This window comes from Monodelphis domestica, chromosome 1 (assembly GCF_027887165.1).
Source record: "Monodelphis domestica isolate mMonDom1 chromosome 1, mMonDom1.pri, whole genome shotgun sequence".
In the NCBI taxonomy this organism is placed as follows: Eukaryota; Metazoa; Chordata; class Mammalia; order Didelphimorphia; family Didelphidae; genus Monodelphis; species Monodelphis domestica.
In genome coordinates, this window is record NC_077227.1 from 282,797,962 (window position 1) to 282,920,134 (window position 122,173).

The following is a 122,173-nucleotide window of genomic DNA, read 5'->3' on the forward strand; positions in this document are numbered from 1 at the left end:
ATCATAAGAAATGCTGAAAGAAAATTGGGAAAAGAAATGAGAGAGAGTCAACAGCATGGGGAAAAATACACTGAAGAAAGTAACTTCCAAAAAACTAGAATTGCCCAGATGAAAAAGAGGCACAAAGACCCATCAAAGAAAAGAAAGTTTTAAAAAGTAGAATTGGATAAGTGAAAAAAGAAGTACAAAAGCTCAATGAAGAAAACAACATCTTGAAAATTAGAATTGGGTAGGTGGAACATGAGACATATAAATATGAAAAAATAGAAGAAAAATTGAATTATCTCATTGGAAAAACAACTGACCTAGAAAGCTTTCATGCTTCCCAGGAAAACAAAGGCCTGTGTTTTTAATGCCAACATTTTAGTGGTGTGATTGTCTGTCAATGCATCGTGGAATACAATAGCTTCTGAAGGGTTAAAAATTAATATCACAAAGACAGTAATGGAGAGGTCTATGATGTCTATGACCAATGAAAAACTTCACAGAGCAGGATAAAAGATGTCATAAAAGCTATGTTGTACTAGGAAGAGGAGATGGGCAAATCGTATGCAAAGGGTGAGTTATAACAGGTGGGCAGCCAACATTTTCCACTGGTAACTTCTATGCATCCAGACTAAGTGAAGAAATTCTCCAGAATACTAGACAAACCCTCTGTGGCAAATGTTTGGTAAGTCATGGACAAGAGACACATAGAATATACAGACAAAGATGAATTGCTACCTGAATCATTGAAAGAAAAACTGATGAGACAAAGATCTATTTGAATATTTCCATAATTTCTTTAAAGTTCATACAATTTTTGATGTATTAATAATGACCCTAAATTCTTGAGTAGGAAAGAGAAGGATGAAAATCTGAGGTGTTAGTCTCTTTTCCTAATCCCACATGGCCACTTTGGAAGAAAAAGAATATGGGAAGGGGGCAGTGGGCTACAGCAATGGAATGCAGGAATATGAATTATTTGCAGGTGGTTTGGGAGCTATTGCCAAAAGTCAAGAATCTCATAAGGACTAGGAAGAATGGGTGTGTCATTTTTTAAAAATTCAATGATATTTTATTTTCTCAATTACATGAAATAACAATTTTCAACAAACATTTTCTGAAATTATAAGATCCAAATTGTTTCCCTTTTCCCCCTTCCCTCCCCCTCTCAGAGATGGGAAGCAATTTGATCTGGGTTATTCATATATTATCAGTCAAAGCACACTTCCATATTTATTGGTCATTGTTGAAAAGAATACTCATGTAAAACCAAAATCCCAAAATGAAACTGTAAATAAACTAATGTGAAAGATACTATGCCTTGAACTGCATTCTCATTCCAACAGTTCTTTTTCTGGAAGTGGATAGCATTCTTTGTCATAAGTCCTTCACAATTGTTCCAGATCTTTATATTGCTGAGGGTAGCTAAGTCTTTCACAGTTGATCATCATACAATATTGCTGTTATTGTGTACAATGATACTTTTTTTAGATCCTTATCTTCCATCTTAAATCATTTCTGTGTCTTAGTGGTAAAGGCAAGGCAATTGATATTAAATTACTTACCTAGGGTCACAGAGCTAGGAAGTGTCTGAGGCCACATTTGAACCCAGGAACTCCCATCATCCACTGAGCCAGCCAGCTGCTCCCTGACAGAATACTTCTGAGCCTAATGGAAAAGATTCTAAATGAGAGAGAAAGGGAGATATGAGATAGTTGTGATATAGCTAAATTTTCATATTCTGCCAGAGGTACCTAAACTTTTTCAGTCTCTGTAACCCTTAATCCTTATGAGATTCATCCTGTTTTTTGGCAATAGCCCTAAAACCATCACCCTGCAAACAACTCACATTCCCCAGTGCCATCTCTGCAGCCAGTTGTCCCTTTTCCACATCCTTTTCCCTTCCAAGTGGCCACCTGGAGTTGGGACAAGAGATGGTAATACCTCACAGCTTCTCTTTCCTACCCAAGTTATTATCAATACATCAGTTCTTCAGAAAGGAAACTTTATTCCATAAAAAATTATATTAGTACCACAAAATTGTTAGATAATAATACTAAATATTTACAGTGCTTTAAGATTTGCTTTACAAATGATATCCTATTTGATTCTCACAACAACCAGACAACTAAACTAGACTAAAACTAGGTAGATGGCACAGAAGGGCTGAAGTCAACAAGATTTCTAAGTTCAAATCTGGCCTCAGATATTCACTAGTTTGCATGACCTTGGGTATTTCACTTAACCCTGTTTACCTCAGTTTCCTCAACTGTAAAAGGAACTGGAGAATGAATGGCAAACCACTCTAGTATCTTTGTTAAGAAAACCCCAAAATGAATGGAGAATCAGACCCAACTGAAATGCCTGAATAACATAAACTCCGTGTGTGTGCATGCACACACGTGTGTTTAGGGGGCAGGTTTCTTATTCTCTCATATTAGAATTATAGGATGAGGTAACTAAGATCCCTGGGAGGGGGGTCCTCCTAATTTCTCATAGTGGAATTGTAAGTAAATAGTTTATTTAGTTTTTTAAAGCCCAATCTTTCTATGAGCACTTAAATGTCCTCAATGAGAATAAACTAATTTGTAAAAAGAGAATTAAGTTTACAAAATACCATGGGCAGTGATGGAGAGGAAGATAGGACATAGTTGATTGGAGGAAATAGAGAGAGAAAGAGTAAAAAAATAATACCCCTCAGCTACAGTGCTCCATAGCTAAGAGGGAGAATAAACTGTAAGCAGGCTTTTGCCTGCTGTAAAAGAGAAAGTCCAGTCCAGGGGAAGCTTGGTTGTTTTCCACTCCATCACACAATCACTACCCTGTTCTCAGGTCTCTGTGGCTATAGCCAGCCAGGCAGCCTCTTGGACCTGTTGTCTTTTTGGTCTTCTTGACCACAGATGTCCTACAGAGATCTGCCTTCTTCCCCCTGCCTTGGAGATAGTGAATTCCTTTCCAGAAGATGTAGATGTAGCTATACATTTATTTAGGCAGACTGGACTGCAGCAAACTAACTGAAGGAAAGACCTCTAGGGTAATGGACTCATTCCCTTCATCTAGGACACCAAAGGACTGATGAGCATCTTCTTTCTTTTCATGTCTCCCTCCTCCTGCATATTTAGACAAGGGATTCTTAATCTATTTAGGATCATGGACTCCTCTGACAGTCTAGTGAAGCCCCCTAAGAATAATGTTTTAAAATGAATAAAAGAGAAGGTGTTGGATTTCAAAGGAAACTGATATATTGAAATACAATTTTCAAAGTATGTAATAATTTTTTAAAGTTCACAGTCTTCTCCCCCACCCACCTTCAACACACATGCAGCTTAAGAATTTCTACTTTAGCTGAAGCTGAATGGGTTTTGTAAGCCTATGGTTTTAAGAGGATGTAAAACCACAGAAAATGTTGTATCCACTGGAGTGTCCTACTCTGGGAAAGCTGAGCCATGACCAAGTTGCAACAATATGGAGGATCATTTGGGATCTCTATCTTATAAGCCCTTATATTGCAACCATCCAATGGAGGAAGTAGAAATTCATTTTTTTGTTTTTTGTTTTCAAGCTATAATTAGTTTCTTTTTGTGTGATCCCTTAGAAATTAGGCTAGTTATTCAAGAAGAAGGCGGTCACCCTAGCTCTAGGATGTCTGGTCTCACAGACTATCTTTGGGTTGTCAGTATTGAGTTGGACCATTGTAGTACTATTCAAGTACAGTTCTGGGTTGTTAAAATCTAGGAAATCGATACTCTCTTTTAATAGGTCCATAGAACCTTTGGGTATCAATTTAATGGGATCAAAGACTCTGAACATCTTTCTTAGAGGCTAGAGAATCTAAGGCTAGACTTGCAATGAATATTCCAAGGAGAGTTAGATTGTTAATAATAATAGCTAATATTCGCACAGTGCTCACTATATGCCAAGCACTGTGCTAAGTGCTTCACAAATATCTTCTCATTTGATCCTCACCACAACTCTGGAAGGTAAGTACTATTATTATCCACATTTTGCAGATGAGGAAACAGGTAAACAAGGGTTACTTACTCAAAGTCACCCAGCTCTAAAGCTTCCAATGCTATCAGCAAAAGAGTGGAGTAAACAAACAGGTGGGAGAGGTGGTAGCAAGTTTGTAAGACGAATTCCAGGCAACAGCTTCTCTTTCCCTCTGCTTTCCCATAGCACTGAGGTGACTCTGGCTGTGAGCTCCATTATAGCTTTCTATAACTTGCTTACATTATTTTTATTGTTTGTTTTTTAAATTAAGTTATGTTTAACTCCTATCTGACTTTGTGGTTGGAGACAGAAAAAAGAAACTAGTTCATGGGAGAAGAGATTCCTCTGGTTTATGTCCAGGGAGAAGAGTTGAGTCAATTAGAAAGAATGTTGTTTGTTTATTTGTTTTTAAATCATTTTGGTAATTATATTCCATATCTATATATAGCAGGGGTCCCCAAACTTTTTACACAAAGGGTCAGTTCACTGTCCCTCAGACTGTTGGAGCACTGGACTATAAAAAAAACTATGAACAAATCTGTATAGCACTGTCTGGGATAGCAGGGGCTGCAGCGCTGGCTGTGCTGGGTCTGTCACACCTTGCACAGGCCCATCACTGGCACCACTATACTGGGCAGCAGTATACCCAGTGCGGAATCTCCTCCCCCAGATCTCTGCTCACCATGCTGACATCTTCCATTGTGCAGCCACATAATCCTTTGTGCGGCACCTTGTTCTCATTCAGTTACTCTAAGAACAAGGCGCCATGCAAAGGATTATGTGTCTGCACAATGGAAGTAGTACTATACGTGAACAATGCCATGCTTTGCAGCGCTGCCACATACAGTGCTCCTCTCACTGACTACCAATGAAAGAGGTGCCCTTTCCAGAAGTGTGGTGGGGGCCAGATAAATGGCCTCAGGGGGCCACATGTGACTCATGGGTCATAGTTTGGGGACCCTTCATATATAGACTATAGATACTAAACTACTTTTTAACCCAGTGAGAGAATATATAAGGAAATGAGCAAGAGGCAGACAAAGGAGGCATAGATTTAGTATGTTTGCCCATGGGAGTATTTAAAAGTCACTATGGCCTAGCATCAACAACCCACTGGCCCCTCTACACAAGGCACTAGCAAGTACCTACCTAATATTCAATACCTGAACACTTTAACCACTCATAACCATTTATGGGAAGAAGTTTACATAAAAATAGGAGCAAAGGGTGACAGAGAACATCCTATTGATTCTTTCAACTCAAGAGTAGATCTTGAAGAATTCAACTTTGGTGACTTTTCAGAACCTATTGAATAGTGTAAAGATTAAAATTTAGGGGAGACTGAGGCAGGTAGAAATTAGTTTCTCTCTGCAAGGAGTATCATATTTTAGAGGTTTATTAAAGATTAAAGATTAAAGAAAATACAGAATAAGAAAAAACACATGCCTAGGCCAGAGGCCTAGACAAGATAACCTCACATCATGGAAGAGACGAGTCTGCTCCAAAATCAGAAGTCCAAAAGAGAGCCCAAAAGCCTTCGCAATCAGGTTAAATCCCTTCTCGATCTCGGCCCAGGTGAGATTACAAGGCATTCTGGGGAAGTGGAGCAAAGGCTTGTGGGGATTGAAGTCCTGGATTCCAATCCATTTTTACAATAGAAAGGACTAATTGAGAGAGAAAATCAATATGATGGGCTCAGAATATTGAGTGGGTTATGGAATGTTCCCAACAGGTGACACTCAAAGTCAATCTCACTGATTTCTGAATTAAAAAACAACAACAACAAGACAAACACCTCTTACCTTCCATCTTAGAATCCAAGGCAGAATAGCCTGCCCAGGGTAACACAGCTAGTAAGTGTCTAAAGTCAGAATTGAACCCAGGACATTTCTTCTCTAGGCCTGACCTTCAAACCACCAAGCCAGCTAGGTGCCCCTGATTCCTGACCTTTTTAAGAAGGTAAAAATATGTGGTGGAAAACCTCATAAATCTATCTAAAAGAACAGATTATCAGTAGTATGAGAGGGCCTACAAGTGCATATGCATTACCTACACTAACCATGATAAAAGTTAGCATTTATATAGTACTTTAAAATATTACTTCATTTTATCATCACAACATTCTGTGAAGACTTATTTGATGACCATTTTATGGATAAAGAAACTGAGGCAGATAGAGGTTAAGTTACTTGTCCAGAATCATCCAACCAATGTCTGAGGCTGGATTTCAACTTAAATCTTCCAGATCCAGTGTTCTATAGTATAGTCTAGTTCTAGTATAGTCCACTATACTAGCTATCTACTAATGATGTTAAAGAAGACTAAGAAGATATAGATTTGTATAGTCAACTACCAGACTTCATAGTACATAATACTGTGAGTTCATAATGACTTGGATTATATGCTAGTCAGTCAATTATTTTCAGTGTTGGATTTATATGGTAGCTACTGCTAGATCTTCATGGTAAGAAAACAAAAATCAAATAGCTTTAATACACTATTTTAATATACTTTTAATACTTTTATTTTAATAAGCTTTTAATATGCTTATCTGGCTCTTACCAAGGCATCTAAGAGGCACCTATTTCTTTGCAATAGTTTAAGGAAGCGATAGTTGGAGAGACAAATTATGTGGGACTATTGGTGAATCTCCAGGACTTCATTGCCTTTAGAAAGATATTGGAATAGCATATGAAATGATAATGGAATGACTAGAGGAAGCTAGTCTGAAGACATCTGAAGCTGTCAGTTGATAATTTCCAGTTTTATAGAGCCTCTGTCAGGCATATAGGTCACATAAAATTTTAGCAGAAAAATGAACATTGACCCAGAGGATATCAAAGTGCTTGTGAACTGGCCATGCACGTCCAATAGATCTTCAAGAATCAAAGCATTTTCTATGACTCAACAGCTATTATTTCAAATTTGTAAATAATTATATCACTATTGCTCAGTTGTGGATATCAGATTAGAAAGACCCAAAAGCAGAAGAACAAGAAAAGTCAGTTCTGTATCTGCTCTCTGTGAAAACTATGAATAAGATTTTTAGGATTTGGTCAACTGCTTCACATATGCAAACATTTAAACAATATTGGCTTATGCAAACATTAGCAAAAATAATCATCAATTTTGTATTTGTACTAAATACAGTTGCCAGCCTGAAAAGTTTAAGAGAGGTCCTTAGACTAAAAGCATGGTGGTCAATATCAGTGGAGGACTTCCTGACAATGAGGTTGTTTCCCCATCCACAAATCAAAGCTCTTGACTTTGAAAAGGACTGACCTCCATCTGCTTAATGGATATGTGTATGGAGCTAATAAATTTCAATAATGAATGGACAACAGTCCACCGACATGCCAAATTCTGACCAGTACTGAAGAGGGTGTACATCAGAGGTGAGTAGAATCCTAAGACAAAAATAAAACTAACTACTTTTTATGAGTGCCCAGTGGAGCAGAGAATTAATGAAACCTATGAGTGACTTTACAAGTCTCATCTCCTGGCACCAAAGGCCATGAAATTAAATGATAAAATGATTCTAGAAGCATGATGTTCTCTCCAACTGAGTGAACATGCCAGCTGGAGGAGAAAAAGTAGATAGAGATGCTCTACTCCATGGGCCAGGTGACACTCAGGCTATTGGGATAGGAGAAAGCTATTGGGAAAGAGGGAAAATTATCTATGCTATTTGAGGAACTGGGCTATAGTCAAATGGAAATATATCTGACAGTCTGGGACTTACTGCTGGTGTATATGAATTTTGTGGAAGCAAACTAATTCCCTTTCCTTCAGTCATCCTTAAAGGACTAGCAGTGAGAGCAGAAGAATGGTGAACTATGGAAAATAAGACAAACCAAGAAGTAAAGGAATGCTCCTTGGGGACTCATGCTTCCTAGACATGTTATTATTTCAGTTGGTTCAGTCAAGTGATTCCATTTGGGGTTTCCTTGCCAAAAGATGCTGTCTAGAGTAGTTTACCATTTCCTTTTCCAGATCATATTACAGATGAGGAAACTAAGGCAAACAGGGTTAAGTGACTTATCTAGGGTTGCACAGCTAGTAAGTATCTGAAGCTGGGTTTTTAGGTCTTCCTGACTCTAGGCTGAGAGCTCTTTTCACAGTAGCACCTAGCTGCCCTAATATACATCTAGGTAATATCATAATTTGGGCCCAGATTCTCTGACACCACATTTAATGCTCATTCTATTCTACTATACCATCAAATCTTACATATGAAGTGGATATAGATTAACTGACTTCAAGTCTAATGTGTAGTTTTCAAGCTTTAAAATCCTTATGGGATGCCCTTTCATTGGGGAGTGGCTGAATAAGTCACTGTATGTGAATGCAATGGAATACTACTGTGTGAAGTGGAAGTCTAAGGGGAGCTTGAAAATAACAAGATAAACCCTCTTTAGTCACTATTCAAAGAGACCAAGGAAGCCCATTTTTAAAATGGAATATATATTTTATTAAAAGAGAGAGAGAAAATGTGGAACAATGTCTCACATCCTAGACCTGAGACAATGGTCCCCAGACTTACAGAGAGAGAGATGTGTAGCCATGGCTCAAGTTATTGACCCCTGATTTACAGAAAAACTCTTAATTTACAGGAAAATACATAGACTAATTTTACACATTCAAGCCTTCCTTCAAATTAACATTTTTAAGAAAATGGTCTAGGGTTGGAGAAAGAGGTTTTAATCCAGAAATAAAGAACAGAAATGTTAAATTGATTAGCTTTATAGTGGATACAAAGAAAGGGCTGGATTACCTGGGAGATGCTGATGTTTTACAATGAATACAAGAGGTTGATTCCAGCCATGGATTTGACCACCTGGGAGAGGCCTCTGATCCAATGGATCATTGAGTACTTCAGGCTTTACTATGCAGTTTGGGTAACTTCCTAAGGTAACTTCTCAGACAAACTCCAAAGACCCAACCCCAAACACTTTGAAACCATATGCCCTTTGTCCTACTAGGAGAAGCATGGGGTGGGGTCTTGCAGGGAGAGGGATGGGGTGGAGAGACCAGCTTTCTACTAGGATCTTAGGGGTATTGATCTTAGAAATATTAATAACTGTTGCCCTTATAAAATATTAAAATTACAAGTCAAAATGTTACTCTGAGAATTATACATTCATTACACCTCATACACTACTGTGCTCTGAGAAATGATGAAGGGATAGTTTCAGAAAAATATGGTATAAGGGACTCACGATGAAAAATGCTATTCACTGCCATAAGAGGAACTGATGGCATCTGAATGCAAATTGAAGTAGACCTTTTTTCACTTTATTTCCTTCATGAATTTTTTTCTTATATATATGTAATGTCTTCTTTCACAAAACAAATATAGAAATGTAGCACATTTATGATCTATGTCAGATTATTTGCTGTCTTGGGAGGGGGAAGAAGAGGGAGGGAGAGATTTTGATCACAAAATGTCACAAAACAAATGTTAAAAATTGTTTCTACATCTAATTTGGGAAAATACAATTTAAAAAACTAGACAGATTTAAATGAGCTGGCACAAGTGAGGTTAACAGAATTAAGAGAACATTGTACACAATAACTACAGCATTGTAATGATAATCAACTGTGAAATACTTAGCTACTCTGATTAATACAACGATCCATAACATTTCCAGAGAGCTCACAATAAAAAATGCTCTCCACCTCCAGAGAGTGAACTGATGAACTCTGAGTGCAGAAGCATATTTTTTCACTTTCTTTTTCTTGCTTTTTTTTCCTGCTCAACATGGCTAATGTAGAAATATATATTGCATGATTTAATATGTATAATGGATGCTGTATTACTTGCCTTCTCAATGGGTGGGGAAGAAAAAGGGAGGGAACTGAAAATTAAAATAACAAAAATGAATAAAAAATAAAAATAAAGAACCAATATGGATTTTTTAAAAAGGAAAGAAATGGCTTCTGCTCTTGAGGCTTATCTCTGATTGGCTGTTTTCTCCCATAACTTTCCATTTAAACAAGAGGCCCAGGCCAAAGATGTCTTCATTACTCTCTAGAAAGTACTGACAACTACTCCATAGGACTTTCTTGATTTAGGTGGACCTGGGCTGGGCACCTCCTTCCCCTACCTTTCAGTTCCAATTTTTTTTAACCCTTACCTTCTGTCTTAGTATTAATTCCAAGATAGACAAGTGGCAATGGAGGTTAAGTGATTTTCCCAGCTAGAAAAAATTAGATCAGATTTGAACCTAGGACCTCCCTACTCAAGACTGTAACCATGAAAATGTGGTTTGCTAAGACTGTGAATTGCCAAAACTGTAAAGGTTTCAGCCAAACTGTAAATATAATTTTTAGTGTCTTGATTTAAAATCAAAATTAAGTGGTCACCATGGGAAAATTCCCAAATATGAAAATACCCATGTCAGCTGGGTTTTATGGAGATTTTTAATTAATATAAATGAAGGAATTAAGGGAAGGGGAGAGAGACAGAGAAAGAGAAAATAGTAGAAAGGGCCTAGGCCATGCCTGAGCCTAAGGAAGAGCAAGGCAGTCTTTATCACTCACCACAAGATTATCTTCAAGCAAGCTCCAAACCTCCGAACTCCAACTCCAACTAACTTCCAATCCAAAAACTAACACCAACTGCCTCAAATTCAATAAGTCCCATCCTTTTAAAGAAATTTTCTCTTATGTCACCTCCCCTAAATTTTCACATCTACCAAACACAGTAGACACTTTTGCCCAGGACTGCCCATTCTTAGTTCTCATCTTCTTTTGTTCTCACCTTCTCTGGTTAAATTAAATCCTCTGAGTACTTCACACCTCTTTTGTTAAGCTTGCCTTTTGTAAGTTGCTTGACCTTTTAGTGATTAATTTAACCTTTATAGGTACTTAGCATCTTTTTGTATTAGATCTAAAAATAGACCTAAGCTTAAGGTTCTAGCTTTACTATAAGTATAAGTTAGGGACTTTTCATTGTTCAATCAGGAGTTTGCAACTTTATCTTCCCCTTAGGCACTGTCTGAGTAGGGTGGAGTAATTTTAAAAGTTCTCAATACATTCCTGATCAAGTACCTCCATTGTTAAAACTGGGGAATAGCTTAATCAAATCTTCTGAAGTAGAGTCTGAGCAGTTTTTAAGATTCACAAGGCCTGGTGCTCTATCCACTGTGCTACCTAGCTACACCATTTAATTCCCTTTTGGGGGTTGTCTTCTCCCATTAGAAAATGAGCTCCAAGGGGGCAGCTTGGTGGTTCAGTGTATTGAGAGCCAGATCAGGAAATAGGAAGACATCGGTTCAAATATGGCTTCAGACACTTCCTAATTGTGTGACCTTAACCTCCTTTGCCTAGCCCTTACTGCTCTTTTGCCTTGGAACCAATAGACATATTGATTCTAAGACCTAAAGTAAGGGTTTAAATATATATGTATGTGTGTTTGTATAAATATTGATTTCCACTTCTGCGTCACCTGACCAACAAGATGGTGGACTAGACTGATCATATGATCCTCACAACCTCACCAACCTCTCTAAATGCAGAAAATATGCACAAAAGACAAAGCTATCTCAACTTTCTCCATAGTTTAGGATGCTAGGATTAAAAAAAAATTTATAAGAGCTCATTTCTACCTTGAGGTCACTCAGCACCCCCTCCTCCACCACCTGACTACTGTCCACAAGCTTGCAAGAAAATGAAACCTGACCCTCAGGTTTAACGCTCTCTTTCCAGTCTCATGGAGACCAAGCTCCAAACTGCAGGACTAGGCAAAGGTTTTGATAATTTGCTGTGAGTCAGGATTCTATGCTGCAAAAAAATAAAATCTCTGCCAGAGAGTGCCAGAATAGAGAGAAAGGGGAAATACACTTGTCTGGCCTTGAAATATAGTTAGATAGCCTACCCCACCCCTTCTGAGAGCTTTGGAGGGCCCAACTGCAAATGACAGAAACCATTTCATGTTGCAATAACACCAGCTGACCAATATTCTGTGCTCAGGGAATTGAGGAACAAAGAGTGAATGGGAAAGGAAAAGTAAGAGTTGGGGGGAAGGGGAGAAGGTGATCTGTATGTTATTCCGGTGACACTGAGCATCCCCTTGGGGCTGGTTCTGTCCCCCCAAAAGCTACTTGGAGCAGATATTTGGGCAGGTGAAATATAATCTCCCAGTTTTAAAATGTAGCTGAGATACTTCGAGATTTATTCCTTAGGGAAACTACCATCAGAGAAGAGGAAATGGGAAAGTGAGCATTAGGGGAAAATAAGGAGAAAAAGACAGAAATTACCAAGATCTCAGGAGAAAGAAAACTCAAAGACCTTGAGCATAGAAAAAAAAATCAATAAGGAAACATTAATAGTAGAAAGAAATATGGGTCTCTAGAGAGAATAAACAAGTTCAAGACTCTATAAATAAATACTGGGAAGAAAAAAAGAAAAATGACTCAATACTTGATGAGACAGAGGACCCTGTGGAATTTGAGGAGAACATGGAACTGTAACATGCAGTTCCTGAGTAGTTTAAAAAAGAAATGAGAATTATGAGAGCAGATTTTATGGCCTACACAGCAGGAATAATTGGCAAAATAGAAAAAATAGAATCTGTGCCTGCAAGTCTTACCAGAGAAACAAGAGAAGACAACTGATTGGGAATACAAATCCACAGAAATGAAGGAAAATCTTGAAGAGAAGCAAAAAAAGCAGTAATTAAAAGAAAACATGCTCTCTATTCAAGCAAAATATATTGATCTCAAAAACAGGAAACACAGAGACAACCATAGGTCTCCCAGAAGAGCATGTAAAAAAAAAAATTAAACATTATAATGCAAAACAAATAATACAAGAAAACTGCCCAGAACTTCTGAATACAGAAAGGGAAATACCAATGGAAAAATCTATCAATTCAATACAGAAACAACAAATTCTGTGAGCAACCAGGAGAAAGACCTTCAAATACAAAGGAAAGAAAATTCAAATAACCCAAGACTATTCTGTATCCCTTAAAAAATGCCAAGAGGATGGAATAATGTGTTCAAAGATCAAAGAATTCAGGAAATCTGAGCTTAACTATACATGAAAAAAGATAAACATTCAATAATAAAGAAGTATACAAAACATTTTTTAGAAAGAAAACCAACTCTGAAAAAGATTATATGCTTTTGAATACCCCCTATAAAGGAAATGTAGGAGGAATAAACAAATAAAACAGCCGAGGACAACAGTAGCAAGAGTAACTGCAGAAAAAAAAATACATTTCTTTCTAAAGGTACACATACAAGAGTAAAGCTGAAAGTCAAGTGGAGGTAATAAGGAAAAGCTAGGCCTAGGGAATTATGGACAGAGCCTGGAGACAGCCTATCTACAAGTGAGTCAATTTTTTTTTTACTACATTACAAAATGAGATAGGGTAATATGCTGGGGTTAAATCAAAACTTAGCAATGAGAGAGGGAAAAAAGAACCTGAATGGGGAGTCAGAGAGAAGGAAAGAAGGATTGAAAAGAGGGGTGAAAGGAAGAAGGCTTCATTTTGACTGTGGAAGGGGATTCCATTAATACTTCAATGGATAAAGAGAAATGTGGGGGCCATGTGCTTAATGTTGTCTGCAGGAGTTACAAATGGGAGGGTAGGTTTGAGGGTGAAAGGAAGAGAGCCAGCATAAAAAAGATTAGACTGCTTTTAAAAAGATTGAATTAAAGTAACTAAAGAACATAGAACTGTGTTTAGAAAAGAGGGGAGAAAAATAATAGCTTAAAAATATTAATGACAATTGGAAGAAAAGATAAACCTATTTCTCTTAGCTTTAAATGTAACTGGGTTAAATAAACCAATAAAAAGAAAAGATTGACAGAGTAAATAAGAAAAGAAAATCCTTCAATCTGTTGCTTACCAAAAAAAAAAAAAGCATAAACATTGCCTAGCCTTACCACTCTTCTGCTTTGGAACACAATATTGTTTACAAGATGGAAGGTAAGGGTTTTTATAAAAACAAAAAACAAACCACATAAAAAAGGCATCACAAAATAAAACAGTAGATGGAAAAAAATTTTATACATCAAGTGAATTCCAAAAAAGTAGGAGCTGCAATCATGTGATTTGACTAAACAAAAAACATTAAAAATAAAATAAAATAAAATAAAGAGATAAACAAGAACCTATAATTTGCTGAAAGGAACCACAGAAAACAAACCAATATCAGAAAAAAATGTATATAATCTAAAAGCTTTAGTGCCCAGATCTATAAAGATAATCTTAATTTAACTACAAGAATACATAAATAGTAATACAGTAGTGACAGTGGATTTTAATATTATTTTCTCATCTAACAGAAAGATAAACAAAAATATAAAACTGAACTAATTATTGGAGAAACTAGAGCTAAAAGACTTATGGTGGCATCTAAGTGGCACTTCAAAAGAATATATGTATTTCTAAATACCACATAGAACTTTTATAAAAAATCCACTCTATTTATTGTAAACAGGTATAAAGAAGCAGAAATAGTAAATACATTCTTTACAGACCATAATTCAATAAAAATAAACATTGGTTCTGGGACCACAAACAAAAGATATAGTCCCAAATGGAGCCTTAACAATGAAATCCTGAACAATGAATAGGTAAAAGAAAAAATCATAAAAACAATTATGTGAAATAAAGTGAGAATGATGATACAATATACAAAAATTTAAGGAATATAGCAAAAGTAGTCCTTAAGGGAAAAATCATACCCCTGAAAATATACATTAACAAAAATGGAAAAAGACAGGATTAATTAACTGAATGTGAAGTTAAAAAAAATTAAAAAGTCAACAATTAAACCAACCTAAAACAAGAACAAAAGAAGAGCTTAAAAAAATATATAGACACTAATTCATTGCTGGTGGAGTTATGGATTGATACAACCATTCTGGGAGGTAATTTGGAATTATTCCCAAAGGGCTTTAAAAGAATGCATGCCCTTCAATCCAGCAATACCACTACTGGGGTTATACCCCAAAGAAATAATAAGGAAAAATGTTTGTACAAAAATATTCATAGTGGTGCTCTTTGTGATGTCAAAAAATTGGAAAATGAAGGGATGCTCATTAATAGGGAAATGGCTGAAAAAATTGTGCTATATGATGATGGTGGAATACTATTGTATGTATGAACTGGAAGATTTCTACAGGAACTGGAAGAGCCTCCCTGAACTGATACAAAGTGAAATGAGCAAACCAGGAGAATATTGTTCCCAGAAAGTGAAACATTATGGGATGATCAAATGAAATCGACTTTGCTACTAATAGCAATGCAATGATACAGGACAATCCTGAGGGTCTTATGAGAAAGAATGCTATCCACATCAAGAGAAAGAATAAAGAATTGTAGGAATAGAAACATAGAAGAAAAACATGATTTATCACTTGTTTATATGGATATAGGATTTGGAGTTTTGGTTTTTAAAAGATTACTCTATTACAAAAAATAAATAATATGGAAATAGGTATTGAGTGATAACACATGTATAACCCAGTGGAATTGCTTGTTGGCTCTTTGAGGGAAAAGAAGAAAGAGGAGGGAAAGAACATGAATCATGTAACCATAGAAAACTACTTATAAATAAATAAACAAACAGATAGATCGATAGATAGATAGATAGATAGATAAACTTCATAGAATTGGGCAATGAAACTAAAACTTGTTTCTTTGAAAAGACTAATAAAGGCACTCATTCATGCAAAAAAAATAAAATAAAATTCCTACAGAGTATAGGGATCAAAGGCCTTCTTTTGATAGTATAAAAAATGTATCTAAAATCAAAATCAAGCATCATGAACAATGAAGACACATGAGAACTTTGCCCAGTAAATACAGGGGTAAAGCAAAAATATCTAATTTCTCCAATATTTTATATAGTTCTAGAAATGTTAGGAACAACAATAAAACAAAAGAAAGAAAAAACTATCCCTGTGTGCTAATGATAAGATGATATACTTGTAAAACCCTAAGTAATCTGAATAGATACTAATTGAGACAATTAACAGCATCAGCAAAGTTATGAGCTACAAAATAAACCCTTAAAAATCAAGTGTATTTTTATGAAATAATAACAAAATTTGAGAAACAATGATAAAAAAGGAAATCCCATTCCAAATAACTACAAAATGCACAAATTATCTATATGGGAATTGACCTACCAAAGCACACGAAAAACTTACATAGATTCTCCTTAAAGAAATAAAGAATATGTTTAACTGGAAGAATATTAAGTGCTCCCGGCTAGTCCATCCCAATAAAATAAAGATGACAATACTAGCATATTTATATTTTTAATACTATAATAATCATATTATCAAGGGGACACTTTATAGAAACTGTTAAAGTAATAAAATTCATCTGAAAAAAAAACAAAAAACCTAGAAAATCAAGGGAAATTATGAAAAAAGGTGGGGACTAAGGGCAGATAGCACTTCTAGAATCCAGACTATATTATAAAGCAGCAGTCATCAAAGCTATCTGATATTGGTTTAAAAATAGAGGGGATAGATCTGCAAGAAATAAATTTAGGACTCTGGTCCTTATTTTTCATAAAGTTTATTAGAATTTACTTGGATAGGTAAAGACAGAGTTACAGAGAAAAGCCTATTCTAGCTAGCCACGTGGGTGGTCTCAGCATAGCTCCCTTAAACACCTTCCTCTTGGCAAGTCAACACAGAAAGAGACCCCATCTTTCCTTGACTCAAACCTTTTAATCCCACCCCCTACTCTCTTCCAGGTCAAATTCAATCCACTTTGAATCAAGAACATAGACCACAGTCCCATGACCTATGCTAGGTGATGCAAACTCATGCAGACTCATGTAGACTCAATTGAGCTGTGTTACCCAGAAAGGAAAAGAGGATAGAACTTTCCTCACACAATCCTCCTTTTGATTCTTTGGGAAACCAACATGTTAAAATCTCCTCACTTGGGTTTTATAGGAGATTAACATGTCAGGTCTCCCCAATGAATCATTTCACATATGTAGCTCATAGTGGAACATAATAGGCAAGAGAGAATCAGAAACAACAGAATTTTATAACCCAATGTTTGACAAAATGGAAAACATAAATTGCTTAGGAAAAAACTCCTTATTTGATAAAAATCTGCTGGAAAAACTGGAAAATAGAATGACAGAAATTAGACTTAGATCAGCATCTTATACCTTATTTCACAGTATATTTTAAATGGATACATAACCTCTAATATTAATGATCAGATCATAAAAATGTATAAGAAAAATAGATTATATATCTCTCATAGGCAGGAGTAAATGTGTTCTTTTTTTAACCCTTGCTTTCCATAATATATATATATATACTATGTATTAATTCTAAGGCAAAGGAGTTGTAAGAACTAGGCAATGGGGATTATGTGACTTGCCTGGGGTCACCCAGCTAGGAAGTGTCTGAGGCAAAATTTTAACCCTCAATTCTCTCATCTCTAACCCTGGATCTCTATCCACTGAGCCACCTAACTCTCCCTGAGTAGATGTATTCTTAACCAAAACAAAAAAGAAATAGAAACAAGTACAAAAGATAAGTTAAAGAATTTTGACTACATGAAACAAAAAACTTGCTGCATAGACAAAATGAATATATCAAAATTAATAAGGGAAGTGACTGAATGGGGAAAAGATTTTGTATTATATTTCTCTGATAAAGATTTGGTATCCAAGTTATGTAAATAATACATAAATATAAGACCAATAGTCATTTCCCAGTAGATAAGTGGCCAACAATTCTGAAAAGAATTGCAAAGTATTCACAACCACATGAAAGAATGCTCTAAATTATGAATAATAAGAGAAATGTCAAACCGAAACAATCCTGAGGTTTCATCCTTCTCCATTGAAAATTGGAAAAAGTAAATTTGTGAACTTTTTCCCTGACAAATTTTCCCTTCTCAGATCTTACACAAAAATGTTTTATTACCTTTTTGGTGTGCTTTTCACATATATTGTTCTGTAACAGACTAATTCATGCATGCTACATCCCCTCCTAAAAAGTCTGATCTATTCCAGACTATACCCCTAAATTCTCCACATTGTCTCTATCATTCCATAGAAACTTCCTCACCTCATTCTAACCCTTGATTTCTCCTTCTGAAAGTACTCTATGCCCCTGTGTGTCTGCCATGTTTTTATTTCTCTCCAGGAGCCACACCTCTCTATCACACTCCCAACTGGCTCTTCTATCTTTCTGTCTCTATCATCTCTGTCTTTTTGTCATCTCTCTCCCTCTCTGCCTCTGTTTTTCTTCTTCTCTGTCTCCCACTGTCTCTCTCTTTTACTTCTACTTCTTTTTCATCTCTATACACACACTTTTCAGGTCCCTTTTATTTATTGACTTTCCTCATTGGAATATAAATTCTATGAAGGCAAGGACTGTTTTTCTATTTGTACTTGTATGCCAAGGATCTTTCTTTTTGCTTATAGCTAACTAGCACATATATATATGAATAGGGCAGCTAGTTGGTTCAGTAGATAGAGCACTGGACCTGGCCAGAAAGGGAACACACACATACAGGGGAAATGGAGGGAGAGAGAGAAAGAGTTGAGAGAATGGAGAGGGGGAAGATTGACCTTCCCCTCTCTTCCCTTTGGGGAAGGTAGCCCAGTCTTGTCTCCCTGAGAGAGGGAGTATGTCTCCTCAGAGAATGGTTCTGGGAGATGGGCAATAATAGTTAGAGATCCCTCTAATGCTTTGGTAAGATGGTCCCAGATATTGTTGAGAGGCAGGATGGACTCTTCTGCCTCTGGATCCTTCAGGTACACCAACTACCTCTTCCTCCCACCCCAAATCTTGGGTTACTCCACAGCCCAGGAGAGATAGTTGCTCCTTGGGTCTTGTTGTTTGGACCCCTGGGATTCTGAGCTAACCCTTCTTTTGGGGGACAGGTATGGTTCTCCCCAAATCTTCAGCCCCCTTTTCTAGTCTCAGAAACTAGCCAGACCTGATTCTAAGTAGTAGACATTTTATTTGGGTTCACACAGAGGAGAGAGAGGTAAGGGTGTCAGGTAAGAGAAGTGGATGAGCAGGAAACCCTATTGACTGGAAGATTGAGTCCCTCTCCAAGATCTCAGGGTTCAGACTCTCGGCCTTGACCTCTCTTCTGGCCAGCTGCTGGCTTGGTCCCTACTCCTGAGCTAACTTGCTTGAGTACTGGAGTTCAGGAACAAGTTAGTGAGAGAGATGGAAAATGAGATCTCCGTGGATGGCTTTCATCAAGTCCCAGTTCACAATATTCATTGATGACTCTGAGCTGTTGTTGAGAGCTGATTGAGAGATATCCAGGAGTTCACAGGAAAACAATTGATCTCCAGAAAGACCCAAGTTTCTTTCTAGCCTGAAAGAGCTGCTTCTTCCCCCTGGCTCTTAGCTGGAAGAAGTGAGTTCCCCAAGCTTCAGATTCTCTGACTGGAATCTTGAGTTTTTTTCTTCTTGCACTTCCCCCACTCTCTCTCTCTCTGCATCTGATTTCTGTCAGAAATTGCTCCTTACACAAACTTGATTTGATTTCTCTCTAACAAAGTCACTTAACCCCAAAAGCCAACCCCTTACTGTTCTTCTGCCTTAGAACTGATACTTAATATTAATTCTAAGACAGAAGATAAAGATTTTTTTAAAAAATTGAACTGAATATGGTTTCTGGCCTGCATAATGTTCAATTCTGGGGACCTTCAGAATAATTTATCATCATTAAAAGCATATGTCACTTTGGCATGGTATTATGACATAATTATTGACATAAGTACATGCTTAAATGGACATCAGTAAAAAGGGAATCATTCAAAACCTTGAGTAACTTTCACCATATCCATTGAAGGGAAATTTAACTTTTTATGATCAGTATTTTCAAGGTATGGGTTTCGTATATTTATCTAATGTAACAATTTGAAATTTATAGTATACAGCTAGAGATGCTGAAATAAAAATATTTTCCCAGAAAGTTTTCTAGTCTTCCTAGCACATCTTGGCTAAGCACCTACCTGTCAGTGTTGTCAGCACAAAATTGGATACTATTGGTAAAATACTTAGCAAACTTTAAACATTAATGATTACTAATAGTTGCTTGAATGATTATTTATATAAAATTATTAACTATAACAACAAAGTCTTCCTCCCCTCATAGTTTATATTCTTGGAATTATAACAAATTAGAAAATAGTTCCTAGCTATTACTTAGTAGAGTTTGAGAAATGGTAATATCAGGCACTGCTCTCTTCCATTTATCTTATTAGGTCCTTTAGTAGTCTTAATTATCACTCCAAATAAATTTTTTTATATTATTTTGTCTAATTCTATAAATAATTCCTTTGGAAATTTGACAGTAGATAACTAGATTGAGCAATTTGGGTATTATCATAATTTTTACCACACTGGCACAACTTTTACCCACAAACATTGACTCTTTCTAATTACTTTTCTCATTTCTGTAAAAATTGTCTTGTGGTTATACTTATGTGTTACATGTGTGTCTTGATTAGCTAATTCTCAGATTTTTTTAATGTATTTAAAGATATTTTAAATGGAATTTATCTTCCTCTTGGTGTTTGTTTGTATAATGGGCATGATCAAAATAATCTCCCACTCCAATTTGCTGTATTTCTCATAGAGCTAAATCTACATCTAGTCCCTTCTGGTGGGTAATGTGCTTAGGTCACTTTTGGGCAAATGTATTCTAGCCTCTTGGGGAAGAACATGAACAACCAATAACTCCAGGTTCATCCCCACATGGAGGAGAAGGGAACCGTACCAAAAAAAGTTGACTAAGCCAGCCTTAAAAGAAGATAGTTTGGGGGGCAGCTGGGTAACTCAGTGGATTGAGAGCCAGGCCTAGAGACTGGAAGTCCTAAATTCAAATATGACCTCAGACACTTCCTGGGCAAGTCACTTAACCCCCATTTCCTAGCGCTTACCACTCTTCTGCCTTGGAACCAATACACAGTAATGATTCCAAGATGGAAGGTAAGGGTTTAAAAAAAAAAATAAAAGAAGATAGTTTTAGTCTTTCTTTCCCTCTTCTGAGCATACTGGGCCACTGAGAGCAATTAGATTTTTAAAACTGTTTTCTGTGTCCTTGTGGGAGTTAGCCTCTTCAGTTATGGGCTGTAACACTCAACTAGGTTCAGTTCAAGGGGAGCCTGACCCCCAAAAGAAGAAATTAGACTTTTCTTTATATTTTCTGGTTCATCATGCACACACCTTGAATGATTCCAGAAAAATGTACTCAAGTTTGGCACATATCTAAGGTCTCATCAAAAGATATTAATAGAGTTCCTTCTAGAAAAGTTGCTTAATGTACAAAATATTAAATATCAGGCCCAGAACAGCTATTAATTTTCTCCATCACAAAAGAAATGCTTAAAACATTAGACTCATAAAGACTCATTTTTTCCATTTATAAAACTTTTATTCCATTTACATCAATTTAATATATATGTTCCTAACAATTATGCTTGTTCATGAAAATTTCATAAGGCATTAAACAAAGCTAGCCATTATCTCAAGTTATTTCCCTATTAACTATTTTCATAGCAAATGGATTTTAGACAAGTATTTTTAAAAATCACAAAAGCAAAAAACCTAAAAACAGTTAAATACATGAGTTTTTTTTATTTTACTGCTGTGCTTGATACACAGTGACTTTATGAATATTAAGCAAGTCATTTTATTGCATATTTACTTGTATTTGTTGTTAGGTTGCCCAAACCTTTTGGATATGAATAAAATGAGAACAGCAAAAACAATGAAAGCTAACAGCAAGTAATTTTACAAATAATGGAATGTGAACTGTTTCTGCTCTTCTCCAGAGTAAATCAACTGGTCTAAAATTTGTCTTAAGGGACACTTTTGCAGCTGCAATCATAAGGGTGTACACATTAAGATTGTATACTATATAGATACACACACAATGACGTATAATAATCATGGAACATATGTTTCTACCACAGCCATTAGTGTTCCAACCCTGAGTACCCACAATAACTACACCTGTGATTTCATTTGATCATCCCTTTTCTTACCCCCAACCATGACAAGCCAATGCATTGGCAATTTTCTTTGCTTAGACATGGAAGCTGTTTTAACCCTGGCCTTGTGCAATCATAATGTATTAAAAGCACTATGCCAAATATTTGAATAAAAATCCTATATGCCTATACTGGGGGCCTCAGATAAAAATAGATAGCTCCCTAAATGTTAACTGGCTCTATTCCCCTAATATTAAACATAAAAACTGCATGGAAGATATAGAAATCAAAATAGAAGTAACATAGATCTGTCATAAATTGTAAACAAAAACTATTTGTGGGGCAGCATGGATGACAAATGATTTCCAGTGTAAATTTTAGAATGAGAAAGACGAAAGTTGGAAGGTTAGTTAAAAGTCGACCTTCTTCCTGCTTCAGCTTGACATATATTTAAAGCATGATCCATGATTCCTTATTATACTTTCCCAGGAGATACAGGCTCCTGGGACATGTGGAGAATTAGTGAATTGACATTTCACTTTTAGCTTAGGTGTATCTGAGCAAAAACTCATTTGAGAACCCAAACTTCTGATCAGTCAAGATCTGCTCCAAAAAGGGTACTATAGAAGGCACAATTATAGTGCCTTCTATACAAGTACAAGTACAAAGGGTACTATAGAAGGCACAATTCTGTTCGAGTTACTAAGGAAGCATTACATCATTGAAAGGCAATCAGGAATTATAGACATTATGATATGGTTGTTGTGAATTGTGGGCTACCAAAGAGCAAGGAGAACACAGGAGTGATTTGGCTATCACAAAATACAAAGGGTCTTTGGTCTTAGCATACATGTGTCTATGAAGACACAGCTTCAAGGTCTCTTGCCTAAAATAGAGCCAAGTCTTGTAGATATAGCTCAAGGTTTTGCATGTTGGAGGAGTTCAACAAGAAAGCTCAAGCCCACTTGAGGAATGTGTTAGCTAATATCTTGAAGTTAACCTTGGCTCCTATAGGATTTAAATTAATATCCAGTACTTCAAATATTATATTTTTAAAGCTTATTATCTGACAAAATAGAACTACGTGACTAAGTTTTCTACCTGCTCAAGATACCCACTCCACCAAAGCTGCTGACAGGAAGGAAAAGAGTGCTAGACATGGAACTCCACCCAATTTATATCTTGTCTACATCAGCATGTAAGACAGGAAGTGAGTGGGGTTTTGGGAATTGTAGTATTTGCTGGGGATTGTAGATTTGCAAGGAATCATAGTTTTTAGGATAACAGATTCAAATTTCACACTCCTAACAAAAGGCCAATAGTTACTGCTTAGAAATCCGGCCTTGCCAAATGATCTCAGAGCAGAATTGCAGACCTGCCTTTTTTGCTGCTTTTCTTCAATGGACCCAAAGTGTCTTATGGCTCCATCACAGCATTGTTCTGCATATTATGATGTAGAAACGTGGCCATTAGAGAAAAGGCCAGTGGGGCAAATTAGATATAGTAAATGCCTCCACCCAAATCAGGCAGTGAGGTCAAAACTAATGGGGAAAACATGAATTCCATGAGGCATATGTATTCAAATGTGAACTTTCCAAAGTTATTATATGATTACTGATTTGAAGCAAATGGAAATACACAGTGAAAATTCAAATAATCTACAATTCTTGTGTCCACTTTCTCTGCTCTCAGAATTTTTACTTTTGCCTTTCTTTGTATCACCAGTACTTTGCAAAAGTGTTTAATGAATGCTTTTCGACTGAAAGCCTGACATCTTTCATATCTGTCAGCTATTCTTCACTCATAGAGCCACAAGTTTAGTTCAAGGTCTGTATCTTTCTCAGGAACTATTGCAATAGACTTTTTTTTAATGGTGTTTGCATTAGGATGTTCATTTAGAATCTACATCCCCAACCATATCCCCTCGACGCATGTAATCAAGCAGTTGTTTTTCTTCTGTGTTTCTACTCCCACAGTTTGTCCTCTGCTTGTGGATAGTGCTCTTTCCTGTAGATCCGTTTGGGTTGTTCAGGATCACTGAATTTCCACTAATGGAGAAGTACATTACATTTGATTGTACCACAGTGTATCAGTCTCTGTGAACATTGTTCTCCTGGTTCTGCTCCTTTCACTCTGCATCACTTCTTGGAGGTTGTTCCAGGTCCCATGGAATTCCTCTACTTTATTATTCCTTTGAGCACAATACTATTCCATCACAAACATATACCACAATTTGTTCAGCCATTCCCCAACTGAAGGGCATCAACTCATTTTCCAATTTTTTGCCACCACAAAGAGCGCAGCTATTAATATACTTGTACGTGTCTTTTTCCTTATTATCTCTTTGGGGTACAAACAGCAGTGCTGTGACTAAACCAAAGAACAGACAGTCTTTTAGCACCCTTTGGGCATAGTTCCAAATTGCCCTCCAGAAAGGTTGGATCAATTCACAACTCAATCAGCAATGAATTAATGTCCCAACTTTGCCATATCCACTTCATGCTTCATTACTTTCCTTTGCTGTCATGCTAGCCAATCTGCTAGGTGTGAGATGATATCTCAGAGGTGTTTTGATGTGCATCTCTATGATTATAAGACATTTAGAACAATTTTTCATTTGGTTATTAATAGTTTTGATTTCTTTGACTGAAAATTGCCTATTCATGTCCCTAGCCCATTTATCAATTGGAGAATGACTTGATTTTTTGTACAATTGATTTACCTCTTTATAAATTTGAGTAATTAGACCTTGATCAGAGGTTTTTATTATGAACATTTTCCTCCAATTTGTTGTTTCCCTTCTAATTTTGGTTGCATTGGATTTGTTTGTATAAAAGCTTTTTAATTTGATGTAATCAAAATTATTTATTTTACATTTTATGACTCTTTCTAAGTTTTGCTTGGTTTTAAAATCTTTCCTTTCCCGACTTCCAGTCAAGATGGCGGCTTAGAGAAAGCTAAAGTTCAGATCTCCGGAAAACCCTTCCCGACCAATCTCAAACTATAAGCTCCTAAGGCGCCGAAATTCAAAACAATCAACAGCATAGACCCTGGGAATCCTCCTCCTGGAACGGGACCTGGATCAAAAGGTACGGCCCCCCTCAAAAGCCAGAACCCGAGATCACTAGGACCTAAGGGGTAGGAGCTCAGAGTCCAAGGCTCCGGGAAGCCACGGCCCCACCCCTCTCAGAGAGCAGGGTCGTCTGAAACAACAGTAATCCTCAGGGCCTTCTATCCGAATCCCAGTGAAAGTCACTGCCCTCGGAGCTCCTGGAAGCCACGGCCCCTTCCTCAGCAGAGAGCAGTGTCGTCTGAAACAACAGCAACCCTCAGGGCGGGCAAGACAGCCTCACCAGCTGGATCCTTCTATTGGAGTCTCAGTGAAAGTCACTGCCCTCGGAGCTCCAGGAAGCCGTGGCCCATACCCCCACAGAGAGCAGGGTCCTCTGAAACAACAGCAACCCTCAGGGCCGACAAAACAGCCTCACGGCCAGCTATTCTGAAGGCAACTTCCAGAAAGCAACCTGACCCAGTGGAGGGGGCACCTTAGCAGCAGGGAAACAGAGAGAATGGGGGAGAGTATGGCCCCCTGGTCTGACCCTTCCATTCCAGTTCCAGTGAAAGTCATTGCCTGAAGGCATACTCAATTTAATCCAGGGAAAACTCATAGAACAACAATCTGCCCAGGACTAAAGCCTCTGAACACCAGACAGAGATAAGAAAAGCTAATCCTCCACAATCAGAGATGGCAAACTCCACAGAAGCACAGAAGCCCCAAAATCCCAAGAAAAATAAGAAGAAAGGGGCGACTTTGGACACATTCTATGGAGCCAAAATACAAAATACAGAGGAGATAGAATACGATACACAAGAAAATGCTCCGAAACCTTCCAAAAGAAATAGAAACTCTCCACAAACCCATGAAGAATTTGAATCAGAAATGACCAAAAAGATGGAAGCCTTCTGGGAGGAAAAGTGGGAAATAATGCAAAAGAAATTCACGCATCTACAAAACCGGTGTGATGAAACTGAAAAGGAAAACCAGGCTTTAAAGGCCAGAATCAGGCAGCTGGAAGACAACGATCGTGTAAAAGAGCGAGAATTAATAAAGCAAAGCCAAAATACCAAGAAATTAGAAGAGAACATAAAATATCTCACCGACAAGGTGACAGAACTGGAAAATAGAGGGAGAAGAGATAATTTAAGAATAATTGGACTTCCAGAAAAGCCAGAAATAAACACCAAACTCGACATGGTGATACAAGATATAATCAAAGAAAATTGCCCAGAGATTCTAGAACAAGGAGGAAATACAGCCATTGACAGAGCTCACAAAACACCTTCTACACTAAACCCCCCAAAGACAACTCCCAGGAATGTAATTGCCAAATTCCAAAGCTCTCAAACGAAAGAAAAAATCCTACAGGAAGCTAGAAAAAGACAATTTAGATATAAAGGAATCCCAACCAGGATCACACAAGACCTTGCAAGTTCTACTCTGAATGATCGTAAGGCATGGAACATGATCTTCAGAAAGGCAAGAGAGCTGGGTCTTCAACCAAGAATCAGCTACCCAGCAAAACTGACTATATACTTCCAAGGGAAAGTATGGACATTCAACAAAATAGAAGACTTCCAACTTTTTGCAAAGAAAAGACCAGAGCTCTGTGGAAAGTTTGATACTGAAAAACAAAGAGCAAGGAATACCTGAAAATGTAAATATTAAGGAAAGGGGGAAAATGTTATCTTCTTCTTTTACTCAAACTCTCTTCTATAAGGACTACATTTATATCAATCTATGTATACTAACATGTGGGGAAAATGTAATGTATAAATAGGGGGTAAAGAAAGACCAAATAGAATAATCTTTCTCACACAAAGATTCACATGGGAAGGGGAGGGGAAGAAAACTCCTATAAGAAGGAGAAGAAGAGAGGGTTTTTTACTTAAACCTTAATCTCAGGGAAATCAACTCTGAGAGGGAAAAACATCCAGATCCATTGGGATCTTGAAGTCTATCTTACCCAACAAGGGTAGGGAGAAGGGAAAACCAAGGGGGGAGGGGGAGAGGGAAAACAAAAAGGGAGGGAAAAAGAGGGGGGAGGGGGAGGGGGAGGGACCAAAAAGGGAGGGACTAAAAAGGGAAACATCAAGGGAGGGGACAAGGGGGACTGATTCAAGGTAAATCACTGGACTAAAAGGTAGAGCTGAAGAAGAAAAGGTTAGAATTAGGGAAGGATATCAAAATGCCAGGGAGTCCACAAATGACAATCATAACTTTGAACGTGAATGGGATGAACTCACCCATAAAACGTAGATGAATAGCAGAATGGATTAGAATCCAAAACCCTACCATATGTTGTCTTCAAGAAACACACATGAGGCGGGTTGACACCCACAAGGTCAGAATTAAAGGATGGAGTAAGACCTTCTGGGACTCAACTGACAGAAAGAAGGCAGGAGTGGTAATCAAGATATCTGATAAAGCCAAAGCAAAAATAGACCTGATCAAAAGGGATAGGGAAGGTAATTATATTTTGTTAAAAGGGACTTTAGACAATGAGGAAATATCATTAATCAACATGTATGCACCAAATAATATAGCACCCAAATTTCTAATGCAGAAACTAGGAGAATTGAAGGAAGAAATAGACAGTAAAACCATATTAGTGGGAGACTTAAACCAACCATTATCAAATTTAGATAAATCAAATAAAAAAATAAATAAGAAAGAGGTAAAAAAAGTGAACGAAATCTTAGAAAAATTAGAATTAATAGACATATGGAGAAAAATAAATAGGGATAAAAAGGAATACACCTTCTTCTCAGTACCACATGGCACATTCACAAAAATTGACCATACATTAGGTCACAGAAACATAGCACACAAATGCAGAAAAGCAGAAATAATGAATGCAGCCTTCTCAGATCACAAGGCAATAAAAATAATGATCAGTAATGGTACATGGAAAACCAAATCTAAAACCAATTGGAAATTAAACAATATGATACTCCAAAACCATTTAGTTAAAGAAGAAATCATAGAAACAATTAATAATTTCATCGAGGAAAATGACAATGGCGAGACATCCTTTCAAACCTTTTGGGATGTAGCCAAAGCAGTAATCAGAGGTAAATTCATATCCCTGAATGCTTATATTAACAAACTAGGGAGAGCAGAGATCAATCAATTGGAAATGCAAATGAAAAAACTCGAAAGCGATCAAATTAAAACCCCCCAGCAGAAAACCAAACTAGAAATCCTAAAAATTAAGGGAGAAATTAATAAAATCGAAAGTGATAGAACTATCGATTTAATAAATAAGACAAGAAGCTGGTACTTTGAAAAAAAAACAAAATAGACAAAGTACTGGTCAATCTAATTTAAAAAAGGAAGGAAGAAAAGCAAATTCACAGCATTAAAGATGAAAAGGGGGACAGCACCTCCAATGAAGAGGAAATTAAGGCAATCATTAAAAACTACTTTGCCCAACTATATGGCAATAAATATACCAATTTAGGAGATATGGATGAATATATACAAAAATACAAACTGCCTAGACTAACAGAAGAGGAAATAGAATTCTTAAATAATCCCATATCAGAAAATGAAATCCAACAAGCCATCAAAGAACTTCCTAAGAAAAAATGCCCAGGGCCTGATGGATTCACCAGTGAATTCTATCAAACATTCAGAGAACAGTTAATCCCAATACTATACAAACTATTTGACATAATAAGCAAAGAGGGAGTTCTACCAAACTCCTTTTATGACACAAATATGGTACTGATTCCAAAACTAGGCAGGTCAAAAACAGAGAAAGAAAACTATAGACCAATCTCCCTAATGAATATAGATGCAAAAATCTTAAATAGGATACTAGCAAAAAGACTCCAGCAAGTGATCAGAAGGATCATTCACCATGATCAAGTAGGATTTATATACCAGGGATGCAGGGCTGGTTCAACATTAGGAAAACCATCCACATAATTGACCACATCAACAAGCAAACCAACAAGAACCACATGATTATCTCAATAGATGCAGAAAAAGCCTTTGATAAAATACAACACCCATTCCTATTAAAAACACTAGAAAACATAGGAATAGTAGGGTCATTCCTAAAAATAATAAACAGTATATATCTAAAACCATCAGCTAATATCATCTGCAATGGGGATAAACTAGATGCATTCCCAATAAGATCAGGAGTGAAACAAGGATGCCCATTATCACCTCTACTGTTTGACATTGTACTAGAAACACTAGCAGTAGCAATTAGAGAAGAAAAAGAAATTGAAGGCATCAAAATAGGCAAGGAGGAGACCAAGTTATCACTCTTTGCAGATGACATGATGGTCTACTTAAAGAATCCTAGAGATTCAACCAAAAAGCTAATTGAAATAATCAACAACTTTAGCAAAGTTGCAGGATACAAAATAAACCCACATAAATCATCAGCTTTTCTATATACCTCCAACACAGCTCAGCAGCAAGAACTAGAAAGAGAAATCCCATTCAAAATCACCTTAGACAAAATAAAATACCTAGGAATCTACCTCCCGAGACAAACACAGGAACTATATGAACACAACTACAAAACACTCTCCACACAACTAAAACTAGACTTGAGCAATTGGAAAAACATTAACTGCTCATGGATAGGACGAGCCAATATAATAAAAATGACCATCCTACCCAAACTTATTTATCTATTTAGTGCCATACCCATTGAACTACCAAAATACTTCTTCACTGATTTAGAAAAAAAAAAACATAACAAAATTCATTTGGAACAACAAAAGATCAAGGATATCCAGGGAAATAATGAAAAAAAAAAACACATATGATGGGGGCCTTGCAGTCCCTGACCTTAAACTATATTACAAAGCAGCAGTCATCAAAACAATTTGGTACTGGCTAAGAAACAGAAAGGAAGATCAGTGGAATAGACTGGGGGAAAGCGACCTCAGCAAGACAGTATACGATAAATCCAAAGATCCCAGCTTTTGGGACAAAAATCCACTATTCGATAAAAACTGCTGGGAAAATTGGAAGACAGTGTGGGAGAGACTAGGACTAGATCAACACCTCACACCCTACACCAAGATAAATTCAAAATGGGTGAGTGACTTAAACATAAAGAAGGAAACCATAAGTAAATTGGGTAAACACAGAATAGTATACATGTCAGACCTTTGGGAGGGGAAAGGCTTTAAAACCAAGCAAGACATAGAAAGAATCACAAAATGTAAAATAAATAATTTTGACTACATCAAACTAAAAAGCTTTTGTACAAACAAAACCAATGTAACTAAAATCAGAAGGGAAAAAACAAATTGGGAAAAAATCTTCATAGAAACCTCTGACAAAGGTTTAATTACTCATATTTATAAAGAGCTAAATCAATTGTACAAAAAATCAAGCCATTCTCCAAATGATAAATGGGCAAGGGATATGGATAGGCAGTTCTCAGATAAAGAAATCAAAACTATTAATAAGCACATGAAGAAGTGTTCTAAATCCCTTATAATCAGAGAGATGCAAATCAAAACAACTCTGAGGTATCACCTCACACCTAGCAGATTGGCTAACATAACAGCAAAGGAAAGTAATGAATGCTGGAGGGGATGTGGCAAAGTAGGGACATTAATTCATTGCTGGTGGAGTTGTGAACTGATCCAACCATTCTGGAGGGCAATTTGGAACTATGCCCAAAGGGCGACAAAAGAATATCTACCCTTTGATCCAGCCATAGCACTGCTGGGTCTGTACCCCAAAGAGATAATGGACAAAAAGACTTGTACAAAAATATTCATAGCTGCGCTCTTTGTGGTGGCCAAAAACTGGAAAACGAGGGGATACCCATCAATTGGGGAATGGCTGAGCAAATTGTGGTATATGTTGGTGATGGAATATTATTGTGCTAAAAGGAATAATAAAGTGGAGGAATTCCATGGAGACTGGAACAACCTCCAGGAAGTGATGCAGAGCGAGAGGAGCAGAACCAGGAGAACATTGTACACAGAGACTAATACACTGTGGTATAATCGAACATAATGGACTTCTCCATTAGTGGCGGTGTAATGTCCCTGAACAATTTACAGGGATCTAGGAGAAAAAAACACTATTCATAAGCAAAGGATAAACTATGGGAGTGGAAACACCAAGGAAAAGCAACTGCCTGAATACAGCGGTTGAGGGGACATGACAGAGGAGAGACTCTAAATGAACACTCTAATGCAAACATTATCAACATAGCAATGGGTTCAAATCAAGAAAACATGTAATGCCCAGTGGATCTACGCGTCGGCTATGGGGGGTGGAGGGAAGAAAAGAAAATTATCTATGTCTTTAATGAATAATGCTTGGAAATGATCAAATAAAATATATTTAAAAAAAAAATCTTTCCTTTCCCAAATGTCTGACAAGTACACTATTCTGTGTTCACCTAATTTGCTTATAGTTTCCTTCTTTATGTTCAAGTCATCACCCATTCTGAATTTATCTTGGTGTAGGATGTGAGATGTTGATCCAAACCTAGTCTCTCCCACATTGTCTTCCAATTTTCCCAGCCGTTTTTATCAAATACTGAGTTTTTATCCCAAAAGCTGGGACCTTTGGGTCTGTCATAAACTGTCTTGCAGAGGTCACTTACCCCAAGTCTATTCCACTGATCCTCCTTTCTGTCTCTTAGCCAGTACCATATTGTTTTGATGAGCACTGCTTTATAGTATAGTGTGAGATCTGGTACAGCAAACCCACCTTCCTTTGAATTTTTTTTTCATTATTTCCCAGGATATCCTTGATCTTTTGTTCTTCCAAATGAACTTTGTTATGATTTTTTCTAATTCAGTAAAAAAGTTATTTGTAGTTTCATGGGTAAAGCACTAAATAAGTAAATAAGCTTCGGTAGGATGGTCATTTTTATTATGTTGGCTCATCCTACCCATGAGCAATTATTGTTTTTCCACTTGTTTAGATCTAGTTTTAATTGTGTGGAAAGTGTATTGTAGTTGTGTTCATATAGTTCCTGTGTTTGTCTCAGGAGATAGATTCCTAAGTATTTTATATTGTCTAGGGTGATTTTAAATGGAATTTCCCTTTCTAATTCTTGCTGCTGAAATGGGTTAGAGATATATAGAAATGCTGATGACTTATGCGGGTTTATTTTGTATCCTGCAAATTTGCTAAAGTTGTTGATTATTTTGACTAGCTTTTTAGTTGATTCTCCAGAATTCTTTAAGTAGGCCATCATATCATCCACAAAGAGTGATAGCTTGGTCTCCTCATTGCCAATTTTAATACCTTCAATTTCTTTTTCTTCTCTAATTGCTACTGATGGTGTTTCTAGTACAATGTTAAATAATAGCGGTATAACGGGCATCCTTGTTTCACTCCTGATCTTATTGGGAATGCATCTAGTTTATTCCCATTGCAGATGATATTGGATGATGGTTTTGTGGGGTTTTCCTTAATGGACTTCCCTGACCAGCAGGGTCCCACAAGGGAAGGGGCTCACCTTTGTGATGGGACCCGAGGAGAGGTAGGAACCGAGAACAAGGGTGGAAATGAAAGACACGGACAAGTCAGTGGTTGGATAGGGCAGGCAATCCCTATGATACTCCCTTTGATAGGAAAGTATGAGTACAAAGGAACAGAGGTGGATGAGGAGATTAAGATAGGAAATGCAGGCCTAGATGGTTACAGCCTCGGGGAAGGAGAAGGTCAAGAGGAGAGAGAGACATAGTCATTGAGGAGCCCAGTGGAGCTCCATGGAAGGGAGAAAGGCCAAGAGGCAAGAGGAAGTTCATGGGATTGCCTCTGAATTTAATCCTGTCCTGCTTGGGCGGTACTCCCAAGCACATAGTACCCACATCACAAAGTATAGACAATTAAGATTGGGTGGCAAGGTAGAGGGAACACCTTTGGGTGTGTAGATTGCAAACCGCTCTTTCCCGGGGAATTGAGTCTGAGCATGTTAATGAGTTTGTCTTAGCCAAGGGCCGCATGGCCAGTTCAAGGTTACATTCACAAGCCTCATTGGTATAACTTTATGCTTGGAGACATAGTAGCCATACAGTCATTTATATTTCATAGATGTGAATATGCTTGGGATGCTACATGGTTTTAAATAAATATTGTCTTTTATTTTTAGGAAAGACTCTTCTATTCCTATACTTACTAGTGTTTTCAATAGGAATGAGTGCTGTATTTTGTCAAAGGCTTTTTCTGTGTCTATTGAGATAGTCATGTGATTTTTGTTGGTTTCTTTGTTGATATGGTCAATTATATGGATGGTTTTCCTTATATTGAACTATCCTTGCCTTCCTGGTATAAATTCCACTTGATCATAGTGAATAACCCTCGTTATGACTTGCTGGAGTCTTTTTGCTAGTATTCTTTTTAAGATTGTTGCATCTATGTTCAGTAAGGAGATTGGTCTATAGTTTTCTTTCTCTGTTTTTGACCTGCCTGGCTTTGGAATCAGTACATCTTTGTGTCCTAAAAGGAATTTGGTAGAACTCCCTCTTTGCTTACTATGTCAAATAGTTTATATAATATTGGGATTAGCTGTTGTTTGAATGTTTGATAGAATTAACTTGTGAATCCATCAGGCCCTGGGAAGTTTTTCTTAGGGAGTTCTTTGATGGCTTGTTCAGTTTCTTTTTCTGATATGGGATTATTTAAGAATTCCATTTCTTCTTCTGTTAAGCTAGGTAATTTATATTTTTGTAAATATTCATCCATATCACCTAGATTGGCATATTTTTTGGCATATAATTGGGCAAAATCATTTTTAATGATTGCCTTAATTTCCTCTTCATTGGAGGTGAGGTCTCCCTTTTCATCTATGATACTGTTAATTCGATTTCCTTCTTTCCTTTTTTTATTAAATTGATCAGTACTTTGTCTATTTTGTTTTTTCAAAATACCAGCTTCTAGTCCATTTATTAGTTCAAGAGTTCATTCACTTTAGATTTTATTAATTTCTCCCTTAATTTTTAAGATCTCTAATTTAGTTTTCTTCTGGGGATTTTTAATTTGTTCACTTTCAAGTTTTTTGATATGCATGTCCAATTCATTGACCTCTGCTCTCCCTAACTTGGGAATATATGAACTCAAGGATATAAATTTTGACCTGTGTACTTCTTTGGCTGCATCCCATAGATTTTGGAAAGATGTCTTATCATTGTCATTTTCTTCAATGAAATTATTAATTGTTTCTATGATGTGTTCTCTAACTAACTGATTTTGGAGAATCATATTATTTAATTTCCAATTAATTTTTGATTTGGCTCTTCATGTACCCTTACTGATCATTATTTTTATTGCCTTATGATCTGAAAAGGTTGCATTTTATTATTTCTGTTTTTCTGCATTTGTTTGCCATGTTTTTATGTCTTAATATATGGTCAATCTTTGTAAATGTACCATGTACTGCTGAAAAGAAGGTGTATTCCTTTTTGTCCCTATTTATTTTTCTCCATTTATCTATTAACTCTAATTTTTCTAAGATTCCATTCACTTCTTTCTCATTTATTTTTTTATTTGATTTATCTAAATTTGATAGTGCTATGTTCAGGTCTCCCACTAGTATACTTTTACTATCTATTTCATCCATCAATTCCACTAGTTTCTCCTTTACAAATTTGGATGATATACCATTTGGTGCATACATGTTGATTAATGATATTTCCTCATTGTCTAAAGTCCCTTTTAACAAAATATAATTACCTTCCCTATCCCTTTTGATCAGGTCTATTTTTACTTTGGCTTTGTCAGATATCATGATTACCACTCCTGCCTTCTTTCTGTCAGTTGAGGCCCAGAAGGTCTTACTCCATCCTTTAATTCTGACCTTGTGGGTGTCAACCCGCCTCATGTGTGTTTCTTGAAGACACCATATGGTAGGATTTGGGAATCTAATCCACTCTCCTAATTGTTTTTGTTTTATGGGTGAATTCATCCCATTCATGTTCAAAGTTATGATTGTCACTTGTGTATCCCCTAGCATTTTGATATCCTCTCCTAGCTCTGTCCTTTTTTCTTTTTCTATATCCTTTTAAACCAGTGGTTTACTTTTAAATCAATCCCCCTAATTCCCTCCCTTAATATGCTTCCCTTTCTGGCCCCTCCCTTTTTATTCCCTTCTTGTTTTTTTAGGGTCTGTTAAGTTCCCTTCCCCTCTCTCTTTCCCTCCATTTTTATACTCCCTCCTCCCTGCCCTGTGAGTTTTCCCTTCTCACTTTCCCTGTAGGATAAGATAGAATTCAAGACTCCAATGGGTCTAGATGCTCTTTGCTCTCAGAATTGATTTCACTGAGAGTAAGGTTTAAGTATTACCTATTAACTCTCTTCCTCTCCTTCTCATAAGAGTATTCTTCCCCTCACCTTCCCATGCATATCTTTGTGTGATAAAGATTATCCTATTTATTTTATTTCTTCAAGTATCTCTTGATGCCATCTTTGATTCCCCACTACCCTTTTTCTTTTTTTTGTATATCATCTTATAGCACTTATTACCCCAATCTCTTCCTGTGAATGATTCTTCTAATTACTATAATAGTGACTATAATTTTTGAGAGTTACAAATAACATTTCCCCCATATATTAATATATATAATTTGATCTAATTATAGCCCTTAAAGAAGAAAGTTTGAATAAAAAAACAGTTCCCCCCTTTTCCCTCTCTTTCTTATTTACCTTTTCATGTTTTTTTTTTTGATCTTTGTGTTTGGATATCAAACTTTTCACTTAGTTCTGGTCTTTTATTTACAAAAACTTGAAAATCTTCTATTTTGTTGAATGCCCATACTTTCCCCTGGAAGTATATAGTCAGTTTTGATGGTTAGGTGATTCTTGGTTGAAGACCCAATTCTCTTGCCTTTCTGAATATCATGTTCCAGGCCTTGAGGTCTTTTAGTGTTGAAGCTGCCAGGTCTTGTGTGATCCTGATTGGTGCTCCTTTGTATCTGGATTGTTTCTTTTTGTCTTCTTGTAGAATTTTCTCCTTAGCGTGAAAGCTCTTAAATTTGACAATTACATTCCTGGGAGTTGTCTTTTGAGGATTTCGTGTATCGGGTGTTCTATGAACTCTTTCAATGTCTATTTTCCCCCCTTGTTCAAGAAGATCAGGACAGTTTTCTTGGATGATTTCTTGTAGGATGATGTCAAGATTTCTGTTTATTTCTGGCTTTTCAGTTAGACCAATGATTCTCAAGTTGTCTTGTTGTGATCTGCTTTCCTGATCTGTTACCTTGTCAGTGAGATATTTTATGTTTTCTTCTCTTTTGTCAGTCTTTTGACTTTGCTTTATTAATTCTTGCTGTTTTTCAAGATCATTGTCTTCCAGTTGCCCAATTCTGGTATTTAAGGACTGATTTTTCGCTATAATATTTTTATTTTCCTTTTCGGTTTGGTCTATCCTGCTTTTCATGGCTTCTAGCTATTTCTCCAATTGGGAGTTCTTGTCCTTTAAACTGTTATTTTCTCTTTGAATTATTTCCCACTTTTCTTGCCAGAAGGCTTCCATCTTTTTGATAAGCTCCAATTTAAATTCTTCAAGAGCTTGTGGACAATTTCCAGTTTTTGGGAAGGTTTTGGGTTTATTTGAATTTCCTCCTTTATTTCCTCTGTAGCCTGGGTTTTTCCTCCATAAAAATTTTCCAGGGTCAACCCCTTCTTCCTGTTTTTCTTAGAGGGAGGTTGTTGCTCCTGGGACTGTTTTGCCATCACTGTGGAGGTTTTTCCATCCCTTTTTAGTCAAAAATCTGAGTGAGATGGGCAAGCTCTCCGTGTATGGAGCTAAGGGGCAAGGATTTTCCCTGAGGCAAGCTCTCGAATCTCCGCAGCTTCTGCTGTTTTCTGCCCTTCTCTGTTTAATGAAATGTGCTGTAAAGGATAATTTTAGCATTGTGACCTAAATTATATTAATTATTTGGTTGCCATGGATACTCCAAATTAAAAAAATACCCAAGTCAGTTGGAAATTTATGGTGATTTAATTAATATAGTGGAAAGAAATTAAGAAGAAGGGAGAAGGAAAGGGTCTAGGATTTCCCCCGCCTGGCTAGTGCCAGGGGGAAGATTAGAGGCTCTAGGAAGGTAAGGTTTTAGAAAATAAAGGAGGAAGGAATCAGCCTGAACTCCAAGAGGGCTCAGCCAAGATGCCTGAACCTGAATTAGCCCAAGGACAAACACTGCCAAAACCCAGACAAATAGCTGCCACCACGCCAAGATGTCAGAACACTTAGCATGTTGCCAGCCAGAGCCACCTCTCCGGGGAACGAGACCGAAGAGAGGAATCACGAGCCCTATATAGATGGTTTTACGTCACTTCCCTGCTGTACCAATGTTAGCTTTGCTTGACTTAGGACAGCCTAGGGGTCTGTCATCTGTTTCTGCACATGTCTATTGAAGGCCATCTTCTTAGATAATTAATCCTTGAGTATGGGTGCAGACATTTCTGACCTCATGAAACTGAGTAGGGTGGAGCAATGTAGAGTTCCCAAGACCTGATTCCATTAGACCAATTATCTCCATTGTTAAAAATCAGGAAATAGCTAAATCAAATCTTCTTAAGTATGGTCTGAGTAGCGTGGAGTAGTTTTAAAATTCACAATGTCTTGAGTGAAATGGGATCCTTTATTGGAGTCTGTTGTTAATGGTACTCCAAATGTAGGTATAATTTTATTGATCAACACTTTCATCACAAAGCTAGCTGTATTTGTATTTGATGGAAAAGCTTCAGGCCATTTAGTTAATCTGTCTACAGTTACCAGACAAAACTTGTATCTTCCAGCTTTTGGCATGCTGATATAATCAATCTGGAGACTTTCAAATGGACAATATGCTAAAGGTCTACCACCTAAACCTTTCTGCCTGAATGCTCCTTGATTGAGTTTTTGGCAAATAGAACAGCTTGAGCAGATCTTATTTGCTACAGTACTTATTCCAGGAGCAACCCATTGCCTCATTATAGTGTCATTTACAATTTGACTACCAAAATGACCTTTTGTGTGAATGGCTTGAAACAAATAGGTATACAGGTCTTTTGGTAACAGCGGCTTTCCTGTATCTGTTAACCATATGCCATGTTCTTTTCTAGATCCAAACCTCTCTTTCCATTTTTGTATTTCTGAGTCTATATAAGCTTTTTCTAGGTTATCAGATTCTATAGTTGTGTAATAATTAAAATTAAATAATATTTCTTGCTACCCAGAGGTATATATTTTATAAAGTTTATTATGAAGCGTAGACAAACATTCCTAAGTAACCTGGCTACATGGAGCCTAGCCTGCCAGTTCCTTTCTCATTTCCCCTCACCTCCTGCCCCTCTCTTCTCCTCATGCTTCTCATTGGTCTCTCCCTTTCTGCCCCCAACCTTAACTTTTATTGATGTCCAGAACATACACCAGCACAATCCTGGTGCAACTGTTGTATGTCATGAATGTTTGATGGACAGGTAAAGTTACTCAGGAAGGGGGAGGGGATGAGCCTCCTTGACACAATTGATAAGTTCATAATATACACTAGAGCATTTCTGGCCACAAATTTTGTTATGTCAGCTCTATGATTTCCTTTAGAAACAGAATCTCTTCTATTAGTATGACTTCTACAATGGATCACCACTAGCTGTTTAGGTTTTTGGATAGCATCCAACAACAACTCAGTTATTGTTTCTGCATGAGCAATTGGTTTTCCCGATGTTGTAATAAAACTTCGTTGTTTCCAGATCTTTCCTGTAGCATTACAAACAGAAAAAAACATAATGAGAGTCTGTGTAAATTTTTGCACTTTTACCAGCTGCCAGAAGAAATACTTGCTTTAAAGAGATTAATGCTGTGGTTTGAGCGCTAACACTACTAGGTAACAATCCGTACCACAGCATCTCAAATTCTGTGATAACTGCAGCACCTATGCATCTAATTCCATTACATAAATATGAAGATCTATCTGTGAATAAAACCAAATCTGGATTTTCAATCAGAATGTCTTTTAAATCCATCCTTGGCATATCCACTAGATTTACTACTTCTAAGCTTTCATGTAATGGTTCACGGTTCTTTGGCAAATCAGGAAGAAGTGTAGCTGGGTTTACTATACTACACCTTTACAACGTGATGTTTTCACAACCTAGAAGTATCATTTCATACTTAAATATTCTTTGGTCTCAATATGCTTGAGTACAAAATTTCCTTATTAGTGCTTCTATTTTATGTGAACAGAATACTATCAATAGACATCCCAAAACTAATTCTGATGACTTTTGAACTAACACAGCTGCAGCAGCTACACCCCTTAAACAAGGAGCTGTACCTGCATTAATTGGATCTAACTGACAATTAGAGTATCCAACTGGATGATTACTTTGTCCTAAAGTCTGTGTCTATACATCAGATGCAATACCTTTGGTCTCATGCACAAATAATTGAAAAGGTTTAGTATAGTCTGGGATTCCAAGAGGTGGTATAGGTTAAATTGCTTCTTTAAGCATACTTAAGGCTTGCAGATGTTCAGGTTTGAGTTACAGAGTTTCTGGTTCTGTATTCCAAGTTAGATCTGTTAAACATTTAGTAATTTCACTATATAGCAGGTATTCATTGTCTACAAAAACCAGTTGTCCCAAGAAAAGCTCTGAGTTGCTTCTTGGTCTTAGTTGCACTCAGTTTTGGGATATCAGCTATTCTTTTCTTAGTGATATTTCAGGAACCCTATGAAAACACAAAACCAAGATATTCAACATGTGGCAAAACACAATGAAGTTTTGTTTTGGAGATTTTATGTCCACATTTACATAATTCAAGCAAAAGAATCTTGCTATTTCTCACACACTTTAGCAGATGGAGATGCTAGGAGGATATCATCAACAAAATGCACTATTTTATTTTCCTTGAATAATATTGTTTTAAGGTCTCTGTTCAAAATTTGAGAGAAATTGAAAGTTACATTTGGGACACAGTTGGTATTCAGTTCTGATTTGCTATGTTTTAGCTTAAAATCTAAGTTTATGGTTAATGTAAACATGATGTTTCGAATTGACTCTCATTTATGTATCAGATTAACTGTTGGGGTTAAGATATGTTTAGGGTTAGGTGTATGCTACAATAGTGTAGGATTAGGGTTAGAGTTAGATTTCAGCATGTATTGTATGCTTTACTGAAGGGTCTACATGATGGTTCCTATTTGCATTAATTTCACCATAAAAGTTACATTTGGAAATCAGTTGGTGTTTGTGTTCTGGTTTGCTTTGTTTTAGCTTAAAATCTAAGTTTAGGGTTAATGTAAACATAATGTTTCAAATTAGCTCTCATTTAGGTATCAGAATTACTTTGGGGGTAAAAATATGTTGTGGGTTAAGTGTATGCTATGTTAGAGTAGGGTTAGGGTTAGAGTTAGGCTTAGGGTTCGGTTAGGATTCAGCATGTATTGTATACTTTAGTCAAGGGTCTCCAGAATGGTTCCTATTTGCACTTTTTCATTATGAAAGTCACATTTGGGACACAGTTGGTGTTCATGTTCTGATGAGCTTTGTTATAGCTTAAAATCTAAGGTTATTGTATGCGTTAATGAAGGATCTCCATGATAGTTCTTATTTGAGATAGTTCCATCATGAAAGTTACAATTGGGATAGAATTGGTGTTCGTCTTCTGTTTTGCTTTGTTTTAGCTTAAAATCTAAGTTCAGGGTTAATGTAAACATGATGTTTCGAATTGGCTCTCATTTTGTTATGAGAATTACTGTTGTTAAGATATGTTTAGGGTTAGGTGTATGCTACGTTAGTGTAGGTTAGGTTTAGGTTTAGGATTCAGCAGTTAGTGAAGGATCTCCATGGTGGTTCCTATTTGTGTTAGTTTTGTCATGAAAGTTACATTTGGACAGAGTTGGTGCTCGTGTTCTGATTTGCTTTGTTTTAGCTTAAAATCCAAATTTAGGTTCAATCTTAACATGATGTTTGGAATTGACTATCATTTAGGTATCAGAATAACTGTTGGGGTTAAGACATGTTTAGGGTTAGGTGTATGGTACATTAGTGTTTGGTTAGGGTTAGGGTTAGGGTTAGTGTAAGGATTCAGCATGTATTGCATGTGTTAATGAAGGGTCTCCATGATGATTCCTAATTTAGTTAGTTTTATCATGAAAGTTTCATTTGGGACGCAGTTGTTGTTCATGTTCCATTTGCTTTGTTTTAGCTTAATATCTAAATTATGGGTTATTGTAACCCTGGTCAATACATAAAAAAGAAGGTTGGAGTCACAATGATGATATTTAGCAAAGCCAAAGTAAAAATAAATCTAGATAAAAGAGATAGGGAAGGTAATTACATCCTGATAAGAGAGTGTATAGACAATGAGGAAATATCAGTACTCAACATGTATGTACCAAATGGCATAGAATCCACATTTCTAAAAGAGAATCTCAAGGATGAAATAGATAGAAAAACTATACTAGTGGGAGACCTCAACATTCCTCTATCCTAACTAGATAAATCAAACCAAAAAATAAATAAGAAAGAGGTAAGAGGAGTGAATGAAATTTTAGAAAAATTAGAATTAATAGATATATGGAGCAAAATAAATATGGACAAAAAGGAATACATCTTCTTTTCAGCAGCACATGGTACATTCACAAGGCTTGACCATGTACTAAGTCATAAAAACATTGCAAGCAAGTACAAAAGAGCAGAAATAAATGCAACCTTCTCAGATCACAATGCAATAAAAATAATAATTAGTAAGGGTACATGGAGAGGTAAGTCCAAAATTAATTGGTAACTAAATAATATGATTCTCCATAATTGGAGAGTTAAAAAACAAATCATAGAAACAATTAATAATTTCATTGAAGAAAATGACAATGATGAGACATTCCTTCAGAATCTAAAGGATGCAGCCAAAGCATTACTTGGGGGAAAATTTATATCCTTGAGTTCATATATTAACAAATTAGGGAGGGCAGAGGTCAATGAATAGGACATGCAAATCAAAAACTTGAAAGCAAACAAATAAAAAAAACCCCAATGAAAATTAAAGTAGAGATAATAAAAATTAAGGGAGAAATTAGTAAAATTGAAAGTGATAGAACTATTGAACTAATAAAGAAGACTAGAAGCTGGTATTATGAAAAAACAAACAAAATAAACAAAGTACTGGTCAATCTAAAAAAAAAGGAAAGAAGGAAACCAAATTAACAGATGAAAAGGGAGACCTCACCTCCAATGAAGAGGAAATTAAGGCAATCATTAAAAATGATTTTGCCCAATTATATGCCAATAAATATGCCAATCTAGGTGATATGGATGAATATTTACAAAAATATAAATTACCTAGGTTAACAGAAGAAATACAATCCTTAAATAATTCCATATCAGAAAAAGAAATAAAACGAGCCATCAAAGAACTCCCTGAGAAAAACACCACAGGGCCTGATGGATTCATAAATTAATTCTATCAAACATTCAAACAACAGCTAATCCCAATACTATACAAACTATTTGACATAGTAAGCAAAGAGGGAGTTCTACAAAATTCCTTTTAGGACACAAAGATGGTACTAATTCCAAAGCCAGGCAGGTCAAAAACAGAGAAAGAAAACTACAGACCAATCCCCTTAATGAATATAGATGCAAATATCTTAAATAGGATACTAGCAAAAAGACTCTAGCAAGTCATCACGAGTGTTATTCACTATGATCATGTGGGATTTATGCCAGGAAGGCAAGGATGGTTCAATATTAGGAAAACCATCCACATAATTGACCATATCAACAAGCAAACCAACAAAAATCACATGATTATCTCATTAGACACATACAAAAAAAGCCTTTGACAAAATACAACACTCATTCCTATTGAAAACACTAGAAAGTATAGGAATAGTAGGGTCTTTCCTAAAAATAAACTAGATGCATTCCCAATAAGATCAGGAGTGAAAAAAGGATGCCAGTTATCATTGCTATTCTTTAACATTGTACTAGAAATACTAGCAGTAGCAATTAGAGAAGAAAAATAAATTGAAGGTATTAAAATTGGCAATGAGGAGACCAAGCTATCAATCACTCTTTGTGGATGATATGATGGACAACTTAAAGAATTCTGGAGAATCAACTAAAAAGCTAGTCAAAATAATCAACAACTTTAGCAAAGTTGTAGGATACAAAATAAACCCACATAAACATTTCTATATATCTCCAACACATCTCAGCAGCAAGAAATAGAAAGGGAAATTCCATTTAAAATCACCCTAGACAATATAAAATACTTAGGAATCTATCTCCTGAGACAAACACAGGAACTATATGAACACAATTACAAAACACTCTCCACACAATTAAAACTAGTTCTAAACAATTGGAAAAACATTAACTGCTCATGGGTAGGACAAGCTAACATAATAAAAATGACAATCCTACCCAAACTTATCTATTTATTTAGTGCCATACTCATCGAACTACCAAAAAACTTTTTTACTGAATTAGAAAAAATCATAACAAAGTTCATTTGGAAGAACAAAAGGTCAAGGCTATCCAGGGAAATAATGAAAAAAAAATGCAAAGGAAGGTGGGCTTGCTGTACCAGATCTCAAACTATACTATAAAGCAGTGCTCATCAAAACAATATGATACTGGCTAAGAGACAGAAAGAAGGATCAGTGGAATAGACTTGGGGTAAGTGACCTCAGTAAGACAGTCTATGACAAGACGAAAGATCCCAGCTATTGGGACAAAAATCCACTATTTGATAAAAACTGATGGGAAAATTAGAAGACAGTGTGGGAGAGATTAGGTTTGGATCAACATCCCACACACTACACTAAGATAAACTCAGAATGGGTGAAGATCTGAACATAAAGAAGGAAACTATAAGTAAATTTTGTAAACACAGAATAGTATACATGTCAGACATTTGGGAAAGGAAAGATTTCAAAATCAAACAAAACTTAGAGTCACAAAATGTAAAATAAATAATTTTGATTACATCAAATTTAAAAGTTTTTGTACAAACAAAATCAATGTAACCAAAATTAGAAGGGAAATAACAAACTGTCAAACAATATTCATAACAGAAACCTCTGACAAAGGTCTCATTATCTCAAATTTACAAAGAGCTAAATCAATTGTATAAAAAATCAAGCCATTCTCCAATTCATAAATGGGCAAGGGACATCAATAGGCAATTTTGAGTCAAAGAAATCAAAACTATCAATAATCACAAGAAAAAGTGCTCTAAATCTCTTATAATCAGAGAGGTGCAAATCAAAACAACTCTGAAGTACTACCTCATACCTAGCAGATTGACTAACATGACAGCAATGGAAAGTAATGAATGCTGGAGGGGATGTGGCAAAGTTGGCACATTAATTCGTTGCTGGTGGAGTTGTGAATTGATCCAACCATTCTGGAGGGCAATTTGGAACTATGCCCAAAGGGTGCTAAAAGACTGTCTACCTTTTGACCCAGCCATAGCACTGCTGGGTTTGTACCCCAAAGATAATAAGGAAAAAGACATGTACAAGAATATTCATAGTTGTGCTCTTTGTGGTGGTAAAAAATTGTAAAATGAAGGGATGCCCTTCAATTGGGGAATGGCTGAACAAAGTGTGGTATATGGTGGTGATGGAATAGTATTGTGCTCAAAGGAATAATAAAGTGGAGGAATTCCATGGGAACTGGAACAACATCCAGGAAGTGATGCAGAGCAAAACAAGCAGAACCAGGAGAATATTGTACACAGAGATCGATACACTGTGGTACAATCAAATGTAATGGACTTCTCCATTAGTGACAATGCAGTGATCCAGAACAATTCAGAAGGAACTATGAGAAAAAATACTATCCACATTCAGAAAAAAAACTGTGGGAGTAGAAACACATATGAAAAACAATTGCTTGATTACATGGGTTCAAGGGGATATGGTTGGGGATGTAGACTCTAAATGAACATCCTAGTGTAAACATCAACAACATAGAAACAGGTTCTGATCAAGGATACATGTAATACCCAGTGGATTTGAGCATGGGCTATGGGAAAGGTAGGGCTAGGGGAGGGCGAGATAAAATACGATTCTTGTAACCAAGGAATGATGTTCTAAACTGACTAAATAAAAAAAAAAATTTTTTTAAGCATAAGAAAGTTGATGGAAAGTTTGCTCCTCAAATAAAAAAAAAAAAGAATTACTGTTGGGGTTAAGATATGTTTAGGGTAAGGTGTATGGGTGTAAGTGTAGGCTTAGGGCTAGGGTTAGGGTTACTGTTAGGTTTAGGATTCAGCATGTATTGTATGCATTAGTGAAGGTTTCCATGATGGTTCCGATTTGTGTTAGTTTCATCATGAAAGTTACATTTGAGACAGAGTTGGTGTTCATTTTCTGATTTGCTTTGTTTTAGCTTAAAATATGTTACGCTTCCGGGTAAGCATGTTGGCAGTCTAGACGCGGGATGCTTCCTCTCCCCATTGATATAGACTACCTCAAAAGACAAAAAAAAAATTCTCATAAGAACGGAAGGACTCTACAGTAGAGCGCAACATTGAAGGTACATGGAATTTGGGCATTTCCACACTATAAGGGCTTTAAAAAGCTCCTACACAAATGTGAACTGATCTACCCTCCCCCACCCCACCTACAGAGCAGGAGTCAGAGCCAGCATGCATCAGAATCAGTGAGTGGGTGAGAGACACCTCTAGAGCGAGCAAGGGACACCTCTCGGTACTTGGGTGCTAAGGAAGAACACCAGAGACCCACCCCTGAGAGCAGAAACACTTGAACCCCGGCCTGAGGGGGAGCGCATACCTTCGGTGCTCAGAGCCAGCGAGTGCCAGAATCAGCGAATGAGCAAGAGGCACCTCTAGGTCCTCAGGAGCTAACTAAGACCACCAAAGACCTACGCCTGAGAGCAGCTAAACCTGAAATCTCAGCAGGGGGTGGAGGGGGGGAGTGCAGACTGTGGGCGCTCCCGGGCAGAGAAGAGCTGTAAATAGCGGTAGCTACAGAGATTCGAGAGCTTGCCTCAGGCAGAATCCTTGCTCCTTAGCTCCATACACAGAGAACCAGCCCAGCTCACTCAGATTTCTAAATAAAAAGGGAAGGTAAAACCTCTACAGTGATGGCAAATTCTACCCAGGGGCAAACATCCTCCAAGCAACACCCAAAAAAAGGCAGTGACCCTAGAAAATATTTACAGAGGAAAAACCCAGGCTACAGAGGAAATAAAGGAGGAAATTCAAATAAACCCAAAATCTTTCCCCAAAAATGGAAATTGTCCACAAGCTCTGGAAGAATTTAAATTGGAGCTTATCAAAAATATGGAAGCCTTCTGGCAAGGGAAGTGGGAAATGGTTCAAAGAGAAAACCAAAAAATTATAGCAGAAAAACAAAAGATTATAACAGAAAACCAGGCCTTAATGACCAGAATTGAGCAACTGGAACCAATGATCTTGCAAAACAGCAAGAATTAATAAAGCAAAGTCAAAAGACTGACAAAATAGAAGAGAATATAAAAATATCTCACTGACAAAGTGACAGGAAGATTGTTTCCCAGTTTGTTATTTCCCTTCTAATTTTAGTTACATTGGTTTTGTTTGTACAAAACCTTTTTAATTTGATGTAGTCAAAATTCCTTATTTTACATTTTTGTGACTCTAAGTCTTGTTTGATTTTGAAATCTTTCCTTTCCCAAAGGTCTGACATATATACTATTCGCCTAATTTACTTATAGTTTCCTAACCATAAACATATCTTAACCCCAACAGTTCGCCTAATTTACTTATAGTTTCCTAACCATAAACATATCTTAACCCCAACAGTAAGGCTTAGCTCTTACCTTGTTGGACCACATTCCTTTGAAAAGTGCATGTCAGGTGAATCCCCACCTCCTCTGATCTTGTCATTGTCATTTCAACCAATGTTAAGACCTATGCTATGTTACGTATTCATTGATCACCTCTTAGTCCACAATAAATGCTGGGGTGAGGGATGCTATTCTCTCTCTTGATTCCTGCATCCTTGGAGTTCTTCCTCCTATCTCTCCTTATCTTTCATAACAACATTGTCGCCCATGTGCTTTCTATCTAGGAATTCTTACTTCCACGTGTTCTCTTATTTCTCATGTTTTCCTATAATTAATTTTCAAAGGAAAATATTATAAGGATCTATTGACCTATTAACTTGTCTTTGAGTCTTCATTTATCACCCATTTTCCTCAGGCTCCCTTCTCCTTCTCAAGTTATAACCCACAAAGGAAAATTATATAACAACCGCTGGCCAGATTGTTATACACTTAAACCCAGTTTCCTAGTCCTTATTGCTCTTCTCTTTTAGAACCAATACTTAGTATGGAATCTAAAACAGAAGGTAGGGATCTATTTTTTTTTTAAGGAAAAGAAAAAGAAAAGAGGTGTTTATTTTTGGGAAAAGCTGAGCAAATTATGATATATGCATGTAATAGAATGTAATAGAAAAATATGTATCATTTTGTAAAAGACGACATTTGGAGACTACTTCCATGAAGTGACATGAAATATAGTGAGAAGAATCAGGAGAATCATTCCTAAAATTTTTGCAACTTTTCAAAAAGGAAAACAAATTTGAAATATTTAAGAACTCTGAAAAATGTATTAAGGAAGCAAAAAATCATACTTTCCACCTCTTGGTAGAAAGGTGGAGGGCTGTAATTGTCGAATGGCACACATGTTTTCAGACCCAGCCCACACAACACAAATCTGTTAGGCTTAAGTGTGTATGTATTTGCTACAAGAGAGGGTTTTTATTTGGGTATGACAGTGTGGATGGGAGTGGGCAGATAGTTATAGTGATCTGAAAAGAATATCAGTGAATCATTTTTAAAACATGCAGAAGAGAGCATGAGGAAATTCAGCCCAGGACACAGAGAAGCAAGAGTGTTGGTATCCCTGTTCAATTTAATATATACTTTAAAAAAATTAGCTCCATATATTCTTTTTAATGTCCTTTGTATGTGGAAAGCTTTGTTTTTATTTGTGAATGTTAAAGTTATGATAAAAATGTTTTAAAAAAGAAAAAATCGAACTTAAGGGTTAATGTAAACATGCTGTTTCGAATTGGCTCTTCATTTAGGTATCAGAATTACTGTTGGGGTTGACATTTGTTTAGGGTTAGGTGAATGATATGTGTTAGTGTAGGGTTAAGGGTTAGTGTTAGCATTAGGTTTAGGGTTAGGATTCTGCATATATTGTGTGCATTAGTGAAGGGTCTCCATGATGGAGAAATAGGAACCTATTTGCGTTAATTTCATCATGAAAGTTACATTTGGGACACAATTGGTATTCGTGTTCCAATTTGCTTTGATTTGGCTTAAAATCTAAGTTTAGGGTTAATATAAACATGTTTCCAATTGGCTCTCATTTAGGTATCAAATTACTGTTGGGGTTAAGATATGTTTATGGTTAGGTGTATGCTATGTTAGTGTCGGGTTAGGGTTAGGGTAAGAGTTAAAAAAAAAAGGCAGAAGCAGGTGGAATGTCTTTTCTGGTTCTTCCCCTTCCAACTTTACCTCACTGGGGATACAAAAAAGTCAAAACCACCAAATTTTTTGAGATGGAGCTTCTGAAGATTTCATGTCACTTCATGGAAGTATTTTCCAAATGTCGTCTTTTACAAAATGATACATATTTTTCTATTACATTCTATTACATGCATATAGTAGTCCCTCAGCAGTTTATCTTTCTAGCCTACCTGGAAAGACTGCAGAGACAATATCACCTATCTCCTCTAAAGGAAATGGACTGGAAGCACATCATGAAAAATTAATTTTCCATGCAATGTATTCATTTGTTTTGCTTGGTTATATTTATTTGTTCAAAGTGATCTGCCACTTTATTATCAATCATGGGCTTATGACATAGGTGATGCTAGCTGCTTTTAAAATGTGATGGTATATGTATGGAAATTAAAGTATTATAATGCCCATTAAACTTATGAATGCCATTTGGGTAAATAAAACAATGATTTCTAAGAAACTAGAACTTAAAAAAACCCTACAACTTAAAGAATAGTTTACGTAAAATTATTTGAAATTTCTAATAATATATAAATTCATTGAAAAAAATATTTGATGTTATAAAATAACAATGAGTGAATTTGAATAAAACAGAAACTATGAAAATTATCTAGACTATTTTAAGTATGTGTGGAGTCAGGTAATTTGATTAAAAAAAGTTGGACACTGCTAGTTTGGCAACAAGTAGATTCAAATGGGCCACTAATCCATATATAAGGATTATTGTGGCCCAGACTTAAAAATATTATCTAGTAGCAAATATTTCAGAATTACATTTCAATATACTCAGGCTACACTAGAGGGTGTGATCTAAACCCATGTGGATGTGAGATCTCAAGTCTATTTTAAAACAAAAGGAAAATAAAGATAGAACTAGAGGGAAAAGATCTAATCTGGCTTATTTATCTATTAAAATTTGTTGTCTTTAGTTTATTTTTTAACTCTAACCCATGGCAAAACATCAAGAAGGCATATGAATTCATTAGACTTTAGAGCAACTCTTGAGTAATTACTCTGAGCTGTTAAATTCTTCAAAACGAATCCCCCAACTCCCAAATGAGGTTAGAACTAGATTAAACTTGTAATTGGGAAAACAAAAATGCAACAGTGATGTTATTTGTGATTTTCTAAGCCAACATGCAACCTACAGTGATCCAGCTCTACTTGGGTTTGACACCACTGCTCTAGCACACTGATTTCCTATAGAATTATCGCTAAGCATTAATAGCTCACATATTTTTGGTTCTTTGCTCAAAGTTAACACAGAAAAATGACGAGGTCTTGGGTCTATGTAAGTGAAGTACTAGGCCAGTAATGGCAAACTTTTTAAGAGGCCAAGTGCCCAAACTACAACCTCACATCTTACCCCACACAGACAAGTGCTCCCATTGGGCTGTTTGGCAGAGGAGTGGGTGATGGGAGAAATGACCTCAGGAGCAGAGAAGAGAGGGAGGGGAGCAACCTGGTCACATTCCTATGGCTTACTAGAAATGAATTCTGGCAAACTCTGTGCTTGGGCAAGTGTTCATGTCCACAAAGAGGACTCCGAGTTCCCTCTAGCACATGTGCCATAGACTCACCACCATAGTACTAGGTCACTGGCACATAGATTCATTCATAAGCTAGTCACCCAATACAGGGGTAGGCAAACTATAGCCCAAACGCCAAATCCACTGAGAATTTTTTAAAAACACATTTTAAAGTAATGACGATAGCAGTCAACATTTGTATAGCATTACTATGTGCTAGGCTCTTTACAGTTATCTCATTTGCTCTCCACAACACAATAAACTTTATTTTAAAATGTAAAAACCATTCTTCCTAGGCTGTAGTCTGTTGACACCTGACCTACTACAAAAGATGTTCAATGAGATTTTGTTAGCTGCCAATGTGACAGAGACCATATGTGTCACTTGATTGTGATTAAGAAAAAGAACGTAGCAAATTTAGAGAAAAGTCTAGTTTCTGATGTTTGGAAGAGAATTAGAAAATGTGGATTAAGAGAAATTAACAGTGTAGACACTCAGGTTAAATTTAAGAAAATGATCATTTATCACTTATTCTTTTAATTGATGGTTTGCATGTCTCTCATTTTCTATATATGTAACTATTTAGTGTTCAAATGCTTCAAAGCCTTAAGTTGTATAGTCACAACATTTGCTGCAAAGCTTAGAAACCAAAAATGTGGATTGGCTGTTGTGCCATCTCCTTCTCTAGGAAGAGATTCTAAGCAGTAGGTATAAACATGGTAGTGATAGTTGTGATATACTTACTATACCAGAGAAATGAGGTAAAAGCTTCTCAACATAAACACACACACACACACACACACACACACACACACACACATATATATAACCTGAGTAATAATGTCCCTTTCAATGTGCTATTTTTCCTTCTTAGTAGCATAGTCAGTAAAATTTGTTTTATAGTAATGTACACTCAGACAAAAAAAAAATGCACTCAGAGAAAGCTTAATTAAAGAGCATTTATTGTATTCTCTACTAAGCCTTTGAGTTTCGAGGACGTAACTAAATTCTGGAAAATCCTCCCACAGAAGGGTAAGTACAGTGAACATTATGAAGCAGATATGAACAGCTGGAAGGAACTGTAACCAAGTGCTAACTGACGGAAGAAAAATTTTCAGCTACTTTTTTTTTTTAAGTAAAAAAGAAAAAGAAAGTAGGGAACAGGGGCTTCAAGATTGAACAAGACAAAAATCTTCTAATACATTAGACCTTGGCTAGATTGTAACAAAATGGAAACAGGACTTCTATAATACAAAGCTCCCACTATAGCACACTGTACACACCTGTTTTCCAAGCCCTCCCCCCATCCCAAAAAGGCTGCCAGTTGGATTATTTGCCAGCTTGTTGGGCCTGCCGACGGAGAAGCACATAGATCTTCTCTTTGATCCAATCTTTGTTGTAGGGCTGGTATGTCTGAGTGTCTGCTCGATACCTGGGGAACAGAAAGTGATAAAGCAATGTTACTATGGTAAAGTGTGCCTCTCTCCCATCCCTAGTAGAAATAAAGCTAGTCAGTCAGGCTGATGGAGGCCAACAGAGACCTTCAGTGCAATTGAACAATGAATTTTTAAGGTGAGCCACAGGATGGTATTTATAAATCATACTTAGTACTAAGAACACTTTTCAAAATGGTCATTATATTCTTCATAGTATAAATGCACATCAGAACCAGTTTTTAACATTTGCCATGAAAAATAAAAAGTGAAGAAGTGAATAGTGAGTGTCGAGGGTAGTAAAACTAACCATCTATAATCCATCTTTTTAAAAAGCTCTCATTAAGGGAAAATTAGGAACTATCCATAGCAGTAATGTCCTATTTAGGGACAAGGTTATTAAAACTTGAGGAGCCTCTTTAGCATCTTGGAAGTTTCAAAGAACTGGAAAAACATTAAAGCTGCCCTAAAATTGAAACATAGTTGGTTAAATATCAAATTTATTTTTAGAATCACAGTATGAATGAAAAGCAAGCATCAGGAAATTATTCATGAATTAAATGAAGAATCAGCATTTTATAAGCAATGTGCACCATCTGGTGGAAATATGATAGATCTGCAGAGGTGCAGTTTGCCTTCAGTGCTTATGGACTTATTTAGAGAAATCCCTATCTTTAACTTTCCAATCATTTTTTTTCCTTTAAAAAATACCCTTTTTATGTTCTTTCCCATAAAGGGAACAAGTGCTAAATATAGGAACCCAATCAGTTTCATTTTAAGAAAGGGACATGTTGAAAAACAAAAGAGAGATGTAAGTTTCTTTAGGGCAAGGACTGTTGTTTTAAGTCTTCATTACTTAACACAGTGTCTGGAAATTTTAAGCATTTAATAAGAACGGTTGATTGATAGATCTAGTTTTCTAAGAGTGTACAGATGTGAAAGAATGTGAATATAATTAAAAACCTGTCAGGAGATTCCACAGCAACACATTTTTCCCATTTGCTGCTATACTTCAGCTCCTATAATACCTGCACAAATCAGATTCTCCTCCTATTGCTCTGACCACTCTTCTTTTGTAAAATTCTAAATACTGTAGTGTTAGATATCACACCTCTATGCATATTTCCAAATTTCTATCTCTGGTTCAAACTTTCTTTCCCAAGCTTGGTGCTACATTTTTAACTTCCTGGCAGGCAAGTCTATATGAATATCATACTTGCTGGTCCAAAACTGAAAATATCCCCCATAAGACTATCTTTCTTTTGACTTTTGTAAAAAATTACTTGATGGTACCACCTTTCTTTCACCCAGCCATTTCTTTTGACTCCTCCCTTACTCTCCTGCAGCCAAAGCTGCCAATCTTGTAGAAATTACTTCCACAATCTTTCATTTATTCTTTTTTCAGTCATCAGCCTTACTACCCTCATCTAGACATCTGCAACTTCCTCACCTTCAACCTCTCCCACTTTCAACCCAGTTTACACATAACCATTCATTTTAACTTTGCTAAAGTATACCTTTGGGTCTGTCACCTCACCTTCCCCTATTCTGATCTTCATAAAAAGTTCACATTCAAGCCCTAAAGGTGAAGGCTGTCATCATCTTTCACTATTCCACATTCCCTCACATATTAAAATATTTAGGTGCCCACAATGAACAATGTACTGTGCAGGAGAAGATACAAAATCTTGACTTTTGAATTCTACAAGCATTTATTTAACACCTACTATATCTAAGACATTGAAAGATGAGAGAAAGTCTCTGAGGGTCAGTGAAGATAGGAAATACATTTATCACTCCCCCTCCTTAAAGTTTCTTTCCCACTATGAGTTACTTTAATCAATTAAGACATAAGCATTTGGTAAAGCTTTATTTACCTAAGCATTGGGCAGCTGCCTTAGGAAGTTATATATATATATATACACACACATATATATTCAAAGCCAAACAGAACTTTGCTGATGCTTAGAGAGCTTATGTAATACCAAAACATCAACTACAAGTAAGCACAAGTGCTCACGCTTTTCTTCATCCTGTCAGGTGCTGTTTTTCTAGCAGCCTTAAGCATATTTCTTTGCAAAAGTAGTTTCCAGTCAACTGCTTAGCTATTTCAGATGTGTCAACTACTCAGGTGGTCTTAAAATTAATACTGCCTATAGATACATAGTTTTCAGTCAATTAATACATACATTCACATGCACAGAGCTTATCATCTGTCTTTGATATACTTGACTTGAAAATCCTTGTGTCCCAGTGCTACCAGAGAATAAATATAATAAATGACTAATGAAATATTCTCTAAACATGCCCATTGTTATCTCATTTCCTTGTCTTTTCATGTAGTTTCTTCCAGCTTAATTGCCTTTCCCCTCATCCATGTCCTTTCTGTGAAATGTTATTTCTCCCCTTGAAGATTTCACTCAAGTGCTATTTATCTTCATGAAGTCTTTCCAAATCCACAGTAATGTTTATACCTCATCCTATGTATTTCATCTTTTATTAAAGTGAAGACTATATGTCTTACTCATTTTTGTGCCTCCCAAAGCATAGTACCTTACACATGATAAACTCAAAACATTTATGTTCAAGGAGATATTTAGCATGAAATTTCATCTGTATAAGAAAAGAAAGATAACTTTTAAAGTATGTCACAACTAAATGTAGTAACAGGACTTGTTCCAGGGTTTGATAAAAGACTGTACTCCAAATTAAAGAAAAAGAGGTTGAGGGGGTTTAGAATCAATCCTAGAGATGAAAGGTACTAGGTTCAATCTGAACTCAGATACTTTCAAGCTTTCTGCTCTTCTGTCTTAAAAATAATGCATAGTATTGATTCTAAGGTGGAAGGTAAGGTTTTTTTCTTTAATTAAAAAAAATTTAAGAAAAACAACTATTTTCCATCCCTAAAAATCTATACTTTTAGTGTACACACATAGGACCAAGGCCATTGCTTATGTGATTTTCCCATTTGAAAAATAGTATTGTCTAATTTAAGACACACTATATATATGTTGATTAGCAATCAAAATGTCTCTTGAAAAATTTTCTAACAAAACCTGATGGTTTAAACCAGAACAGAACCCAGAATAGTAAAATTTGTATTGATCTTACCTAGTTTACTATCCCTAATTAGAAGTAACTCATAAAAAGGAACTAAGGAATTAGCATTAGCTATTGCTACTTTACCAAGACACTGAGAAGTTTGACTTGTCCAGGACAGTCACAGGGCCAGAAGATGGCTCTTTATCCCATCTTATCACAGTGTCTCCCTCTTATACATTGTAAGTTGTAAAGTTCTAATGTGTCTATAAATAACCTTCCAATAAACAAGATGGGCCTGATTAGAAAAAGGAAAAGTACATTAAAGTTTGTTGTCACTCTAAAGTCCCTTTTCTATGATTCATATACAACAAGTACAGAGGAAATAGCATGTTTTGGGGTGAGCCAAAGTGGTCGAACCATAGGATATAAGCAAACCTCAATGACCCTCCCTCAACAACAAATAACCATATGCAAAGATTGCTTCTAATTATTAATAGTTGAAATGCAAATCTAGACAACTCTTGAGGCTTTTACCTCATGTCCAGCAAATTAGCAAAAAATGAGAATAGTCAAATGTTGGAAGGGCTGTGGAAAGAGGCACAATAATGAACTGGTAGTAGTTATGAATTTGTACAGTTATTTGCAAAGCAATCTGGAGTTATGCTAAAGACAGTAAGGAAAATGTCAATATTCCTTGACTTCAAGATCCCATTGCCAGGTATTATAGTAGGAGATCCAAGTTAGAAATAACTATCCCATAAAGACCAAAATACCTAGAGTAGCAAAGAATTGGAAATAAAATAGATGCCTACTGAGTGGAAATGGATTGATAAATTGTGGTACGTGAAAATAATAGAATATTATTGTGTTGTAAGGTCTTACAAATATTAAGATATGTGAAGTAGAACTGAGACAATACAGAAATACAAAAGAACATTAAAAACTCCAAACTGAGCACTGTGTAATTTTAATGATCCAAGTCTGCCAGTAGAAAGAAAGGGGGGAAAATACCTCTTTCTTTGCAAAGGTAGGAGACAACAGGTATGTAACACTATAATACCATAAGACTTAGACCATGTGTTGGGAAGTTTTGCTGAAGAGAATGACAAATGTGAACTTATGTCAAGACAATTATATCAAATTAAGGGTGTAGATCTGGGTTGGAGCTGGAGCTGAGGATTAGAGTTAACTTAGGTTCAAATCTTGCTTTGGCCAGTGATGACTGTTGCACTTGTAAAGATCACTTCATCTAATGTTTGATGCATGAGTTTCCCCTTCTAAAAAAATGAACCTGTCACTCACATCCAACATTAAAAATGCTATCTAAATTAATAAATCTGCAGTAATTCTTGGTAGGGAGAAAACCACAAAGATAGTTGTATCCTAAACAATACAACTGTATCTATCGGGTTTGATAAATCTTCAAGAATAAAGGCAATGGAAATTATATTGATAGTTACTAATGGATAATTTATTAAGCATCTACCATATAAGAGATATACCTCTACCTCTAAGGGAAACAAAGTTAACTGAGGTAATGTCTCTGATGTCATGAAGTTTACAATCACACTAAGGAGATAAGAGAAGCATAAGTAACTATAATAAACTATATAATATAGGTGAAATAGATACCCAACAAAGGGCCATGCAAAATATGATAGGACAGATCATTACTGACTAGAGGATGATAAAAGAATCAGAAGTTTCAAGGGATTGGGCCAGCAGAACAGAGTGGAACATGGGAGTTGCCATATTTTTGTTGGATTTTTAAGCTGAAAAGGGAATTGTACCAAATTTCAGAGAACACTAACTGTGAGTCAAAAGAAACGACTTTCCTTAGTATGCAACAGTTTTAAAAAGAACGATACGACTATATTTATACAAAAGAAAAATATTGGGAATGGTAGAGACTGAAGGAAGAAAGGAATAAAAGGCCAGGAGCCCTCACAAGAGGCTATTGCAGGGGTTCTGGTGGATATCACTATTAGCTGATAGATATTTGGATAGGATCAAGAGGAATGGAGAGATACAAGATATGCAATCAGCAGCCCTGGTAACTTACTTAACTATTGGCTATGAAATGTGACAAAGAAGGAAGTTATTACAGACATCTCTGAGGTTTAGAACCTGCAAGAGTGAATGGACAGAAATAGTTAAGACAGCACAACTCATAGGGAGAAAGATAAAAGCTTGGTTTGGGATATGTTGAGTTTGGGGTGGTAAAGGAATACATCTGTATAAAATTGGTGGTTGAAGCCATGGAAATAAGATTGCCCAAAAAATAGAATATAAAGAATGTGGAAGGTCAAGAATAGACCATTGTGAATACCAAAATAAAAGATCAGGAAGAGGATGAGAAGCCAATAAAGAAATCAGTGAAAAATTTAGAGAAATAGAGGTTACCAGGAAAATATGACTATTAAGTGAAAGGCAGTAAGAGGGCTGGTCAGCAGTACCAACAGCTGCATAACTGAGAAAAAGAAAAAAAGGTCAATGTATTTAGCAGTCATATTATATTTGAGAAAGCAAGTTCAGTAAAGAGGTAGGGGTAGAAATCCAATTTCACAGAGTTGAGAATATAGTGAGTACTAATGAAATAGATACATTAGGTATAGACAACTTCCCCAAGCAAGTTAACAACAAAAGAGGATAAGATAGGTAGTGAATGAGAAAAAGAACAAGAATCCAAAGTATAAGACTATTTGTAAGCAGATGGAAAGGTAATCATTAGAAGACAGGAATAAGGATATAGATAGTCTAAATGAAGAGTAATCATACAAAAGGAAAGAAAGAGTGGTGATGCTGACATTGCATAATGACTGAAGTGGGCTGGAGATACTAACTTGGATGGCCTTAGTTTTCTAAATTTATGTGAATAACAAGGGTAGTGGAATTAGAGCACCCAATCACACTCCAGTGCTGCTTCTTACAAAGAGTGCTGAGAAAAAGTTATTTAACCAACCCCCAGTTTCTTCACTGGTAAAATGGAATATTTGTACTACTAAACCAGGTTATGGTGAGAAAAATACCTTGCAAAACTTTAAAATACTATGAAAATAAGAATTCTTAATATTGGGAGCAAAGTGTAAAAAATTGTGGAGAATGAGACAGGAAACTAATAAACAGTAGGATTATTAAACACTATTAGTCCAGAAGACAAGTATTTTCTAATATCATCACATTAGATGTTAGACAAAAATGCATATGCAAAAGGCTAATGTTACATAAATTCCATCCTGATCTTATGCATTTTTACCTATGCTTTAATTATATGGCACTGAAGAATAATGTAATTTTCATTTAAAAATCCAGAATGCCTTTGAACAAAAATTCCAATGAACAAGAATGGGGAGAATAAATTAACTTTTAATATGAGTTCTCTGCTTACTCATTCATCAGACAAATCTTTAGAAACTTCCAGTGTATCTAATTCTAAGGTATAAAATGGGGTGATGAGCCTTGTACGTAAGTAAATTAAGGAACTTGTGTAAATATTAGAATATGAAGTAATGTATAAAATCATAGTATTGAAGTGAATCAGTATTTTTGAGAGTAGAGAGAAGGAATACAAGAGAAAAAATATAAATTTTAACCATTTACAATGGCAGCTGGTACTTACACAAGGCAGCTAAGATCTGCCAGATCATCAATGAAATCAAACAACTGACTGATGTCATATGTGATGGAGGGACTGTTGGGATTCATTCTCTTCAGATGCTCTTCATACATTTTACAAACTCCTAGAAAGAAAGAAATGAGATTTCTAATTCACAGATTTCTGGTTTAGTACTGCATAATGTTAATGTAAAATTTATGAAGATGGTATATTTTTAAGTTTATTTTGACTGGCTTTGGGTTTATCAATCTGCTTTATTTATATCAGTTTAAAATGTTCCTTACTTTTATTGCTACTAATTATGCAACATCTTTATTTACCATAATGACAAGTTTAGAGAATAGGACTTGAGTAGTTAAAGGGATTCATTATTCAGTTGAGCAAGCAGATGATCATCATGGAATTATTTTCTCTCATTTGTCACAGTAAATTATATTGGCAAAGACAAATCTAATGCTAAACTATATATATAGATATAGATATTCTGTGACCCAGAGTTACTACAGCTCAGCACATATCCCAAAGAGATCAGAGGGTTGTGTGTGTGTGTACACACATATATATAAAAACCCTAGATCTATTTGTAATTTGCTTCCAAAAAATGAGAAAAATAAAACTGTTGTATACTGAATGAACAAATTGTGATATAAAAATGTAATGAAATATTACTGAAATTATTAATTTCTCATTCAGAGATTTAAAACTTAAAAGAAACTTGGGAGGGCTCAAGTGAACGGATGCAGATTAGTTAGAATTGGGAGAACAAATTATATAACTAAAACATTATAAAACAAATTATATGACAAAAATATAACTTTTGTTTTGCTGTGTTTGATTTTACTTAATTGTACCAAGGGAGGGTTTGAGATATAGACTGAAAAGGGTCAGCAGCACAAGAAAAGAGCATATATATAATTTAATAGGGGAAAAAATCTCAACACCTGTGACCACTTAATCCCTTTGAGTCTTAGTTTCCTAGTCTATAAAATTAAGGATAACAACTCCTTCTGCATAACATACAGAGTTGCTATCAGTCTCAAATGAAATAGTGCATCTAGGCAAAATACTTTGCAAACTTTAAAGTGTGCTATAAACATTTATTAATATCTGGGTAAATAAAAGATAGTGGTGCTTTATAAGAAGGGTTTCTGTTTTGCTTTTAAATGGTAATGAGATAAAATGATTCATCACCATAAAAGTTAGGCTCAAGTGACTTGGCAGAATTAGAGAATTGTTAATTTCTGATATATTAATTTCATTTTTTAATATTTAAAACAAGATCTTTAAAGTAGGAAAGCATTCCTCATCCTCACAATGGGGGAAATAAGACTTTCACCCCACCCCTAACTTCTATTTTCTAAGTCTCTTTAATGTAAAGGAATAACAAAATCAACAAGCAATTATTAAATGCACAGGCCTTGGGGATAAATATAAAAAAAAGACAGCCCCCACCCCCCTTGCCCTCAAAAAAGATTGCATTACTCTGAATGAATTTAACACTGCTGGCAACTTGGGGAAAGTATGTCATATTTTATTTCTTTACAAAGGTCTTAAGCTTAATAAAGTTAATATGCTCATGACTATCAATGCTATCATGCAGGGGTCAGCAAATAATGTATGAAAACAGGTGGTCAGGCCAGAAGTTTGCCAACTACTGCTATAATCAACTGCATGGATCACTTATCTAAACACCAAAAGCTAATCATGACTGTCAAGAGGCTCTCAAAAAGCAAAACCTACAATCTGCTATTTTAGCAAGTAAGATCCTTCTCTGATGTCTTATTATGCCATAATTAGGTTCTTCAAGGATAGGTTAGCAGAAGATAAGCTCTTAAAGGTTATAATAAGCTCTACCAAACACCGTACTGACAGAGAGGTATATTTTGGCCAAAATGATTTAAAATTGATTTAAAAATGATAAAAGATCATCTCCCAAGTCAAAGTGTGATTGTGAATTGTTAGTTGAGGGAGTACTCACATCAATGAATACATAGATTTTTAGAATAATAATGAAGTTATTACTTTCAGTAACACTAATTAGTTTTAGTAATGCTTTATTTCCAAAGACTATAATGTATGCAAAGTTTATTTTCCTATTAGAAGAATATCAGAATGGGCAGCTAAGTGGTTTCATCGATAGAGCTAGGCCTAGAGATGAAAGGTCCTTCCTTGACTGTGCAAATCACTTAACCCATTGCTTAGCTCTTATTGTTCTGCTGCCTTGGAACCAATACTTAGTATTGACTCTAAAACAGAAGGTAAAGATAGAGAAGGGAAGGGAAGGGAGGAAGGGAAGGAAAAGAAATGGGAAGTACCAGAGTCAATGTAATCAAGATAAAACAATAGCGGAGAACTACAAATGAAGAGCATTTGTTCAATTATAAAAGTCTGGTTATACATGTATATGCATCACTAATATGCACTTTGCTTGTATGGTTGTGATTAATCAAATAGACTAATTCAAGAGTATCCATCTGGTACCTAAATTTATTAGATTGAAGACTAGCTTTAAGTTGAACCTCTCCACAAATCACAGGCATTTGGGGAAAGAGTTGAGGTGCTATGTATGGTTAAAAGATACTGTTGTCTTAACAGTTTTGAGAGGAAGTGAGAAATATATCAATCATTTGCTGACAAAAGTTAAGAACTACAACAGACATGTTGGCAAAGAACTCAAATTTTTAAATATTATTATTAGTTCCCATTATGATGGTGTCATCCTAGCATATCAAAAAGGGTGATGATAAATAGGGTTTTACATGGTACTCTATTCTTACCTACAGATAGCATAATATTGCTTATGATTATTATTTGCAGGAAAAAAATCATTTGGCTGGTAGTGAATTCCATAAAGCCTGAATGTACAAAAAAATGCTATTTGTTTTAAGACATCATTTATGACTCTTAGAAATTATCTTACTCCAAAGAAGAGATATGAAAAGATAGCCCCATCCCCACCCCAACCACTTTACAGATGCCAGATCCTTAGGTGGGGAACACTGTATATAAGTGCAGATTTTTTTTTCAATGTGTTGAATTGGTTCTGTTGATACCATCTCTCTTCCCCTCCTTGTTAATGTTAAAAAATTCTTTTTATAAGGGATGAGAGAATACACAAGATGAAAAAAACAAAAGATTTTAGTAATATATGCATATATATATATATATATATTTTTTTTTTAAACCCTTACTTTCCGTCTTAGAATCAATACTGGGTATTGGTTCTAAGGCAGAAGAGTAGTAGGGGCTAGGCAATGGGGGTCAAGTGACTTGCCCAGGGTCACACAGCTAGGAAGTGCCTAAGGCCATGTTTGAACCCAGGACCTCCCATCTCTGGGCCTGGCTCTCAATCCACTGAGCCACCCAGCTGCTCCCATTAGTAACATTTTTTAAAGAAATCAGCATCATGACTTTTTGTCCTATGTATATGTATATGTATATGTATATGTATATGTATATGTATATGTATATGTATGTGTATATGTAACATAACCATGACTAAATCTAACTTACCTTCCATGCATTCATTCACTGATTCATAATCAGCATAAGTTCGGCCTTCTGGCCTCTTGGTGGGCTGTACCAACAAAATGGTATGAGACTGCAAAGAAAAGGGCAAATTCAACATAGTTTTTAGCAAAATTTGAGCGATCAAAGTACAATCTGAAACCTGCTTTCAAAACTAAAACAACTGTTACCAAGATATAAAGAAATGTTATAGTTCATTTTCTGAATATTTATGTTACTGCATATAAGATTTAGGTACTTCATATTGACTTGGATTCTCTTTAAAGGCCTGTGAAACTATTACTTGGCAGAAAATACAACCACCAATCATTCCTCCAAATTAGATTCTGTATTCTGAGGCTAAAATCTTGTTATTCTTCCTTCCAAAGAATCATCTTATTTATGTTCTTTCCTTTTCATTCTCTTGCTACAACCATCACCCAAGTCATAGCCAATCACCTGGTGAGTTACAAGACTTTAACAACTTCCTCAGTTCCCATTCATCTTCCTTCTACACAAAGACTAACATTTTAGGAAAATAAGCTACTACCTTTCATACATCATCTCTATGCTCAAAAACGTTCAGTTTTTCAATAACTCATGTTTTGCCTTCCTGAAAGCCAGTGAAGGTTTTTTACATTTTAAAATTAAAATGTATTGTATTCAAAATTGTAAAAATCATTCTTGTTTGAGGGTGCTACAAGAACAGGTGGGATCAGATTTGGGCCTCCAGTAAAAGTTTGTTGACCTCAAGTCTACTGGATAAAATCCAAACTCTGTATAACATTCAAAGCCTTCTATAGTCTTCTCTTTTCCAGCCTTTCCTTATACTTCCACCTATGGATTATTCACTTGGTATTACTTATTTGTGTATATCATACTCCACCTAGTAGACTAAATTCTTTGAGGTCAAAATCCATATTTTCTTTATCTATCTTTATCACATTTCTGGTAAAGCACTTTTACTGCCCAAAGAAGATGCTTATTGTTGACAATTTGACTATTACTCTTTATGGCCACTCACTCCCTCCAACTCCATTATGAGGGTTATTTTGATGGGAAAGATGAGTTTTATTTAGGTAATAGCATTATTTAGATGCCTGAAGTACAAATGGGTAAGCTGATAGAAAAGACGTTCTTTCCTATCTAAGATGAACTGTCTAAAAAACTTATTGTTGTGCCTTTTAATTTAAGCATACAGGCAGAATAGTGTGAATAGAAAGCCTGTCTCAGAGCCAGGAGACCTGGATTCAAATTCTGACAAATACAAGTTATGTGAATTAGACAAATCATTTAATTTCCTTATCCCCTCGACAACTCTTAGACTAAATGTCACAGAATTGAAATTGCATTGGTAGAAAGAGCTTCCTTACCAGGAGTTAAGAACAAGTAGCAGCTCAGATTCAGGCAGTCTATTCCATCAATCTACTTTATTTTCCTTAAGATTCTAAACCTTTTGCACCAACGAATTCTATCCCTTGGTCTAATTCTATAAATTAACTACTTGCCAATATGGTTGGTATAGAAATAAATCTGCAAATAAAAATTTCAACTAACACATTAGATTGCCACAGCCCCAACTTTCTAGCAATGCCTATCAATTATTGAGTTTTTTTAAATATCTATAAAATGTTGTCTATTGTGTTTATATGTCAAGTATTTTGGTAGTAATATATAACTACATTATATATTTTGTAGTTATTTGGAATAGGAATCATCTCCTCTTGGTTTTTGTCATTATTATGTAAAATAGTAATGAGTTTTGTGGATTTATTTTATATCTTGCTAAAACTAATATTTGGCTATTTTCTTTGGCTGGTACTATGGGATTAACTTTTAAAAAATCTTATCTTTACTGACATCTTTTGTTTTTACATCACCTTCATTTCCAAATGTAAATCGCTCCCTCCGTTACTCAACAAGTCATCCCTTGTAACTAAGATTTAAAAAAAAATTAAATTAAAAAGCAGTCCAGTAAGATCTACCAACACATTAACTATGTCTGACAGGATATGCAATATTCTTCTCCCATAGCTCCCCACTTATGCAGTGAGGAAAGGAACTGCATGTCTCAACTCTCAAGGGTCAACCTCGATAACTATAATTATATGGTATTCAGGGCTTTTTTTTTCTTTTCAATTTACATTCAAAGTAGTTTGATTGACATAGCACTAAACCTCTTAAGTTAATTTAAGCACTATTCATTTTTTTCCTTATGTTGTTATAGCCCGAATGAGCAATGAAAATCTCTCCAATTATTTAAGTCATCTTTTGTTTCTCTGAAGTATTCTATAAGTTTCGAGGGTGTCTAGGTAGATGAATTCCTGGACTTTGTAATTATTATTTTTCTATTACTTCCTCCTAGATATTATTATTCTAGAGAAATGTGGATTTTTGTTGTTGGGAATTTTATTTTTAACCTACTTTATTTATTATCTCCATTAGTTCCTCAGTTGCCTAAGGTTTCTTAAGTAAATCATCATGTCTACAATTATGGATAATTTTCCCCCCTTCTTCGCCATCATTTATTTATAACTTCAAATTCTTTTTCACATCTGATAGCATTTTGAGAACCATGTCCAATAACAAGGGGACTTGCTTTATTTTAGTCCTATACCTTTTGAACGCCTCTTCAGTTCAAATAATGCTAAGTTTTAGTTGTAAATAGATGGGTTTTAGCATATTTTAAAATGGTCTTTTCTGCCTATGCATTTAAAAGCTTTTGTCATTTGTGTTGTCAGAGGATTTTTCAGCATCTTTTCCTACAATTTTGTGGTTTAGTTTTTAACACAATTTATTAGGTTAATTAATAACTACTTTTCTAACCATCCTTGCTCCCTAGCATAAATCCACAAAGATTATCAGCAAATAATTTTTTGGATATATTATCTTCTTGTAAGCATTTTAGTGATATGGGCAATAGTTCGCTTTATTTTTGTTCCTCTCTAGCTTAGATACTAGGATTATACTTGTCTCAAAAGTAGTAGAGTGATAAGAAGATAAAGTATTAGAAGACCGTTTTCACGACTCTGAGGGAAAATTGGGACAAAAAAAGAAAAAAGGTTTAGATGAACACGTCTTAAGACAAAAAAAAAGTTATGTTTTAACTTATTGGAATTAAGTTCCAAATGGATTGTGACCTAAAGAATTAAATTATAAAAGATCACATCATTTAAAAAATGGAGAAAGATTAAAGTTAGTATAACTTTCACAATTGTGGAAAGAGGGAAAATATTAAGCAAGGAATAGTGATAACAAGATAAACAATTTCTTTCAATTACATGAAATAAAAAAGCTTTTGCATCAACAAAATCAATGCAGCTAGGATACAGCAAATTTTATTAGGAGAAAAAGAACCTTGCATCAATTGTATCTTTTCTATGTTTGATACTTAAGAAATAGAAGTAATTAACAATAATTTAAAACTAAAATGCATTTTAAAATATCAGTAAAAAATAGGTGGTCAAAGTTTGCAATCAAACAGTTCTCAATCCAACTGGCAGAGAACAGCCAGGCAGGCTAAGTAGACTGAGAGCCAGGACTATAGATAGGAGATCCTGGGTTCAAATCCAGTCTCAGAAATTTCAGAGTCCTGTTTTCCTGGGCAAGTCACTTAATCCCCACTGCCTATAGCCCTTACCACTCTTCTGTCTTAGAACCAACAATAAGAGTATTGATTCTAAGATGGAAGTTACCGGTTAAAAAAAAAAAACTTGCCAACTATTAACAACAATATGAAAAATTGCTCCAAATTTGCCAATAATTAAAAGGTTAAAGAAAATAACTTTGAGGTTTTATCTCTCATCCAGCAAAGTGTCAAAGATAACAAATGACAGACATAGTTCATGCTAGAGAGGCTTTGAAATGATACACATACTACATATATAATGTTGGTGGAGTTGTTAATTAATACAAATATGATGGAAAACAATCTTGAATTATGTGAAGTGATTATGATTAAATTATTCATCTCCTGTGGACTATAAGGATAAGAGAAATTTAGAGAAACTAGCTAGGACTTTTAAGAATTGATAGAATACTGAAGTAATCATAACCAAGAAAATATTCAAAAACAAAGAGAATACACAAACCAAAGAAATAAAATGAAATTTGAATTATTAATACTTGGTTCTGATGAAGAGGAAATGTACAGCCCTTCTTCCATGGCGTAGTAGGGGACTATGGATGTGGAATGTTGCATGTGCTTTAGGAGCAGTTCTAAACTTTCTGGTCCTAGGACCCCTTTTACATTCTTCAAAATTATTTAAAACAATGTCTTTCTGTTTAATATCAAGACCATATCGGAAATAAAAACGGATCAATTAAGTATTTATGTAAAAATAAATATATTACATGCTAATAAAACTTGTAAAAAAATCACCTATATTTTTAAAATTGTTAAGAATGGAACTGGTTGCATATTTTTGCAAATTTAATGCCTAATTTAATAAAAGACAGCTGGATCCTCTACTGCTTCTCTGATAGCTTCTGTATTCAGTCTTGAAACATGTTGTCTGGCCTGAATTACGTGAAGAAAATCTAGCCTTGAACAGTTAGATAATTGGAAGAGTATTTTAAAAGGGAAATAACATCTAATATCATTAAAAATAGTTTTGACCGCTTCAATCTCCTGAAATAATCTCAAGGATCCTGAGGAGTCCATAAACTACACCTCAGGAAGGTGAAATATGGTCAATGTGTTTGTTTTGCTTAGCTTTTTTTTCCTTTTGTTATATAGGAAATGTCAGTGTGGGATGGGGATGAGATGACACATAAAAACAAAAGATCAATAAGAGAACACATGTATATGGATTTGTCCAACATATTAGATATAGTGATTAAGACTATCTGATTGACACTGATCTGAAGGACCCCTGACTGACAGAGCTTGGAATGATTATATGATTGCTATTTATGATCTCTATGCTTAAAATGAAAGTCTAACTAGAAATTCTTTCAATTCTCTCAGCATTCAATATAGTCCATAATATTACTACAATCTTTTCACATTCTCCCTTTTCACTACTTCCCCATATTTTTGATAAAACAGGACATTCATTCCCCAAACACTAGATATGGTCCCTGCCCCTCCCCTCCTCTGTTATTTGGCTATTTAGCCATCTCCTCTTAACAAAATATTACTCTTCAGGGCAGCTGGATGGCTCAGTGGATTGAGAGCCAGGCCTCAAGATGGGAGGTGCTGGGTTCAAAACTGCCCTCAGACACTTCCTAGCTTGTGTGACCCTGGGCAAGTCACTTAACCCCCATTGCCTAGCCCTTACCACTCTCCTGCCTTAGAACCTATTGATTCTAAGACGGAAGGCATATATATAAATAAATTACTCTTTCTTCAAAAACCATGTCAGTGCAAGTTCCAGGAAACCTTCCTTATTAGATATCCAATTCCCAAATTACTTAAGATCTGAACTTCTATAATACTCACTCTTGTAGTAACCAATCCCAGCAGCTTATAGCAGGTTTCTTACTCCCCATTACTTGCCTGAAAACTCAAACTATTGGTTTGCCCAACTTTAAATCCTTCACCAAACTAAAGCTGTCTGAATATATATATGAGGTTGGTAGTATAATTTGTAATTTTTATAGTAAAGATTCTCATTTCTTAAAAAGTATAATATGCAAATATGCCACTTTTTATTTTATTTTCATACCAGAATTGTTTGTAGAGCTTACTGGAGGTATTTTACTTTAAATTCAACTGCATTAGTCTCAAATTCAGTTATATTCCTTCTACTAGCCAAATTTGTTCTCCACCATTCCTTTGAGTTTAACCAAAGTTGCATTCCTTCTCTTCACCAAAAATGAAAGTAAACGCTATCCCAATATCAAATCTAAGGAAACATAGTTAAGTAGAGAATTTAGGAAAATCTTTTACTTTCACACTAAATTTTTTCCCAAAAGCCTAATTAATTCACTAGCACTGAGTTAATTTTTCGACCTTCCCTTCCAAATATGATCTAGTATGACAAAGTCTAAAAGGAACATTTTAGTTCCCAAACGTTTAAATTCCTACCATCTTTTAGGACTCAACTCAAATACCATCTCCTGTATAAAGTCTTCCTGGGCCGAATTATTCCAAAAAGCCTCAAAGGCAAGTTCTGCAACTACTTACTATATTTAGAGTGCAGTATTGCATTACCACCTGACTACAAACAAGAAGAGTCTAGGTTTAAATTTTAATCCAGTGAGTATCCCTACCCCCCACAAGTATTTTTGGGGATATGATTACTGAATACCATACCCATCGCCTTTTCCGTGGAACAATCCGAAGACCTATCGTTCTACTAAAAAAAAAAAAGCCTCTCAAAATTCTTCAAAAATAAAATGCTTACTATAGTCAGAAAATGCAAAGTTTTTGGTTTTTTCCCAAAACTAAACTAGCTCAATTTCACTACGGATTCCCATTTTAAATTCTAATCGACTAATAAACATTAGATGATTAAACAGTATGTCAGGAACAAGTTGTGAGCAAAAGCACCTTTACTTTTTAGTTTGCTCTAGTAACACAACATATTTAAAACATTCGACCAAGAGTGAAATACTGAAAATCAGAAAGTTATAATTATCCAGTGTGGAGAAGGTATTTTCCTCCAATTCACTTTAAGTACTTAAATTTGCAAGGCACTTGTGTAAATAGGATTTATTTACACTTATATCAAGATCCTCCAAACCTTGAAACAAGGGAGGCAGAATAAAAGCCGCTTATTTAACACTTTATAAATGCAATCTCAATGATTTGCAAACTTTTAAGTTATGCACCTCTTTAGATGTTTAAACCTGATTTGGGGGACGCGCGGGTGATAAAATTAAAAGAGCGGGAATACAGGAAATTTGAAGGGAGGGTGATGAGGTGCGGGATTGAGCTAAGGAAAACCAGAAGCAGAGAAGTAGAAAACCAAACAAGGGAGCCGCAGCACTTCATACGTGCGAAGTGGCAACTACGACTCGAAGGTCAGTTCCGTGACTGCTCTGCAAAATGATTGCATTTGCTTCTAACACACTGCAGAATTTGGAGGGAAAATATTTCGAGCAGTCGCTGCTGCCTCGAGGTGGAGGATAAGGAAACAAGCTCATCCCCCGCAACACCTAGATTCCGCCAGGGCGGAGCGGGCCCCCTGCGGCCTCGCTTGTCCCCCAGGGATCGGGGCGTGCCGGTCCCCCGGCCGTTCCCCAGGCCGAGGCTCTCGAAGCCGCCTACGTCGGGGAAGGGGATTCCGAACCCTGCCCCGCGCCAGGCACGGGGCCGCTCCCCAGCTAGTGTGTGAGAAGCGATGGGGTGGGGGAGGTCGCCTGGCCCACAATGGGGAGACGGGGGTGCTGGGGACCGGTCTGTGGAACCGGGGGAACGGTGGAATCATAAGGCTTGGGGGGTTGGGGAGGGGACTCAGGTTCGGCCCCTTCAGGCTGGGGTTAGAATTCGGGGTCGGGGCGGCCGCCGAGGCCTCTCTCACCATCGTGCCGAGCTCCGCCGCTGCCGCCGCCACAGCCACTGCACACGAGCTAAGCCGCAACACCGCTAACAGCCAATCCCCGCGAGAAGAGCCACCGGAAGTCGGCGGCGCCGCAACGCGAGAGCACCCCCTCGGAGACTAGAGACTCATACCTTCACAGGAGTCGTTGACGCCTGGCTGGCCATCTTTGATGAGGGGGGAAAGATTGCTGGGGGACCTTTCGACTTCAGCGCAGATCTTGTTCTCTCCTGAACGCTGAATATTAGGCTCCTATGATCAGACATCCATTCCAAAGGATCACCTGCTCAAGGAGCGACAGAGATCCAGTCCCACAAGCCCGACTCAAAGATGGCGGCTGGCTGAGGCGAGGAGGACCTAAAGTAGGTTGTGTCTGGGAGAGGACGGTTGTGACCCGGAAGCGACGTTTATAAGAGGAGAGGGCGGGGGTGGGGAGGGAAATGCAGGGATCCGGAAGTGAATGTCTGGAGGAGGTGCCACTTGGCGGCAATGGTTGCAATGGCGGCGGAGGTGCAGGCTCCCGGCCGAGGCCGGGCAGCCAGGGGGACCCCTGAGTATAGGCCAGAGACTGGTTTCTGTACACGCATCTGCTGAATCCTCCCCCGAGGTTCCAGTTAGAGAACTGCGGCCTACGTTTCCCAGCCCTCTAGACAAGAAGGAGAGTTGGCCAGTGCTGGTGGGCTGCTCTGGGCCCCGGGGGTCAGAGGGGGGAGGTCACTGACGGGCGGACTGTGGAGACCGGGACGCTTGCAGAGCTGAGAGGTTCTCTTGCCTTCTCCTTCCTCTTCACTCTGTTACCCCCCTCCATCCTCCCGCGTTCCGTATCCCAGCAATTTTAGGGCTGTGACTACGATTGAAGAAATCTTCCCTCACAAATCATCATACCCACTATTGACTTCTCCCTTCTGTAACAAAGAATTGAACAGAAATATTTTATTCTTGTCACTTGTGGATAAAAGGCCGCCGCAAGCCCTCTGGTACTCATACCAGGAAACAATAGTTCTCCCTAGAAGTAGACACGGAAGAAATAGCTGAAGTAAACCTGCTGTCCTTGGGAAGCCAAAAGATCTGAGAAGTTGATTCTCGAAGTCTTCTTTTGGAGCCACGACAAGTGTTATAAGTAATTAAGCACCTTTTGAAACCCCAAGGGGGAAAACTGATTTGATGTCCTTTGGGGTGACTAAAGGACAAGAAAAATGGATGATTTCATCTCCATTAGTCTTCTGTCGCTGGCCATGCTGGTGGGATGTTATGTGGCCGGAATCATCCCCTTGGCTGTTAATTTCTCGGAGGTAAGACATTCTCAATTATCTGTCAATTTTCAAAATAGCCGGTTTAAAGTGTAATTGTTGATGAGCAGGCTCCCTAAACGATGTCAGAACCAACGACCCCATACTATACAAACGTAAAATGTTAGATGCATTTAACATTAAAACATCGATACTTTAAAATTCCTAACCATAGAGAAAAAAGTATCACAGAGAAACTTTAAAATGCTAATTGGTTTGATTCCAGTTAAAATAGGGATTGCTAGCTTTTCTCAATCTCTAATGTTTCTGAATAAATCTCAGAAATAGGACTGTTATTTAAATGTGTTATAAATGGTAAGGGAACATGGGTACCGATATTCAAAGAGGAGATTTGGAAAACATTTGTTTTAGAAACATTCTTTTTTGTACCATAATATTTAGGCAAAAATTAAGTTTATTTTTCAGGCCCTAAGCATGCTGAGGAGAAGCTAAAAAGCATAAAGTCATCAAGTGCCACGTATAAGCCACAAAATGCAAAATCTACAGAGATAAGAATATATTGGCCCCTTAATGATTGGTCATAGTGGATGGGACTTTGAGTTTAGAACAGCCTTTTCATTCTGAAAATTTTTATTAAAGACTTACTTTGGGCTGAAGTACTGTGCCTGTAATACAAGAGAAAAGAGACAAGAAAGCAGCAAATGTGAAGTGCCTGTTGTATGCTAGACACTATAGATATAGAAATAGTGAAATTCATACTCCCATCCTTGAAGAGGCATGTTGCCTGGGTATGGAAATGAGAGCTATTTGAATAAACAAATCAGTACAAGACAATATATTACAAAGTATTACATTGGATATTACAAAGTGGTTTAGAAGCCCTGGTTTTTTGTGACTATAGAGAAGAGAAAGGTTTCACCTTGTCTTTGTTGGATGGGAAGAGTAGAGCATTCCAGGTAAAGAGAATAACTTGAGCAAAGGAATTGTGGGAGAAAAATAAAATTAATCTTTTTGAGGAATTGTAAAGATTCTGTTCTCCTTCCATTCTATCTTCATACCACTCAATTTCTAGGAATTGGAATTGGGTGACAACTGTATGGTTCCATATGGACTCAGGTAGAAAACCTATTTTTATTAGAAGGCTAAAATGTACTCCCACAGTACTTCTATTAAGCCAAAGACTATATTGGCTGATGTAAAGCTTGTACTTAGATAGTATACCTATAAGCATAAATGTTATATAATTGAATTTAACAAGCATTCAAAATTTCTTTAACATAAAGCAATCCCCAATTAGGTATTTTCCTGAATTATCTATTGAATTGTTCATATTGCACCAAATTAGTGAGAAATTTCATTTCTGTGACCTAACATTAAAAGTAAATATTTAGATTCCATGTTTGTAATGTTGCTTTTAAGTCAATCTAATTAATAGAAACAATTTTGAGAGCACCTTTTTTCCAATGATGACCTAATATTATTTTCCTAACCCAGACATTATAATGATCTATACTGTATTATTATTGCACACAAATGAAGTAAATACATTTGGAGAATACATCACCTAGATAGAATATAGACAAAGATAATCCTTGCCTAGACATTTTAGATATTAGCAGACCATATTCTCAAGAATTGAATTACTCTCCTTGGGAAAATGATCACATAAATTTAAAATAAATGCATTGAAACAACTTCCATCTAGTGGAGGAGCAAAAAAAAAGTAAAAATGGTACAATGCATTCATTTGTGTATGAGAAATATTTACTGAAATTCTCTCTACAATTTAGTGCTCTAATAATAACTTCACAAAATTGTTTTCATGTGTTCCCCCTTGGTTCACCAACCTATCTAACTGCTCCTTCCTAGTCCTCTTTCTTGGTTTATCATACATTTCCTACCTGTTGGTGTCCTCCAAAAATCTGCCCTGGGCCCCTATTCTTTATAACCTCATCAGATTCTATAGCTTCGTTTATTTCTATTTAGATGACTCCCTATCTCTATGTTTATTGGCACATCTCTGATTGGAAAACAGAATATCTGCTCTCCTCTTCCCCATCTATCCTTGTTTGAGATTTCTATTGTGAAGAGTGAATCAAACTCTCTTTGTCTATCAATCAGCAACTTCTAAGTTAATCAATCAAAAACTGAAGTACCCCTACCTTACTAGTCACTAAGTATGAGAGTTCACAAATCACTTGCTAAAGTGAGTGACAACTCCAGAGGCCAGGGGTGGGGGGGTGGCATTGTGCTAAGCAAATTGAAAGACTGCAATTGGTTCTCGTAAAGTGATGTAGGAAAAGACTATAAAAAGTCCTGAACTTCCAGTCCAAGAGTCTTCTCTTTGAGGCTTTTCCTTTAGAGTTCTTCTTTGGAATCTCTGCTCCTTGGAACTTCTTTAGAGGATGGCTCCTTGGAGCTTTTCCACTTCAACTTGGAGCTTTGGGCCTTTTGACTAGAGTTTTCAGCTTCAGGACTTCGACTTTTGACTTTGGAGCTTCTTAGAGTCGGGACTTTCTTGTTGGGTTCACTGCTGCCTCTGTGAGCTTAGCTCACAAGGGTTTTTCTGGATTGGGACCTTGCCTGGATCCTTCCCAGCTTACTGGTGAGTGACTAAGACTCCCACATGGAGATTGGAACTCTGACGGGGAGCAAGCTTCATTTCACCGGATTGGCATTTAGGGTAGGCTAGGCAGTTTCCTTACCTCTTTCCCTTCCACATTTCCCTCTTTTTACTAATATTCCAATTAAACAAAATTGTTAAAAGCTGCTAATAGTTTTCCTGACTTAAGGGATAATAATCGACAAGCATTTTTTATAACTCTTATTTAGTCAAAATCCCGATTTAACCATTATACTATATTTGTATTGAGGGCATTTTTCAAGTCACCCAGTCATCAACTTGGAGTCATCAGCTCACATCTGTTTTACTTTCACAGCATTTCTCACAGCTACCACCCTGGTTTAGACCCTTATCACCTCTCACCCATGCTATTGTAATATACTTCTAATTGATCTCTCCTAGCTTCCCTTTTCTAGTTCATTATCTATAGAACTGCCAAAGTTCAATCTTGTTGCTCCTCTGATCAGTAATCTGTTCTCTTTAATAACAAATATGATCTCCTTTGCTGGTATTAAAAACCCTTCACAATTGGCTCCAAAGTTCCAACCTACCTTCCAAGCTAATTATTTCCAAGTTAATCCTTATTATCACTACTCCATTTCACACAGTTTTAGGCCATACTAGCTTTTCTTCTGTTTCTTACACAGTATTAATAGCCCCATTTCACTATGTTTGCATAGGATATTTTCCATAACTAGAATGGAGTCAGCCTTAGAGCCAAGATAAATATTGAAAGTTAATTTTCATTAGGAAAGGACTGTTATGCAAATGTTAATGTTACCTTGCTGTCATTCCACCTTTCAGAGGATTTTAAGGTTGCCTATGTGGCATTGATGTTGTCCGTTGTACATTAGTCTCTTGTATCCTTCACATACTGTGTTGCTCTTGATGTTCTATCAATAAACAAAAATTTGTTAAATACCTCCTTCCTAGGTCTCAGGAATGGTGTTAGGCCTTTGATAACACCTAAAAAAAAGTCAGAGTCCATACTCTCAAGAAAGTTCTTTCTGGGGGCAGCTGGGTAGCTCAGTGGATTGAGAGCTAGGCCTAGAGATGGGAGGTCCTAGGTTCAAATCTGGCCTCAGACACTTCCCAGCTGTGTGACCCTGGGCAAGTCACTTGACCCCCATTGCCTAGCCCTTACCACTCTTCTGCCTTGGAGCCGATACACAGTATTGTATTGTATACCAAGACAGAAGGTAAGGATTTAAAAAAAAAAAAGAAAGTTCTTTCTACTAGAATGTTCTTGATATTTCTCCCTTATTTTTTGTTGCAAAATATTTTGAAGGGATCTCAGATGTCATCTATTCTGACCCATACCCGAAAAGAAATCCTATGGCATTCCTAATAAAGCATTCTTACTTCAAGAACTCTCCTTATGATAAAGCAACTATCTCTTCATGAAACCTATTCCACTGTTGATCAGTTGTGATTATTAGTTATTTTTCTTTCAGTCTATCTGAAATCTGTTACCTTTGTGGCCTTCATCTGGTATTCATTTTTCTGTTCTGTTTTAAAGAACACTGCCATCCAAATCTGGGCCACAAAAATGAATTATCATCTGCCTCCCCTTTCTCTTTCTCATTAAAAATAAGTTTTTAAAATCTTATGCTAGTGCTAATTTCTTTACATTTTTCCTGTAAGCAAAATAAGTTCTACCCTGGGCTAAGTATTAGTGAGAAAATATAAGGGGGTAAAATTTATAAGTACAAAAGTCAGAAATTATGTTATATAAACATAACCCTCCCTACAAAGGATTTAGACCATCCTGGCAACATTCTTATTATTCAGATTCAGTTAATAATTTTCTTTGTTTCTGCATTACCATGCAACTTCAGGGTTCTGAAGTTCATTATTACCTAGTATAAAATGAACCCAGTAGTGACTTATAGTTGTTGTTGTTGTTTTAATGTTTTAGCATGACTATAGAAGTTAGAAGTCTGGTTGGGGGGGGGGGTCACTATGCTTCCATGTGTCATTTCCTAATAAAATATTACTAAATACATGCATCTACTGATTTTAATTTAGGATAATATAATGTTGATCTCTTCTGAAATGTACAATGGATAGAGTCAAGAAGACCCGAGTTCAAATTTAACCTCAGATACTTTCTCACTGTGTGACCCCGGGCAAGTCATTTAAATGCTGTTTGCCTTGATTTCTTCATCTTTAAATGGGGTAATAATGTAACCTACCTTCCAGAGTTGTTGTGAGTAAGTGTGAAAGTAAGATGGGAATTATATAGTGCTATGGCCCAATGCCTGGCATATAGCAAACACTATATAAATGTTTGTTGTTATAAATGAATTACTTTAAAATGTTATGTATCTTTCCTAGTTGCATTTTTTAGTGAGATCTATGAACCTGTTTTAAAAATATATTTTGATAAATATGTATTGACAAAAAATAAAAGACTGAAGAAAAAGCCTTTTCTTGAAAACTCTGCCTTCAAAAATGTATCAAGAGGTTTTCAATTTAATTCAAACTTTTTTGGCCTAATCTGTCTTTAAAATTATGTATGTTGCCCATGTCAAATTATTTCTATCCAATATATACAAATGCAGAGTCATAGAAAATCACATATTAGCTACCTTATTCTGCCTAACCTCTTTAGGGATCGTTTTTAAATAATCATAACCTTTGCACTCGGACATGGATAAGCAATATGACAACAAACATTAAGTGCATTATTATATGCAAGGCAGATGGTGAAAGAATGAACTAAATAGTGGATTTGGGACCATCTTAAGTGATTGTTTCAAATATCTGGAACACATTTTTGGTTTTCAACCTGGAGCAAAAAAAAAAGCCTTTGAATATCTAAAATAACTGATATATACCATATGTTCCTGCATCTTAATAATCCAATAGTTCCTTGGGCCAGACTTATCTGGTCTCAAAGTCATAGCTTATTAGGAAGAATAACTGCTATAGGCAAGTATACTGATAATGAGATTTGACATCTATTGAAAAAGAGAGGAAGAAAATGATTTTCAAAAGTTCTGGAGCCATTTAATATGGACAAACAGCTATACTCTTTCCATTGTGTGACAAGGAAATCACTTTAAAAGACTGATATATATTAATTTAAGGTCACCAAGGAATTCAGCTATGTAATTCCTAAATGAAAACTCAAGTCAGCAGTCAACCTTTTATGGAATTTAATTACAAACAGGAGGAAGGAAGGTATGAGAGAGAGAGAGAGAGAGAGAGAGAGAGAGAGAGAGAGAGAGAGAGAGAGAGAGAGAGAGAGAGAGAGAGAGAGAGAGAGAGAGAGAGATAGTTAGTTAGTTAGGCTGGGCCAAAAGGCCCAAGCCCTTAGATAGCTGAGGTAAAGGAAAGAGATCAGTCCCTATCACTCACGTGACCAAAATGGAGAAACAGTCTCAGGGGCCTCCACCTCCAGCTTCCTTCAGAGCAAGCTTCTCCGAGCACCTCTCCAACCAACCACCCCCCTTTAGTCCTCAGACCCCGCTATCTTTAAGGAAACCATCCAAGTTCCCTCCCCTCAGTTCTCACATCTACCAATCACTGTCCATGTCTTCCCTGTGCCAATGGTGGCTCTAGCTTAACCCAGGACCACCCAGAGGTCTGTGGCTTTGCACATGTCTGTTGAAGGTCATATTCTCAAATAATTAAATCTTGATCCTTTGCTACAGCCCTTCCTAAATCCTGTTACCCTGAGTAGGGTGGAGATTGGAATAATTAAATTTTGATCTATGCTGCAGCCCTTTCCATTGTTCAGCAAAAGGTTTCTGTCCTAAAGTAATCTTAAGAAGGGAGGAGGAGGAACCTCCCTTGCCAATGTGGTTCACATTCCAATGGTGAAATTTCCAACATTCACAAGTCTAAGAAATTTTAAGGTTTACAATTGATCCATGAGAAGATCACTGTATGATCTTGATTGTGTCCCAGAATTATTTGCAGAAGGTTAAATTCTGTGTTAATTGTGCTTTGTTTAAGAAAGTACGGAAATGTGTAATTTATTTTAGAAAGATTTGAAATTTTAACATTGGTGCTTAAATAATTATGCATTCCAGAAAACTATTCTACAGAATGATAGTCCTTGACCGGGCTAGGTAATTTAAGTTTCATTGTATTTTGTTTATCTTTTATTTTGCTTCTCATTTCTAGCCATTAGTATAAGTAAGATCATAATGGGAATTTTGGAATGGAACCACATTTCTATAATTTATATAACCTTTTTCTGTAATATAGAAGCTAAAAATACTAGTACAATGACTATTACTTTAGCTTTAACCCATGGTAGAGGCTGTCTTAAGAATGATATCCTTTCCCCACTCCTTTGTGGGGTGAAGGGGAGGTGGTTCATGGAAATATGGAACATTGCATGTGATAATAGTTTTTTTTTTTTATATTGATCTTTTCTTTAATATTTGTTATAAGGTATGACTGGGAGTGGAAGGGAGGATAAGGAAATTTAGGCAATGTAAAACAAAAAGATCAATAAAAATTTATCTTAAAAAGTTAAAGTAATGATAGGAAGTGATATCAGAACTAAGCAATAATAGCTTATTCTACTTCTGTTGAAGCAAAGGTTTCAAAGAAGAATCAGCATATTGAAAAATTACTTCCTTCTGATCAACAAAGAGAAAGTATCTTGCTCTATGGTTTGTTAAAAAGCAGAAAGACCATTAATATACTTACTTATCTTGATTGGTGAGGTAAACTTGAGGAATTGTTTCATAATACTGATAAATCCAAAATTAAACATGAATTCTTTCAATCTTGGAAAAATCCTGTTGCAGTTATTGACTGGAACACTGGAAAGAATTAGATTCTCAATGACACAGTATAGCAAATATGTAAAGAAAATTTTAGGGTTGTGACTTAAAATCTAAATTAATTGGTCACCAGGGAAGAATCTCAAATAAAATACCGAAGTCAGTCTAGAAATTTATGATAATTTTCATTAATATAGAGGGAAGGATTTTAAGGAGAAAGAGGGGAGAGAGTATAGGATTTATCCCACCTGACCTGTGCCAGGGGGATTTCAAGATCTCCGCCACTAGGTCTCTGAAGGAGATTAGAGGCTTCTAAGAGGGTAGAGTTTGGAAAGTAAAGGAGGAAAAACTCAGTCAGAAACTCACCACCGAACCGGACAATAGCTGTAGCCACGCCAAGATGCCAAAAGGCCCAGCATGCCGCCAACAGCCACCTCTCCACCACAAAAGATACCAGAGAGAGGAAGTGACGTGAAATATATAGACTTTTTACTCTTGTGTCCCCTCTAAATTTTTACATCTACCAATCATATCAGAGGCTTTTCTACAGGACTCTCCATTCTTTAGTTCTCATTTTCTTTGATTAGATTATATCTTTTGAGTTACTTAACACTTCTTTGCTAAGTTCACCTTTTGTTAGTTACTTGACCTTTTTGTGATTAATTTACCCCTTATAGTTACTTAACAACTTTTTAATACAAAAATCTAAAAATAGACTTAACTTAAAGTTCTAGCTTCACTATAAAGTAAAAACTAAGTACCTTCATTGTTCAATCAGGAGATTACAATTTTATCTTCACCATAAAGTAAGATCTAAGTAGGGTGGAGTAATTTAAAGTTCACAAATAGCAGGAAAAGGTAGTAATCTGGGTACTTTGAAAGGCAGTAACCTAGAGGCTCAATAACATAATTCTCATACTAGTAAAAAAAAAGTATGTCTCATTAAAGTATATACCATATCATAAACTAAATCAAAGAAGTAGAGAATAAATAAAATCAGACAGGAAGTAAGCAGCCTGATAACTAACATTCAGTTTCTTATGGGGAAATATCACATATTAAGACCTATACATATACAAGTTCTTATGCCTCCTTAGGATTTAGTATCTAGGCTTAGACACCTGAACCGATTTGAAATGTCTGAACTCTTTCTTACTATTTGCTCATCAGCCCTGAATTTCACTAATCTTTTTCCCATCTTCCTATAAGCAAAGCCTTCCCATATAGAGAGTTCAGAACTTTTTAGGTAACTTCATTTTCCATCTGTGGCTCTGTTTGGTTTCAACTCATCATCATTCTCCCATCCCCCTACCCCCACTTTGTGTCACACACCACCCCTGCCCCCCCTTTTAGATTTCTTTTGTTAATTCTCTTCTCCTCATTAGATTTTAAGCTCCTTGAGGAATGGACTTTTTCTTATTTGTCCAGTGCTTAGCACTATCCTTGGCACTTAATAAATATTTTTCAAATATAATTGGCCATGCTCTGTTCTTTACAGCTTGAGGGTCTATCTCCTTCATAAAGAAGTTGATGAAAAATAAAAATTTTAAGTAGTTCTGCTTGTTCACATCACTTATGCTCTTATCAAAGGGCCTATCACTTTCCCATTCTTGTGACGCCAAATAGAGCTTTTAAAATCCACCCTGCCTGCCTATCACTATTTTTAAAGGAACATGCCACCACTCTTTTGTATTTGTCCCTTTTATATTTATGCTTATTAGAACACTCTGAAAATTTCATATTGTTTCTTTAGAAACTTCCTTTTTTCTTTATTTAGAAATTGACTATAAGGATTAAATTTCAGAAAAAAAGTATCCTTAAAACTAGGTATAGACCACTATCTCATACCTTTTACCAAGATAAGATCAAAATGGGTATATGGTTTAGACATAAAGGGTGATACCATAAGCAAATTAGAGAAGCATGGAATAGCTTACCTGACATATCTATGGATAAAGGAAGAATTTATGACCAAACCACGAAAAAGAATACATGAGATGTAAAATGAATATTTTTTGATTATATTAAAGAGAGTTTTTACAAATAAAACCAAAGTAACCAAAATTAGAAGGCAAGTAACAAACTGGGAGGAAATTTTTACTATAAATTTCTCTGATGAAAGCCTCATTTCTCAAATATATAGAGAACTGGGTCAAATTTATAAGAATATAAATCATTCCCCAATTGGCACATGGTCAAAGGATATAAACAGGCAGTTTCCAGATGAAGTCGTCAAAGCTCTAATCATTGAAAAAAAGTTCTAAATCACTCTTGATTAGAGAAATGCAAATTAAAACAATTCTGAGGTACTACCTCATACCTATCAGATTGGCTAATATGACAGTAAAGGAAAGTGATCAGTATTAGAGGGGAATATGGGGGAAATTAGGACACTAATGCGTTGTTGTTGTAGTTGTGAATTGATCCAACCATTCTGGAGAACAATTTGGAACTATGCCCAAAGGGCTATAAAACTGCATACCTTTTGATCAAATCACACCACTACTAGGTCTGTATCCCAAAGAAATCTCAAAAAAGGTAGAAAGACCTATTTGTACAAAAATGTTTATAGCAACTTTTTTTTGTGGTGGCAAAGAATTGAACTTCTACCGGAATATCCATCAACAGGAAAATGGTTGAACAAATTGTGGTATATGATTGGGATGGAATACTATTGAGCTATAAGAAATGATGAGCAAGATGATTTCAGGGAAAAAAAATGGAAAAACTTACATGAACCTAGAGCAGAATGAAGTAAGCAGAACCAAAAGAACATTGTACACAGTGACAGCAATATTGTATGATAATCAACTGTGAAAGACTTAGCTGTTTTCAGCAATACAATAATCCAGCACAATTCTAAAGGACCTATGACAAAGAGAAAACACTCCAGAGAAAACACTGATGAAGTCTGAGTGCATATTACTGCATACTATTTTTTCTATTTGTGTTCTTATTTGGGAGTTTTGGTTTTATATGAATATTCTCCCACAACAGTGATCAATGTGTAAATATATTTCGCATGATCACACAAGTATACCTAGATCAAACTGCTTAACATCTCAGGGAGGTGGAAGGGAGACAGACAATATGGATCTTATAATTTCAGAAAATATGTTGAAAATTATTACATGTAATGAGGTAAATAAAATATTTTTAAAATTTTTATAGAGCCTTTGGATTACTTGGAATTTAAAATTATTTGTTAGAAATTACTACTAACTAGCCACTTAAGTAATTAATTTGACATTGCCTTTTAAAGATTCTATCTAATTCCAAATAAATTGGAGAGAAGATGTTTCTAAGGCAGATCAAAGTCCACTACCATTGTTAACTCAGGCTATTAACTCATGTCCAGCTTTTTGTTTTGGTTTTGTTTTCTTCCAGGTTGAAGCTTTAGAGCATCTTGTCTCAGTCTTCAATTTGACGATTAAGGTTTTCTTCTCTATCTGCTGCTGGCATTCTCAGAGTACAGGTTTACTATTGACTTGACATTGATCTTTTTCTTGAGATTGGTCAGAGATCCATAGAGAAGACTCATTCTGTTGCTGATTGAGCAATAGTAGGACCCTATTGTATTTTATCCCTTCTGTTCTTAGAGTTTCAAGAGTATCAATTACTTTGGACAAGAGGTAGCATAGATGCTTTCGATAACAAGACTAGCCTTTTTTTTTTAAGGAGGAAATTATGTCATTTCCTTCCGACTGTGTAGTGCATAAAATCATATAAGCATGAATTGAAGTGTAACGAGTTTTAGGGTTGCAAGTTATCTAAGTTGACTTGTATTGAGTTTAACGATCCAATTTTTAAAATTTTATTATTTCTGTAAGCAAACAGTGAAAGATATGTTATTTTGATTTTTCCAAAGCTTTACACTTTGTTAATGCATTGAGTGCAAGATGTTTTTTAAAAATTAAACCCTGGTCAGTACTTTAGCTTAGTAAGCACATAGCTATAAAATCTCAAAACAAGATAGCATAAAAGCGTGTGGGTGGGTGTGTATGTGTGTGTGTATACATTCAGTATATGCCCCTCCTTAGCAAATCTTCATTACTCTAACACAAACTATAACTTTGAGAGCTCTGTTTTTATCTTGTACTATTCTCAAATTTGTGGGTGTATGGGGTGCTCAGGGAGGGGTAGTATCTCTGGTATGGAGGGCTTGTCGTGCCCTCCTAGGGCAGCTCTCCAGCCTCTGACCCCCACCTGACACCCAGCTCTCACTTGTGGCTCCCAGTAGCTGCTAGCATGTGGCAGTGGCCACACCCCGGGCAACAGCTTCGACAGGCCGGCTAAACCTTGTGAGGGTAGCCATCGGGTCGTCGACCCCTGGTAAACCAGGGCTTTGCTCACCCAGCATGTGAAGACTGCTTCGGCCGAACAGACAGAAGAAACCAATAAGAAGGTTCAACGGCTGAGAAGGCGATGCAGCAAAGCACTGTGGAGTGCTTAGGGCGTGTTGGAGCACAAAGGACAACACGGCCATCCAATGCAGCTGAGGAAGTCTCCAGACGTAACGACTTTTCGTGCCACTGGACCCAGGCTTCCAAAGCTGAGAGAGTGGGACTGTCTCTGTGCATTGGCTTTTCTGCTTAAATCTCCTTCACGCACAAGTATCTTTGTGCACACTTGAAACAAGGCTGTGTCCTCGCTCCGGTACTATTCAGCCTATTTTTCACCCAAGTATTACGACATGCTGTGATGGATCTAGACCTGGGCGTCTACATCAAATACCAACTGGATGGCTCACTATTTGACCTTCGCCGCCTGACTGCAAAAACAAAGACAACAGAGAGACTCATCCTAGAAGCTCTCTTCACAGATGACTGTGCTCTCATGGCCCACCAAGAAAATCATCTTCAAACTATTGTGTACAGGTTCTCTACCGCAACAAAACTGTTTGGCCTAACTATCAGCCTCAGCAAAACAGAGGTGCTGTTCCAACCTGCACCAGGGAGGCCAACTAACCAGCCGTGCATTATAATCGACGGCACGCAGCTTTCTAACGTCAACACTTTCAAGTACCTGGGCAGCACCATCGCCAATGACGGGTCCCTAGACCACGAGATTAATGCCAGGATCCAAAAGGCCAGCCAGGCACTTGGGCGGCTGCGCTCCAAAGTCCTCCAACACAGAGGTGTAAGCACTGCGACGAAGCTCAAAGTGTACAACGCAGTGGTCCTCAGCTCGCTCCTGTTCGGTTGCGAGACATGGACACTATACCGAAAGCACATGAAACAGCTGGAGCAATTCCACCAATACTCTCTCCGGTCAATCATGAGGATCCGATGGCAGGACCAAATCACCAATCAGGAAGTCCTCGGCAGAGCCAACTCCACCAGCATCGAAGTCATGGTCCTCAAAACCCAGCTACGATGGTCTGGACACGCCATCCGCATGGACCCACAGCGAATACCAAGACAGGTATTCTATGGTGAACTGTCAGCTGGACTCAGGAAACAAGGCTGACCAAAGAAAAGATTCAAGGATCAGCTAAAGTCCAACTTGAAGTGGGCTGGCATTACACCGAAGCAACGAGAACTTGCTGCCTCTGACAGAAGCAGCTGGCGAACCCACATTAACCATGCCGCCACCACCTTTGAAGATGAGCGACGTTGACGTCTTGCCGCTGCGCATGAACGCTGACATGAGGCCACAACCACACCTCCCGTAACAACTGGCGTCCCATGCCCCATGTGCCACAAACTTTGCGCCTCAGCCTTTGGACTCCAAAGCCACATGAGGGTACACCGTAGATGAAACTGCACAAAGTCAATAGTCATTCTCTACCACTGAGAGACTACCACTACTAGTGGTTCTTCTCTTTAAAACCCACTTTAATGACTTAATATAAGCAGAGAAAGAAGGTGTTGGCTTTGTGTTTGCAGTGATATACACACATGTAGGATTGAATCTCTCTTCTCATTCTCACTCACCCCGCATATCCAATCCATTGCCAGATCTTGTTTCCTCTTATTTAACATGGCTTATGATTCCCATAGGGGTATGCATGTTTTTCTCCCCATTCATATGGCCATATTCCTAATTGAAACCCTTATGTAGACTTACCACTGGTTCCCCTGCCTTCCAGTCTCTCCCACTTAGACTCTATCCTCTCCACAGCTGCCTTTGTGCTTTTTCGAACACATAGGTCTGACAACACCCTTCTTGCTCAAGGAACCCCAGTGGCTCTTGATTACCTCCAGGATTTTAGAAGTCTTCATAGTTTAGTCCCTTTCTGCTTTGCCAACCTTCTTATATACCTTACTCCCCTCCACTTATTTTGTGATCCAACTACACTGACCAGCACCTTGAGCACAACTCATCATCTATCCCCATGCCTTTTCTCTGCCCTCCATACCTGGAATTCTCAGCTCCTTTGCTTCTGTCTCATTGTTTCCCTCAGGAATCAATTCAAATCCCTACCCTTTACCGGAGGCCCTTCTAGACCTTCACAACTGCTAATGCCTTCCCATTTCACATTACTTTCCTATACTCTGTATATATTTTGTATGTACCTAGTTGTTTATATATTGCCTACCCCAATGAGAACAGGAAATTTTTTTTGTTTCCTTTGTATCCCAATACTTAGCACAATGCCAGGCACATAATAAGTGCTTAATAATAGCTGTCAGTGACATCTCACAAAGAGAAAAGGAGTTAAAAATTAAAGAGTTTATGACCATTGGTATTTGGGAGGATAGTAGTGCTCTCAAAAGGTAACAAAGTTAGGAAGGGGAAGGGTTTGATGGAACAAAAAAATGAGTTTTGTTTTTTAGAAAGTTAAACTTCAGTTAACCAGAAAATCAAATGAAGCCAAATTGTGTATCTTACAACTACATACTGACATGATCTGTGAAATATATTTAAATACTCTCCTCCAGGACTAACATTACAAAGAGATTCTTAGTAAATATCTGCTTCATTTAAAAAAATTAACCGAAAATATAATGGTTTTTCTTCCTATAGGCCTATGATCCATAAGAACTCTATAATCCTTTGAGTAATCAGATGCAAAATGTTACAAATGGGAAAAAATTGATCATAGAGATAATCAACTTCTTTGGGTTCGTTGCTAAGTTCTATTTCAGTTAAAGCAGCCTTTAATTTAAGTCATTGATGCTTGAAATACTAGAATAACATGTTAGTGGGATAAACTACCAGATCTCTGCATCCCAATAATAATTACAAGTCTAACATTTAGTTACATCTCTTAAGAAGTTTTATCAATTCAGTCTTCAAATATGTTTCAATATTAATCCACCTTTTAAAAATAGTCATATGAGAAGTACTTTAGCATAGTGGAAGGCTGACCTTGGGAGTTATTAGGGAAAACTCTTACCCTTGATACTAGCTTTATAATAATTGGCTAGTCATTTTTTTCACACTCCTTAAGACTAAATTACAGAATCACAGATAAAGACACCACCCCACATTCTCTCTCTAAAATAGACTATTGAGTTCAAACCTCAACTAAAGCATTAATCCTTCTATAACATCTTGACAAATCATTATCTAGACTCTGCCTTAATAAACACTTTTAAGGCTGTGGAGTATTCACTTCCAGGGTAGCCAATATTTGTCAAAGTGTTCTAGAATGGGTGGGTGGAAGAGAATGGATTAAATTAATTGTTGGGGATTTCTTCCTTATATTAAGATGAAATGTTTCCTTGCAGTTTCTTCACAATGGTTCAAGTTCTGCATTAAGTGGGTTTGACAGTAGATAGCTAAATAGAAATACAAAACATTTAACTTGATCTATCTTCCTTTAAAAAAGCAGATAAGGAAGTAACTATATTACTATGAGCAACCAAGTGATATGGATTTGGGATTAACAATCAGGAGCTATGGTAATTTTAGTCCTACCTCTGTTATTAATGAACTCTACTAGCTTCTAGCTTTATGACCATGGGTAAATCTTTAGGCTTCAGTTTCTTAATCTTTAAAATAAGGAAATTAGATTAAATGATTGACCTATGATCCCTTCTCCACACTTCTATGCTTATGTGAACATGTATCAGCCAATATCTCACATTGAACAGACACTAAATAAATGTGTGTTGAGTAATTTTTAAAATATAGACTACATGTGAGATATGAATCACAGTCCAGTTCATATTTCCTTCTGCTTATACTATTTTGATATTTTATTTAGAATTCTGGCATGTGAAATTTTATTACAGTGAACATTGAATATTTGCTATGGCTTTATCATCATGACAATGTCACTGAAGTTTGATTAGCTGCAAGTCTGAGCTTTGGAGTAATTTGTAATTTTGTTACAACAGACTGTTTTAGAAAGAAATTTGGTCCATGTTTTTAAAGTGAGAGAATAATGAATACGTTCACTTTGAAAGCAGGGATTAGGTAACTGTGGGATGTTTTTTGGGTGTTTGGAAAAAAAATTAAAACTGAAATTTTCATCATGAGTTGAAAATTATCAGTGTGTAGTACACATATTTACTCATAAGTTATCTTTGGGTGATAGTGTCTCTCTTGCATCTTAAGATTGAAGTAAGTTGTGAACATTTTTTCCTGACTATCATGCAGGTTAAATTAACTACAGTTAAATTTTAAGACATTTGAGAGCCATGAGTGTTTTAATAGTATCAAATGAGATAACATTTGTAAAGCACTGACATATAGTAGGATTTTTATACTTCTTCCTTTCAGTAAATTCTTGCTGATGAATTGATTGAGAACTATGATTCTTACTGCTTTTTTTCCTGATTCAGATTGTGCAACTATTAAGCACCATGTAATTGTATAAGCTATTTTTATTATAATAATCATTTTAAATTATCAATTAATATATTTAAATAAAGCGCAAATAATTGAAAATTTCAGAGATGGTTGTTATTGGGAAATCTTGGAAGATGTCCTTGAGTGCCATACTGAAACCTATAACACTTATTTCATTTAGGATCTCCTCAGAGGCACTGCCTAAGTCAATTACATCCAAAGTGCTTCATGTAGTGAACAAAACATTGCTTAATATCTCTCAAGTATGTCACTTCTCATCACTTCTTATCTCCCCTTAATTATCACAGCAGAAGATAAGTTTCATTTCCATTTCCTTTTTAGCACTGAATGTGCTAGAAATACTGACTGGATAGATTTCTGCCCTAGCAATTTATTCATTATTTTTGCATTGTAAAATTATGAAACCAAGACCCTAAAATTAAATCAGTGCTTTATTTTTTGTTTTGTTTTTTATAGGAAGTGTTCTGTTTACTAATGAATATAAATGTAAAAACAAATTTTGTTCTTTTGAGAAATAGAGTTAAGAAAAGATTTGATAATTGACAGTTTTTAAGGAGTCATTAGACTTGCTTCCTATCCTGTGACTTGAAATTATTTAGATTAACTTGATTACTTGAAAGACATCTGAAGACTTAGAATAATGTTACTTTTTATATTTGGCATTAAATTAAAATATCTTTGGTTATTTAATGCATTCTACCAGAGAAATGAAAGTATTTTCATGTATCATAACTTATTTTTCTAACATTTATGAGCACTGTGAAGAGGTAACTGACTTAGTTCCATTTTAAAGAAGAAAATCTGTGTATGGACACAGTTTGGTCTCAAGTTAAAAAGTTATATTAGAACTGTTTTCCTTCTACTTTTGTGTTTAATTATTGAATAAATGTTTGTGAAAACTCCCAATTTAAAAGTGTATATATAGCCAACCAGGTAAAACCATGCCAAAACTAAAATGTCTTTTCTTCTGTGACAAAAGACAAGCAGCCACAGTGACTGGGTGGCAGGATGGTATATGTAGGTGAGATGTTGGACTTAAAGACAGCTGGACTCAAATCCTAGTTGTAATACTCAAATTATTGTACAATTACTATTTGACTGGACACTTCACTTAACTTCTCTATACCTTTTTCTTTATTTTTATGGAAATAGTAGTACCTTCTCTGAAGGTCGTTTTGTGCTTTATAAACCTTAGAGTGCTATAAAAAATGTGAATTATTATAGGAACCCTGTACTACAACCAAAACAAGAAGAAATAGCATTTATTAAGCCCTTACCTGTGGTAAGAGCTTGAAATACAAATACAAACAGACATTTAATCCCTTTCCTTCCAGTGGGGAAAGCTATGAGGGCACAGTGAATTTCCAGGTTGAGAAGTCTATTGTGTTATTGTGGAGAAAGTTCTTAGAGTTAGAAGTGGAGCACACTCCCATCCCATTCATTGTACTGTCCCCATCTCAATGAATCTGAACCCCTGACTGTCATTGTTCAAACCCTGGGCAACATTCCTGACTGACTTTTCCCATATTCTTATCCCACTCCAACAACCACCTTTCCTCACTTGCTCTACCCGCAATGTCCCACTCTAAAGTCAGGGCTTCCACTTTGCTTGCTGGAATGCCTACTCCATATCATAACTTTTTCTCTTCTCACTCCTTCCATCTTGTGCTTATTACTAAGATCTGGCTCTCACCTAATAGTACAGCTGACCACTGTTTCCACTACTACACTTTCACTCATACCTTAGAAACCATGGAGAGCTGGAATATTTCCTGCTTTAGTCTTTTCCTCCACTGCCATCCCTTAGTAACTTCTTTAATCTATAAATAATATTCAATCAATGTCCTGGTAACTATTATCCATCTATCTCTAGAACACTTTCCTTTCCTCAGTGTTTAACTCAGGCTTTCTCAACTCCCCAACTTCTACCCTAAAATGAAGGGTCTTCGGCATGTGTAGTGATGCTCCCTCAAATACTCTAACTCCCTGTTTTCTAACTATTTCCCCTGACTTATTCCTCTGCTTGACCTCAGCTATACACAAAGTTTCTTAATGCCACTGATTTTGCTATTGGCCACAAGTGTTACATTTCCATGTACTCCAAATTTTCTTTAACTGATCATAATCTATTATTCCACTTCTCTGCCTTTAAGCTCCTAACCCTATTCTTCACTAATTTTATTCTCCTTTCCCCATTATCCTTTGTTGATTCAGTTCAAATCTATACTCTTCTCTCGAGTCCCTTGCCCCTTTATCCTATTATTGATCTTGCTCTGCCAGGCCTCAACCTTAGATTATTTCTACCGTCCTCTACCTTCCTTCCTACTTGTGTCCTGCTGCTGAAGAAAATCACCAAACCGTGCTGACTAGATCTACTACAAATTTGTTAAATATGTCAACTGGACCCTCAACTGCAACAGTGCAGTTTTCTCCCTAATCAGTTCACCACAGCCATCTCTCATATCTGTGACTCTTTCTCAGATCTCTTAGCTGAGAACCTTGCTTCATGTTTTCCTGAGAGTTCCTCTCCTCTCCTCCTTATCATCTCTTAGATACCTTCTGCCTCTACCTCTTCTATCCTTATCCTTTCATCTTGCTAAGGCCAACCCAACTACATGCACAAATAATCTCATTCTTATTTCATCTTCTCTAGCAAATTGATCCTTCTGTCATCTTTGATCAATTATTAATTTTCTATTTTTCCCTTTCTATTGAATACTTCCCTACTACCTATAAACACGTCTACATCTCCCTTATTCTTAAAAATAAGTATTTGAACCATACCCACTAGCTATCGTTACTTTTTGTTGCTAAACTGGAAAGGCAGTCTAATTAAGCTCAGTATCTCTATCTTCTCTATAGCCTGACTCAACCCCATCATTCAACTGCAATTGCTTTCTTCAAAGGTACCAAGGATCTCTTAATTGCCTAATTTAATGACCTTTTCTCAATCTACAGTATTCTTGACCTCTTTGACACTCAATCACTTTCCTTTCTTTGATAGTCTCTTCTCTAGTCTTTCATGATGCACTGCTCTCTCCTGGCTTTCCTTCTATCCGGCCAACTGTTCCAGCCAACTGTTCCTTCTCAGTCTCCTTTGCTGGATCTTCATATAGGTCATGCCTGTGTAAAAATTAAAATTATATCTCAAATAATAAAAAATTTCTATTTTAGGAGGTTTGTTAAAGATCATTAGAAATCAAGGAATAAAGAGGATACAAAATAAATACCACATGCCCATGGCTGATTAGCCATTTTCAAATTTTCTCACCTTACCACCATCACCGCTGAGGCTACATCATGCCAAAGAGGAGCAAGAGCCCAATGCCCACTCCCTTTATCCTCTGTCTACCAGAAGTACATAATGACAGGAAATCAGTGGTCTCTTGGGATATGTAGTTCTTTTATAGGGTAACATTTTCAATTATACACCTGCTAACCATGGCTATCCCCAAGAATTTGTTCTGAGTTGCTTTCTCTCTGTATACTGTTTGATGGTTTTATAAGCTCCCATGGATTAAATTGCAGATGATTTTCAGTATGAACTCCAATCTCATATCTCCAACTGCCTTCTGGACATCTTGAGATATTACATAGATGTTTTATTTTATTTTTTTTTATTTAGTCAATTTAGAATATTTTTCCTTGGTTACAAGAGTCATGTTGTTTCCCTCCCCTCCCCCCAACCCCTCCTGTAGCCAACATGCAATTCCACTGAGTTTTAATTACATAGACATTTTAAACTCAACATGTCCAAGACTAAACTTGTAATTTTCCCCTCCAACCTTCCCCTTTTCTTAACTTCCCTATTACTGTTGAAAGTAACCCCATCCTTTCAGTCAACCCTGCTTGCTACCCCTTGCTATCTCTTAAATCTAACTTGTCAATTCTACCCTCAATATCTCTGGTATTTATTTCTTCTGACATGACAACCATGCTTGGTATAGGTCCCTATCACTATTATAATTGCTTTCTGATTGGTCTCTGCTTCAGGCCTTTTCCCATTCCAATCATTTGCCTTCTACTCAGCTGTAAGTGATCTTCCTTTAAGACAGATCTAACCTTGATACACTCCTGCTGAATAAACCCCAGCCATTTCCTATTACCGTCAGCATCAAATATAACATTCCCCATTTGGTTTTTTTAAAACCTTCGTAGTCTGACCCTTTTTTTTTTTAAACACCTTACTTCTCTCTTTATACTTTTATATGGTGGCATTAGCCATATTTGCTTTTCCTTAAACAACACAGACAACTCCCAGCTCCATGCATTTTCATTATCTGCTCCCATTCCTGGATCTCTCCCTCTTTATCTTCATCAGCTTTTGTTATTGCATTTATCTTTCAGGCTATTATATTATTATTATACATAATATATTCCTTTAATTATTTTATTATTTTTATTATTGTTTTGTTTTATTATATTAATATATTCCTTTAACATATGTATATATTAAAGGAATATCCTATAGGTCAGTGATGGTGAACCTATGGCATGGGCGCCAAAGGTGTGTGAACTTTAAAAACTACTCCACCCTACTTAAACCATACTTTAGGGGAAGATAAAGTTGTAATCTCCTGATTGAACAATGAAGGCACTTGGTTCTCACCTTATAGTGAAGCTAGAACTCTAAGCTAAGTCTATTTTTAGATCTAATACAAAAAGGTGTTAAGTAACTATAAAGGTTAAATTAATCACAAAAAGGTCAAGTAACTCACAAAAAGTGAACTTAAAGAAGTTTTAAGTAACTCTAAAGATATAATCAAATCAAAGAAGATGAGAACTAAAAGTATGGGAAGTCCTGGAGGAAAAGCCTTTAATGTGGTTGGTAGATGTGAAAATTTAGAGGAGGAGACACAAGGATGAAAGGTCTATATATTTGAGATTTTTCATCCCTCAAGGACAGTCTCTCTTTCCCTGATTGGCAGTGGAGAGTTAGCTGAGAGCTGCGTGCTGAGCTTTTTGGCATCTTAGCATGGCTACAAGCTATTGTCCAGTTTGGTGGTGAGTTTCTGACTGAATTTTCCTCCTTTACTTTCCAACTTTTTCCTCACAGAAGCCTCTAATCTTCTTCAGAGACCTAGAGGCAGGGAGTTTAAAACTCTCCCTGGCATAGGCTAGGTAGGAGAAATCCTATATCCTCTTTCCTCCTTCTCTTTAAATTTCTTCCCTCTCTATTAATTAAATTACCATAAATTTCTAGACTAACTTGGAAATTTTATTTGGCGACCGTTTAAATCTAGACTTAAAGTCACAAACCTAAAATTATCTGAGTCGACATGCAGAGCACTCTCTGTGGGCACTCAGCCCCTATCTCCACCATGCCTAGTGACATTTTTTTCACATCCCCCGCCCCTCTTCCCAGCAGCCCAATGGAAGTACACATGGGGTAAGGTGGGTGGTTCACAGGTGGCAGAACTAGAGGGGTGGGGGAGTACTCAGGCCATTCCTCCTCCCCCTCTCCACACATCCCTCTCATCACCCACCCCTCCACCCAGTGGAAGCACTTTCTCCCTCCCCTGTGTGTAGTGTAATAGATGGTTACTTGAGGGTGTATATTTGATAGATACTAGATGACTAATGGATCAAGTTTTGTCTACCCTCCTCCCTATTCCTCCCTCTTCAGAAGCCTTTCAGCTTCCTCTCCCCTCTTCTGTGAGCTATGAGATTTCAGAGGAAATACTCTTTTCTCTTCTTTTCTCAAGTAAGGGTTTATTTGGGGAAGACAGGACAAGGGTAGAGGATAAGGTAAGAAGAGTGGGATATCCCTATTCTCTACAGGAAGCCTTGGTTAGGAAGATATTGAGGGAAAGGGCAATTCTATCACAATTGTGAAAGAGTCAGTTAGAAAGAGATATGAGGACTACTGCTCTTCTTCTGCCAATCAGCTAGGTCACTTCTAATTTGATTAATTCAAGTCCCAGAGATACAACTAGCTTCTTTCTCTACATCAGCCAGAAGCCAAAAACCAGTTCAGCTTTAGTCACCACCATCAACCAAAAGCCCTTCAGCCCAGTTCAACAGTTGGCTTGGCTCCAACTGCTTTTCCTGGTAACATTCCAAATGGAATTTTCATTTGACTGACAGATGATCCATCCTCATCTTTCTGTCCTTTGCATACATTGTAAATTCTCTACTCCATGGTAGGGGGGAAGGGGACAAGCCGAGCTCTTTGTCTCTAAAAGGTTCACCATCACTGCTATAGGTAGTATATTTATCATTCATTTTCTTAATGGCCTAATTTGGTATGTTCTAGATAATGGAATAATTGGAATTATTTCAGTTGTATTGATAAGGTAACTAAACCAAAAGATTGAAGTGCAGTGTGTACCTATAAAATAAGCCACACACACAAATCAAACCATACCCATATTAGCCCAAGATCAGATAATACAAATGTCTGGATTTTGCCAGGTCTTTAGTGGATCATCTTGCTGCCTCAAAGATCTTTGAGAAAGAACCTTGATAACAAATATTTCACATTCCTTCCTCCTCATTTCTTCCCTCCTTTTCTACTCCCATTATTAATACAGTATACTGATAGTACTTATGTTTGATTCTAGGAGCGGCTAAAGCTGATAACTGTTTTGGGCGCTGGACTTCTTTGTGGAACTGCATTAGCTGTCATTGTGCCTGAAGGAGTACACGCACTTTATGAAGATATTCTGGAGGGTGAGAAAGAAATAAGGTCTCTTTGTTTGATGCGTTTCAGCTTGTTTGACTAGTAAAGGCTGTTTGGGCTAGAAAACTCACTATTGAGAGTAAATACCACCTAAATTTGTAGAGAGAGGCAGAATGGCAGAATGAATAGAGGTTCATCACCAAGTCCATATGTCCCAGATTTCGATTCTTCCTCTGACACATCCTGGCTGTGGAACCCAGGACATATCATCTGATCTCTTGGTGCCCCTAGGCTTCTAGACATTGTAGCATTAGAAGTTGCAGGTTCCATATTCCTCATCCATTAGTAGTATAATTATTAGTATAGGGAGAGCTCAGCTGGAGAAAGCTAAATCCTGAGTAAGAGATGCTCCTATGATTTGTAGTTGGGCACTACATACAGGGCTTGAATAGTAGTTAGAAGAAACTGTTTATTAATTAATAAAACAAAAGCAATAAGAAATTGATGGAATTAGTGCAAACTAAAGCATACTGTTTTTCACTTTATTTCCTTCATAAGTTTTTTTCTTGTATAAGTGACACATGTCATCTTTCACATGATGAACATGGAAATAAGTATTCCACAATAGCAAAGGTATAACCTATGTCATATTGCCTACTCTTTCAGGGAGGGATAGAGAGAACACAGATCACAAAATGTCAGAAAATGTATATGTAATCTGGAAAAGAAAAACATAATAATTTTTTTTTGATGATGCTAACCACTGTTTCTATAACCTATGATTTGGTTCCTCTCAGGACATTTTATCGTGGTAATTAGCTGTAATTTTGGTAGCTCATGAATAGCATACTGACTGTTCTCTGAGACTAGAATTAATTAATGTAAAATGTAGTCCTAAAAGAATTACTTGATTCTTGAGCATAGTCTTATGTTTGTAAGTGAAAAACATATTCTCAATATGTATAGCAAGAATTTTAAGAAGTCCTTATCAGCTTGACTTCTAATGCCAAGTTTATTGTCTAACTTGGATTTGAAGCCATAGAAAGGCACATATAACAGAGAAGCAGAGGAAGAAATAAAAATATATTTTAAAAAGTAAGTAAATGAAAACTATGTTGGATCTAAAGCCAAGGTCACAGAAATATAACATTAATAACAGTCTGAATAATGCCACATATCTTAAGTACTGAATGATTTGTATAGGCTGTCACAGTAAGTTTTACTTTTTCAAGTGTTTTTATAACCCTATTCTTCAAAACAGTGAGTTTTATAATTGATTTTCCTGTAATATTTTTGCTATGTCTTAACATTTTTAAATAATATATTTTGAAACCATCAACAGAAATATTCATGTAAACATGTAAAACAAGAACAAAATCTTCTGCAGAACTCAAAATGCTTTTACTCTGTTCTTTTCCAGATCTTCCTGAAATTTCACTACATTTGGGTATTTTTTTTTCTTCTTAAAATGTAGCTTTGTATATTTCTGGTTCTTGCTATACTTTTTTTTTCAATCTTTATTTCCTGTCTTAGACTCAATACTGTGTATTGGTTCCAAGGCAGAAAAGCAGTAAGTGTCAGGCAATGGGAGTCAAGTTATTTGCCCACAGTCACACAAGTGTCTGAGGCCAGATTTGAACCCAGGACCTTCCATCTCTAGGCCTGGCTTTCAATCTACTGAGCCACCTAGCTAATCCCCCAGATATTCTTTTTAAAAGTCTGTTGACATTTATCAGTTCCTGTCAAATCATTAAGGAAAAGATTCTGCCTTTAAAATAAAAATCCATTTTGTTATATTAGTAGCTTCACATCCTAGTCCATTGTGGATCTGATGTAGTATAGTTAAGTTGTAGGAGTTATTCCCCACTCATCTGTCCCTTCCTCATAATACAACATTTGAGGATCAATAATCAGTAGTTGTTTAATTTAAAAAAATAGGCACTGGACATATAAAAGCAAAAATGAAATAGTCCTTACTCAAGCTTAGATGCCATCAGGAGAAATAATATGTGCACATATAAGTAAGTACAAGGTAATTTTGAAAGAGAAGATGTATTAGCATCCAGGCGTATAGACAGGGCTTCATGTAAGAGGTGGCATGTGAGCTCAGCTTTAAAAGAAACAAGAGACTGTTCTGGTTTGGATCTGTTGAATTTGAGATGCTTATGGAACAGCCATTTGGAACTGCTTAATGGGCAGTTGGTAGTAATAGGATTTGAGCTTAGGCAAGAGAGTAAAACCTTTTTTGTTCTGAGGAGTTCCTTTTTAGCTAACTTGTACTTGTCTACTGACCACCAGGCAGTTAGGGAGGGGACTTAATCTGGAACTCTGCCTAGAGAGGATAATTGAGCCCATAGAGTAGAGGAGATCAGTGAGAGATGAGTAGAAGAAGAAAAAAAAAGAACAGAACCCTGGGGAGGACTTACAATTAGGGAGGGAGACCTGGATGATGATCCAGCAAAAGAAACTGAAAAGTAATCAAACTGAAAAGAGAACCAGATAGAGCAGTGTCATTAAAATCCACAAAAAAAAAAACAAAAACATTCAGTACGAAGAACTGTCCAGTAGTGTCAGATTCTTCAAAGAAATCAAGAAGAATAATTGAAAAAAGACCATCAGATTTGACAATTAAGAGATCATTAAAAGCTTTGAAAAGAGCAGATGAGAATGGGAAGCAAAATTTCAAGGGGTTAAGTAAATGAGAGAAAGAGAAAAGGAAGTAGAAGCAACCTGTGTCCACACCTTTTTCCCCCCTGGGTTTTGTTTGTCTTTAAAATGGAAAAAATATAGGAAGATAGTTTGAAAAAGTGATCAATGGAAACAATAAATAACTATACTGTATATAGGTTATTCTCAGAAATTGAGAAGGAAAGTGCCCTACCAGACTGCATTTATGAGGTGTAATCCTAGGACTAACACAGAAGGAAAACAGCTCAATATCATTAAAGAATATCAATTCAAAAAACTTAAATAAAATCCTGTTAAATCAGCTACAGCAATTTATTCAAGAAATCATTATGTCCAAGTGGGATACCAGGGATGACTCAATACCAGAAAAACAGTCAGTATAATATTATTAAAAACCAAAACATTCAAAACCACATGATTATCTCAGTAGGTGCCCCCAAAAAAAGACTTTGACAAAGTATAACTCCCATTTACACTAAAAACCCTACAAAGTATAGGCATAGAGGGACCTTTTTAAAAACATCTATCTAAAACCTGAAGTAAGCGTCATTTGCAATAGGAATTTGATGTGGTTCTGGAAATGCTAGCAATAAGAAAAGAGAAATCGAAAGCATGAAGATAGAAGATAAAATTATCCCTATTTACTGATAATATAATAATATGCGAGAGCTTAGCACAAAAACTGGTATGTAGTAAGCTCTTAATAAATGTTGATTAATTTGTTGATTGATTACTTGAAAAACACCTGAAAATCACAAAGATACTAATTGAGACAATAACTTCAAGCACAAAGTACAACTATAAAATAAACCGTCAAAAATCAATTGCATTTCTTTATAATAATAGGAAAATCCAAGAAGCAATACTAGAATAAGAAATCCCATTCTAAACAACTACAAAATGCATAAAGTATCTGGGTATTGATCTACCAAAACACAAAAGGCTTATATTTATATATTCAATTCAATATTTTTATATTCAATTACAAAATACTCTTTAAAGAGACAAAGAGCAACTGAAATATTTAGTGAATCATCCAGTGCTCATATGCCAATATCATAAAAATGACAATACTACCTAAGTTTTAATGCTATACCAGTCAGATTACCAGGGGTTTCTTTACTGAACTTGATAAAATAATGAAATTTATTTGGAAAAACAAAAGGTCTAGAATATCAAGGGAAATTTTCCTTCTAATTTCTGCTATGCACACGTGTGTGTATGTGTGTTCAAATAAATCTAGGTTTTGAATGATGTTCTTACGATTAATAATAATTATTAATGTAATGGACAAGGTTGATTCTAAGCAAAATTGTGTTGTGGGCAAAAGTCATTTTTAGTACTCTCTAAACTCTTCCTATTTTTTCCACCTTCCTTTTTCCCCAACAACCCTATACCCCTAGCTAAGCCTAACTAGGCCTTTTTTTTTCCATCTAAAATTATTCTACAGTAGAATAATCTACCCCTTGGAGCTTAATCAATAATTAGGTAGAGTATTAAACACTAAATCTTCCTAGGCCTATTTGATTTTGAAAGAAGACGTTTAGAATAGTAATAACTTGAACACACAGCAATGTAATAGGAGATTTGGAGTATAGGGGTTTTTTTTTTGTTTGTTTTGTTTTTTGTCACCTAGAAATCAAATAGAGGACCACTAGTTATGAACCTAGCCCTACCAGGGGAATATGTCTGTCCTTGTTATTTCTTTAAAAGGGGCGGGGGAAGAGTTTTAACAAATTTAGAGAAATTTTAAAAATAAAACACATCTTTGTTGTTCCTTACTCAATCCATATGAGCCCATGGGGCAAAAAAATACGAATATCATGTGCTAGAGAGATGGTAAAATAAAGCAGAATGTTTCTTTTGTCTTTCTTCCCATATTTTCAATATGCAGGAATTTTTATCCTTCTTAAGTTGTCCCAATGAACTTTTAAAAAATGATATCTGCATATGGTTATCAGCTTGGTTCAGAAATCTTGAGCATTGGGGCAGCTAGGTGGCTCAGTCAATTGAGAGTCAGGCCCAGAGATGGGAAGTCTTGAGTTCAAATTTGGCCTCAGACACTTCCTAGCTATGTGACCCTGAGCAAGTCACTTAACCCCCATTGCCTAGCCCTTACCACTCTTCTGCCTTAGAACCAATACCCAGTATTGATTCTAAGATGGAAGGTAAGAGTTATAATAAAAATAAAAAATTTGTAAAAAGAAATCTTGAGCATTGAATAAGAAATTATATAATATATACTATCTATTATTAATATTATTACAAGCCATGGTGACAGCCTTTTATTCTTTGAGTGTACTTTTTCTATTAATAAATGATATGTAGATACATATATTTATATGAATATAAAATTTAGCTAGTAATTTACCAAGGATTATAAATCAGGGCTTTATACCGTATTTTGTATGTTATTTGGCTACCTGTTAAGTTCCTTATGCACAAATCTCAGTTGCCATGGTATATTTATGGGTTATTTACTATCTCTCCATATCTTTTTTTAAATCCTTAAAAGAATTACAAAAATATGAAGGTCTCATATTTACTGACAGAACTTCTTTTGTTCCCTCCTAAAAAGAACACTTAGGGAGATAAAGACTAGCTAGGCCCAAAATATTACAAACAGGATTATTTATTCTTCTGACAGAAAATTTAACAGCTCCATTTTGATGCTAACTGAACCTTCTTATTCTTGTTTTTTTAATATAAACTGCCTATACTGTTAGCTATGTTAATGAAAGTCGGTAAAGATGACGCACTAGTCATTGAAGTGTTTGCATCCAAGTTACAGATAGATGGACATTTAGTATTGCTTTCACCATTATTTGCTATATCTCAAAGTCTCCAAAAATGAAAAGTATTTCTTTTCTTGAGAGTATTGAATTTGGTCAAGAGGATGTTCCATGTCTGCCCTTTTTGTTCTACCTGGAATAATTCGAAATCACAATATTAAAACTAGAATAGTTGTGGGTGGTCACTTTTCATTTTATATATGAGGAAACCAATGTAAAGAACTTAAATGATTCCCCTAAAGTCACAGCTTTTAAAGCTGAAAACTGAAAATGATAATTTGCTTTTCATTTTTGTCTGTCATTGATAATTATTCATTGACTTCACTGGCAGAGCAGTAATAATTTTAGACCAGTTGGAAAATATGACAGCTTCTTTGCTCCCTTGTCAATTTTGCTTCTTTCTTCTAAATTTTGGAAATACTGTGGACAGACAGAACTGCATTTGAGTAGTAGAAGAAACTTGAATATTTAAACATCTCCACTTGTTAGTTAAAGCACTTTATATTTAGCCAGGTTACAACATTAGAAATAAATGAGATTTTTGTTGTTAGTGTTTTGCAACAGGTCAAAAATAAAAATACAGGAAAATAATTTTTTTTCTTTTGTCCCTTTTCCTTCCCACTTTTGATTTGTCTTACATTAGGAAAGCACCACCAGGCCAGTGAGGCACAGAATGTGATTGCATCAGACAAAGCAGTAGAAAAACCACTTGCACATGAACATGAGCACAGCCATGATCACACAAGACTACATGCATATATTGGCGTTTCCCTTGTCTTGGGCTTTGTTTTCATGCTACTGGTGGACCAAATTGGCAGCTCCCATGTGCATTCTACAGAAGGTGAGTGACCCAAAGTTTACCTTGGAAACTGCCTAAATGCCTAAATTTGGGTTGGAAAATTATAAATGCTAAAATATTCTGGTTTGGGTTATTTATATCAATTACTAAGAAAACCTTATAGGACAGTCATTGTCTTCTTCAGGGTCCAGTGAAATCTTTTCTGAATGGGGAGCTATCAAAGTGTGGAGTGTGTTGATAGAACATCTTTCAGCTCTTTATAATATTAACTGTCACACATTATTGAGAGGATTCTAAAGGCTTGAACAAGAGTGTTCTGAATGTGGGAAACAGGTAGTTAATGTCAACCCTCAGCAATCTCTTGATCCCACCGTGTTCTGAATAGCAGTTTCTAACCATTTCTTCCCTCCCCTCCCACTCTCTGCCTAGTCTAACCCTTGGGAATTTCTGCTCTAGCAATTTTTAACCACCTTTGTTCTTGGTCAGATATCATCATAAGGATACTTCTACAACACTCTCTTCCTGCAATTCAACTATTCTTTGTATTCCAACTATTTGTCCTCCTTCCATTTCCCAGAACTCTTAACCTATAAAAATCCCTTTTCTCCTCTCCTTCCCCAGGCACTTAGTGTGTTGTCCCAAATTGCAGTTCCTCAATTCTGAATAAATGCCTCACTTTATTTATTGATCACTTAGTTGATCTGAGTTTTTGTACAGATAGATAGAATTTCCATATAACTAATTTCCTATTTTATGTACTTAAAAATGTTATGAGACAAAGAGCCCAGGGCACATAAAAGGTTGAGAACTCTGATCTAGAGGTTTATATCTCATTGCATTTGCTGTTGTCCTGTCTCATTCCCTACATATTAAAGAAACTAAATTTTAATATCTAAAAATTGTAGTTAATTTAACAAAACATTGTTTACATGACTTTTTCCTTAACATCAAATGAAAAACATCAACTATTAGATGATAATCTTGACTGGCTATATTACTAAGTTACCAATAACGTCTTCCTTGAAATTCTTTTCCATTTAGATTTAAAAGTTCTTTAAATTTGTTCTCTAATCCTGTGTAAAGGATTTAAATGATTTATGCATCTCTATTTTTTTTGTTTTGCATGTTGTTTCTTTCACAAATGAATTAGTGTTATTTCTTTAAGTTCTCAAGATATTTTCCTTAAAATCAAAGTACCAATTTCTGTTCCTGTCTTTGGTAATAAATAATGCCTTTGTAAATGAGTAATTTTGAGGTAGGTTAGAATCCACAGTAGGATGAAGGAACTTATTCAAAAAGCATAGAGAGAAATGATTTATTAAAGGATATTTTTTGTAGCTCACTATAATGTCAATGAATGAAGCAAACCTCTAAATCTGTGGCAGATCAACAAATACAAGGGAAGGGGTAATAGTTTCAAAGATGATTTCTCAGCTTTCTCTTTTTCTGTAAGAGAGGATTTATCCCTAACTGGTCAGTTTTTAAATTTTCTTATGAATTTTATCCATCTATCATTCATTTATTAAGTTTCTAGTATGTAATAAGCACTTTGCTAGACTCTAGAATTATATGTACAAAGAAATGAAAAATCCCAACTTTCAAGATTATCTCTCAAGGAAGTTATATTCAAGTTGGGGAAAACTGTATATGTGTATACACATATAGATAGATAAATACACATATGTGTATACACATGTGCTTCTGTGCATTTCCGAATGTGGGTGAGATAAATGTGTATATGCATGCACATGTACACACATAATTAATATTAAGAGAATGAGCCCCAAATGGGCCCTTTTGCGCATATGTATAGGAAAACAATAAGTTGTTACCATCTCTCAAATCTTTCTTTGGGATCTTTAAAAATTTCTTGTGGGACAGGAGAGGGGAAATTGTAGACAGTGTCTAACTCTCCCATGGATGATTTGACCAATTCATTTGTGATGCTTTCAGAAATAGCATTCTGTTCTTTATGTCTTTTTTTCTGGGATCTGGCAAGATTCCCAGAGCCTAGAAGCTCTTTCTTCCCACTGATGTTATCAAAGAACAAAAAAGAAGAATAACTTTAAGTTTGCTCATGGCCTGAATTTCCTATTGAATTCTTAAATGTCCTGAGCAATTCTTCAGGATCTGCAGCATAATACAGTGAACATTTTTTGTCAGTGAGTTGTTTTTCATATCTCACTCTTCCCTTATCACCACATTTGGGATTTTCTTGTTGGCTACTAGAGAGGTTTATATTTCCTTCTCCATGTACTTTACAGATGAAGAAACTGATCATACAACTAATAAATCTGAGGCTGGATTTGAATTCAGGAAGAGGAGGCTTTCTGACTCCAGGCCTGGCACTCTATTCACTGTACCACCTAGCTGCCCAGATATAGTGAACTCTAGCTAACTTTTATTTGTGACTTTGTATTGTGTTCCATATATGGTAGTATCTTGGACCAGATTAGCACAGCTGATTCTTATAGACATGATCACTTGGTTTCACCCCCTAATAAGAGCTTCCTGAATTTTAAAAATTATTATGTCAATTCCATGGTTTTGGCAATGCCACTTAAAAAGATTAAATTTTCCTATAGACTTATAAAGGTGGGGAAGGATTTCTGTTTTAAATAAATTATTTTTTTGTTTGATAAATGTAAACTGGACACAAACATAAAGATTGAAGCTCGAGTAACTTATAGCAGAGTATAGCAAGGAGATTCTTTTCTGTTTGAAATAAGTATCAGATCCTGAATGCTTTATTGACAGGACTTAAGGTACTAACCAGGCTGTCCTTCAATCAAGTGTTTAAATGTTAACTATAAGTTATGGTACTTTAACCATAACCCTCTTCCTGTGTTGTTTCTTAAAGACATAAACATTTTGGAATCTTTGACTACTGACCCTAACCTATTCCTGATATGGCATTTTGATAGTAACTCCATTTCTACTTATGTCATTTGAGCATTCTTTAGTAATTTTAATTGGTTCCAAAATCATCTGACTAATCTACTTACAATAAACTAATTCTTAGAAGTAATGAAAGGTGGCACATTGGATAGAATGCTGGGCCTGGAGTCAGGAAGACCTGAATCCAAATCCAGGTGCAGACACTTAATGGCTGGGTGATTCTAAACTTAGCCTTGGTTTGCCTCAGTTTCCTTATCTGTAAAACGAGGATAATAATAGTACCAGCTTCCCACAGTTGTTGGATCAAATGAAATAACTAAAAAATATAAAACACTACCTAGCATATGGTAGGTGCTAATTAAATGTTAGCTATCACTATAGCTATTAATGTACTTAATATCTTTATGCATTAGAGAAAAATAGTAATTTTTAAATTTTTTACTCATCAAACATTCAGTCATCCAGTTGTAAAACAATGAGGACCTCAGTGAGCACAATACCAATGAGAATTCAAAGGAGTAGTGAAAAGTGTTATTTGGAGGGTTAGATCAGTTATAGATTGTAGATAAAATAGCCTATTAATAGACTATAAACAAAATTAGTTGTTGGGCTTTGGTGATTGAGAATTGGGTAAACCAGTAGTTGAAGAGACTTGACTAGGGATGAATCTTCTATAAAAACCTGTCTATTTATATTTACTTCTACAGGAACAATGATAGGAAAAGGAAATTGGAGATGTTGAATTTAGAAAGGCTTAGGAAATGTTATTTCCCTAAATCTAATCAATACTAGCTAACCAACCACACCCACTGTCTCTCAGGAGACTTCTTGCTTGAATTCACAAGCCTAACTTAATACTACTCTTAGTGACTAATATCATCCCCCAAATTAACTAATTTTCTATCCTATACTAAAATATAAACTTAATAAAAAGAGAGGAATAAGCCAGATTTCTTTCCTGTTGCTCAGATGAAATTTTAGCTTGTTAGAACTTACTGACTTCTCCACTCAGCCTTTGCTCTCTCCTGCCACCACTGGTGAAGAGGAGATATTGCAACACCACTGTTCTCTTGTCTGCTAGGATGTTTTCAAGAGATAGATTCACCAGAACTTCTCCAATTCTCAGAGCATGCTCCTGGGATAACCTGTCTTGATCTGGGCAGCCCAAAGAGCCCATCTGTTGGTTCATCAAGAAATCCAACTCACTCAACTCCTCTCTCTTATCCACCTATTCCCAATCTATCAAGAAATTTTGTTATTGCTTACCTAATTACCAAACAACCTACTACAAAAGGGACCCAAAATTTTTCAGCATGTATAATTAAGAACATGTGATATCTTTGACAGAAATGAGGAAATTAGAAAAGAGGACTGCTTGGGAAGAGAAAATCAGTTTGGTATATATTGAATGAATTTTAAATAACTGCAAGACAAATAAGTGGAAGAAGGTATCATTTGGGGTTTTTAGAGTTATGGAATAGAAATTCAAGTGACCCATAAGGGTTGGAGATATAGAAATAAATGAAATTGAGATTGAAGCAGTGAACTTTCTTAAAGGAAAAAGAGAAAAGTGCCAAAGATTAGGATTGCTAATAGTTATGGGTAAGAGGAAAAAGCAGAATTGGCAAATGAGATTAGTTGGAGCCAATATAATGTCACAAACTTAGGGTTAGAGGTACATGGCCTCCATGTTCCCTTTCAGCTCTAAAATTTAATTCTAAAAGATGGCTTAAAGAAGCATCAGACATAGAAAAACAATCAAGAAAAATGAACAAATTTTAAAAGTTGGTGATTTTGTCATTGGTGACAGTATTTCCAGAAAAGTGATGCTTTCATCAATAACAAAATTATTAGTCTCTTAAAGAGATGATTTAATTGAATAGTTTGGTTATCAAAAGAGAAATAAGATAGTAGTTAAAAGGAGCAACAGATATTTTTCTTTTCTATGGAAAGGGGAGGTGTCATTGGGAAGGAATCATGAAGACAAATAGAATCTGAAGGTTTATAGAATGCTTTTTTCGCAGTAACTGTGTAAGAGATTCTGCAAATATTATTATTCCCATTTTACAGATAGGAAAAATCCAGCTTTTGAAAATGGTATGAAGTACCTTGCTTAGGTTACACATTTATTTAAGGTTGGAACCTGGACTTAACCCAGATCTTATAATATTAAGACTAAAGAGTATAATTAGCTCTTTTCATAAATAATTACCTCTACCTCCAGATCAATTTTATATCAGTTTATAGTTCATATTCCTTAAGACCTGTCATTCTGATTTTCATTTCAGATCCAGAAGGAGCACGATCCAACAATTCCAAAATCACTACCACGTTGGGCCTTGTAGTTCACGCTGCAGGTAGAATTGAACCACCATGCTTCTATATGTGAATGGAATATTGATTGACCACTGGCTCAGTTTTCATTTTATTAATATTTAGTTTTCAGGGACTGGTACATGCTCATTGTAAGCATTAGAAAAATATTGTTTACCAGAGGTTACCATCCATCCAGATCATGTACCAAAACCTACCATTCCTTCCCTTCACCCTTTTCTTCATGTCCCCCACCTGCCTACCTTAGAATGATGCACAGAGCTCCCATGAACTTAAGCATGTTACATCAGAATCTGTTCTGTTAAAAAAAGACCTGATAGTTTCTGTGAGACTCACTTATTTCTTTTTTAAGTAGAGGGATGCTCCAGAGTAGAAACCATAAAGTTTTTCCTGGCATTACTTAGAACCATAATTTAAGCAGTAGAGTGGAAATCTTTTAAAATAGAAAATTGCAATGAAGCCCTTCTTGGCAAGTGGCAGAACATTCATGCTATAACTTTCTGATTTGGCAGGCTTCTTTTGGAAAAGTGGAAACAAAGAGGGCAACTAAGTAGCTCAATGGATTGAGAGCCAGGCCTATAGACAAAAGATCTTGGGTTCAAATTTGACTTCAGACACTTCCTAACTGTGTGACCCTGAGCAAGTCACTTAACCCTTTTTTGCCTAGCTAGCCTTTACCATTCTTCTGCCTTAGAAATGTAAATGTTAAGTTGGACTTAAATTATATGAAATAATGTGGTCGCCGAAATTATTATATCTCATGTCAGAAGTTTATTTACCAAAATAGAGGAGAAACAATAAAGTAGAGAAATATGAACGCAATTAGAGAAAATACCTATACTAGACCTAAGCCAGGAGAGTTGGTAATGAGACCATGCAGCCTTTTCCAAGATGGAAGCTAGTCTCTTAGGAAACTAGGAAGGGAGTCAGACTTTTCATTCACCCAGTGAAGTAGTCCAGGAGTCAGAGTCTTAAAGGATCTACGCCGCAGTCTCCCTCGAAGATTATCTCCAGGAGACTCCACAAGACTCAACTTCACCAGACTGCCCCAGTTGAAGGATTTCATGGCTTTTATGGTGGTTTCCTGTCCCTGCCCCTCTTCACAGGGGCCAATCACAATTTCCAAATTGTCCAGCACAGCCCAGGGGGCATTGTTTGTGGGATTAACTTCTCACCTCTAAAGCTGTTGAACTATTCTCCTAGGATTCACATATTTCTGAGTTGTCACCCCGTTTGGATTCATGTGCTTCTGAATTATCACCCAGTTTAGCATGTGGATCGCATACCTCCCCCCACTTAAATTTAAGTAGGGGTGTCTTCCTTTTGGAGGTATAAACTCCTGTAGTAAGAGTTTGTGGACTTTCCTTATTTTAGGGTTAAGTATGGGTGTATTTGCTTTTATTGGTGAATTCAAAAGTAAACAAATGAGAGTTAATCCAAACCTCACCATCTAGTGAGGTACTAAGTTGGGGTCCTTAAGTTATTGTTAACCAAAGTTTTAACTCCAAGTAGGCAAAGAGAATAAAGGATTCCCTTTTCACTGTAAAGTCAATAGACAAAGAGAACCAAGAATTTCCCTTCACAGAACCAATATACCATATTGATTTTAAGACTGAATGTTAGGGTTTAAAAAATTTTTTTTCAAGTAGAAACAAATTCCAGTTGATGTACACTTTAGGTCGTGTACAAAAAAGATTATTAAGAATATATTAATTTAACATTTAAGGATCAATGAGATGTTCTTTTGGTAAAATAATTTGGAGTTCTGGCTGCCTGACTGTTTTCACAACTGAAAAAGAAGAAAAAAGGAATGTCTTTTGAGATACTTCATTTTGTGTGTATGCACGCGTGCACATGTGAGTACAGAGAAAAAGAGAAATAGTCTTTGAATTGACCTATGAACTTAAGAATATTTTTCTGTTTCATTTTTAAACATTCAGCGGATGGGGTTGCTTTGGGAGCAGCAGCTTCTACTTCACAAACCAGTGTCCAGCTAATTGTATTTGTGGCAATAATGCTACATAAGGTAAGTATTTAGGAAAAGATTTAATATGAGTTTATATTTAAAATTTGGTCAGTTAACATTAATTACTCTGATTTGTGAAACTTCAGTGAAATGTTAGACATAAGCCTTTTAGGAATGGTCATTAACTGTGAGAAAACTGTAAAAATGTTATATATAATTTTTAATTCTGTACTGTATTATAGCAACTTCTAATTGATTTTTATATTAGTAATATTGAATGGCAATGTAACTAAATTTGCCTAGTAAGTAGACTTATTTAAATTAAATTGATTAACAAAGTATAACTGTTCCTATCAGGCTTCTTCATTTACTCATTATCATCCAGTTTCCTAAGATTTTTCTGGATGGCTTTTTATACATATATATTTGTGTGTGTATACATACATACATATGTACATATATGTGTGTATACATGTCATATTATAAAACATACATTATATATTATTTATATACTTTATACTTATTATGGCTTATACTTGTTAGATGGAAGGATTTCTCTGTCAAATGTCAAGCAAACACTTCGGCAGACTTTCAGAGAAATGGAACTAGTAAGTAACTAGAATTTTTCTTCTAGGCACCAGCTGCCTTTGGCCTGGTTTCCTTCTTAATGCATGCAGGACTGGAACGGAACAGAATCAGAAAGCATTTGTTGGTCTTTGCACTGGCAGCACCCGTTATGGCCATGGTAACCTACTTAGGGCTAAGTAAGGTAAGTATATCTCCTATTTGCTTCTCATTTTATAAAATTGTTTTCCCACTAAAATAGTATAATTTTTTTTCTTAATTATAGTAAGACTTGAAACTATATATTACACTGTGCCAAATTTCCCAAGAAGTAATTTTTCTGTTAAATTGCCCAGTTAGAACTCAGACTTAAAAATATAAATCTTTAATAATAGTAACTCATTAACATAGTGCTTTAGTTAATCTGTCAATAAACATTAAGTGCCTACTTTGTGCCAAACACTACACTTAGCACTGAGGATACAGAAAAAGTCCCTGACCTCAAGAAGCTTGTAGTCTAATGGGAGAGAAAAGATGTAAGCAAATATGTGCCAACAAGCTGTATATGGGAAAAATAGAAAATAATTAACAAGATGAAGGCATAATAAGAGAATTAGGAGAGTCAGCCAGGGAAGTGAGGAAGTAGAGATGTGGGGAAAGAGCATTTCATGCATGGCAAATAGCCAGTGAAAATGCCTGGGCCTGAGAGTTGGAGTGTCTTGTTTGTGGAACAGCCAGGAGACCAGTGTTGAGGAGTAAGGTATAAGAAGACCAAAGTTGTGGGAGCGGGGAACCCCAGGTTATGGAGGTCTTTGAATGTTAAAGCATTGTGTATTTGCTCCTGGAGACAGTAAGAAGCTATTGGAGCTTATTGAGTAGGGGATAATCATCATCAGAACTGCACTTTAGGAAAATCATTTTAGTCACTAGAGGATAGATTAGAGTTAGGAGAGGTTTGAGGAAGGCTGACTCACCTCAGAGGCTATTATAATATAATCCATGTATGAGGTGATGAGGACCTGTACTAGTGTCAGAGAAGAGAAGGGGACATATTTTAGTTTCTCAGAGTACAGATTGGGCTTTTAAACCTGTTAAGGCCTACTTAGAGTATGCTGCCTAAGAACCCATCAGCAGCATTCTGTGGTAAATAAAAATTTTCATAGTAGCAGAGGAAGAAGGAAAAAAGGGAGAAATATTTGTAATGCAACTGGCAGAATTTGTTATCATAATGAGAAAATGTTCTCTTTTCAAGGAAGGGGAAAGAAGAGGAAATGACTAAATACAGGTATCCCTTCTACATCATAACTTTCCCCATCAAGGTTTTGATATATCATGGATCAGCATAAGGAATTAAAGCCAAAGACAGCACACAAAAGCCAGCAGATGACACAGAAAAAGTTTAGAAACTCATTTTTACCTAACATTGACTTATAGAGCGTTCATAATCAAATACTTAAATTAATACCCCATAAAAGTAAAGAGGGGGGGGGGGGATTCAGACTTCTTCTTTGGTGCAAAGAGGCAAAAAGTTTTATGTGGATTTTCTATATAACAAGGGTGCTACTCCCTAACCCCTGAGATTTGGAAGGGATAACTATACTTCAACTATTAAGTCCATTTGGTTTAAGAAATAAGACTGAAGGAACCACTAAGAAAGATAAAGCCATGGTTATTATCTAAGGACAACAAATAGTTTTTACATTAGTGGATGAGATCATCTGCTATACCATGCTCTTTATATAGTTTTGTTATATTTTATTTCTCCTTATTTCTCTTTACCATATTCCTTTTATTAGAGTTTTGCAGTAACAATTACACTTCACAGCCAGACTCAGCAATAATCAGGTAGAATTCACATTAGTTGGAAGGGATCGCATCTCAGCTATGTTAAAATTGTCCCCTCAACTTTTAAGAATAGTTCAGGATCACACTCCATCTGAGTACCTTGTGGCTTTTCTCTTGAGTGGGGGATTCTTAGTAGACTCATCAGTGATCCATCGGACAACTATACCTGAATTCAAATAATATTAGTTGCAACCCCAAACATCAAATCAGTTTAGAGCTGAAAAATTTCCAGCATACACACACATACAATGAAGAGATTTGATTTCACAGCTGTTTAACTTGATTCTCTTCTCTTCTCCTTAAGTTATAACTCATCCTGGTATAAAAACCAATTGTTAGAAATCATTGCTGTATTATAAACAGATGTGTGCATTCTCAGTGATCCAATTCCATTGTTTAGAAATTCTATAACCCAAACAAGCCTTTTGTTTTGCAGAGCTAGTGACTGCTCACACAGAACAAAAGTTACAGCTAAAGAAAAATGTGCAGAAAAAAGTTAATAATTTTGCAGGGAGTTAAATTTCCACCACTCTTACCTTGATTAATGATAGAAAATGCTTTGTTGGTTTCTAACTGGTCTCAGAACAAATTTTCCACTCTCTGCTGAGCACAGAACAATACCTATAGCCTAAGTTCAGTACAATTAAGAATTAAGATGTTACTTCCAAAACAACATGAACAGTAATCCCTCATGTATTGCAGGAGTTACATTCCAGAGACCACTGCCAATAGGTGAAAATCCACAAAGTAGCAGTGTGTATTTATTTTATTATTTATATGTATTTTAAGGCTTTATATACCTTTCCCACTTTCCTATAAACATTTTCTACATTCTTATTAACCTACAGTCACTGAGCCAATCAGCACCCAGGATTCAGAACATAGCGCTGTGGTTGGTCACCTTTCATTCCATCAGCCAATAGTGTGCCACAATAAATGAACCGCAATATAGTGAGGGACAACTGTATACACTTTCTAATTTTGAGATAGCCAAATCCATCATGGAAAAGGGGAGAGGAATCATAGAAAGGCAGTTGAAAGGGAGGGGACAGACCTGGCAGAGGCTAGAAATAGAAAGGGGGGGGGGTCTCCTGAAGAGAGGTTTTTGCCCAAGCAGAGGGAGAGGATCACAGGCAGAGAAGACAGATGAGACAGGTGCAGAGCTGCTGCCCCCGAGATGGGGAGGGGAAGTGAAGGAACAGCATGAGCAGAGTTAGAGAGAGAAGGTGGAACTGGAGCCAGGACAGACACTGGCAGAGAGAAGACTTGATGTAGAGTGTCCAAAAGGCTTGGACATTGTACAGTTATGAGACAAATGGGGAGAGACAGGGTGGGTGAGTCCAAGAATCCTGTCCCCTTGCATCCTCCTCTTTGGGCCATGGGAGGTGGGGGATAAGCCCAAAGGCATGATAAGGTGATTTCCCTTTTCCTAGGCATCCCTGGGGAGGGGGAATCAGGAACGAGAGTGACTCTGAGCACTCAGATTTTCGGGGGCTGAAGCCATGGACTTTCCTGGAAAGTCAAAAAGCAGAGCCACTGAGTATGAGAGGGGATAGGAGTTAGACTCACCCACAGATGTCCTGACCAGTATTGTGATGATTGTGGGAGGCCAGAAACCTAGTAAGAAGATAGGTTCAGAGAGCTAGGGAGAGAAACAGAGACAGAAACAGACAGGGAGAGACAGAGACAGAGAATCTCAGAAAGTCTCATGGCTGAACTGGTCCATGGGTGGGCAGCTGAGTCATACCGGACTAGTTCTCGGGTTTCGGCACTAGTTCTTGGGTTTCGGTTTGTCAGTCTGGCTGAGGGGGTTTGATCCGAGAGATGATGAGGGCAGGGTACAGTAATATAGTAAAACTTTAATGGAGGGGGTGGGGGGATGGTGGGGAATGGAGGAAAGAAGCAGCAAGGTGGAGCCCAATGCCAGTAGAATTGGCAAGGTAGTCCCATCTGGATGGGGAAATCATGAGATCTTATATAGCATTATGGGGCTTCAGGGGTGATATAGTTTGGGTTCTCTATTGGTTGTCTCTGGGGAAAGTGAGCTACTTGTATTGACTTCATTGGTTGTCCCTGAGAGGAGTACGGAATCCCAGTCCACCATGTGTTGCTGGGGCTTCATGTTCTATAGTCTGTCAACTTATGGTATTAATATTATTGTTCGTGATAATAATAATAGCTAGGGTTTATTTAAAACTTTTGAAATATTACCTCATTTTATTTTCACAACAGCTCTGAGAGGTAGGTGCTATTATTATTTTACATTTGAAGAAATAGTCAAACATTAAATATTTGGCCCAGAGTAACATAGCTAGGAAATATCTGAAGCCAGATTTGCATTCCAGGCTTTCTGACTAAAGATCCAGTATTTCATCCACTGTAACTATTCTGTCACCTAGCTATCTCTTCTAGCCTACAAATCTGTATTTCTTTAAATTAAAAAACAAAACAAAATCCTGCAGTTCTTTGGGAGACATTTTTCTCAGTGATAACTGTGGAATAAATATTTGTGTGTTGATAAAGGAGCATTAAAAATCTACTTTTGTTTGTCACTATTTTTATCTTTAAATTTATGCAAACTTAAGGTTAAGTGGTTATGCTTGTTCTTTTTAACTAATTAAAAACCTGGGTATAGCATGTGCTTTTACATCTTGCTTTGGAAACTTTTATATGACTGGGATAGTAATTGCCTACCTCAACCAGGGCTAATTGTGAAGATTATTGGTTCCTTAGTGTGATTTTTCCCTAATCACACACAAATCTAGCTTTATTTCTTAAACTTCTTTTTGTTTTAAATTTCACAGAGCAGCAAAGAAGCCCTTTCAGAGGTCAATGCCACTGGAGTGGCCATGCTTTTCTCTGCTGGGACATTTCTGTATGTTGCTACAGTGCATGTCCTCCCTGAGGTAGGAGGTTTGGGTCACAGTCACAAGCCTGACTCTGCTGGAGGAAAAGGACTCAGCCGCCTGGAGGTGGCCGCTCTGGTTTGGGGTTGCCTCATCCCACTCATTTTGTCGATTGGACACCAGCATTAAATGTTCCGGTTCCAGCCTCTGTCCTTGGTCTTTCAGAAGTCTGATGTGGATAGCACATTACAGCTGCTCAGTTCCTCAATTTCTTTGTCTTACCTTGCCTAGCTCCACCAATATTTCAGAAGCCCAGTGAGGATTGTGATGTGAAGCTCAGAGTACTAGAAAGTTTTTTAGCATAAAAACATTACATATAAATTCTTTGATTATCTCACTTTTTAAAAGTCCCCTTCATATTTGAGTTTTTAGAATTTTGATTACCTTCTCAGGAAAAATGAGATTTAGATTTCAAGGTAAAGTGGAGAACTTATGCTCACTTTAAAATAACAGTTATTGAAGTATAGTATTCAAAATACACCTTTTATACTTGGGTTAACATATACTGAACCTCCTCTTTAAGTTTAAGGGATCTCTGAACTCGTTTTTGTTTTTAACTTGGTATTCACCATTTTGACACTGGTGCTTATAACAACATCTGTGCCCCATGCCTGGATTGTATGCTGAACGGTGATTTAATTTAGGTTTGTTGAAAGAGGAAGGAAAATGATGAGTGAGTATACAGAGAAGAAACAACTGAGTTGGCACAGATTAGTAAAGAATGGAATATTTTTTTTTTTGCCTCTCTGCAGGAAAAGGTAAAATCATAGGAAATGAAATATGGGACATTTTCCTTCTAAAGCTGTGAACAGTTTTAAAATATTTTTCTTCAAGTTCCCCTGGAAGAATTACAGCTTTCATCATATACCTATGGAACAGCAGCACAGCTTTAGGATATCTCCATTTGCAGAGCATCTTTAGAAATGAAGGGATACTAAACTTTAAACAAATTATGGATGCTAAGGAGAGAGATTTTTTAAGTTAGAATGACTGAATTACATGTTGTGGGTTTTCTTGTTTTTAAAAAATATTGATGTTAGCAGAACAGCAATCCCTTTGGTAAAATAAGTGGTGCATATTGGGGAATGCTAAGTATGCTTCAAGTAAGCATCTTTTGTGGTAAGGAAAAGTCATCATATATCATAAATGAGAAGTGTTTTCTATTGAAATCATGTTCCCTGATCTTTCCCACACTTGCCTCTGAGATAAAACTTTTCCCTTGTAAGACCTTACACACATCATTCCCTTTTTGTCCTCCCCACTCTTCCCAGTGAGCTTGGTGGTAGGGATGCTTATTTATTCTACAGGATTTATTTCATATTAGGACAACCACTCTTTGGTTTGTGTTGGAGCTCAGTTTTTTACTCCATTCCTATTTTTCCAAACGGATAATTTTCATCCAGTGCAAATTGTCTAGACCTTTCAATTATTCACCTTTTTATGAGAGATTTGGCACAATAGTTAAAATGCTGGACATCCTTTTTTTTTTAAACTTATAAACCTGCTCAGTATTTATTCCGTGAGTTTCTGCCCTCAAACCCTGACATTTCCCAAATCAGTGCTATGGATATTTGGAGTCCCTGTTAACCCTTTGATGGGACTAGAAAAATAAATGTATTATTGTATTTTTAATTTTTAATTTACTTTTTTATCCCAACTCCAAAAATGTAGGGGTAACACCATTATTTTTCTCCATTAGATAGATTTTCTTATCCCATAAAAATTATATGTGATTTCTTTAATTACTAGTTTTATCATTATTAGCTATAGAAATCAAGGACTTGTGAGCCTGCTTGGCTGCAGACCAAAGTAGTACTGTATCAGATGGTTTTACTAAATAGTAAATGACTTTTCTCAAAACGTGTGATTTTCATAACCAGACAAGATAGATATGGGGCTTCATCTTGCCCTTCAAAATTACTTGGTTGCCTTGAATTCTATCTAACATTGCACTTTTGCTGTCAAATAAATTGCACAATTTTGGTATTTGGTTTAGATGGGAATTTTGCCATCTAACTCTTGTGCAGTGAATAGATATTCATTACTCTGCTGGCCAAAGACCCTTTCAGCAGTGCCTTGCCATCATCTTTATGAGTTTGGCTAGAATCTTGCTATGCAGGGCCTTGGACACTAACAAGGATTAAACAGTTTTCCAGATCTACCTTCATCTGCAACCTCCCCATCAAAGGCAAATCTGTTAGGACTTATTAGCTCCTTAAGAGCATTGTGTATAGTTCTTCCTAGACTTTTGTTTTGCTGTCCCAAGAACTCCTTGTCTTTATTCAAGGTCAGCAGATGAAAATAGCCATAATAAATTTGTAGGGCCCAAAACACTTCTCCATGCAGCAGAGCAGTTTAACCAAGACTTGTTGGTTAAAAAATGGAAAAACTTTACTAACATGACCCATTGCACTGGGGGAGAGGCCATATTGATTTTAACTTAATGATACATTTCAATTCTATTTTTCCCTTGTTTTGACTTGCCTCTTTAAATGTGGATGCCTTAATACTATAATAGATATTAAATTGTTGGCAATATAAAAGTTACTGCCGAAATTTTTGGATGGAATTTTTGGCTACCAAAGAGACACAATTTATAATGAATAACATTGTTTTTTTCCTACCAGTAGCCAAAATTCATTTTAGATGCAATCTGGCTCCCTCTAGGGTAGAAGACTGTTTTCTCTTGACTGGCAATTTAAATGAGAAGAGAGTCTCTGATTTAAAATTACATCACACCTCTAGTATTTTCAGCCATATATCAATTGCCATTTCTTTTAAAGTATTGCTCCTTTGATGCTCATTTGGTTTTACTTTTATTTTCCATTACTAGGTTGTCTTAGCGTAGCCAGAGGTTCTGCACTGGAACACCATGTGTTGGGAAATGCACTACCTTCAGAGGCTGCATGCTCCTTTTTCTTTCCCTCACTCCTTTTTCCCCAACTGTGTGCTCATCACATCAGCCATTTGACCGAATTTTTGTGTTTTCAGTCATTGGGAAAGGAGAAAAAATGGGTGCTTAGAATATCCATTCCTCATGGTAATAGAAAACTGTATTTCCTTCCCTACCAGCTGCCTAGATATAAGCTGCCTAGTTTTCCCTTTCAAGTTGATGAGAATTAGCAAGGACAACACACCAGCATCAGGCTATCTTAAAAGCAGCTGAAATACATTACATGTTGGTAGTTAGATACTGAGCACAGGATTTTGATGACTGTCTCAACACAAAACCCCAAAGAACATTCCTGCTTACTATGTGTGTAAATCTACTCTCTTGAGAGACCTAGGACACTTATTGAGAACTGCTAGATTGGAGGAACCCTTTGAATTTGTCTTATAGGAATCTTCCACGCAGTGGTAAATATGTGCCTAGTTACAGTATATTCACTGTTCCCAAAAAGAGTAAGTTAGAGATGCTGTGAATCAACGTCAGTGGTGTTACTTACCCTCTTTGTTCCTTCAGCTCATTGATAGCAACCTCAGGAGATCTGGAAGGAATTTTTATTTGTGGAAAGGGAACATAAACTATTTTGTTATACTCAGCCTAATGTAAGAGCTGAACCCAAGAAGATTGACTGATTTTTTTTTTCTGGCAGCATCTTCTATTAAGTTAGATTTCTATGGAAAACATTGCTGTTCCCCTGATTCAAAGGCTTGAACAGTAATTTTAAATGTCTCTTCTGGATCCTTTGTAAACCTGAAATCATTCCATGGACGGCTGCCTTATAATTTTGTCTTTTTCCACTTTAATTGTGAATGGTTTAAAAAAAGTTGCTGTTTTTGATTTGTTTTATGATATTAAATTTTTATTAGTGCAATACTTAATGTGAGTGGGTCTTCACTTTTCCTAGTAAATTTATTATTCTGTACTAAGGGCTGGACATAGAGCTACAAGCGTCTATCAGAAAAAGGAATAAAAAAAACACTAGAAGGATGTGGATACTGTAGGTCAGGGAGATGGGGCCATTGTGGTAACTTCCTATAGAAGGGAGATTTTAAAATATTTGAGCTCCATAGGCCCAGTGGGATTTCAGAAAAAGTGTCCTACATACAGATAGAATTGAAATTAAGGTGGTTTTTTTTCCCTGTCACTGTTATCAAGTCATAGTAAAGAACAACATCAAAAGGAGATTGGACGAATCCTAATGAAAATTCAGTGGCAAGTAGTGTAACTGCCTTGTACTCATATGGGTCATAAACAATGAGTTCCAGAAATAGAAGTAGAATTTGTGACAGTGCTGAAATTTTGAACATCCTAAAGAAGGGTCCAGACAGCAGCTTTTGTATTTAAATAAGTATTAGATCATTTCAGTTCAATCAGTTCAGCCTTTGTACTACAGAGGCAAAACTAGCAAAAATGAGTCTACTCCAAGAAGTCGCCTGCTGAGAGTGAATAAAGTGAATTAGAGTCAAATGCACCTTTAAGTCAATACAAAATAATGAGAGGGTGAGAAAGCAATAAATTGGGAGGAACTAAAGAGCCTTGAAAGGTCTCCATTCTGACAAGCAGATGGGAAGAATGACTCAGAATGAAGAAGGGTTGTTAAATTTAGAAGAAGAATTAATAGTTTGGTTTGCCTGGAATATAGAGGATAGTGAATATAAAGTAACACTAGAAAGGTAGTTTGGAGCCAGGCTGAAGAGTTTGTATTTTACTCTAGAAGCAGGAGAAGAAGTATTGAGCATTTTCTTGAGAAGACAGACTGACATGATCAGATCTGTGATTTAGGAAAATTATTTTGGCAGATTTGTGAAGGATTTTTTTTCGTGCTATCTCATGACCAAATAATTTATCACTAAGTGGCTGGCAGCAATCTTATGTATGCTTACTTAGCAAGGATAGTTTTTTGTAAATAGGCACAGACTGTTAATAGGTCTACACATGAAGCCTCTCTTCTTACAAGAGGGAATTTGCCAGAGTCTGTGTTCCACTTGCATAAACTGAAGCCTTTGGAGTCTCTTTCATGCCATGATGCAACAGAGGACTTTATGAAGGCAGTACCATATGCCTACAAGACTTGGAATGGGACAGTCACTAAGGAAATAAAAATGAGAATCAAACAGAGGGCAGTAGGAAAAAAATTAGTGTGAGAGTAGAATGCAATACATACAAACAAGGAATTATGAGGAAGAAATGTAGTAAAGATATCCTCAAAGAAATGTCTGAGTGAAAAAAGACAAGTAGGTCATGGGAGAGCCAAGAACAACTAATGATTAGCCCATGTGCTTGAAAAAGTGAGGAAGACCACCACCCCCCCCCAACATTTGATGAATCTGGTGTGGCAAATTATGGGAGCACATGGACAAGAATTGAACATAATGTTCAGACTTGCGCAGATTGAGATCTGTCATCCGAGTACCGAGAAGAGGAAGACTGGACTTAGGGAGACCATTTAAAAGCCACAGTAGGCCAAGGAAGAGTGATAAGAACTAGGCCTAAACCAATAGGGTGACTGGAGAGAAGAAAGAAGAGAAGAGAGAAATGTAAGACATAAAATTTATGAAATTTTGCATTAGAAATGAGAAGTAAAAAGAGCCATCAGGTGTGACTCTCCCTCTGACCACAAGACTTCAGATGGAAGACAGGAAGTGCAATGGGACCTCCATCTTGTACTATGGGCATCTCCTGCCTGATTTCCAGCCTCCTGGACAATGGAGTAGTACCTTCCATTCAACAATTAATATGCTCACGCCTGGTCATATTCTACACCAAACACCCAGCCATTTTTAGTGACCTACTTTTCCATTCCACTTTAACCACACACAAAGATAGTCACACCCTTCATCTTGCCATCATCCACAAATTCATCCCTCTGCATTCCAGTTCTGAAGTTCCTCTATCTGACCATAACCTATTGGATTTCTACCTTTCAACTTTTGTATCCCCAGTGCATGGGAGCACATTATAGGTGCTTAATAAACCCTTTCTGTTTGACTATAAGAGATATGCTACATGTGACATACGAGATTGGAAGTAGTTAATTGATCTTGGTAAACTGGCAGAGGCTATGAAGTATTTAATTTTATCTTTGCTTATATCAGATGAAGACTTTCCCCATTAACTCATCAGTGACTGAGGGCAACCTGGGCACTAGCTCTGCAAGGGCACTTCATCCTTGACCTGTAATATACTTAGTCCTCTCCTTTCTCACATAAGAATGATCCCCGACTGGTTTTATATATAAAGTACCTATGGATACCTTCTCTCTCAGTAATGTGAGACCCTTCTGACAGAAAATTACTGACATTTCAAGAGCATATTCAAGAAAGAATTTGGAGCTGGTACCACCCCAGTTTACCATAAGTAAGTAGTAAGTACTGTGTTTCACACTTGGGTAAGATTTTGGTTAGAAATATGTTAGGTAGTCAGTGAAGAGAGAGGGAATATAAAGGCAAAAGCCTTCTGTAGGTTATCTGGGATTATATGAAAGATTGGATACAGCAATAGAGACCCAGGATCCATTTCTAAGTCTGCTACTGATTTTACTATAATGTTAACTTCTAAAGAACAGTGAATAAGAGCATTATGTTCATCTGGGTGGCATACTTTAGTGGAATAAATTACAGGTCATCCCAACATTCTTGAGATTTGCTAAGATAGTGAAAGGTCTACCCACTATTTCATTTGAAGAATGGTTGATAGAACTAGAGATGTTTAGCCTAAAGAAGGAAAGATTAATAGGGATCTTTTAAGAGATGGTTATGTGAAAAGTTTATAATAAGGCAGCTATGTCTCAGTGGTTAAGAACACTTGGCCTGGAATTAGGAAGATCTGAGTTCAAATCTAGCCTCCAACATTTCCTAGTTGTGTGACCTTGGGCAAATCACATAATCATTGATTGCCTGACAAAAGGATCCATGGGAGAAAGAAATGGCAAAACATTCCAGTGTCCTTGCCAAAGAAAATTCCATGGATAGCTATGGTCCATGGGGCCATGAAGAGTCAGATACAAGTGAACAACATTCTCTAATCGTCCTGTGCTTAGAGTTCTATCCCAAAGCATTGCATTGAAGTCTCCTGTGATGCTAACAGAAGTCTACTAGGGCTCTTTGCGATTGGAGCCAGTAGCAGAATGAGAGGCTAATTTGCTAACAGATAAAGGTGGGTCATAGAAATAAGATGTCAGTTAACCTGATTTGAGTATTGAGGGGTTGTGGAAAAAAAGACCAGTGCAAAAGGTATGGATCTTGTCCACAGTATGTCAGAAAGATCCAGAGAAGACGATACCAAGTAAACATCAATTAAAACTAGTTAATTATAGGTCAAATATTTTGAAATCCCTTAAGATAAACTTTTAAGACTTGGGTTTTATTTGTTTTGGAGTTTTTTAGCCATTGTGGGGATCTAACTTCTATCCTTCCAGAGAAGACTTCTACCACCTCCTTGGGAGAAAGTTCAGTCAGGACAATGATAGTTTTCATACGGGCATGGACGAAAGCAGAGATAGTTGTAAAACAACAAAATGGTCCAAAGTTGCAGGGAGGAAGATTTGGAATTAACACAAAGGAGAACTTTTTATTAATTTGATTGGGCCAAGCATGCAATGGGTTGTCTTTAAAAAGTGTCATCACTGGACACATTCCAGCATAGCCCATTTGTCAGCAATGTTGTAAAAGGACTCCCTGGAGTTTGGATTTTCTTTTATTTTTCATGACTACCTGAAGTATGGGGCAGCTAGGTAGCACAGTGGATAGAGTACTGGACCTGGAGTCAAGAAAACCTGAGTTCAAATCCAGCCTCAGACCCTTAATATTAGCTGTGTGATCCTGGGCAAGTCACTTAACTGTTTGCTCAGTTTTCTCATAATAAATGTATGTAAATGAGCTGAAGAAGAAAATAGCAAACTATTTCCATCTTTGCCAAGGAAAATCCAAAGGGGGTCATGAAGACTTGGACATGACACCAGCTTTGGGCACCATCATGCTCTGTAGACTTGAATTAGGAGAATTGAACTCATTAAAATTCCTCCTCATTTTTGCCTCTCAAAATACTCGTTCATGTCTTCCATGGAGCCCTTCTATTCTCCCATTTAGCATTCTCTCTTATATTCTCTCTAGTGAAATGTAATTTCTTTGAAACAGGTACTTTTCATTTGATCTCTTTTCCCCAGTATTTTATACACTGCCTTTTACATAGTAGGTGCTTAATTTTGTTTTAAGTTGTTAACAAAGCAAAAGGAATTCCTTACCTGGGAAAGAACTATATTACCATTAAAGTCTCCTCTTATTCTAACATTCTGTGATTCTAGCACAGGGAACAGACACTAGATTGCCCCCTACCTGTTGAGAGAATAAAACTAAGTAACAAAAACCCTTTGGTCCGAGAGGACTAAAGACTCCCATGTAAAATGTAGCCCTGTGTTATACAACCTGAGTTGGCTCTGGGTATTATTCACACATCATCCATGAGAGAGAACATTAAAATAAAAGTTGATTTTTATAAACTTACACTTTTGGAGCATCCCCTGTCCTTGCATGTGTCCTTTATCCATGATTAGTAGCACTGGCAGGCACAGAAGCTATTTTGATTATTCTTAAGTGGTTAGCAAACTCATGGGCCAATGAAGTTGTAGAACTATATTCCTTTATGTTTCTCTATTTCAGTCTTGGCTGCAAAAGATTATTGATGGGTTCCAGGCCTATATTTGAAGGGTGAACTGTCTCCACTGAACTGTAAGATAATAGCTTAGAAATTAATAGAATCCATTTCTGGATTGATTCTTTGCTGATGCCACTGACATGTATTGTTTGAGACAGGGCTAGTTTTTAGGCTGCAGTGACCCTGACTTCAGAGCAATGCTGGAAACCTGAAAAAGGCTTTCAGAGCCCCCCCTCTCCTCTCCTTCGGTCCCCCACCCCCACCCCAAGTGCTCTGTTGCCCTATATAAGGAGAAAAACTTTGGGGATGAGCTGACATTGAATTATTCTGGGCAATTGGATGCAATCATAAAACCTTTTATGAGTTCCCCCCATATTCTCTTTGGTAGAGAGAAGGAGAAAAGGAACCTAACTAGGTCAGTTTATGAGTATGGTTATAAACCCAGCTAGCAATCAAGATTAATGAATAAATAAATGATTGAAAAGGAATTTATTAATCCCTTACCATCTAGGATTGTAATAGCACTAGGGATTGTAATAGATAATTTGAGGGTGTATCTTTGATGGTATATTAGATAACTAATGGATCAAGTTTTGCCTACCCTCCCTATTCCTCCCTCTTCAGAAGCCTTTCAGCTTCCCCTCCCCCCCCCTTTCTTCTGTGAGCTATGAGATTTCAGAGGAAATACTCTTTTCTCAAGTAAGAGTTTATTTGGGGAAGACAGGACAAGGGTAGAGGATAAGGTAAGAGGGGTAGGGTTTCCCCATTCTCTACAGGGAGTGTTGGTTTGGAGGATATTGAGGGAAATGGCAATTCTGTCACAATTGTGACACAGAGTCAGTCAGAAAGATATATGGACCACTGTCTTTTCTTCTTCTAATCAGTCAGGTCACCTCCAAACTTGATTAACTCAAGTCCCAGAGATACAATTAGCTTCTTTCTCCACCTCAACCAAAAGCCAAAAGCCTCTCAGCTTCAGTCACCACCATCAGCCAAAGACCCTCCAAACAGTCACCATTGGCTTGGCTCCAAACTGCTTTTCCCAGTCACATTCCAAATGAAATCTTCATTTGACTGACAGATGGTCCATCCTCAGCTTTTTGTCTTGCATGCTTTCTTCCACAGGATACAAATAGAAAAATGGAAGTAGTTCCTGCTTTCAAGGAACTCAAGTTCCAGGTTCAAAGAACTTTCAGATTTTAATGAGAGAAAACACATTGAAAAGATACAGGTCAGGTTTCTGGGTCCTATGGTTCTTAGGGAGCAGAGGGTAATTTATTTTCTTTAATGTTGTTTCTGCTAATACAATCACATCAGTTTCTGGTATTGAAACATTTGACAAAGCCAAGAACTTTGCTAGTAAAGATCTTTTCTGGGTCTTCAGGAACTGTGATTGATAAGAAAGGTGAGGAAGGGGCTGTTTTTCACAAAAGCAGTTTGCCAGGATAAATCTCTTACATACCTGGTGGCTTTAGGGGCAGAGTGAAAAGCAGGGCTGGGTCTAGGGGCACATGGCATGTAGGGCTCTTAGCCCCCATCAGGAGTGGTCAGTGGGTGATAGACCCTTATCACAGGATTTCTCCCCTCAATAATAGTTCTGGGAGCCAGGCTAGAAGCAGGGTTGGTAGTAGAGGAAGATGCACTGTTATTCCCAGAACTTTTGCATTAAGAGTCCAGGGCCAAGGGGC

The 122,173-nt window shown here is 36.5% G+C and overlaps 2 protein-coding genes across 10 annotated transcripts; one reads left to right on the forward strand and one right to left on the reverse strand.

The window, feature by feature from the left end:
* The first annotated feature begins 571 nt into the window (after window positions 1-571).
* On the forward strand, window positions 572-115,706 carry SLC39A9 (solute carrier family 39 member 9). 6 transcript variants are annotated; one of them, XM_056810952.1, is made up of 8 exons: window positions 576-670; window positions 93,036-93,144; window positions 94,515-94,541; window positions 99,218-99,415; window positions 104,560-104,628; window positions 106,546-106,631; window positions 107,206-107,340; window positions 111,785-115,706. In XM_056810952.1, the coding sequence occupies exons 4-8, from the start codon at window positions 99,367-99,369 to the stop codon at window positions 112,013-112,015; spliced, it is 570 nt and encodes a 189-aa protein (XP_056666930.1). In that variant the 5' UTR covers window positions 576-670; window positions 93,036-93,144; window positions 94,515-94,541; window positions 99,218-99,366; the 3' UTR covers window positions 112,016-115,706. The 6 variants fall into 6 exon arrangements, with proteins under 6 accessions (XP_056666929.1, XP_056666930.1, XP_016282659.2 ...); XM_016427173.2 differs by lacking the exon at window positions 576-670 and adding an exon at window positions 69,314-69,453; XM_016427166.2 differs by lacking the exon at window positions 576-670 and adding an exon at window positions 69,593-70,383.
* Window positions 50,952-69,358, reverse strand: ERH (ERH mRNA splicing and mitosis factor). Of its 4 annotated transcripts, none has more exons than XM_056810953.1 (5): window positions 69,074-69,203; window positions 63,485-63,540; window positions 61,611-61,698; window positions 58,101-58,221; window positions 50,952-51,438 (listed from the first exon to the last, which is right to left on the reverse strand). In XM_056810953.1, exons 2-5 carry the CDS (start codon window positions 63,488-63,490, stop codon window positions 51,336-51,338), a joined length of 318 nt encoding a protein of 105 aa, XP_056666931.1. In that variant the 5' UTR covers window positions 63,491-63,540; window positions 69,074-69,203; the 3' UTR covers window positions 50,952-51,335. The 4 variants fall into 4 exon arrangements, with proteins under 4 accessions (XP_056666931.1, XP_007473172.1, XP_003339493.1 ...); XM_007473110.2 differs by lacking the exon at window positions 69,074-69,203 and adding an exon at window positions 67,864-67,882; XM_003339445.4 differs by lacking the exons at window positions 63,485-63,540; window positions 69,074-69,203 and adding an exon at window positions 69,226-69,358.
* Window positions 115,707-122,173: the final 6,467 nt, after the last annotated feature.

Bases quoted from the DNA above. Each gene is read 5' to 3' on its own strand.
- SLC39A9 (XM_016427173.2), top strand. From the start codon at position 69,346: ATGATCAGACATCCATTCCAAAGGATCACCTGCTCAAGGAGCGACAGA. The intron at 69,454-93,035 runs GTAGGTTGTGTC...GTTTGATTCTAG, and splicing joins TGAGGCGAGGAGGACCTAAA to GAGCGGCTAAAGCTGATAAC. The intron at 93,145-94,514 runs GTGAGAAAGAAA...GTTCTTTTCCAG, and splicing joins TTATGAAGATATTCTGGAGG to ATCTTCCTGAAATTTCACTA.
- ERH (XM_003339445.4), bottom strand. From the start codon at position 69,357: ATGTCTGATCATAGGAGCCTAATATTCAGCGTTCAGGAGAGAACAAGA. The intron at 61,699-69,225 runs GTATGAGTCTCT...TTTTCTTTGCAG, and splicing joins CGTCAACGACTCCTGTGAAG to TCTCATACCATTTTGTTGGT. The intron at 51,439-58,100 runs GTAAGTACCAGC...TCTGTTCCCCAG, and splicing joins GCAGATCTTAGCTGCCTTGT to GTATCGAGCAGACACTCAGA.